We start from the raw sequence: 144,179 nt of genomic DNA on the forward strand, positions 1-144,179 counted from the left end.
GCAATTTTAGTTGACATGGATTGTTGTGGCCCATGGAGCTGGAAAGATGTATTCCGCAAAATGTGCATATACAGTTAATAGCAGGATACAGTTGGATTATAAAATGCCATTGCTGTTCATTATTAATAGAAGAAATAAAATAATAGCTTTATTTATTTGCAATATGTTTCTCCCACTTCTGTGCACAAAAAGAAAAGATGTCCAAAGTAGCCGCAATCATGAAAACAACTGTTCAAGAACAAACAGCTACAAAAATAATGTACAGCAGAGCAATAAAGAAATAACTCCACGCAGGGTAGCTGCTTGTATATCACCAAAAATAAAAAATAAAAAAAAATACATCAGCATAAAGGAGGACAAAAGAAAACATAGGTTTACATAAAATGTGCATATGGTAATTTCTATGTATAGATGCACATTTAAAAATGTTATCCCATTGTAGTGAAGATTGTCCTCAGATGGCCAGCATGCCTGCTACAGAGCGGGAAGAAATTCAGGTCTGCTTGCATTTAAAGACAAACCCACCTCATCTGCACCTTATTTAGTTCTTCGGCTAAATGATGTGTAGAAAAATGCATACCCTAGAATAAACTGTGCATAAAAAGGAATAAAAAGGTAAAGGACCCGTGACAGTTAAGTCCAGTTGCGAACGACTCTGGGGTTGCGGCGCTCATCTCGCTTTACTGGCTGAGGGAGCCGATGTTTGTCCACAGACAGTTTTTCCAGGTCATGTGGCCAGCATGACTAGGCCGCTTCTGGTGCAACGGAACACCGAAACCAGAGCAGCGCATGGAAATGCCGTTTACCTTCCCACTGGAGTGGTACCTGTTTATCTACTTGCACTTTGACATGCTTTCAAACCGCTAGGTTGGCGGGAGCTGGGACCGAGCAATGGGAGCTCACCCCAAAGCTCAGTGGTTTACATCACAGCATCACCCGCGTCCCTAAAAAGGCATATGTCAGTGAAAATTGTGCACAAGCATGTGTATATTATGAGAGACTTGCACTCAAATCCTGATTATTATTATTTTTAAAAAAGAATGCAAACTGATGTGGAAAAGTGGAGAATTAAAGACTGGAAAGATAAGAAACTGAAATGGATAGATTTGCACATCCCTCATGCCTACTCAGTCTGCTATTGATTGTTAGGCCACTTCAAGGTCCTACTCTCCCTTTTTAAGGCTCTTCATCTTTTAACCAGGATAGCCCATCAAATCAAAGATTGATTATCAAAGAGAACTGTCTTCTGTAAGGTAGGACACAATGCCACTCCAGCTCCATGTCAGATTGGCTATGGGGCAATTCTTGAAGCATCGGCTCTCCCTTATTTTTCAAACCGCAACTCATGCCTGCAGTTGAATTCTTTCATTGCCTTATCTTTGGGGGTGAGGCTTGAGGAATAAATACAGAATTGAGTTTTAAGAGGCTGAAAAACTTGCTCCTGGGAGGTGGGTTTCTGCTGTTACAACTTAGAAGCTGATCGGCACTGTGCACAGTCATCTTCAGCTGCAAACGTATCCAAGTAGTTTCCTTTGCCCTATCCAAGGAGAGAGGACTAGGTATGTTTGACAGCCACGGAGAGAGAATTGCCTGTGTGGGGATGCAGCTCCATCACTACGCTGACTCCTTTTTATGCCTGTCTCTCTACATATCCTTAAGCTTCAGAACTGGGATTACTTGGGACTGAACAAGTTGTGATCAGGTCTCCTGGGGAAGAAGGGAGATTGAATGATTGACAGTTGAATCGGCAGCACATTCTTTCCCCCATGTATTGCAAAGACAGGGCTGGCCAGCCTTGCTCTGCAGAAGGAGAAACCACTGTGACCCCCTGTTTTTGTAAAAAATATATAATATCTGTTATGCACTCTAAAAACGGCTCTCTTCTGTTGTGGCTTAGGCACTCTCCTGCAAACTGAGATGTATGATAACATTTTATAGCTAAGCTCCTTTAGGATAGAGCCTGTCACAACAGCAGCTCCTGAGTTAAGAGGATGCCTTAAAGGCACAGCTGCTGCCCGAGCCATGTCACCACTTATATACTCTTTGCCGTTGCAAGTATATGGATAGCTGGAACTTGGTACATGTTGCCCGCTGGGATATTTTTAGACGATTTTCATGCAAAAGTGGCAACGTGTTTCTACTTTGGAAGCCGAGCAATGCGCTGGGAGGAGAAAGAAAGCATGCTCAATTTACAAGCAAACTATGCTAATGCCTGCTTCGTGGAAAGGGAAAATACAGCAAAAAAAAAATGTATCCATTTTTAAAAATCTGTTCTGAATGGGAAGATCAGGAAGTCCTGAGGTGATCTGCTGAATAAATGCCAACCACATAGGTGAAAGCTGCCCAGTGGCCACTTTCAATTACGCTTTCACTTTCTGCATTCACAACGCGCAATTAAAGGATCCCACAACAATTCTTTGCACAAATCAATGCATCAACTCTCAACCCCCCCCCAAAATGACTATTCAGAGTTATGAACCCAAGTGTATATTGGGGAAAATATGCCTTGACAGAAGTGTTTTGTTTTGTTTTGTTTTTAAAATCTTTTTATTTTGTTACATATAACAATACAAATGTTTGTGAGATACAGAAGCAAACAATAGCTTGCCTGTTTGACATCATATGTTCAACAACTTAAGAAAAAAATGATGTAGAGTGGGGAAATGGTTATTGCAGAGAGATGAAAATAATGCTGCAGATAATAAGATCATGATTTCCTACAAGCACAATGAAGCAGTCAATAAGTCCTAGAATACCATCAAATCCAGAAAAAAAAATACTTTGCAGGAACTTGTCAGCCACAGGCTTGTCTTTTGACATAAGTCATGAGCAACTACCAGGTAGCTGCAAAGTCCATCGGTTTGGCTTTACCCCTGGAAACGTGTAAAGAATAAATGAGTTTTTTTTCAGATATTGAGATACAGTGGTACCTCGGGTTACGAACCGTCCTACTTACGAATGCTTCAGGTTACGAACTCCACAAACCCAGAAGTGCTCCAGGTTGCAAACTTTGCCCTGGGATATGAATGTAATCCATTTCTGGGGCCACGGGAGGCCTATGTAGGGAATGCGCACCTCTGGTTAAGAACGCTTCGGATTAAGAACGGACTTCCGGAATGAATTAAGTTCATAACCTGAGGTACCACTGTATATAAGACTTTCTTAAACCAAGTATCAAGGGGAAATGCCAAGGTAGCCATCCAGTTTGGGCAATGGTTAGTGGCAGGAACAGAATACATTTTTAAAAGAAGCCAGACTCAGCACTGGGAACTGTTTGTGATATAGATCAAAGAAATAAGATGAGGGTGGCCCTGCAAATCAGTGGCTCTTCATGAGCCCAGATGCCGTATTATTTTGTGTGCACAGTTCCTTTGAAGCATAAGGAGACAGGCAGTGGGAAAGATAACTTTAAACCTTGATGCATAGTAGTCTGTTTTATTATGATGTCTTCCGTCAATGCCTTAATGGCTATACTTTGCTATTTTTAAGTCAGGACTTGGCAGAAGAAGCTGCTCCTGCAGAGGCAGTTGATTTCCAGTTGAACATTATGGTGCACAGCTGATAGTTCAGTGAATGAACCTGGAGTGTGGGGGAAGTTATCATTCCCCTATTCCCTCAGGACACTCCCTATTGTGCCTTCAGACTACATAATGCATGCTACTCCCACATCAGGTTGGGTTAACGATGTGGATCAGCCAGGCCAAAAATATCCCAGGTGTCTGAGCTGTTGGTGACTGATGCATCCCTGCAAGGCATCTAGTTACTGACACCCCAGGGCCACTAGGAAAGTGCCTACTACTAGGATCTAACCAAATGTAAATTCAGTGATCTATACTCTATACAGTTTGACAGCAATGACTAGTGGGTAGAGTCAATACAGTCTCATCCTTTAAGCTGCTGCATCAGAAATACAGCTTTTCTGATAGCTTCAGAAACAGCTGAGAGTATTTGAAGAATATAAAGGAGGAGATAAATTCTTGGAGAATATGCCATTTATTAGCCATGACAGCTAAAAGGAACTTTTGTGCACAGAGGCAATAGATATCAAAAACAGCATGCGAAGGCTGCAGCTGAACCATAGGAAAGCAGACACTATTATGCATGGCTTCTGATCAGAGCATCTAGGCATCTGTCTGACTGGCTACAAGCATGACTGCTGGGCAGTGCTACATCTCTCTTAGATCACAATGTCGCTGCTCATTTCTACCAGGTGGAATCTGGTTTGAAATGATTTTAACTTTCCCCAAAGAACCTGGGGAGTGGTAGTTGATGAAGCTGTAGTATGCAAAGGAGTGCTAAATTCCCATTAGAGATCCCACAGGGCTAAATAAGAAGTTATGTTTACTGTGTGAATGCAAGTAAGGCACATAATTTTTAAATAGCAGCCGTAGAACAGCAAGAGATGGAGAGGCAGAATCTAGCCCTTTCTTTCACTGATTGGGTCCTGATAAAAATCCCACCACCAGCTCAATGAACAATTTCCCCCCAAACTGCTATTTACGTTGTAAAAAGCATGCATGTTTAATTGCAGTTATGCAATTAATCTCACATCTAATTTAAGCCATTTTAAAATTATAAATCCAGAGACTTCCTTGTTTGGGAACCATGGTCTAGATTACTGTTTATTGAGCAGTCATCGTGGCTGGCTTGAACAAAGCAGAGGTTATACAAGGCCTATTCCTTACTTATCATTCATTTTGATTTGTTTGAGGGGAAGTTATATGTCTTTCTGACAATCAATTGTTATCCCAGCCATTTTAGTGTAGTTCTCCATCACTTTCCTAACTACAGAAGTCCACTGTTTGGATAGAGAAAAAAAGGAATTTGTTGTAGCAAAGCCCTCTAATGCGCCTTAACTGCAGAAAGATAAATATCCATTATATGATTTGATCTCTCCTGTGAAATAGTGACAGTATGGAGGCAATCCATAACAATGAAACAAGTATGAAACTGGTTTAAATGTGTAGCATCAACATGCCCTTCCTTGTTTGTTCTTGCATTTCAGATACTAGAGCAGAAAACATTGCAAGAGCATAAGAAGTGTGTGCTGGGTCTTTCCCTAGATGAGACAAGGACCATCTAGTCTAGCATCCAGTTCTCACTTTTGGCCAACAAGACCCAGAAAGTGGGACCTGAATCCAAGAGCACTCTTCCTACCTATTGTTCCGAACAGCTGGTATTCAGAGACATACTGCTTCCAACTATTGAAGAAGAACATGACCTTTGGGGCTAATAGTAGCCTTTAACCTCACTGACTTAGTTTAATCCTCTTTTAAAGCTTGAGAGCCATCACTATGTCTTGGGGAATCAAATTCTATGATTTAACAGTGCACTGGGTGAAGTAGTACCGTACTTTCTTTGTCTGTCCTGAATCTTTCAACATTCAGTCCACAAGTTCTAGTACTATGAGAGGGGGTGGACTTTTCTCAAGCAACTTTATCACTTCACACACAGTTTTATTCATGACATTGTCTGCCCAGTTTCCTTTCTTTGAGTATCCCACATCCTTTCTTGCTTACTTAAGTTTCAATGCCTTTGTGCTGCACATCTGCCTGTGATGGATGCTACGGATGGTGACTTCTCTTCAGAGATATGTGGCAGTTCATGCTAGCTTTACAGTATTGTTCTCAGGAGCTCATATAGCACCACTTTCCTGGATGTTTGTTCTTTCTCTGTCTCTCTCTATCTTCACTTCTCAAAATATATCTGCATTGTCCTGCATTTTATCTGTGTCTGTTTTATTATTTGAATGCAAAACACCGAATAGTTTTGTCTTTTCTTGTTTGTTTTCAGTAAATGCTGAAATGTTGTGCACCAATAATTCTTTGAATTCCTTCTTTTAAACCTAGTGGACAATCATTGGAACACACTCAGAAAATAAATGGGACACCACTGACATACTTACAAAGTTTTGTTCCATAATGTCAGAGGTGGAGGACCTCTGGCCCAGTGGAAAAGGTGGACCTCCAAGCTTCTATATCTGGTCCTCAGAACTCTTCCTACATCATACCGCCTCCCCAGCCACACTGCCTCTCCCAAGACCACATCCCATTATTGGCCCAATAGCAACAGAAACTTTATTCGCCTCAGCCGATGGCCATAGTAACAAGAGAACATTACAATATACAAGGAAGTAAATGGAAATTAAATATAAAAATACAGTTTAGGGTCCTGAATCAACGGTCAGATAATGGAACTTATTCTGATTGGATTGGCCCAATTTTGCATCCGGCATGAGCGGTTTTGCCTGGCTGGAATGTGTCCTTGAATTCTGATAATGCCTCTTGCTTGCCTGGATGGAGGACAGGGAGAGGTGTGTGGGTCTATTCATATTAAATATAATTTTAACTATCAAATATAAACTTTCACCTGTGATGCAGGTTACAGAAGAGGGAGGCAGAAGTATGTCGTTTGGGTGGAATGTATGGGATGGAGCACACAAAGTCCTGAAGCTGCAAGGCAGAGTGAAGTGGCATGAAAAGGGCTTTGTAACAGCCTTGATTCTGAGTGCGGCAAAACAAAGAGCCTTTTAGGTGAAGAGTCTGTGTGCTCCACCCCTCATGCCCCCCCATGACACACTTCTGTACTCCCTTCGTGCTCTTCCTCCTCCTTCTGTGGAGGAGAAAGAGAGGGAAGCAGCCCCAGACTGGCGGCAGTGACCTTAGCATGGTGGGAGTCTTGCCCCAAGAAGAATATTATTTGGGGTGGCACAACAGGCCTGAGACCCCTACAGTTGGCGCCTATGAAATCTGCCCTTTTGTCCTCAACATTGCCCTCCCCCCCCCAAAAAAACCCCACATTTTATTGGACGGGAACGAAGGAACCTGGTTCCTTAGAATTGGCATCTATGAGCCAAAACGTGACAGATTCTTTATAGGTACCTAATACCCTTTAGGTGTAGTTTTGCTTAAACGCAAAACAAAACTTTTAAAAAGAGACTAAACAGCCTGATCTGAAATATTTTTATGCAGAAGTCCCAGTGTGTTTTCAGTAGATTTTACTTCCTAGTAAACAGCCCTAGGATTGCAGTGTTAAATGTGACTTCTAATAATATCTCCCATTCTCAAATGCCTTTGTTAGTTTCACTGCTCAGTGAGGTGGAAATATCCCTGCAGATGGTCTTTACAAAGAATGAAAGCACTGAAGCAGCTCTGAGGTGCTTGAGCTTCGTCAATTGCATATGTTGCCTGATTAGTGAGTGTATCTAGCAGATACATATTCAAATAGTGTCATTTATCCCTCCCAGAGAGCTGTGCACTGGATGACACCAATGGGTTCTCATGCCATCATTGCTTTAACTAAGCAGAAAGTTAGCCTCCACAGTGCACAAATCTTTCAGTAATTTCCTGTAATTCAGCCTGGTGGCACTGGCATTTGGGAGAAAACAGCTGAATAACGAGATGAGACACAATGGTATGGGTGAACTGTAATGTACTAACTGTTTACAAAAGAGCTGCAGCTGAAACAGGGATGGGTCGTCACTCTCATTATAATTGGTATTGAGTAAGGTGGCGCTGGGACTTGCCGATCAGAAGGTCAGCGGTTTGAATACCCACGCCGGGGTGAGCTCCCATTGCTCAGTCCCTGCTCCTGCCCACCTAGCAGTTCGAAAGCACGTAAAGTGCAAGTAGATAAATAGGTACTGCTCCAGCGGGAAGGTAAACGGTGTTTCCGTGCGCTGCTCTGGTTCACCAGTCATGCTGGCCACATGACCCAGAAGCTGTACGCCGGCTCTTTCGGCCAATAAAGCGAGATGAGCACCACAACCCCAGAGTTGGTCACGACTGGACCTAATGGTCAGGGGTCCCTTTATTTTTTTAAGGTAAACCAAGCTTGGTCTCTGAGTCTGGAGAAGTTATGACTACACTTTTCCCAGAAGCCACAACTTCTCAGGCAATGAAGGGGCCCTCCTGAGTCATCCTCTGTAGGCCCCACATCTCTAGCTTGGTGGCCATGATTGGCACCAAAGGGAACCCTTACTCTGCTCCCCCCACATCCCAAAGCCCTGAAGGGCAAGCCTCCTTAAAGGTGCCCCAGATTCTGTTTCTCCAAACGATGCCCAAATTGTCACCATATTAGCCTACAGCAGCTGCTCAGATCTGATTGCTATCAACAAATTAAAAAAAAAGATGAAAAATCCTGCATAGGCCAGTACTGCTCATGAACCAATTTTTTCTCCTCAGCACAGAGTGACCAGTGAGCCTATACTACTACCATGGGAGGTTCAGCAGACTCAGGAAAACTGGAGAGATGGGGCCATGGGGTGGCATAGAATCAGGGCCAGCCCACCCATGAGGCAAGGTGAGGTGATCACCTCAGGTGGCAGGATCCACAGGGGCAGCAGATCCAACCTCTAAGGAACACATCGCCTGCTGCTGCTGCTGCTGCTGCTGCTGCCACAGTCACTGCCACAATGGCAAGCAACAGATGCAGTGTGCTCCTTGAAGACTGGATCTGACACCTCCTTGGCATTCCCCAATGCTGCCTCTATAGCAGTGTCTTGATGAATTGGAGGTGCTGCTCATCTTCTCCCATCCTTGTTCCTATTTAGATCTTTAATCTCCATTCCACTTGTTCCTGATGTAGTTTTTCAATCACCCCTTCCCAGGTGGAGGGGATCATTTTTTGGTTTGCCTCAGGTGCCAAAAATGTCTTGTGTCAGCCCTGCATGGAATTACAACTTAGCCACACTTTTGCTTGACCTATATTTTGATTATTGCGTGAACCAATTAATTTCCCTGGGTCTGAGAGCTTTCCTTATCATTCCATGGTTGTGCCTTGTGAAAATCCAGTCTTATCTGCTGAATTGAAGGTCCATTAGGCAAAATCTCTCTTTGGATTTTCCACATATAAGTTCTGATTTAGCACGTAAGATTGGATTTTCACATTGAACAATGAGAAAACCTCTCTGATCCAAGAGAGATTTATAGAGAGACAATATGGTCAAAATATGGGTCAAGTGGAAGAGCCCCTCCTCAAGCCCCTTTCTTCACAGGTGCGTATTGGCATTACATACATCTGCATGTTTCCTCAACATGGCTTGTTCATGGGTACACAGACACACCCTGATACATGCAACTTAACCCCTGCCTTGCACTGTGGTTTGTGGATGGGAAAGAGGGTCGCCTGCATTCTTCTCGTGCTCTTTCTCTCATGCACACATTACTTTATAAACATTGAACTGTGAACCCAAGCTTAGTCAAAATTAGGCTGTGTGCATGACTTCCCCCAAAGAATCCTGGGAATTGTTGTTTGTTAAGGGTGCTTGAAATTGTAGTTCTGTGGAGAATAGACTATAGTTCCCAGGATTCTTTGGAGACGGCAGTGTGCTTACAATGCATTATGTGTACACAGCCACAGCATATGCCCATTCAAATTTATAGAACTTATGCTAGTTATTGCCTAATTTAGCCTCACTGTTTTCAATGGCATAGTTATAACCACTTTTGTTTTCAATATTTTAAACAATGAGTTTTTTCCTGATATTTTGTGCATGTAGATTCTCTTTAAAATAGGAACCGTGAGTTAGAATGTATTTGTTCTTTGTTATTCTTCTCCAGCCTCCCAAACTTACTAATGCATCTAAGTGGATACTTCCCCTGTGACCCATATACAACCACCATTTTCAAACATAACCATATAAAATGTTCACTGCAGAAGAAAGATGTATAAGTTTGTATAATGTTACTTAAGACTATACCTCCTACAAACAGCAAATGCATAGGTTAAGAGAATAGAGCGATTCAAATGGATTTCAAGAGCTCTCTGTGTCAACCGTCAATATAAATCCAAAAATGCTACTGTTGACAGTAATAGCAAGGTATTTTTTATAGAAATAATGCACCAGGGCTTTGGGCATGCCACTTTCAGCAAATATAACTATACATTCTTAAATAACTTCAAATTCACATTACTGTTTAGGATTGCCATGGGATACACGCACCAAATAAAAACATACTTTAAAGCATGTGAAGGATGAAGTTCGCATTTTATTCATAGCAAGCAGTCGGCTCCCATCATGAGATTTTGTTAAAAGCTTTGCCAAATCTGTATCGGGTTGTTTATTTGTAAGAGCCAGAACAAAGGATAAGAGAGAATATTTGATAAAGACTGAATGTCAACTACAAATGTTTCAGGAAAAGCTCCCGAGCCTACTAGAAAAGGAACATTTTGATGGCTGCCTAACTCACATATGATATGCCCTGAGACTTCCAGGTATAGGGTGCTATATAAATTCAATAAATAACAATAAAATAATTTATAAACAGCAGAGAGAGAAAGAGAAAGATCATGAGATCAGTTGGTGATAGTGGTTCTCTCTTTCCACCAAGGCTTTTCTGCTTCATTATGTGATGCCATTCCATCAAGCCTAAACCCCTGGATTAATTCCATCCCAGGACTTCTGTTACTCCGGAAAGACAAGAGCCATTCCATTGTTAATTGACATGCTAGCAGGAAAAAGGGACTTTTGAGACTTTTTATTCGTAGCCAGACATGCCAAGACTTCCACTTGACTTGGAACCCAGATTGTGCAGGGTTCTTGGTCATGAGGAAGTCTTCACAAGGACAGTTTCACATGCAAAGGCTCTGATGCTGCAGATGGTCATGATTTCCTTCTGAAGGCTAGACGTTAGGGCTACTTGGCACATCCCCAGTTCTGTGCTGAGTGTTAATGTGGACTTGAACTAAAAGAGATTCTAGAAAGAAGAATAAGAGACTGCTCATGGTTGTATGGAGGAAAGGAACCCAGGCATCAAACATTTACATCTGCATTCAGATTCTTTTTCCTAACGGTCCCAGGTCCTCTGACTACAGTACATTGTCTACTGCGTCATTTTCTGTGTGCAGAATTATTACACAAACACACACACACACATACGAAATTTTCCTATTAAAATTACATACTGAATACACTACAATTACTTGCACTGCAGGGCAGTAGAGAGAAGGAGAGATACATTTCCATAAGTGCTTTGGAAACAAAGAAAAGTGGCAATGCATTCTGAACTGGTATATAAATTTATTGGTTTTTAAGATACTATATATTAGGATACTTTTGAGAGCCTCTCCAACTCTTTTTCAAGCACCTGCCGTTTCAACATTTCAATATTTTCTTTGGAACTGATAATTAGCATGCCAGTGCATAGCAGCAGTGACAGGTAAAATTATCCTTTAAGAGCATTAAAATATTCTCTGGATAAACTATTATATTAAAATATGTCTGAGCAGTATTTTTTTTTCCTTCTGGGTCATAAAATTATTACTTTTAGCCAGCAAAAATTACTATGAATTAAGTCATCATTTATATTTTTTTATAATTTAGGTACAATATAGTCTTTGGGAAAGGAAAGTGCTTTAAAATAAAATCCCTTTGCCCTTTGAATGCCCTGCAAGCTTCAAAATATCGGCTGACAGACATCCAAATGGAGAAAAAGGATGTTTAGGTTTTTAAGGCATTGCAAAGCCAAGACATCTTCTTAGAATTATGTTTAAGCATGGCTTGGATTTAATAGCATGCATAAACAGGCTGCTTTCAGACAGTGACTCTGTTTGCCTCCCCCAATTTAGATTGTTATGTACTCAAAAGATATAGCACAGGAAAACTACTATCCATGAAGGTACTGTGACACATCATAAAGCATATTAGAGAGAAGGAAATTCTGAGGCCATGGTGAATTGAGTATTCTTATTCATGATGCTTGATTCTCACAGGACATATGGCACCTGTGCACAACCTCACTCACCTGTCGACATGATAGACAAGGGGATCATGGCAGGACTAAGACAACATAAGAATTATTGAACCGAATCTACATTGTACATTGCTTTCTTAGATGCTGCCTTCCACCCTTCCTGGCTCAAGTGGACATACAGGAAACAGGCATGTAGATAAAGTCCATTAACCCAGTCTGACAGCCACAATTGTCCTCTGAACCATTCTGGGCATATTTCTCAGAACCAAAAGCAGAACTAGATGAAAAGTTAGCAGACGATGCCAGATTTCATAGTTTCATGTTACTACTCACCACCACCACTGCGGGCATGCCTCCGCAGACATCTTTGCCTGCACTGCTTGGGAGAAGCCCCTCCCAGTGCATTCCTCATCTGGACACCCAGGAGACATACACATGTTCAGGGAGTCCGAGCCTGCATCCGAGTCCAGACTCCACTGCCCTCCTGTCAGCCCAGTGGACAATGCGATCCAGACATGCAGGGCAGATGGACCTAGGAATGAACAAAACAGTATTAATAACTGCACCTCAGTGCCGCTTCCGCACATAACCCCTGTATTCATCAGACTTCCAGCGGCCCAGATCCTTAATCCTGTCAATGGACAGGCCCAGTGCGCAGCAGTAGTGGCCACACCAATACGGAAGGAATGAGGTGCTTAATCACTGGCCAGCAGGCCACATGCTGCAAATGCCTTATGCATCACTGCAGCAAATTGATGCCTCTTTAACAAGGTCATGTCCTCATGAACCAGGAAGGGACCATCCCCAGGGGGGCGAAGTGACAATATCTCTTGGCATCTTTCACTTGACAAGGGAGGTCTTTGTCCAAAAAAAGATCTTAGGTAAGGAATGGTGGAACTCTGGCCCTGAACATATTGTTGACTACAATTCCCATCATCCTTAACAATTTTCTATGCTTACTGGCACTGATGTTGAAGTCCGGCAACACATGGAGGCACACAGGTTCTTTGGCAGATCTGAGATCTTATAAATGGACTTGTTGGAGATTCAGCCTAGGACTATTATACATGCTAAGAATATGAGCTCTTTCTGTATCTGTCTGTCGGCCTGACTCTCTCCCTCTCCCTTTCTGAACGATGATAAAGATAAGATTGTTTTTCATACAGGATTACATACATGCTCGCCAATGAAGCCTTTACCATTGAAGAACCACGCGGAATCCTTTCACACCTGGAATTATGGCAACATGCTCCTGCTCACAGAACATGACTTCCAAACAGGTTGACATCTTCGCCTCTCTCATTTTGCAAAATCAATTATTGTTTTGTGTGATTACTACTTGAAGCCACTCCAGCCATTCACTTCTTCTACATAGACAATATCCAACACTGACACATTTTTCAATTTCAGTTTGCAGCATTTCAAGGCATCCTGGTGATTTGAAAGACATAGCACAAGATTAGATTTTTGGCTGTAATATGCCTTTGCCTAGGTGTCAGGGTCACGAAATAGCATGATATGCCTTTCAGAAGCATTGCTATACATCACAAAATGCTGCTGACTTTTTTATGCTGGCTTGCAATACATACAGTTTTTGTTCTACGTAGCACTTTTATACCATAATATCCCTGAAAATGCTGCTAACATTTAATTAGGTAAGTAAATGATTACTATTGGAAATGGCAATGCAGATAGAGAACATCTGGGGCTTAGATGATTCAAATGTTTTTAAAGCAAACTTGTAACTCACACAGATTTCCTTTACTATATATATATATATATATATATATATATATATATATATATGAATTTATAGCAACCATTGCTTAATTTATACATAAAATATATAAACTGAACTGGTGAACAGCCTAGACTAATTAATTGGTTTTCTCATCATGAACTGCAAATTGAGAGCTTGGTTTCTTATGACAACCATATTTTTAATTCCAAACTTAAACAGAGGAACATTAAACAGAGGAAAGGGCAGAAGCAAATGAGATGGTACAGAATTAACAAAACTGCTAAAGGGGGTGCCAGTAATGGAACTGTTCATGTTTCAGCCTCATATACACACCTGAAGCTGCCTTAGAATGAAGGAGACCACTCTGAACTGAAGAGATTGACTTACGGGCCTTTCCTATAACCTCTCACCATACCAGTTAGCTGGAGATGGCCTCTGGACTTCCTGCACATGGAGCAGATGCTCTGCCACTGAGCTATGAACCTTTTCCCATCCTCTAAAGCTGCAGCCCCCATTCCAGACGTATGGCAACCCTAGGCACAGGTCTCCTGCAGTTGGTTGTGACCTTCCTTCACACACCGCACAGCCCACCTAGAGACCTGATTGCCACAAAGGCCATGTTCACACCATACATTGAAAGCACTATGATACCACTTTAAACACTTATGGCTTCCCCCAAAGAATTCTGGGAACTTTAACATGTTGCGAGTGCTGAGAGTTGTTAGTATACCGCGTTTGCCCTCCCAGAGCTACAATTCTCAGAGTTCTCAGTAAAGAAGGATTGACTGTTAAACCACATCTATGTAGCTTTCTAGTAAGGATTTCATTTTTTCAGATTTTCAGCTGATCATAGGCACCCTTAATAAACTGCAGCTCCCATAATTATTTGGGGGAACCCAAATAGGGTTGCAGATGGCGCTGTGGTCTAAACCACTGAGCCTCTTGGGCTTGCCGATCAGAAAGTCGGCAGTTCGAATCCCCATGACAGGGTGAGCTCCCGTTGCTCGATCCTAGCTTCTGCCAACCTAGCAGTTTGAAAGCAAGCCAGTGCAAGTAGATAAATAGGTACCGCTCTGGCGGGAAGGTAAACGGTGTTTTGGCTCGCTGTTCTGGTCTCGGTGTTCCGTTGTGCCAGAAGCGGCGTAGTCATGCTGACCACATAACCCAGAAAAACTGTCTGTGGACAAACGCCGGCTCCCTCGGCCAGTAAATCAAGATGAGTGCCACAACCCCAGAGTCGTCTGCAACTGGACTTAACTGTCAAGGGTCCTTACCTTTACCTTCTATGGTGCTTTAAGGTGGTAACATAGTGTTTTTAATGTAAGGGGTGAATGTGGCCAAAGTAAGAGAACAGAAGAACATATGAGAAAACTACAGAGGGAGAAACACAACAAGGCATGGCTGCCTTTTCTCCCCCTTTTGTGCAAGATGGGTAAATGCTAAATGTTGATTCAGGAAAGGCAGCTACATGGAGTGCAGGAAACTGACTCCTTTGTTATGTGCAGAACTCTCAATAGAGCTAGTCAATGTACATTCTATCTTTGATGTGTGATAATTTTCAAAGGAGAATTTGCATGGATTTATAGAGATAAGAAAATCAGAACTCTCCTCATTTAGTTTGCTACAAATCACATCAGCACCTACAGCTTTCTGTGATTATTTATCTGCAAGCGACAGCATGCATTGTTTATTACACAGCCTGCTCATGAGGTATATTGCATTTATGAATTATATCCCCAATTAACCAAAGCCATGGAAAGTGCATCAGTAACATATGCATGGTTAAAGCTTCTAATCTTCATCCACATGGCTGCACAGTATATTTCAGGTCATGCTGAAACCTTGAAAGTGCTGCAACTAAGGGATGCTCATTGAAATTGGCCAATTCGGAGCTTTGTAACGCACCCAACAATTGGGAACACGGTAACAACTTGTGATTCTTGTACCTGTGATTCCTCTACTTGTGATTCTTGTACCTGTTGTCTTTCAGCCTATGACCAGACAGCTGTTGTACATCTGCTTCTGAGCAGAAACTCTGAGTAGCGGAGGCAGAAGGAAATGGAGTGGCCTGATCAGTAATGGTATTCAACCTTTCTGTTGAATAGACAGTGTTTAGTTAATCAGCCTGGGTAAGATTTCCTTAGGCCAATCATAGACAGTGGCTTTGACAGCTTTCTGATTCAAGAAATCCACTACTTACAACATCCTTGATAGAAAGTCATCTAGACTCTGCTTAACAATATCTAATGAAAGGGAGACCACCCACTTCTGGGGCATTCTTCCTAATGCTTATTCAAAATCATATTTCTTGTAATTTGAACCCATTGTGTCAGGTTTTACCTTCCAGAGCAAGAGAAACCAAATTTGCTCATAATCTATGGGACATCCCTTTAATTTCCCCTCTTAATCACCTTAATCTTAATCACCTCTTTCCGAGGCTAAAAATACCCAGCTCCTTCAACCTTTTCTCACAGGATTTATCCATTTCCATCTTTATTACCCTCTTCTGGTCATGTTCATTGGTCCATATCCTTTTTAAAGTAATCCAACCAGGAAAGAAAGATGCCTGTATGCTGATTTCAGGGAACCATATGCAATACAGAGGAGGCTACATTCACAACGTAGGCTGAAAGCACAAATATGCTACTATTAATATGCCTGCTATGTGGTGTAGTGGTTAAGAGTGGTAGATTTGTAATCTGGGGAACCGGGTTCACGTCTCCGCTCCTCCACATGCAGCTGCTGGTTGACCTTGGGCTAGCCACACTTCTTTGAAGTCTCTCAGCCCCACTCTCCTCACAGAGTGTTTGTTGTGGGGGAGGAAGGGAAAAGAGAATGTTAGCCGCTTTGAGACTCCTTCGGGTAGTGATAAAGCGGGATATCAAATCCAAACTCTTCTTCTTCTATTATAAATATTGCCAAAATCTCAATGTATAGTACTGAATATTGTCCTTCTGCCAGCAGGTGAAGACTGTTTTTTATTCTGACAGATCTATGGGAACTGACTGGGGGTTTTTTTAAAAAAGAAATGAAAAAAGAAAATGGCTTTTAATAAAGTTGTTTTGTTGTTTTTCTTTTTATTATCTGTAATTTAATAGTTTCATTTTATGTTGTTTTAATTTTGTTACAGTTTAATGACTATCTGTTATATATTTTTAGCTTTTTGTACTTTAATCTCTCTGCTTTTAATTTGTGTAAACTACATTGAGTCCCAATCTAGGAGAATCACATTGAATAAAGAAGAATACCATTGGCCCCATTTCTGTTAGTCTTCCTATGGAAGTAAAATCCCACAGAAATTCTTTCAGATTACTAATTTAATATGCACAAGCACTAATTGGTTTGTATTCCAAGAGTGTGGTGAAAAGCTGCAGTCTTGTCCCCCCCCCTCCATTTTTTAAAATGTCAAACCTGAATCTTCAGTAGCATCCTTGCTATGTTAACACTTGGCAGAAATTCTGTAGTGTTCAAATAAGGTTTTAAGTCAAATATCTAGAAACAAATGAAAGCTAGAGTTGAGCAAACATCCTACTGTTTGCCTTGATAGTTCAGCCGCTTTCCCAATGATAAATGGTTATTCACAGACTAATGATAATTCTCTGAGCATGAGTTCCCAACTTTTCCGCAGCAGAGTGGAAATTATTTTCTATTAACTCTGAAACGGCATCTGTTTCTTTTACGTCAGTTGCAAAGATCTCTAGAGGAGTAGGTTCAATGTCCTGCTGAAAAGATACGGTTCTGTCTCCTGCAGGGCGGCCCTCTGTACAAGTTATTACTCTCCCTGAGCACTTTGGGAGTAGGGTGACTTAAAAGTCTAGGGAAATTTTTTGCAGAGAGTAGCACTTCTGATGCAGAACTGAGGAAGAACAAAGGGATACAGTGAATACTAGGTGACTCTCGGGGGAATCCAGCAGCAGTGAGTAAGCTTAAGTGTAGCTAGTGAAGTACAGATGAGTGAGAAGCAGCAGAAGTTGAGATCTAGCTTCTAGATGCCCTTTACCTGGATTGTGGAATGAGTTATTGACAGGGGAGCTATTCTTCCCCTCATTTTCTTAATGGCTCTAGATTTTTTGATGCAATGGAAACCATTTTAGAAGTTATCATTTTAGATTATTAAAAATCTTAGGCCCACCTTCATGTGCCCCTATTTACAAACATTAGGCAGGTGTGCACCTGAAGAGTCTTTTTGGAGGTAGTGTCCCAGCTTGGTGATGGCATCCAGAGCTCACTTTCATGTTTTCTTTTGAGGCAAAGCTAGACATGACACTAATTTTCCATTTGCAGTTGCACATGGTTGCTATAAATCCCAGGGGGGAAGCTCCCATTTACACCAGTGGGGACTTCCGTCCTAGAACTAGTTGGTATTTTGAAGAGAGGGATTTTTTATCAAGACACAGGTTACTGTCAGGGATTGGGCAGAGGAGGAAAGGTGGAGACCACCTCCCCATCCTGACCCTTCCAGGGAAGAGGAAGACATTACAGATTTACAACAGGGGTTTGAGGGAGGTCACAGCTCAGAGGCAGATGAGGGGGAAAGTTGGGAAATTGTGGGAAAGCCAGAGCAGCTAGCTGACACATCATTAGAAAGCATTCCAGACCCACCATCTCCCAGAACCCAGCAGGTTTTAAAAGTAGAAGAGCAAAGAGCTCAAAGACAGAGGGCACTTAGCAGCACCCGTGGAGGAGGTGATGATGATGGTGACGAATGAGGAAGTGGGAGAGACAGGGGTGGAGATTATCCAAGAGGCTGGGTTCTATAGCATCTCTCTGTAAAGATTGGAATAAAAAAAGATGGTAATAAACTTTTCCTTGTCTTTATACTTTCCTGGGCAACCAGGCGGGAGCCGCTGACAGCATCCTGACAGTTACCCTTCCTCAGCATATGCCTCAGTCCTTATGGAAACTGGCCCACACTTACTCAGCCAATAAAAGTCATCCAAGCAACTGATGTCATGGTACTTCACCTACAAACCTTCAAAGATTCTTAATCTGAGCAATACGATGCACAGGGGGATAGAACTAAGTAATGCTCTGTTACCTTCCATCTGTACTGTACCTGTCTTCCTCTTGTAGCTATTACCACCTTCCCTTGTTCCCTATATTTTGCTTAGCTCACTTGGACTCACTTCTTGCCTTCTTAATTTCACTTTGGACTATGCTGTTAGTCAAACCCTATGACGGCTGAACTTTCCATTTTGACAGCCCTGGGTCTGTTCCACTGGAGGAACCTGCCAGACCTGCCAGACCTTCCAAGGGGAGAAATGTAGCTAAATCATCTTCTAAATAGACCTTCAGGTCAATGTGACATTGAACTGGCTTGTGGACACATAAACATGCAGAGAAAGGATTGTCCAGACAAACATAACGTTATAAAAGGAGTAAGTTAAAATATGAAGGGAAAGTTGCCTTCTGACCTTTATCTTCATAAGTGATAACTTTCATATAATGACCCAAAGGTTAGCTGAACTGAAAAGGTCATCTGTCAGTTCTCACTATGAAGACCCCTTTTCTAGATGTTCGGCTCCTGTTCGTTCTAAACACCTTTTCACTGTACTGTGGTGTGTGTGTGTAGTTTATTCCAAAGTAAAATTTCCCATTCTGCTCTTTAAAAGAATATGGTTGAATGACACCCCAATCACTGAGTGAGGGAAGGACGTTTGCCTGCTCCTCTTCCAAACATGAAGGATCACTGACTTCAGATGGAGGACAGTACAAGAAATGATCAGAAAAAGGCTGCAGTGAAGTGGGTAAAAGAAAAGTAGGTGGCCTTCTGGCGATATGCTTTAAAGTGTTGAAAACTCCTTGGGGATAAGTCAGTGCTGTGTGTACAAAAATGACGTTCCAGAATTAGGCATTCAAAAAAAGAAGAAATAGCTGGTGCCTGGGTTAGGAACTGATAGATCACTACAGATGGTTTAGGTTGTTTGGTTTAATGGGCCGAATGTTGCCAGATGGCCAAAGAGGTCCATGAAGTGAGACAAATGTTAGTTGTTACAGGGGTGTTCCACTATTCTCTCAGTAGCAGTAGGTAATGGAGTGATATTGAACCTAGGAAGAGAAACCAACTGGTTCAATTAGTGTTGCATATAGGAAAGCAATAAAAGCAACATGGCAAGAAGACAAGGAGTAAAGAGGCCACATTTTGCACCAGATGGTTGGTTAGTGGCATATCTAACCTGAAGCCATGTTTCCACAATTTTTTTATATAAAAAACCCCTCTAATACATGTTATAACTAATGCAACGCTACAGACTGCATCAATTATTTTTCTCAATGGCCAAGGGTTATATTATATTAATATTAGTATTTCCACAGAAAACAGCTGTAGACTACTGAATTCCAAATTCATTGTACGTTGTCCAGGATGCGAAATAAATAGATAAATAAGAATAAAAATGAATTCATGACAATTGAGAGCACATCCTTCACTTTACATTGCTGAAAAAAATACTTTATTTTATATGTTACCTGAATTATTTATTCAGTTTCTAGACAACCCAAGTATGCAACAACACAACACAATATGTAAAGGCTGAAATTCAGATAGCTCCTAGATACTGTCCTGTTACAGTTAATTGCTGCTAATTTTTATAGTGTTCACATTCCCCCACAGCTGCCCCCATTCCCACTTTTTTAAAAACCGCTTTCTTAAATTCCTGCTCCTTCCGTGTGGAATTCCTGCTCCTCAGTAGGAATTGAGTAAAAAGATTCTGGAGTAAAAATGCCTGTGAGAACATAGCTACAAACAGATGGCTGTGCTGTTGCCATAACTGAAGGGGCTGACTACATATTACACACAAATGCATGTCTCAGACGTTAGAAGAAGAGAAATATCTTGGCGGAGATCAATTTGGAACCAAGGAGGAAAGGGATTACAAAGTCTTTCCCCAGTGACTATTTCCCTGTTCCTAGCTTCTAAGGCTGCTTTTCTTTCTTTAATTTATTCAAGTATTACATAGGTTTCTCTCACATAGGTATGTGTGTAATGTGCAGTAGCCATGAAACAGTGATGGGAAATGACATTTTGTTTCAAAATGACAATATAACTAACTTTGTTCTACACTATTAGTCATTGTTGCTAAATTGAGGCTTCATATTAAGAAGCAATATCAGTGGTGTGGCCAGAGCTTCAGCCTCAAGATTGAAGAACAGGACCCTGCAGACTAGGGTGCCTCCAAATGGCCTCAGAGAAGAGCAGGTGATGGGGGAAGTGGGAAACAGGCCTTCTCCTAACACTTCAGCTGATGCTTCTCACAACACCCTTTCTTCTTATTTATAAAAGCATGATATACCGTATTTTTTGCCCCATAGGACACACTTTTTCCCCTCCAAAAATGAAGGGGAAATGTGTGTGCGTCCTATGGGGTGAATGCAGGCTTTCACTGAAGCCTGGAGAGTGAGAGGGGTCGGGTTGCGGAGAGTTGCCTGTTCTGGGGGCTGGGGTCGGGGGAAGCTCAGGCTTCCCCCCGCCCCAGGCCCGCGCCTGGGGGGGAAATAATCCCCCCCCCTTTATTTCCCCCCCCAAAAAACTAGGTGCGCCTTATGGGACGGTGTGTCCTATAGGGCAAAAAATACGGTAGTTAGGAGTCAGCCAGTTGGGCTTTTACATGGTTACAGATGCTCATCTGTATTATTTTTCTTTACAAATATATGATCTGCAACAAAATGGTGCTTATTCCCAAGTAAGTGTGTTTAGTGTCAGGGTAGTAGAGATTAAAATGTGGAACTGTATGCATTCAGAGCATTTTTCAAAAAAGCAATACAAAAGGTTGGCAAACTGTTTACTTGCTTGTTTGTTTGATTTACTTATGCCAGATGTTGGGACAAGGGCTTTCACGTCCTCCTTAAAAGCTTCTGGAACCATCTGGCTGGACACTAATGGGGACAGAATGTTGGATAAGGTAGATCTATGGTCTCATCCAGGAGGGTTCTTCTTATATTCCTACACAAGGCCCCTCAGAATGAAAACCGGGACAAATTGATAAGACAATGTAACCAACTGATGTTGAAGAAGCTGCCATGTCTGCTATGTTGAAAAGGCTCAGAATGTGTTAGTGGTTCCCTGAAAATATTACCCAGCCAACACTAGAAAACACTTTTTTTCCCAGGAAAATATTCATCTGTCTGTCTTTGCAGCATGTAATGTAATTCTCCTTCAGTCTAGAATGTTGATAACACCTTAAATGTGAGGGAAACTGACAGTATGAAAAGCTCTTCTGATCTATGAAGCAGATTTAGTTTGTTGTGCCACATGAAAGGGCCAAGCCTTAGAAGCAAATGAATTCCTTTCAAAGTACCAGGCCATGTCTTGTTTTGTTTTCATACCCTTTTTAAAAAGATGCCCATGCTCCCATTCAGAAAACACTTCAAGGCATTTGCACTCTCTAGACAGAACAGATGGGTATTGATGGACATGTTTTTTCTAGTGAATGTGAGGACTGTGAAAGGTTCAGTTTCATGTTGAATAGAATTAAATCAATGGAAAGTGGCCCATTTGGTTGAAGGGCATTGGCAAAACAACTTCAGACTGTGCTAAGCCACCGCCACCCACCTTCTTACTTGCAAGTTGTCTGGGTGGTGGTGGCACTGCCTGTCAGGTTCCTCCTCTATGGTCTCAGCGTTGCCCTTGTAGAACTCAGCCATAAGGTATATAAAGGCAAAACTAGAATTTGTTGGCTCTGCCTGTCATTGGCTATGGCACCACCTACTGTTGATTTCCCTCCATTCTGTCCTACCAATCCCAATGAGCACCAGCTACCACTGAATACGCTTGGTGCTGTTCCAAAGCTTACACCAAAGCAAAGAAGGTTACACTTCTGAGGAACTCCCTATCCAGCCTGGCTCAAAAACTGAGAGTGAATTTATTGCCTAATGAACCAAAGGTTGATGCATAAGACCAATCTTAGCACACACACACACACTTCTGAGACTTTTTCCAGAACATCTGCCAGAGCACCAGAGTAATCAATGGACCTTCCTTGCCCTGAATGAATATGTATCTCTGCGAGATTTCTCTGATGTCTTCTCCCTTCCACCCCTTACACTTAGGGCTGAATCACTTCAGCATGCGATGAGACTTTGAATATCACTAAGTTCACTTTCTCACATCACTTGATGACTCACATATGATTGTTTCATCTTTCTCCACTGATAACCGTTGTGTTTGAACTAAGATGATGCAGCAGTAATACCCTATGGCAGTAAAAAGAACATTATTTGACCTCTAGAGATTAACATGCGTATGTGAGCCTGTCATCAATAGACCCATATTTCTCCCCTTCGCTCCAAACATCATGTGTTGTTATATTTTCTGCTTTTTCCTTTAACTCTCAGAAATAGGAGGTCCTTTGCTCAAGCTACAGTACAGGCCTGTACATTCTGTGGTCTTTCAAGCAAGGAAGCACCAGCTCAGCTGCCATGGCAACTGGGCAGCCATCTCCTTAAACTGGTGTACCTTTAAAAAAAGAAAAGTGTGACAAATCATCCATAGAGTACAAGAATGTTTCTGAAGCATCCCACCCAGCTTGGCTCAACATTACTATAAGTAGATAGCAAATGGTCTACAAAATTATGTTCTGAGAGCTCTGATTTTCATGGCACCCTATGTCGAAATCCTCTCACTTAATCTCTTTTCATTCCCACAACAGTCCACATATACAGGCTGTTTCAGCTTGCATTGTCCCCTGTCAGCCCATTTCAGAGGCCAGGACAACATGTGCAGCTACATAGCTGTTTTCAAGCTATCAAATTAATTTAGGGAGCCTTTCTCCACAGTGTTTCCCTGCAATCTTGCCTGTGTGGTACAGAAGAGAACCAAAGAAAGCATGTGGCAAGCTAGTATTCAGAGCAGGTGCCCAAGCTCCACTGTGGGGCATTCTGCACAATGACATATGTTTTCAGGAAGACTTCAATTTATAATGGTAGCAAATGGGTACACTAACAATACTTGCACAGGTCACCTAACTGAGGCAAAGCATAGATGTTAGAACCAGTCTTTAAATGGCATTTTACTGTTTCTCTTGCACTTCTAACCCTGCTTTCTAGAGAGAAGTCCTAACACAACTCATAAAAAAGATTCTCACACAGCTAGGGATCACAAATACAGTATAAACATAGAGTCATTCCTGACCTGTTATTTACCTGCCATTGTGTTTGTGTGGCTTTGGTTCTTGAACACTCCTGTTGGAAAGAAAACATACAATTCTCAAAAAAAGAAAGTACTGAAAGTGTGTGTGTGTGTGTGTGTGTGTGTGTGTGTGTGATTAAGGGACTTTTAGTCCCAATAGAAACCACTTTACAAGTAGCTGCATTATTGTGTGCAACAACATAACCATTTTCTGTAAAAATAGAAGCCTGCAGAGAAACCTCTTTAAACTTATTAAGTGAAGTTACTTTGATCAGACAATTTCAGAATGTTCTGCAAGACAGTTCAGCATGCGGGGAGTCCTGTTCCTTTCAAAAACTGATGTGTGCCTTCCTTTTTTCAAATGTGTTTGAGCATTCTGGAACTTTCTGTTCTCTCTCTCTCTCTCTCTCTCTCTCTCTCTCTCTCTGCATCCAAAGGAAGATGTCAATGATGAATTTGGGGAGCTAATCCAATGGGTAAAGTGTGTGTGTGTGTGTGTGTGTGTGTGTGTGTGTGTGTATCTTTACACACACAGGTCTAGCCAATGCCTGTTCCACCCTTCTGTGACACCAGAGCAGATAAGCCAATGACAGCCAGAGGACTTGTATGCTAGCCCCGCCTTTGCTTCAACAGACAAAAATGTTGTTGTTGTATACACAGGCTTTTGGACTATTAACTGATTTGTAACTGTGTTCAGTTGGCTAGATTACAGATGCAACTTTATACGTATTATTAATTGACATAACAAAGTTATATTAGAATACTCTTTGAGAAAAAATAGAAACGAACCATAATTACAATAAAACAGTAGTGTATAAAGACATTATTGTATTTAATGATATAAATTTCTGGTTTGGTTGTTGGGGTCCCACTTTCAGAGGCATTTGGCAAGTACATAACAAATACACAAGTAAATAATTTGCCGTAAGTTCTGATGAACCGATGTAGGAAGATTTCAAAGAAAATGCAGAATGATTTAGGAACTTCTTTAATTATACAGAAGAAAAGTAGATTAAATATTTTCTCGTATTAGACTTTCTCACATCCCATCTGCCTCTCTAGAACCAACGCGGCAATCATGCTTCATGCCAAAGTCTTAATGACTCAGTTACTTCCCTCTTTCATGCTATGAGTCATCACAGGACCAATTCAGTTTCAAGTATTATCAGTCACTAATTGGAGGGTTAGTCTTACAAATGAAATATAAAGCAACATCTTCAGCATGTGGGTCATGCAAGAAGCTGAACAGAAAGTGCCTTCAAGAAGAAGGACCAGTGCTGCGATATACACAAAGTCTCAGCATCTGTAACAATTAACATTATATAGTTCCTATGATGTAGTCTGCAGGCTTCTTTCATTCTATAACTTCAAAAAACCACAACATATATTGCTCGTTATTAGCTTTGAGCATAGTGTGACAACTTCTGAACTGCCACAATATAAATAGGTGGGAAATTATTTCAAGAGCCTGATCTATGCTCTGCAGTGCAGTATCAGCACTGATATTCAATTCAGCAATTGCCAAAGCAGTAGTGGTAAGGCTGTAAGTACTTCTTTTTTTGGCAAGACAGGGTTTTCACTGCACAAAGCAGATGAAATTTCAGAGAATTTGCAATGTGTATATTTTTTGTGTGTCCTAATATACATTTCTATAGACATTCACATATAGAGAAAGACTGGGAAAACTTGCCAATGCACTTCAAGTTTCAGATGCTGCAAGTATTAGCTATTGGTTATAGGCAAATACTTCTGAGAATAGCCACGGTGTATTAAATGCATTGTGAAATTAGTTTTCACTAGCCAGATACTTTCCTAGACACCTATCCTATCCCATCCCATCCCATCCTAGAAGCAGTGTTGTCCAATGCCCATTGGGAGTGGTAGGGTAGAAAGCATAGAAGCTAACAGCAGTTGCAGCCTTAACCAGTGATACACATCTAATTCTACCGTTGTACTCCATCCTCGCCCCATGCAGAATTCTATAAAGGTAGCTCTGAGATGAAGGAATCATCCAGTCATAGAATTGTATAGTTGGAAGGGGCCACAAGGTTCATCTAGTTCAGGAATCTTTTGCCCTGTGGGGGCCTCAACCCATGACCTTGAGATTAAAAGTCTCATGCTCTACGAACTAAACTACACCCTTGAGTAGTTTGGAAGCAGGCAAGTAGGGACTGGCTGATGGCAGACTGAAGTTAGTGGGGCATTGCCCTGTTCACCTTAATAGACCAGCCTCCACTCCCTAGAAGATGAACATACAATGTTTTTTTCCATCATTTGTGCATTGCTGTGCATCATCATCATCATCATCATCAAAATCATTTTCATTATTTTATGCAAACTTTAACAGTGCCAAAGTAAGTTGATATCAAATCCAAAAGTCATAATTATTACCCACACTAGCTTTTCTATTTAAAGTTAACTCCACTTTGAAATAATTAAATGTTTTGCTTTAGTGTTCTTAGTAAGTTCACACTGCTATATAGTTCTTTTTTCTTTTTGCTATTCTTGTTGCATGGATATTTGGATACTTGAGGATTTAATCTGGTCTGTATTTTGAAATGAACCGATCTGATCAACGCATACTGGATTAATGGGCGGATTGCACTGCAGTTGTCCTTTGGATATCACACACCACCTTTTTCAGTGTAGTTCTCACTTCAAAATATGTATTTTTAGATTGATAGATTTAGAAACGTCTGTTTTGAGAGAAAATGCATTTAGAAATCCGTATTTTGTGGGGAAATACATTGAAAATATGTATTTCAATAAAATGGATTTTTTTTATTTCACCTATCCCCCTTTGTTTCCCACCCCCTTTCATTGTTAAATTTGCTTTTTTAAAAAAATAAACATGAATTTTCATGTGGATTTAAAGCAGAATCAGTACTGTATAAACATGGACTCATGAAACCAACATAAACAGGAAATGGGTGGATTAATCCACTCTTAGTTTAAATATCAGCATACTGTACCCTCAAATCTCTTAATTAGGCTGGGGAATTGGTCTTGGGAATGCATTCAACCTACATACCAAATAAGCAATGAAATGTGCTGATTGAATATATGTGGGTACCAATTTATGTATGATTTGCCGAATCTTCACAACCTTTTCTTCCAACCCTTAACAAGCAGAAATGTGTTCTCTGTGATATCGTTTGCTTCCACCATTGCTCACAAGCCGGGAGGCACTTTTATCCACTTATTCACAAGCCAGGAGGGACTTAAGAACTACAGGATATCTTGGGAGGAAAGAAATAAGACTTCTCAAGTCTGCCAGCCCCTGTCACTTCTGAGGCTGTATACCAGGTAAGTCTATCACAGTCTTCCAATTCAAAATATGTACTTGAAAGTTTCAATATAAAACGAGTAGAGGAAATAGCTGTTACATTAAATACATCACTGACTTTTCTAGATAACACTGTTACAATCCTAAAATGCAGGTGTGGCTATAGGAGAGTAGCATTCAGGGAAGGAACAGTAGTGATTGCTGTGATAATTGTGCACAGTGACAAGCCTAGGAGAAGGAAGTGGGATAAGCCTAAGCAGAGAAAATAGGGGAAGCCCATAGGACAGGTTCCTGTGATGAAAAATGCAACCTATGCCAGCCATTTTTCTCTTGACAGGTTTGTGAGGGCCTTTTAAGTTGTGGTGCCTTGTATGTGGACTCCTCCCTCCGAGGTGGCTTGCTTTTCACCAAACCTTTTCTGTCACCAGGAAATGCCTTTTTAGTTGTCCAGGCCTTTCAGAACACACATGAAACGCTTTACAAAGGATGTTTTTTTCTGATCTTGCTTCTGTTGCCCTGTTGATTTTATTGTCTCTCATATTTTTAATGCCTTTTGCAAGCTGCCTTGTGAGTTTTATAAACTCATAAATTGTTTAAATAAATAAATGGTCAGGAGAGGCTTAATTTTTTCATGGCTTAATTTAGGATCTTTATAATTGTCATTTGCATTTTTAATGTATTCAGTTATGTGATAGATGCGTTAAAAGAGTAGAACACTGCCAAAATAGACAAGGGAAAGAAAATGGAATGGGCAGTCTGGGAAAATGAGAAAACAAAATATCAGCCAATTCCAAAATGTTTTTGATCAAGATTCCCTTGCTGAGTTTCATGTTATACTATACTTCAAAAATCTTCCAAAAATTTGATATTCTGGGTGACTTGAGTCCTGACTGTGACAACATTTTTAAGACCAATGCAAAACATATCAGTTGAGTCAATATTGCGTAGTGGATTGAGTGCTGGACTAGGAGTGAGGAGACCAAGGTTTATATCCCCACTCAGATATGAAGCTCACTGAGTGACCTTGGCTCAGTCACAAACTCTTAGTCTAACCTGTCTCACAGGTTGCTTTGAGGATATAATTGTGAGCACGGAGGCTTGTGTGCTACCTTTTGCTCCTTGGAGGAAGGATGAGGTATAAATGAAATGAATTAGTAGTAGTAGTAGTAGTAGTAGTAGTAGTACTATTTTGCCACCCATCTGACTGGGTTGACCCAGCCAATCTGGGCAGCTTCCAACAAAATATTAAAAACACAATAAAACATCAGTCATTCAAAGCTTCCCTGAACAGGGTTGCCTTTAGATAAATAACAACACCCCCCCCCCTTGGCAAAAGAACTAAAATAACTATTTCTGTTTTCTGCTCAAGACAAAAGATTGTGTTGCAACTCCTCTGAAATCCATGATGCCTGTTTTTGCCATTATAGGAGACAAACTCATATTTACGGACACGCAGATGTGACGGAAAACCATTTACAACACCTCAGGGGGCTTGTACATGCTTCAAAATATATGTTTTCCTCACCCGTGGCTAGTGGGCCCAAAATGGTGAGACTCAAGTTATGCAGGAAGCATCATAGCTCAGTGGTAGAGCATCTACTCTGTATTCAGAAGGTCTCAGGTTCCATCCCTGGCATCTCTCAATAGGGCTGGGGCAGAATCTCCCTGCTTGACATCCCAAAGAGCTACTGCAAGTCAATGAAGAGAATACTGAGCTTGATAGACAAATGGTTTGACTTGGCATAAAACAGCTTTCTATGTTCCTAATTTGTAGTGTTACAGATTTATACAGAGTGTGATGTTTTAATAATTTTGGTCAGTTATGTATGATTTCCATTTGCAGTACAAGTTGATACTATCCAAAAAGGTCTATATTATACATAGCCATTCTTCTTGTCATGCGTCTCTTAGCTTTCTTGTAAGGATTTCTTTCTTCAGATTATCATCTGATTTTTATTATTTTATAAGTCTTTCTTTCTTTCTTTCTTTCTTTCTTTCTTTCTTTCTTTCTTTTGAGTGGTGCTTTGTACTCATCACTCCCCTGCTCCCACAAAAGCGTTATCATTAAAAATAAGTAAATGTCAGCATTTTTTTCTGGTAACAGCATCCGTTAGAAAGAGGAAGAAAGGACAAAGTGTTGGTTAAAAAAGAAGTGTCCAATACATAAAAGGGATGAAGAATTTAAACAGATGGTATCATTGGACTATATATATATATGTAAATATATATTGAAACAGCCTCCAACTCGGATTGTGAATATGACTCTCAAAGCATAACTGCAGACAGTTATAAAAATAAAGTGACTGTGAAGAACAGTTGCTCGGTTTCGTTTTGTGATAATGTGCTGTGCTGGTCCTTTAAACCTACAATTGGAAGTGAGGAGAGAGCAGAGGAGTTTTTAAACAGGAACTTGGCCATAGCACAAAGAGCGATAGAAACTTTCATGCTCAGTTTGTCAGCTTGCCAGTCCTGCTAAACTGCAAATGCAGTACAATGCAGTACACCCACTCCAATGTAGTACATCTACAGCAATGTTGGATTTGGGCCATTAGTGTCATGGCAGCTATCCTTTGGAACTTTCTCCCTTTATATATCAGGCAGGCGCCTTCTCTAGTGTCCTTTTGGTGTCTATTCAACACATTCCTCCTTCTACAAGCCTTCTAAGTGGAGACTTTTAATTCCAGTGGGTATCTGTATTGGATTTGAATGTAGATATTTAATTGTTTATTGCAGGGATTGGGGACCTGTGGCACATCAGCCTTAGCCAGCATGTCCAATGATCAGGAAGGATGGGAGTTGTAGTCCAACAAATATCTGGAGGCCATCATGTTGGCTACCCAATTTAGAAGTACTTGTGCATGACCTCTTTGCATGCTTCTCAGCTTGTAAATGGGAGATGTACTCTAACAACTGAAGGGCCAAAGGTTCCCCATCCCTGGTTTTTTACTGTAGAATTAACCTGTGGCCAAAGTATAATGCTTCTTTCTTGTGTCTCTTTTTGCACGTTTTACATAGAGTCTACAAAAAAGAGAGGGTGGTTTCATGGAGAGAGGCAAAACAGATTTCAAAAGAAGGTGTGGGGGTTCAATCTCATAAAATGATTAAAGAACTGCCTTGTAAAGATCCCTTTGCTAATCATCGCTGGGAATAAACACTGCTCACTCTACTGTTTGGATTAAACTTAGCATGTACACAGGAGAAATATGGTACTATATCAGGCAGGTGTAGATGCTTGGTTGTACTTCTGCAGGGCCAACTCAATGCATTTTGGCACCTGAGGTGAACCATAAAATGATGTGTGTGTCCCACCCACCTGCCAAGGAAGAAGGGGTGAGCGAAGGTGTACATTGCAAACAAGAGCAGAGTGGAGATCTGCATTGGGAACAGGGGAGGGGCAATCACATTGACATTACCTGATGGTTGAAGTGGGAATCAAAGGCTGTCATGGGGTTGTGGGGAAGAAGCCAGCTGAATCATGCCAGGCATGTGCAGAGCCCAGGAGACACCAGAGGGCAGCCCCTGCCATTTCCTCCCTGGAGATGGGAGAAGACCAGCAGCGCCTCCTGTTCTCCTTGAGGTTGCTGTAGAGGTGGCATTCTGGGGGGTGCTGAGGAGGAGGCAGATCCAGTGTCCAAGGTGTGTGCCACAGCTGTCATTGATACAGGGACAGTGGCGGTGGCAGTGCATTCCTTGGCAGCTGGATTTGCTGCCCCTGTGGATCCTGCCACCTGAGGCAGTCACCTCACCTTGCCTCATGGGTGGGATGGTCCTGCACTTCTGAATGCAGCAGAAGCTGGAAAGGCAACCAGTGAGGTACAGTTGGCATTGCCAATGATATATACACAGTAAACACAAATGACTTACCTACAATTGAGAGTGAATCCACGGGGTAGATTACCATTGGGTCCACATTGGTGTTATGCTATGGATGCAAACTGCATTCTGCCCTATTCGCATCTGCAGTGTGGAGAGGTAAGACTGAAGTGTCAGCATGGTGTTTCTTTCTCCCTTTTTAAAGCCATTCAATTTAATTATTTGGTTGTTAACACCTAGAGAAAAATGCTGTTCAATAAAGTGCATATAAGTCTGATTTCTTCCCTGCTGACATAGTGATCCCTGAACACTTCATAGTATATTTATGCCTTCATTTCAGCAAGCCTGTATGGAAAAACACAGTATGACTCGACATGAGTGGCTACTTTTTAATTGGCATTTATTCAGCTTTCTCTCTTTTCACACCTCTGGTTTATAAGTCTGTGTTAATAATTTCATTCCTTGCATTCAAAACACTTGACTTTGCTCTCAAGCTAACACACCTTGAGTTAATCAGGTTGTTCTCAACACAGGAGGGACCTTCTGGTCTGGATATCACGGGGAATTGATAATAAGCAGCATAATGGTTTCATTCATTATCCAAATATAAAAAAAAATTCAACAGTGAAATGATCAGACTGTCCCCATTCCAGTTTCTATGACACCTGCCCAAATAATACACAGACTCCAGCAAAATATTTATTTATGACCTTGCTTATTTATTCAGGTCATGTCACTGAGTCCTACAATTGTTAAAACATTCCCTTCGAAAATGTGACACTGGTTCACTTCCCATCAAAATGCATGGGTCTCAGGCAGGCAAAGCATTTTGAAGATCATGACCAAAGCATTTTAAAAGAAAACTGAAGTTAATGTGGGTTATTCTTGGAAAACCAAGCCTGCATTCCTATGCACCCTTTCACTATGAACACAATGGAACTTACTCTTGAGTAGACATGCATAGGATTTCACTGTAAGCGACAGAGCTCTGGCTTTACACATGGTGGCGAGTGCAGCACGTTTCTGATGCGCCTAACCTCCTTCCATCACATGTGAACCAAAGCATCCAAATGCATGCAAAAGCATGTCCCACCTGTGCAATCCATCTGCCTGTTCTTGGTAGCCAGTGTTTAATGTTGCAGCCTAGAGCTTATGCATATACAGTGGTACCTCGGGTTACATACGCTTCAGGTTACATACGCTTCAGGTTACAGACTCTGCTAACCTAGAAATAGTGCTTCAGGTTAAGAACTTTGCTGCAGGATGAGAACAGAAATTGTGCTCCGGCGGCATGGCAGCAGCAGGAGACCCCATTAGCTAAAGTGGTGCTTCAGGTTAAGAACAGTTTCAGGTTAAGTACGGAACTCCGGAATGAATTAGGTACTTAACCCGAGGTACCACTGTATTATTTTTAATTTAATTTATTTCAAAACATCCTGTGCCGATAAGTGTCATTATATACTTTAGCTGCTAGGTGGCATTGGACACTGTTGTGTCAGGGTAGAGTCAACTAATCTCTGTCGTTTCACAGAATCATAGAACTGTAGCATTGGAAGGGACCCAAAAGCTCTTCTAGTCCATCATCCTGCAATGCAGGAATCTCAGCTAGTTCATACATGACAGGTGGCCATCAAACTTCCGCTTAAAAACCTCCAGTGAAGGAGAGTCCACCACCTTCCAAGGGAGTCTGTTCCACTGTCGAACAGCTCTTACCATCAGAAAGCTATTCCCCTCAACGTTTCTGTAAAAGAGGAATGCAACATTCGTCCCTCCTAACCTAAATAGCCAGAACTATTTACATTTTCAAGAGGCATAAATTGCCTTTGTTGTATTCTGTTCCCTTTTTTATGTTGTTGCAAGTCTGGATGCATTAAACAGATGCTTGATATATGTGACAGCAGAACAACTATCTCGCCCCTCTGAGCTGGGGAGCCAGATGTCTGTCATGTCGATCTCAATGGACATGAAGCCTTGGCTCTGGAGCTTCTCTCTCAGTCCCCAGATGGAGGCCCAAGTGGAGATGCCATTCCTTGCTTGACAGCTTAGCTAGATGATTCTATCACCAGACCACCAGGCCTGAATTCCCCCCTGGGGCCAGGTGCCATTCTTAAGGGAAGAAAGCTAAACATGTGGGAGAAGATCAAAGGGATTGGACATGGTTTATTATTCTTGTTTCACTAAACATCCATTCACCTTCTGGTATAAAAAAGACAAGATAAAAATTGGTAAGGCTATCCATAGGCAGAGGGGTGTTTTCTGTGTGCGAGTGTGTGCTACTCAAGACAACCTTTGTAATTGTATAGCTCCTTCAATAATCTGTCAAAAGCTGCCATCGCTGGGTAAAGAAGAGCTGTTCATTTCTGTATCTCATCTTGGATTGATGTATGTGCCACTTCCCTCCTCCCCCCCCCCCCATCCTTCAGCTCAGGATAACATTTGCCCTTTCATGTTCTCAGTTTAAGCCACTGGGAATTGAGAGAATTTCAAAGGATAATTATACCAATCTGCATATAAAAGGCTGGATGTCCTACAGAGGCTTCAGTTGAAAAGCAAACTCTTCCCAAAGATGAAAATGAGAAATGAGAAGTAAATCCCAAAACTAAAGATTCAATAAAGTTAATGCATTTTTCATCTGATGGGGTGAATGTGGGTTTGTAAAGTGACTGGGAGATTTGCTAAGCCACTGCCTTGAGTCAGTCTTCTGACATAAAAAGGGAGCTGTAATGGGCCCCCCAAACTCAATCTCTCCCTTGGTTTGCGCTAGTTTATTGACCTTCAGGGCATACTGCAAGGTATACTTGTTAGCATTAGATGAGAATGAGAATGGAGGGGTTCTGTTAGAGATCCTAAATGGGATACCCACCCCCACCCCATTGAGATATTGTTAGGTCTCCTGAAGGGAGGCTAAAGAGTAATGTGATCAAGCTTGAGTTATTTAAGAATTGCTAGTACACATCCATACTAAGGAGCGCACATTCTTGTGATTTGTCTTGTTGATAATTTTAATAAATAATACATTTTAAACTTGCCTTTACTATATATATGCTATCAGAAGTACAGGAACACCCCATATTTTATAGTAGCAGCTGCAAAATGGCATTCCAGCATATTGGATTAGGAGACAGGCAACCTATTGTATGACTTGAGAACCTCATTTTCACCTCTAGGTTTGATCTAGGGCCCCAACCTTGCTTTTGGCTTTATTTTTTTATTTATTTAAAAGCACTTAATATTTCAAAAACCCCTAAGTGTTTTTAGTCTGGTCAATATCATCTAGCATTAGCAAATATTTTCTTTCCATTTCATGTAAAATAAGCAGGCTTTGTTTAACATGAACTGAGCTGCTAGGCTATTACATTCCATGATTTAAGTCATAGGCTTGGACAGGCTTTGGGCTTGTGTGATCTGCTGTGTGTGTGTTTGCTACTAAAACCTCAAGATCCACCAATCAGAGCATGGTACAATAGAAGCAAGCTTACGATTAAAGAATTCTCCATCCATGAGTTTGCTACAAGTCCTAGTAGAACTAACCTGACCTCAACGTCCTTCTGTACAAAAATCTCCTCCTTGTTACCAGCAAGAATCCTTCATTTCAGCAGTATGATTTAGGGACAGTGGAAATCATTTCCCCCAAGTCAACTATTGTTAAACAATTAAGAATATGAAATCCTTGACAATCTACTACAAATCTACCAACTACCGTAATCCGATCTGCCTTCTGTTCTCACCTGCTTTCAGATCACCTGCTGAGATCCTCCTTTGTGTGCTGCTTCTTCCAGAAGTAGGGTGGATGCTAGTAAAGGGCCTTTTCAATTTTGGAATTTCCTCTCCAAAGAGACCTGCCTAGAACTAATATTGTTCTTTTCAGTACCGGGCAAAACCTGGTGACCTTACATTTATAATTCTAACATGTGGTATAGTCTTGCTTTTATTTTGCTGAGTACATTACACTATACTTTATTGTGTTTTAATTGTGGAATGCTCTAGAATGTAGATATAGGTACCTAAATGTTTTAAATATCTGCATCTGAGAGTCCTGCCCCATTATAATATATAAAGGGCTTCAATTTCTATGAGCAGAACAAAATATTAATATAGCAGAAAATAGTAAGTTCTCTTTCTCCTCTTTAATAAGAATATGGAAAAGATGTCGAAGCTAATTACACTGGCATTGTTTTCAGTGTGGTTGGAGACAAGAATAGGCAGATCTATAGATGTGAATTTTAGCTTTGCATAGTACGCTACACACCACCCATGCAAAAGTCAAATGTTTCTATAACCACCTACATCTTTCCATCCGGCATCCAAGCAACCAAGCAGCATTATCACACCTCAAAGACACATTGCCACAAAGCAAAAGCATTTAAGGAGGGTGCAGAGCAGGGTCAAGAAGGCGTGCAGCCTGGGGAGAATCATATGGGCTGAATAGAGGTCTGGCAGACCTGAAAGTCCCTACTCTTGCTAGAAAGCCTGGTCTGTGAATGCAACAGAATAAAGTGGGAATGAAGAGGTAGGATTTTGAGGTATCAGAATGACAGGTAGAACTTCAGATTGCAAGTACCCTAGTATAACATGAATTTCTTTCTTTTTGGAAAAAAAAACAATTTCCCCTTAGCAGTAGAAAACTAGTGCAGTAGGGGCTGGACCCGTCTAGAAGTTTCCCCACCTTGCAAATGTGCTAGTGTTTTAGTTTTACTCTCAGTGATCCCTCCCCCTTATTGGTAATGATCATTCAAAACAGCTATTTCACATTTTTATAGAATTTGAAAGTTTTGGAACCTCTGTTCTGAAATGCGCTGATGAGCTGTAATAGATGTTGACTGTCATTTCTGAGAGCTATTTTTTGCATTCTTTTTGGGAGGAGCCTCTGAGCCTGTTTTGCAGTTGGTTTAGGCCTTGTACAACCCCAGCAGAAGACATCTGTCCGTGATCATGCAAAGGAGAAAGGGCATTAACTCTGTCTCTTTTGATGTCTGTTGGTTCTGTCTAATTGTGGAGTGATTTTATTATGACCCGAGACCTGGGTCCCTTTCTGGCACTGAGCGGAATCTGGCACAGGGGGCATCCAATATTAATTAAGCCTTTGGGGTAGATTACCATCTGAAGCCATTAACCTTTAAACAAGCTTTAAAATGCAAAGTTGAGAAAAATCAAAACCAAGCAAAATAATCCAGTGCTCAGAAAATGTTTATGATGGTTCTATTCCTCATGGGAGGCACAGAATTGTTTAGTCTGACCATCAGAAAAGCAGGCTTTGCAAATGAAATATGTTTATATGTCGCAAACCTTGTATATTCCAGGAACTATATAACTGAAGGCTGTTAGCACAAACGTGATGCAGCACATGGTGATCCCAGTCTCCAACATGAAAATGTGCCTGCCTGTGCCAGCTCTTAATTACTAGCTCATTAACACTCAGGTGTCAATTGCTGGTGGCAAAGGCAATACCCAAATGGCATGGTTGCTGTCATGCACAATGTAATTAAATTGACCTCAGCGAAAGGAGCCCAGCAGTTCCCTGATACTATTTGGACACTGGTTTCAGGCACTATTCACAATAGTGTAATTTGGTGAATCACAAAGTGTAATGAGGGAATGACTCTGGAGAGCAGAAAATTGTACTTGCATATGTAATAATGACTTTAAGGACAATTGAAGGAATATAATCACTGCTGTGTTTTGTTCCAAGCTAGTAAGTGCAGTAACTAGTTGATTTTGCGTTGTTGATTTAAAGCTCTCGATGCTATTGGGGAGTGACTTTTTAAAGTCATTTTAAACCCTCAGGATTAACATTAAATGTTTTAACGCTAATTGAAAAAGTCTTTAGTAGTTCCACTATAGGCCCTGGCTTCTAGTGGGTTATCATGAAGCACTTTTATTTGCCCATCACCTCCTAATTGATAGTTGTGGTGTGTGTTTTTTCAGACTATGTGCACTGCACTTATTGAGGATGACTTTTTAAAATAAAAAATGCATTATTGCACACATGCACATCGCTGAGAAACATTTTCTGTTGAAACACAGTTTACATCAGTCTTCTTTGGCAGGCTGGAAACTCATTCCAGTTACATTCCAGCTAGATCTATGGAGAAGCTGCCTTGTGATTTGTGTCCTATAGAGCAGGCAATAACTGACCACCTGGATGAGCCTGATTTAATTCCCGAAAGCTTATGGGTGGGGCAAACCCAGGGGGAAACTGGAGTTAATTCCTGATTCCTTAATCAGGCTGGGCCTTGGCATTATATACAAAGGATGTAGAACTGGCCAAGAAGGAGAAGGATCTTTCACTGTAGCTGTAGCTCTGAGCAGGCAGGGGTGAAGCAAGCACACTATTCTGTCCAATGGCTCTGTTAGGGTTGGACAGAAGTCCAGGGCCCCGCAATGCAAGGGTGCCAAATGACTATCAGAGGAGGCAACAGCAGAAGGTCATAGGGCAAACAATGTGACATTGCCATCGGAATCAGAAAATGGTGCACCAGGGCTGATGTCAATGGCTGCTACATATCTTCCTTAAACATTTAGCCAGGTTTGTGCACTACATTTATTGTGCGGCTCTTCTGGCGGGGAAGAGGCAGAGGCTGGACATGGCACCTCCCGGCTCAGGTGGCCGTTTCGTGCCACGGTGGCCACAGCAGATGGAGGCTCCAGGCGCAGCACTGCTTTGGCACGGCATGGAGGAGGCGGGCAAGGTCGGCGAACTGATGCTGCATCCAGCCTCCACCTCTTCTCTGGTGCCCTCCAGAACTTGGCCCCCTGGCACCCTGTGCCACTAGCCTCTTATGGGTAAGACGCTCCTGACTACACAGCAAAATGCTGCCGCTGCATGCCAGAGGCACCACGGGTAAAGGAAGGTGATTGGCATGGCTGGATCCTCAACAGAGGGCTTTGCTGAGGAATGCAGCCTCCTAAATAGCTGTTTCTTGAAAAAAGGGACTATGGACAAAAAGAGTCTGATACTCATTTCACATCACTACCTGGGAAGCTGTGGGAGGGAAGCAACCAGGTGGCAGCAGCAGAGCAGCCAGGGTGGGACATGATGGGGCAGCAGAGGGTAGAGAGGATGCCCAAAGAGCACCTTGCCCACTTTCACCCCAAACCCAGACAGCTACTTACTCCCTGAGTTAATTTCCCTTTGACTTCATGTGGATGTTTGGGCAACAGGCCCCTCCTTGATCATGCCATGATAGCACTGCATTTACACTAGTGTTTATTACCAGGTTGATATTGCTACTAGTGTTGTGGTGATTGTTTGCTGACAAAATGAAAGGGGGGCAGTGAGTGGGGCATACAAATATACCTTGTTGTTGTTGTTTTTATGTGTTTACAGCTGGACTTGGTTACTTCTGTTTGTTGCCTTTTCAGGGTCACTTTTTCCCTTTCACCATGTGGCACTAACCCACTTAGGAAGATTCTAGTCCTTTCGAGATATTATTTAAATGTAGTCATGTGGTAAGTGCAGGGCAGGTATGCGGGTCTCCCCCCCCCCCCACTGCCCAGCTTTGAGCATGCTTACAAGCAGTGCTTTTTTTCTTTAAAAATGTTGAGGGGTACTCTCAATTTCCTACTCATATTGAAATATTGCCCCTCAATGAGGCCAAATTTAGATTCACAAAATGTTTAAGTGTATGCGTACCCCTGCGTCTTCCCAGAAAAAAGCACTGCTTGCAAGCCTCTCCCTGGGAACTTCCTCCTTCACTGATCTGAGTGGAAAATCCTGCTCCTACAGGAATTCTGTGTATGGTTTGAACCCCCAAAATAATCTGGTTTGGGAGCATGGACTATAAGAGATGCTTGGGTTTTTACACATTACATTCAACAGGTGTACAATCTGTGTACCTGTGTACACAAGTAGTTGAGCTGTACACTTATACATTTATTCACATGTACTTGGAAGCCCTAAAAGGCACTCCCAATCATGCTTTGACAGTGGAATGAAGCCTGCTGCACCAGCTGTTCAAGCAAGCTCCCAGGGGAAAAGCAGAAAACATCTTTCTACTCTACCAGCTATCAGCTCTGCCCACCTGTTAAATTTGGGGCACTGGATAAGGATCTGACCTACAGAGCCAAAAAGGTTTTCTTTCCCTGCCATACAATCATTTAAAATCTGGTTCTGCATGCTTCTATTTCTCTCACCTAAGAAAAGAATTCCTCTCTACCGGGTGCAGCATGGCTTGTAGTACCAGAGTGAATACAAGCAGAAAAAATTATTATCCTTGAAAAAAGTGCAACCCATCTCATAAAGTGTTTCTGAGCTGGAAAATAAATAAAAGAGCCTTTGTTTTCCTTGTGAATGATGTAAACAGATTTGCTGACAAGTTTATGCAAAGGGAGAAGTCATTTCCAGAGGCATTACAAAAATCTAATGAATAGATGAAAGCATTTTCTTGATTATGTATTTATTAAATATTGAGAAATCTGGGGGGAAATGATCTAAAAGAGGGAAGGCAGGGAACAAAAGGAGAGCACTCCCTTGAAGAGTGACAAGCAGTCACACAGAGATGGTTTCCACTGAAGTGCTAAAAGCTCCTGCAGGTGGGAATGAGCATGCTGAAAGGTACCCAGCCTAAAAACAGGAGGAAATCAACACCTTTTGGTTTTTCCCTGGAGAAAAACTGCTTAGGTTAGCTTCAATAAACAGTGCTAAGCGAGAGAAGCAGAGATGAGAAGAGAGGAGGGGTCAACACACACACACACACACACAAATCAAAGTTAGGCTATTATGAAGATGGGAATCTTGTGGGGATTTTTTTCCATTTCTACAAGAATATACAAATGAGCCCTTTCTCTACCCATCTCCAGGGCTGGCATAGTCCCCACCCCCACCCCTTATGGGAGCATTTGGATCCTATGTACTCACAGCAACTTCTGACATGCCTGCAAAACACCCACCTTTTTGCCCTCTCGAACATCAGAGCCTGACACAGCTTTACCGCTGAGGTCTGCTGATTTAGACCTCCCTAAGAACAGACCTCTTTCTACACCTTCAAAGAGGGAGATCTGAAGAATCTTGTGTCCCTGGGATGCCCTCCTGAAGACCACCAGCTTGCAGCCTAATGTATGTTTTTAACAGATGTATGTTGGGGGGAAAGGGACAAATTATATAGCAATTTTGCTGCCATCTTTTAAGGTATATTATTTGTTTGTTTGTTTACCTGCTTGTCTACTTACTTAGTTGCTTGGATGGTTATCGAAATCTGTATTGCTTCCTGGCCAGATTCCCTGAAGCAGCTTACAACAAGTCACAAAAGACAATCTCGTTGAAATGTTACAATTTGAAAACTGAAATGAAAGGCCTCATTTTGGAAAGATTCTTTTGCAGAAGGACGTGATAAAGTAAACCACTAAATGAGAGCTTCTCCCAAGATTGTGCTGGTTTTATTGGATGTATTTAAAATGATACAAGGACTGCAGAGAATGTGTGATTGGTTGATTCACTTATAATGACAAGGACTGAGAAAAAGGCAAGGACTAAATGGAAAAGGGAAGGAGCTCTCTATTGATGATTGGCTGAGGGTAATGTGGGGCCCGGGTGGCGCTGTGGTCTAAACCACTGAGCCTCTTGGGCTTGCTAATCAGAAGGTCAGCAGTTCGAATCCCCACAATGGAGTGAGCTCCTGTTGCTCTATCCCAGCTCCTGCCATCCTAGCAGTGCAAGTAAATAAATGGGTACCGCTGCGGCGGGAAGATAAATGGTGTTTCCGTGTATTCTGGTTTCTATCATGGTGTTCTGTTGCACCAGAAGCGGTTCTGTTGCACCATGACCCGGAAAGCCATCTGTGGACAAACCTCGGCCTGAAAGCTAGATGAGCACCGCAACCCCTTAGTTGCCTTTGACTGGACTTAACCGTCCAGGGGTCCTTTACCGTTACTTAACCTTTTATTGTGGTGCACCATGCATGAAGGCTAGAACTTGATTAACAAATAATGGAAATTTATTTCTAAAGTTTTGGAATAGGCAATTTAGTCAAAATAGATCATGTTATATGAAATTATATTGGCATTGCTTGGAGATATATTCTAATGAGAAATGTGAAAATAATATAATTATTTATTTATTTATTTATTTTAAAATGGTTTTTTTGGGGGGGAAATCACTCATAGATAGAAACTGGGGAGCAGAAAAAGAAAGAACAGGTAGAAAAATAAAAATTAAATGCTGAAACCCAACAGCTACAAAACAAAAGCAAACAAAATCTCATCTGCCTTTAATGTCCACACTTTCAAAACTGTATATAGCACTTTAAAGTTCTAAGAGGCCCTCTTTATGGTCATTGCTATTTTGTCCTCTAGTGGAATATTTTATTGCTTTGCTTTTACTGACTCAGTATCTGTCCATGCTGTTCTAAAAGGTGAAAGTAACTGGAGCTGCATCTGCAATATGGCCTGGAATTATTATTCTCCATGGAAGAGCAATTCCCAATAAGTGGGTCATAAAACAATAATGCTTAAGTATTTTAAAAGAAATATTTCTGTTCCCAAGATTGCATTAGAATTTTGGTCCATGCTACACTCCTCTATTCCAAGCCTCCCCTATCACCTCAAGGTTGCGATTTTATAAATGCTTACATGATGTGAGCTAATCCCACCAAACTCAATAGCATTTACTTTTGAGGAGACATGCATAGGCTTGCACTGTTACTACCATTTTCTAACTAATCTATTTGCAATTATCTTTTAGAATGTCTGGACAATTGTCTTTCAGAATAACCTATCAGGATGATAGTTGGGTATCTTCTCTTGTATTCTCAATTTTATGCAACTGTTTCAAACTCCACAGATTGTTTGGTAGGCTAACTTTTTTTTTTTTTTTTACAATGTTTTCATTGCTGATAAGCAAAAGCCTACACATGGCAGCTAATAGCACCTAGGGAATAAACAAAACCCGAACAAATGGTTAACTTCGCTTGTTACTATACAGTTTAGTGCTACATTTGTTTCCACACAGTGCCCTACTATATGGCACCATACAGTTCCTTGGCCAATTTATCACTATGCCTATATAATGCATGGATTTTAGATTGTCTTCTAATAAAGTTCAGGCACAAATAATGGAAACCATTAGAGCAGCTAGATCAGTGATGGTGAACTGGTAGCTTTCAATATGGTGCTGCACTGCAACTTCCATCATCGCTGAACACTGGGCTTGCTGGATGAGGCCAGTGGGGGTTGGAGTCTCAAGCCACATTCCCCATCCCTGAGCTAGGGTGGAAGAATACTGGTACTTTGCTTTCCTGATTTCACAAGCTTTAGTTAGCAGCAGCTGAGTGAAGGATGTATGGACATAATCAGAGGTAGGTATCTGTGAAACTGAAATCTTTTTGAATTCCTGGCCTAAGAAACTGATCATTGCACAACAAACATGGAGAAAGGTAGATTTGTCATAGTGCTATCTGGACTAGCTTTACTAGTCTGGTTGTCTAAACAATCATGCATCTCTGTGGCAAGGCAACTTTGTATAATTACCCAACTCAGTTGAATCTTCAGTTTCTAACCCATTGGTAGAAACCTTGGCCTCAGTCTCAAGCCTTGTCCAAAATGTATATTTCAAACTTGCAAATTGTGCTGTCTAGATTGGCTCTGGGCAGATGACTCTTGCTCAGAACTTCACTGAGGCAATCCAAATGCATTTCTTGTGCATATCATGACCCTGTTAACCTAATGGATTGATAACCTGGACTTAATCTGCAGTCTGAATCCATATTTTGTCTCAGCCTTCATGGCCGGAATCCTGACAGTACCATCATCATAATATCTCTTATCCACCAGCCATTAGCAGAACAAAACCAGCCACAAGGCTTTTCTCGAACTTGTTCTCGACTCTTACTGTTCCCAGGTGGAAAAGCATAGTTTAGCTTTGTCTAAGGAAAAAATGATCTTCAGTCACACACACACACACACACACACACACACACTGTTTTAATCATTTCAGGAAAGGTGAATGAATCTGAATAAAATATGATTGTGGGAATTGCACACTGAACTTGTGTGTTTTTGAGTTTACATATTTTAACAGCACACAGTGCACACGGTATGTTAAATATGTTCTAAGCTCTGAGAAGAATTAGTTAGCAAGTCCCTTTCACATAACTTAAACATTCCTGGGGAGAAGCTTGGGAGCTGCATAAGGTGAGCACCCGCAGAGAGACAGACACTCATTTCTTCTCCTCTGCACATCAACAGACACTTGCCCATTAACACTCACAGTGAGAACAATCCAATCTTAATAAAAAGTTAAAACTGTGCAATCAATCACACCAAGAAATAAAGCTAAAGGTGATGTGACCACAATACATTCAGCTCTATGCTAATTTAAAAGCCTGTGCTCTACTTTAGGCTGCAAGCCTATGCCATTTACCTTGGAGTAATTCCCTTGAAATTCAATAGGACTTCAGTTGGAGCAGACCTGGACTGGATTACGTTGTGAAGAAACCAACAAACAGTACTGTCAAGTCTCAAGAAGCTGTTCGAAGTGGATTAATGCTGGCATAATGAAGTGCTATCTTTATTCCTGGCAACAGCACTTCCACAATGACATGGAGATTTTTATTTAAAAATACTACTTTAGACAATCTGCAAACTCAGGCAGATGTGTTTCTATTGGCCCAAATTATTGAATTTTGAAAATAGTTCCTCTGACCCCGGATCCTAAAAAAATCCCCTGGTGCTTTCTCTCTGAAATATTGGTAACTCATCCCTGCAACGTCAACACATACATAAAACTGTGCAACTGTCTGTATACCACAGTTCAAACATTTTGTTCTTTCACTGCAAACCTTAGGGATGCTTCAAACCTAACAGATTTCCTGCACAGATGTTACTTATGTGTAATAAGAAAAATATGCATACATATGTCTTTTCTGATATACGTGATATATGCAGCCAAACAGAGAAATATACAAACATCACACATACTCTTTGCTAATACTCTAAACACTCAAAAGGAAGATCTGTGCAGGGAATAATCTGTTACTCATTATAATGCATAGCCGCCTCCATAGGCCTAACATGCTTCTTCCTACACAGATGTACTTTCCAGTTAGTAAATTGGTCATGTGTGAAGTAGCCCCTAGGGTCAGGACAGAGATTAATCTAGGGGAGGAAATATTAATATAGAACCAAATAAATGTAATATGGCTTCTACATGTGCATGTCCCACTACCCCTCAATTTCCCAGGTGCAGCTCCCTGTGGGTCCAGGGACCCCTCTAGAGCAGCTCTGGCATAGCATCAGGAGCTGAAGCCAGAAGCAAAAATAAGCAATGTATTGAGAGCACTCAGGAGAACAGGCATAGATAGATAGATAGTGTCTATGTGATGCAGGTGAACATTATAAGCAGCCTGAAATTCCTGTGGCCCATGGTTTTAATGTATCTTGAGACTGTTTCTACCTACATGCAGGAACATACAAAAACTTCTAATTTCTGGTAATAAAGAAAAACATAACAGAAACACCCATTATCTGCCCCCCACCCATATACATATACACCATGCACTCTGGTTATCTGTAGGAGCACAGTGAGCTTGCTGGGGGGAAATGATTGTGTGCACAGCCGTCATTGCTAGGCATTTGTTCACTGTGATTCAGAATGCTTAGGACAGAGATTAGGAACCTGGGTCCCTCCAGATGTTGAACTAGAGCTTCCATCATCCTTGACCATTAGCCATACTGGCTGTGGCTAATGGAAATTGGAGTCCTAAAACATCTGAACAGTCACAAGTTCCCCACCCCTGGTTTAGGATAAAACTCTGGCTAAATTGAAACAGTGGAACATGATTTCTTACAATTGATATTTTACAGAGACCTTGGTTCTATTTCATCTCAGTAACCTAGATCCTAAAAAAACAAACATCATCTAAATAGAGAATTCCATTGTTGACGAGATTACACTAGATTAACTGCTTGTTTTCAGTAGACCTTTGACCTAATAAGCCAGAAATGACAATATAATTATCCCATGGACAAATGCATTGTCCCTGCTCATACTTATTCTTAAAAGTATGTATCATTTCTACCTTTGAAGTCGTTGAAGAGAACTGTACACAGAGACCATTGATTTATATCCCCATAAGACAGTGATGGCCAAACTTGGCCCTCCAGCTGTTTTGGGACTTCAATTCCCACCATCCCTAGCTAACAGGACCAGTGGTCAGGGATGATGGGAATTGTAGTCCCAAAACAGCTGGAGGGCCAAGTTTGGCCATCACTGCCATAAGAGGAGACACAGTTTCATGGACTTTATTAACAAACTCAAATGCTAAAACAATTTCAGTTTGAGAAAGCTGTCAAAATATGCTCGTGCATGTGACACAGAAGAGTATCTACAAAGGCACAGATAATTAGGGCCAGCCTAATACATTTGGGCAGATGCTGTGAACAACAAAATGAAGCCAGCTTCTGCCAGGGAAGAAGGGGTGAGTGAAGATCTGCATCAGGAACATGGAGGTAATAAAGATCTGTGTTGGGAAAAAGGGTGGGAGGAGACCAGCAGTCTCTCCTATTCACCCAAAGGCTGCTGTACAACAGGGGCGTAGGAAGGGGGGTGCAGGAGGTGTGGGGGGTGCGGATCGCCCCGAGTGTCATCCCTGAGGGGGTGACAAAATGACACACCATGGGGGGGCATGTACCGCGGGGCCTGGCCTGCAGTGTGCCCGAGCCACGCATCTCTCCTGGGAGTGACGCGATGGCTCAGCCCCCATGCTGTTAGAAACGGCAGTGTGGGGCTTACGTACGGCAGGTAGACTCTGTGGGCAGCTCACCACAGTGCCCCCATGAGCGGCTTGCCCTGCCCCCGTGTCTAGATCACCTTGCCCCTGTGAGTGCCGGAGCAGCTAGCTATGTCCCTGCTGTACAGATGGCATTGCAGGAGAGAGCTGCTGAGGAAGTGGCAGATTTGGTACCTAAGGAGCATCCCACAGTTGTTGCTGCCACCATGGAACAGCATCCCTTGGAAACCGGATGTGCTGCCTCTGTGGATCCTGCCACCTGAGGTGGCTGCCTCACCTGCTGGTAATCAGCAATGGACTGTGTGCGAGAGGAAGACAGTATTTATGTGCACACTTCCATTTATACCACAGGCATATTAGCAGACATGTGGGGTGCAGGATAAGATGGGAGAGCTCTTGAAAAGATTTTCCATCCCTGGTTATATGAAGTCTTATTGGAATACTCAACAGATTACACCATTTTTATTCTCCATTTAATCCACATTTGGTCCACCCCTGAAGTTTATTATTAATTTCAGGATTGTGAACACAACCCATTAGAAACTGCTGTTGACCAAGGTACATCAAAATTAATGGGAATCACACATCTTGTTGGAATGTAACAGTATTTCATTTCACTGAGGCTCACATGTAAAGTCTACAACCAGGACTTCGCTGTGCCTTTCAAGAATGGTATCTATGTCTGCATGTTGCTTTCACAAGAGTCCTGCAGGTAGATGAATCTGTATGTGCAACAGGTCACTTGGATATGAACTGATGGACCAAGGCGCTTGGCCAGTAGTGACCTTCGGGAAACTTTGCAAATTTTCCATAGTGTGTTAGAAGACCACCTGCCACGATGGTGTTGCTTTACCTCCACAGCTGGGATGCAGTATGCCTATAAATAGCAAGGAACACATGTGGGGAGAGTTTCACTGCACTCAGGTCCCGATTGCAGGTTTTCTAAAACCATCTGGTTGGTCACTGTGAGAATAGTATGCTGGACAAATTGGTCTTTGACCTGATCCAACAGAGCCCTTATGTTCATGGAATAATGGCAAGGGCCAGTTAAATCAGATCATTGGTGCTTCCAGCCCGTTACTGTCCACACTGAATGGCAGCATTTTTATAGGGTTTCATACAGGCATATTTCCTGTTGCCAGGGTATGAACCTGGAAACTTCTGTATGCAAAGCCTGTGCTCTGCCACCAAGCTAAGCTCCTTCCCCAGATATGCTGCATGTGTGTGAGAACCATGAGTGAGGCAGTTCTAAATAAGAAAAAGAATGTGTAGATGGGCGATAACTAAAATAAATAAATAAAATAAAAGCTTGACTGTGCTTAGCAAGAAGTATATTGAAGTGTGTTCAATTGTATTTATGCTGCAATCCAAACTCTCTGCAACCCCTGACCTTGTGCGTTTTGGGAGAGATGGAGCCACAGCTGCTTCTGAAGTCTCATGGGTATGGTCAGAGCTTGCAGGGCAGCAGTTGAAGAAGGAGCAAAAAGGGTTTTCTTGTGTGTGTGTGTTTCTTTGTGGCTGATTAGCTGCTCTCCCTGTGCAAAGGTCAGAGGGGGCAGGGTTTCTGTTGAGGCAGGCGATTAGCTGTGGGAGGAGCTTATCAGAGCTTGCAGGGCAGCAGTTGAAGAAGGAGCAAAAAGGGTTTTCTTGTGTGTGTGTGTTTCTTTGTGGCTGATTAGCTGCTCTCCCTGTGCAAAGGTCAGAGGGGGCAGGGTTTCTGTTGAGGCAGGTGATTAGCTGTGGGAGGAGCTTATCAGAGCTTGCAGGGCAGCGGCGCCCGCAGTTTGATCCATCTTTTAGATTTAGGGGAGCTAGTCTCAAACGTTTGTTGGGGGAGACCTAGATTTTTTTGTGGGGGGGGGGAGTTATTTGTCCTGTCTTCACGCTTTTTATGATGGAGGACCGCTGTAGCCACCCCCAACGACACGTTCTCAAGATGGAGGGGGAGGGAACAGCTGCAGTCGCCTGCGGTTCCTGCGCAATGTTTGCCATCTTGCCAAAGGTTGCAGGCAGCTTTACCTGCAGCAATTGCATGTTGATTGCCCTCTTATAAGACAAAGTTCAGCAACTGGAGGAATGTGTAGCTACGCTCCAAAGAATTAGAGAGCTGGAGCTCTTCTTGGAAGCAACAGAGCACACCATCTCCACCAAGGAGGGGACAGGGGACTCCCCTGAGAAGGAGGCTAGTTCACCAACACAGGAGCCAGATATATGGAGAAACGTGACTCAAAGAAGTAGGAGGCCCAGGGTTCGCTCTGATTGTTTAGAAATACACAATCGCTTTGAGGTCCTCTCCCCTAGCATGGAAGACGAAGAGCAGACTCCATTTGAGGATCTCTCCCTCATTACAGTTGATCAGGTATATGAAGACGAGCAGCAAAGTCAGTCCTCAGGGAATGTGCAGGCGACCTTGGAACGGACAGCTCATGGAAGAACCCCGACCAAACCTAAGAGGAGGCGTGTAGTGGTGATAGGGGATTCCCTACTGAGGGGAACAGAAGCAGTGATCTGTGGGCCTGACAAGATCTCTCGGGAAGTGTGCTGTCTCCCTGGGGCTAAGATCCAAGATGTAACTGAACGACTGCAAGGAATCATAAAACCCACTGACAAATACCCCTTCCTCTTGGTTCATGTGGGAACCAATGACACTGCAAGCAATAGCCTCCAGAAGATCAAAAGAGACTACGAGGCTCTGGGCAGGAAATTGAAGCAATTAAATGCACAAATTGTCATCTCATCTGTCCTCCCAGTTGAACGACCTGGCCCAGGGAGAGAGGGAAAAATAGTGGAAGTGAACAGCTGGCTTCGCAAATGGTGTAAACAGGAATGGTTTGGATTCTTAGATCACGGACTGCAGTTTCTTGAAGATGGACTTCTGGCAAGCGATGGGCTGCACCTCACAACGGTTGGGAGAAATGTTTTTGCCAAAAATCTCAGAAACCTCATCAGGAGGGCTTTAAACTGACTAATGTGGGGGAGGGAGACAGTGCTCCTGAAGGTAGGAGTCTATCAATTGATGAAGATGGTCATCCAAATGTCATAGACCAAATGGAGCAAACAGCACGCAGACCTGGTGGTGGGAGGAAAAAATCCTTAAATAAGAGACACGGGGGAATGATTAATGGACTTCAATGTCTGTAAACTAATGCACAAAGCATGGGAAATAAACAAGATGAGCTTGAGCTCTTGGTACAGCAAACTAAATATGACATAATAGGCATCACTGAAACCTGGTGGGATAAGTCCCACGATTGGAATGTCATAATGGAGGGATACAATCTATTTCAGAGAAACAGACCAGACAAGAAAGGAGGAGGAGTGGCGTTATATGTCAGGGATGTGTATACCTGTGAAGAGATCCAAGATTTAGAACCTCAAAGCCAAAGTGAGAGCATTTGGGTCAAAATTAAGGGAGAGAAGAATAACAGTGACCTCATTGTGGGAGTTTACTATAGATCCCCAAGCCAAACGGAGGACATAGATGATGCCTTCCTGGAACAGATGGCCAAGCATGCAAAAGGAAGGGAGATAGTAGTAATGGGGGACTTCAATTACCCGGATATTTGTTGGATGTCAAACTCAGCCAAGAGCATAAGGTCAAACAGATTCCTCACTGGCCTTGCAGACAACTTCATTGTCCAGAAAGTGGGAGAAGCAACAAGAGGAACAGCCATTTTAGATCTGGTCCTAACCAATGTTGATGACCTGGTTAGTGGGGTAGAAGTGGAAGGTTCATTAGGCGCAAGTGATCATGCTCTTCTGAAGTTTACTATACAGCGGAAAGGAGCAGCCAATCATACTAGGACTCAATTTCTTGACTTTAAGAAAGCCGACTTCATAAAACTTAGGGAAGTGCTGGGTGAGATCCCATGGACAGTAATACTAAAAGGAAAGGGAGTTCATGATGGCTGGGAGTTTGTTAAGAGGGAGATAGTAAAAGCAGAACTTCAGTCAATACCAATGAGACGGAAACATGGAAGGTGCCTAAAGAAGCCAGGGTGGCTATCTAAAGAACTTTTAACTGAGTTAAGATTAAAAAAGGATGTGTACAAAAAATGGAAAAGGGGGGAACCACCAAAGAGGAATTCAAACAAATAGCCAGCACGTGTAGACACAAAGTCAGAAAAGCTAAAGCACAGAATGAACTCAGGCTTGCTAGAGAGGTTAAAAGCAACAAAAAAGGCTTTTATGGGTATGTTCGTAGCAAAAGGAAGAACAAAGAAACAGTGGGGTCACTCAGAGGAGAAGATGGTGAAATGCAAACAGGGGACACAGAAAGGGCTGAACTCCTCGATGCCTTCTTTGCCTCAGTCTTCTCCGATAAAGAAAACAATGCCCGACCTGAAGAATTTGGAGCAAATGATTCAGCAGAGGAAACACAGCCCAGAATAACTAAGGAGATAGTACAAAAATACTTGGCTGGCTTAGATGTATTCAAGTCTCCAGGGCCAGATGAACTGCATCCAAGAGTATTAAAAGAACTGGCAGATGTGATCTCAGAACCACTGGCAGTCATCTTTGAGAATTCCTGGAGAACAGGCGAAGTCCCGGCAGACTGGAGGAGGGCAAATGTTGTCCCTATTTTCAAAAAGGGGAAAAGAGAGGACCCAAATAATTACCGCCCAGTCAGTCTGACATCAATACCAGGGAAGATTCTGGAGCAGATCATTAAGCAAACAGTCTGTGAGCACCTAGGAAGGAATGCTGTGATCACCAATAGTCAGCATGGATTTCTGAAAAATAAGTCATGTCAGACTAACCTGATCTCGTTTTTTGACAGAATTACAAGCCTGGTAGATGAAGGGAACGCAGTGGATGTAGCCTACCTTGATTTCAGCAAGGCATTTGACAAGGTGCCCCATGATATTCTTGTAAAGAAGCTGGTAAAATGCGGTCTTGACTATGCTACCACTCAGTGGATTTGTAACTGGCTGACTGACCGAACCCAAAGGGTGCTCATCAATGGTTCCTCTTCATCCTGGAGAAGAGTGACTAGTGGGGTGCCACAGGGTTCTGTCTTGGGCCCGGTCTTATTCAACATCTTTATCAACGACTTGGATGATGGACTCAAGGGCATCCTGATCAAATTTGCAGATGACACCAAACTGGGAGGGGTGGCTAACACCCCAGCGGACAGGGTCACACTTCAAAACGACCTTGACAGATTAGAGAACTGGGCCAAAACAAACAAGATGAATTTTAACAGGGAGAAATGTAAAGTATTGCACTTGGGCAAAAAAAATGAGAGGCACAAATACAAGATGGGGGACACCTGGCTTGAGAGCAGTACATGTGAAAAGGATCTAGGAGTCTTGGTTGACCACAAACTTGACATGAGCCAACAGTGTGACGCGGCAGCTAAAAAAGCCAATGCAATTCTGGGCTGCATCAATAGGAGTATAGCATCTAGATCAAGGGAAGTAATAGTGCCACTGTATTCTGCTCTGGTCAGACCTCACCTGGAGTACTGTGTCCAGTTCTGGGCACCACAGTTCAAGAAGGACACTGACAAACTGGAACGTGTCCAGAGGAGGGCAACCAAAATGGTCAAAGGCCTGGAAACGATGTCTCATGAGGAACGGCTAAGGGAGCTGGGCATGTTTAGCCTGGAGAAGAGGAGGTTAAGGGGTGATATGATAGCCATGTTCAAATATATAAAAGCATGTCACATAGAGGAGGGAGAAAGGTTGTTTTCTGCTGCTCCAGAGAAGCGGACACGGAGCAATGGATCCAAACTACAAGAAAGAAGATTCCACCTAAACATTAGGAAGAACTTCCTGACAGTAAGATCTGTTCGACAGTGGAATTTGCTGCCAAGGAGTGTGGTGGAGTCTCCTTCTTTGGAGGTCTTTAAGCAGAGGCTTGACAACCATATGTCAGGAGTGCTCTGATGGTGTTTCCTGCTTGGCAGGGGGTTGGACTCGATGGCCCTTGTGGTCTCTTCCAACTCTATGATTCTATGATTCTATGATTCTATGATTCTATGATTCTATGGTTGCCATCTTTCTTCTGGCAAAATACAGGGCGGGACATCTTTTTTTCTTCTAGTGCAGAGGTGGCTTCAAAGCAATCCATTAAGATCTATTGCAGCCTAATAGGATGGCTCCTCTGGAATTTGTCACACACACATGCACACATGCTCACATAAACATGAATTTGTAAATCTGTCTGTGCTCGACTACCCAGAGCTTAAAGACATGACCTTTCACACACGTTTTCAAACACATACATTTGGAGAGGATCCTTAACTGGGCAGAGAAAGAGACTTGAAATACAGGACAAATCTGTATCAATACAGGACACAGCATTTTACATTGAAATATGGGACTACCCTGTATTATACAAGACATGTGGCAACTCTACTTATGGGAGCCGCAATGGAACGTGTGAGGCAGGACCATCGGGTCCAGACTGGGCCCAATGTCAGTTTGCAAAGCTGCAAGACCGGCTTGGGAGTCAGCAGGTCCTCAGCCAGCTCAGTCCCTTCCCTGCCCCAGAATGACCCATTTGGGGCCTCTTCACTGGTTTCCACTGGTAGGGGTGCTGCCTGCCCACAGATCTGGAAGCCAACTTGCCTCTACTCAACCCAATCCTGGCATAAGCGGTGGTGATGGTGGTTGAATTGTTCTCCATTAATTGAGGTTGCAGTTGCAGCTTAAGCTACGTAACATAAAAGGGCTAAATCTTGTTTTCCATCTATTTGTTGGACCTTTGAACTATTTGTTGGACATTAAAACCATGATATTAAACGAAGTTTTTAAAAAATGCAAAGAAAGTATAGTTTGGAAAATGTTGCAATGAGAACTCTTGCTACTGACTTAAAATTACGGTGAATGACCACAGCTCCGTGTTAACAGCAGAGGCTTTGAAAGCTAAAGGTCCAAGGGTCTTTACCTGGTATCTCAAGTAGGGCTTGGAAAGGATGAAAACCTGGAGAGCCACTGCAAGTCAGTGTACACAACATTGAGCTAGATGGACTAATGATCTGATTCATTATAAGGCAGCTTTCCAGGGTTCCTAACATGTCAGGCTGCATCTGTTTACAATCTCTGTGACATGACCAAGAGCAATTATAATTTAATTGTGTTGGCCAGGCTCAAGGCAACCTACTCAGGCTTTAAACCTGGACCTGCTCAATTTTTCACAGCTGAAATCTCCTCACATTGCACTGGAGGCTTCTGTGAAATTTCTGGCAAGGTGCAGGAGAATCTTGCTGGACAATGCAGATCAGATCAAATGCAGATCCTATCAGGGGCTTGCTGTTGAAAGGAGGAAGCTGAGGTTCTGTGCCATATGCAGCTCTGTGAATCTGGGGCTGAAATACTAAATGCCATTTTACATACTTCATCAATATTGGAAAACTTAAACATCGTTCAGAAATGCAAGGAATTGTTTAAATTGTTTATTTTTACTTTAGGGAAAGATCCTCAAAGTAAAAACAAGACAAAATAAAATATATTGGCTTTTAAAACCACCCTTCTGTTATGGGATTTGGGGCCCATTCATATAATTTTGATGAAAAATCCAAACCACACACACACACACACACACACACCTTGGTATGCTATCTAATAAGTGGATGCAAACTATTCTAAAAGTAGCTGCATGTTGTCATTTCCAATCCCGCCCCCCCAGGCTGCATTGCTACAAGTCTACCATGCCTGAGAAACTGATATCCAGTAGTTCCTTCAAAGAGTCCACAACATACTTTTCTCTTGTACTTGGGTGGTTTCCCATCAGGCAGCTTACAAGTCTTAAACCTGCTTAGCTTCAGCTGCAGAACTGCATTTGTACCACGTCAGATATTCTATACCTGTGCAGGCATTTGGCATGCAGAAAGCTAGAAGGATCCATTCTCTCTAAGCAGATTATGTTGGTTTTAGTTGTGTTGGATAAGTCCTTTAGGATCACACCTGAAACTTCTATATCTTTCACAGCAACTTCTCATACTGTATTGGAAGCTGCTGTGAATGTTTCCCCAAGAGTCTTGGGATGAGTAAAAGTGCAGAGAATTAGGAGTCTTGAAAGAAATTCAAATTCCACATTTGATGGTTCACAAGGAAATCAGGGGGGGAAAATCCAAATTGCCTTTATGCCCACAGCAAAAGTGCATCAAGTCAACAAACTAGTATTTAAGCTATTTGAATATTTTACACTCTTGTCTATGCAATAGCTACAGCAGAGGTGGCCAGCATGATGCTGTGCTGATGAAATTGGACTACGACTTCCTTCTAACCCAACCTGTGCAGCCAATGGTCAAGAATTATTAGAGCTGAAATCCCATAGATCTGGAAGTCACCTCATTGGCTGCTGCTGAGCAGGAGGAATATGCTTAATTTCTCCAGCAGGTCAAATTTCTCTAAAATTGTTTCTTCAAAATGAAGGGGTTTTCCCACATCAGTCCATGTGGTGAATTGTTTCACTTGCATAATGTGCTACTGGTTTTTAAAAACATAGGTTGGGTTTCCACCAGGCCACAAATACCAGAAAACGCTTTGCTAGGGACACATACCAGAAGACACCTTGTAGTAACAAAACGTAATCACTGACAGTAGTAGATCAGGCTACCCCACAACCAGATGCCATCCAGTCACTGTTGGACTACAAGACTTATCTTCCATGAATGACCATTGGTCATGCTGGCTTGAGCTGATGGGAGTCCTAGGCCAAAACATCTGTAGGCAACCAGGTTGGGGAAGGAAGTTGTCCTTGAACCATTCCCCTTTGTAGTAGTTAGCATCTTCTGTTTAGGCATCTAAAAGCCCAGCTTGATCATGTTTCCATGCACAAGTCTCCCACTGACCTCAGTTGCATTGAGCATATACAGAAACAGGAGGATAAGGAAAGGCGAAAGCATGAAATGAATTGATGCATGCCCATGTCTTCTACTCATAATCCATTATAGAGAGAGGTGGAATAAATGCACTAGAAAAGACAGATGAAATAACAGCATTATGAATACTTTCCCCAAAAAAGTTGCGGGCAAAATGTGAGGGAGATTTTCAGTAAATAAAAACACCTTTAATAGTCTATAAAAAAGAAAAAGAAAAAGTGATATTTTTTTCTCCACAGGACTAGAAACAACCCTAATTTACAGTATACACCTCTGTATAGAGAGGCTATAAAAATAAAGCAAAACCAGTTCCAGGAGGGGCATTCCATTTCTTGCCTTAAAACCACACTCAAGTTGACAGATTTCTTCAAATGAAATATTCTTCACACATTTCATTATTAATAGCCCATTCCCCCCTCCCCACCATAAAACTTAACAAGGCATATAGGTGACCAGAACTCCCATTACCTAAAGCTAAAGAAGAATTTACGGCTGTGTTTGCTCAAATTAATAGTTAATTTGTGTGCTTTCTTCTTCTTCTGTGATTCATATATAATACACATTGTTAAATGGATCCCAAGAAATCCCTGTCAATATATAAATAATTTAGAAATATGCACTAAAAGTATTTAGCAGGAATATTTTGTTTTGTTTCGTTACGAGTTTGGAAACTAACATTGCTTATAAGTCAACAACTTTTGTACACACAGTTCCCATTCACACAATGGGAATACGGCAGAAAATAATTGGCAGAATAAATTCTTGTAGCTGCTACTGGTGTCAGTCTGCTCTGCAACAATTTGCAGCTATTGGGACTCTGATGCACTTACACACCTGGAAGTACAAAGATATGCTTGCAAACAGTTACCCCCACCACAGAAGTGAATGAGGAAGTCTGCCTGCAGGGAAGCTTCATAAGCTTCATGTGTGCATTGCTGTATACACAGACTCAATAATAATAATAATAATAATAATAATAATAATAATAATAATAGTGTAATAGTATTTTCACTCCCCCCCCCCACCCTTACTTATACCGAGTCATATATACCCTGTGAACAGAATTCATTGTCAGCAAGGAAGCAATTTTATGGTCCTAGGGTATGAACCAAAAGCTTCCAAAATAAAAAGAGTGGATTCTTATCCTTCATTCAAAAGGGCACTGCATCCATTACCTCCAACTGAAACACAAGACATGCTTTTATGGTTGTTGTTTTCCTGAACATTTGACAGGTAGTCATCAGAGAGAAAGAAAAAGACAGTAGCATTACGACAGAAAGAACAAATGAAAAACCTCACTATATTTGACCTTTCTTTTTTCAATGGTACTTGTAATCAGAGGCCATGAAAGTAAAGGAAGCCTTTACTTTGCAGCATTTTGAATTTTTGACAATTTATTCTTTTTCTGATAAAAATATCCTTTCTGAGACGCTTCAAACCATCCAAACTACAAAATGTTAACACAGGCAGGACTAACCTGCTCACCACTGAAGCTGGTTCTGACTATTCCTAACTTCAAATCACTTTTATGTTAAAGAGAAATTAATCAAATTAATGGCTTGGCAACATGTATGACTTTGTGGTTGGTCTTTCTTTGAAAACCACTGCAAGTCAGCATGAAAAGATGTATTTGTGCAAAACAAGGTTAAACGATGATATATGTTGTCAGCTATGAGTCTAGTGGCGCATGTGTGTAGGGGGAGATTGCCTTAAAATAGTTATCTTCACTTAACATCATATCTTACATTGCAAAATGTACAGACACCCAGTGTACTCTTTAACAACATATACATGTGAGTTTATAGAGCCTTTATAAAAAGTTTTTTGATTCCAAATTAAAAACCATAGAAATAGAATCAAAATAATGGAGGTTGATATATATACTTCGATAGTACATAGTCAGTGCTCATTTTCATAATTATTGACAGCTGTATCTTTGGCATTGAAAATTCAGTACAACTTTCGGGGAAAAAATGTTGTTGCTTACAGCTTTTTTTTTTTTTTTAACAAGGACAAACAGGATTGACCAAAGTACAAAAATTTGGGAAGTATTATTAAAGATTTATTTTATTTTTAGGCAAGGATAATTTAAGGACCCTGAATTACCTTCTCGCTTTAGTGTATGGTGCGGATTGTATGAATTCATTTAAAAATCAACTAAATGGTACCACGTTTCCCGGAAAATTATATGTAATATAATATATATATTTTATATTTATTTAGAAGCTTTGAAATAGTACAGTAAACACTTTGCAACACGGTGTATAAACTACAGAATGTCTTTGATATTTTGTGGGTCTGCAGATTAACAACATTTCCATGACCCACAGGTGAAAAGAACATGATTCACAATTTCTTTTGTAAAGTTGGAATAGTCTGGGGGACACTTGATCACACAAAAATAATATAAAACAGTCAAGTTTAAAACAGTGATATTGCATTTATAATGCACGTTTCCTTTTTTAAAATCTGTACGATTGGCTTCTTGTGGCGAATATAAACATCTAAAGGGCTCAGTGACATTTTGGAGAGAGAAAGAGAAACAGAGAGCGATATAGTGCTGTAAACAGGCACACACTGATCAGGGAGGCAAAGTCAGTTGCCCCTTGAAGTTTCTACAGTTCCATACATTTCAACTCATTTCTCAGGCCTGCTGAGAGCAATTAGGTCCTATTATTGGCCAAGATGTCTCCAACAGCACAGTAAATCTTCAGTTTTACACAGAATCGGATGGCCAAGATAATGACGTTGAAAAGTTGATGCTTTTGTTGGTCGACTTTTGTGCAAATCATGCTGCTTCAGGTAAGTCCCGTAGAATTGACTAGCATATCCTTTTCCGTGCTGTGGGGGGAAAGAAAGAAACTTCTGAGAAAACAAAGAATAATTCTGTGGCATGTTAACACATAGCTGGTGCTCTATATTAAATAGAAGAAACAGCAGTGGGCAGAGCTCAGTACTCCATAGGTAGCAGTGATAACTGGGCTTTAATGTTCTCTTTCAGTAGTTTTCCATTTTGATAGGCAAATAGTAAAGTTGTTACAACAAAGTGGATGTGGTTTAGCAAAACTACAGTGTTTTAAAGTCCCATTTGTAAAACTGAAGATATTTGAGCATGTGCTTTCTTCCCCACTGAAATCAACAGGTCATGCAGCATAAATCTAGGTAAATTCTGTTCAATTTCCATGGGGGTTTGCTCCCAAGTATATTGAAGCATCACAAATTTCTTGATCTGTATCAGATCATGCTGAATTTTAGATTTAGGAGAGGAGAATTACTGTGATTTTACATTACTGAAACCCAACTGCTTGTTATGACTTCTCTGGTAGCCCTGGTTATAGCTACCTATGTAGAATTGTAACCTAGACTGAAGAACATGGACAATCTATACAATGTATTGTTCCAATCACAATCTATTTCTGCATGATAGTTCTACTATTTCTAGAGCAGCTTGCCTCATCAATCTATCATATTCATAGCTGGTAGTGCCAAAATTGCACACCAGACAGACAAAGGGAGAGTGGCCTGGTTCACATATAATGCTCTTGTTTATCCCAAGATTGCATTATTGTATTCCAGATCCTCTTGTTTCATGCCTTTATAGCTTGATTACATGTCTGGGATGGGGTGGTCTAGCATACTATGGTTAAGGATGTGTACTGGGTTTGCACAAAACACCAAGAAATAGTTAAAGCAAACTACGGTCTGTATGCCAGCAACAAACCATGGCTTCATACTGTGGTTTGTTCACAGTAAAGAAACCCTAGTTAAGTTGCTGGACAATCAAACAAACCATAGTTTAAAGAAACAAAGTTTAGCATTATGTGCAAACCAGGCTAGAGAAAGCTTTTACAGTGGTATCTCTGGTTCCGAACTTAATTCATTCCAGAGGTCTGTTCTTAAGCCGAAATTGCTCATAATATGAGGCACGCTTTCACTAATGGTGCTTCCCACTGCTGGCGCGCTGCTGGCGCATGACTTCCGCTCGCATCCTGGGGCAAAGTTTGCAACTGGGAGCATCTACTTCCAGGTTAGAGGAGCTCATAACCCGCAAGCGTTTGCAAGAAGGATGGTACGTAATACGAGGTTCCACTGTACATCAACCACATTCACCTTGAAGACACTAAAAAAAATTTCAATGAAAACACCAATTCAAGAGATATCAGGTATAGGATATCAGGTATAGGAACCTACACTGGACCCAGGACTGGCTGGCTAACCAATAGCAGTTCTCTAGATTTATGAGTCAAACTTTTCCAAGAACTGCTATCTCAGGTACTTGGAGTCAGTAATGCTTTTTGTACATTTTGGATGATGAAGAAGCACACTTTCACTTCAATATAGCATTATAAAAGTAGCACTTTGAAACCAATTTGCTTTCTCCTTTCTCCTATTTGCTAAAGCTAAAGATCCCACAACAATCTTAAACTGGTTTTTCCTTCCCTTTCTAACTGAACCATTATCGTAGTCACCAACAGATATATGTATTTTCTGGGACTGACAGAAAACGAAAATATGTTGCACTAATCCCACCATTCAAATCCAGGCATTTACTGTCATGCTGAAAATTGACCTTCTTTTTTGTAGGTGAAAAGGGCCAGCGCATTAGCAGACGGGTATCCAAATCTGCCAGCTATGCTGGCCGTGTATTGTTAGCACCAGACATCAGCTATTTTGACTGTAATTGGGAGCAAAGGTAACAAACAATTTGTAGCGGCATTCAGAAAAGACACCAAATCAAATTCTCATCTGAGTCGCATGCCTGCAGCTAAGATGAGAAAGAAACTTGCTCTCTTGAAGTGTTCTTTTTGAAAATATTACACTTGTGTCAATACACGGTTTGCCATCAAACTATCAAAGGCCACATGGAAGAATCATCATTAACATGTTTTATGGGGTGAAATTTAACCTCCAAGGTTTCAGTGTCTTCAGATTATAAGGTGTGGGTTAAAAAAAACCCAGCTTCATTATGAGGGAAGGAAATACAAAGAAATCCCTAAAACTGCTTTAATGAAACATTGCTACATGGCAATAAGTTATAACTTTTTTCAGAAATATTGTTGAACACTCTAGTTTGTTTTAAACCTAAATTGCTTTGAACCCTAACTTGTTTCAAACACATTTTGATATTGTGTTTTAATTGTTGTAACCCACCCTGGGACCTTGGGGTGAAAGGCAGGTAATAAATTGTAATAATAATAATAATAATAATAAAATATAATCCTATCAATAATTTTAAAAGAAACTATGGCAAAATTATACAAAACACACTAAAAGGTTGGAATAATATTTAGTCCAAAGAATATGCAGCTTTAGTATCTATTATGTTTATACTTGTTTATTTATTTTACCTATGTCTTTATTTGCATTTTACTTTTATGTAGCCTGTGATTATTTTTTACTGAAGGGCAGTATAAAAAAATTACATATATGCATTTATTTATTTTTACTGAAAGGCAGTATAAAAAATACATATATGCATATTTTTATTTATTAAAAATAAGCAACAAATTTACATACATCCTTTCCCCCAAAAGGCTTACAATATATTTTGATGTTATCCTATTGTAAACTAACAATAAATACAATCCAAATAAAAACTAAAATAAACAACGAAAAGCAGGAAACTCTTAAATTTATATAGGATGCTCTATCAAGGTTTATCACTTGATAAACTTGATACTTTATGGACTGCAGGTGAAAGAATGAAACTCTTCCACTGAAAAGCAATAGGATGAAGATTCCCTTCCTTCAACAGGAGCTTTCTGGCTATTTTGGAAGGCATGATTGGATGTAGTGGAGACACCATTAGGCTTTCAAAAAGGCATTGTTTAAACATTTTATATTGAATTTTAAATGAACAAAATACATGATGATACTAACTGCCTAGAATCCAATGAAATCAGTTCTATGAGGACAACCCTATTAGCAACAGTCCTCCATCCCATATGGTAGCAAGTTTTGAAAGTAAGGGGAGTTTTAAAAGGAGTTTGTGATATGGTGTGAGGATCAGTTGCTCAAACAAAGAGAAAAGACCCCACTGAACTTGCAGAACTGTAAACTGCAGTTTGGATTTCAGTACTATGTGGTAAGCTACTAGAATTGGAAAACTGAATGTAGACTCTGTTCATTATGTATTGGAATACAAAGTATGAAGCGAACTGAGATACTGTTTCCTCTTTAGTGTGGCTCTACTTTACATTTTAAAAAAGAAAGAGAATGCCTATTTTCTTGAAGTGTTACTTTTTGCAACATCCTACAGCTAGTGTTGACATCACAGTAGCCAAAGCCATATGGAGAATCTGTTGTTTAGGTGGTTTGTGAGATGGAGGTTTTGGGATCAAAGTAAAATGTGTTTTCATAACCCACAGCTGAATTAATACATGCAAATCATGTATTTGCAGAAGCAGAGACATCAATAAATCAAGTTGTCAGTGGATGTTATTGTTGTGTCCAGTTGTAGTCCCCCAACCCCTCACTCACACCTCATGGAAAGCACTTTGATCCTGGAAAGGCCAGATATAGAAAGTGATTTTTCCAATTTCCCTCTTCTCCATCCTACCTCACTGTGCCAGTTGGTCTCTGGTCTACAGTCTTTGTAGCAGGGTTTTGGGGGTATGAGTGCAGGGGCCTGAGAAGGGAAATTAGCAAAAAAAAAAAAATCCTTCCCCCTCCAGAAGAGGAGAGCCAGGGAAGGATGTAACCCATAATATCTGATCTGAGCAAAATAAAACAGGAGAAGATCCATGATCTCTATTTTTTTTTTAAAAAAAACTATTAAAAATACCAATGCAGGAGAAAAAGAATCAGGGCATTGGGAATTGGAGGTGCGAAACCATTCCTCCAGATGTTTGCTTAAAGGTAAATGTAAAGGTACCCCTGACCATTAGGTCCAGTTGCAGACGACTCTCGGGTTGCACGCTCATCTCTCTTGCTCTATAGGCCGAGGGAGCCGGCGTTTGTCCGCAAACAGCTTCCGGGTCATGTGGCCAGCATGACTAAGCCGCTTCTGGCGAACCAGAACAGTGCACAGAAACACTGTTTACCTTCCCGCTGCAATGATACCTATTTATCTACTTACACTTTGATGTGCTTTCGAACTGCTAGGTGGGCAGGAGCTGGGACCAAACAATGGGAGCTCACCCCGTCATGGGGATTCAAACTGCCAACCTTCTGATTGGCAAGCTCTAGGCTCTGTGGTTTAGACCACAGCGCCACCTGCGTCCCTCGATGTTTGCTTCCTAAAGCTCATATTGTGCCCCCTGGAATGACACGTAACAGGTTCCATGTCTTTTCCCCACTGGGGAAATTGGCAGCTTGTAGGGTGCATTATATTGGGAAAACAACACAAGTTCTAAAAGCTGATGTAGCCCTGAACAACGAAGTCTCTTCTGCCATGTCAAAGACTGATACTAATTATGGCATAAGCATTTAAGGATTACCATTCACCTTGTCTGATGAAGTGGACTCTACTTCATGAAAACTTGTGCTGTAATTAATTTGGCAGTTTTTAAAGTACCGCAAGACCCTGTTGTTTATGTTGCAACACATTAACAGCTATCTCGCTGGAAACTGCACCCCTGCACTGATTTACCACCCTGGCTGCTTTTAAGATTAAAAAAAACCAAACAAAACCAAGAGGCCCTCACAAATAAATAGCACAGAGGCTTTGATCCAGTCTCTGTACAACTTTCCTTGTGGCCACTTTTATCCTCATCTAGTTCAGCTGCTGCTGTAAAGCTAAGTCATTGTGAAGCCTCATTCCAAACAAACCACAAGCTGTAACCAAGGTTTGTTTTATGGCTTACCTCTCTTAATTTGTCTTGGGGAGACAAACCATGATCTTGGGTTTGGATGGGATGGTTTAGTTTATGGAAGCACAGTGGCAGCAGGACAAGAGGAAGAGCAACATGGTTTGATCTTCTTTCTGGAAGACTCACTTGTGCTAAGTTATGGTTTTGCTTAGTGTTATGTGCAAACTGGGCAACTATTTGCTGTTGGGGAAGCCACTTATAAAGCACTGACCAAATCAAGCTTTATCTCTATCTATCTATCTATCTCTATCTATCTATCTATCTATCTATCTCTCTATTCACACAATTTCATTACAGCAGCGTCATGACAATGCTGAATATCCCTTTCCAGGGGGCACTATCAATTAAAAACCAATTTAAACACTCATTAGAGTATGCAGTTATTAAACGAACAGACTATAGGCCTACTTGATCAGATCCTGGGACAACAATTCCTGAACTCACTTAATCCTCTGGAATTTAACAAAGTTAGCATGTAATCCAAGGGTGAAGACTGTGACTCTACAAATATTGCTGAAGTCACATCATCCCTGAGCACTGGGCATGCAGACTGGAGCTGATGGCAGCTATAGGTTCTCTATCCCTGTTATAAAACAATGCTTGCGTAGAGTTGGAAGACAGACAATAATCCCAACAAGAACACTCCCTTGACATCATGGGATGAAGATAATGTTAAAATGATCATGTGGACAAACAGCAGGGTCAGTATAACTTGAAGAGATGGGGGTAGAGTTCTGTATGGTTCAGAGAATGATTAAAAAGCTTCTGGAAACCAGCCTGACCATATGGATGGGGCCTGATTGTATGGGTCTTTCCAATGAAAATTGGTATTATGGAAGAAGAGACGGGCTGAAAGTCTCATGTAGTTGAACCCGGCCCACAAGGTTAGGGCATTTGAACATTCTGCCAGTCTTCAAGAGCTGCTTATAAATAAACAGCTCCCCCACAGCTGGGAGAATCTCTAAAGATTCAGAAACTCTATGAATCCTGACAGTGTGAAACAGTATCTGATTTATTATCAAAGAGAGAGAGAGAGAGAGACAAAAAAAATATTATTTAGTTAAAAAGCAGCATACTCTATTTAATACTACAAGTACCAATAGGGATAAAATAAAGTAAAACAAAAAGGTAAGTAAGTAAAACTGAAGGCTTAATAATTTAAAAGAGAGATAAGAAGTCTATATATATCCAGTAGGTAAAAGTGACTGATTTTATAGGCTGACGTGCAAAATTTTGTGACTAATATTGTAATCTCTGGTTTTCCATCTTCTAGAAGTAAACTAGACAATTCCAATTTAGAACTCCTGGACAGTCTTCTAAGCAATGTGGCAATAATCTTTCCACAAGCATCCTGGTAGTAGGGGCAGAGTAAAATGATATGGTCTTAATTACGTGAATGTTCTTAATTACTTATGTGGTCTTAATTAATTACGTGAATCACCAGTATCTGTATAAATCTGATTAAAGACAAGCACAAGCTACACATGTGTTTTCATCTTGCATGTTTTTGCTGTGAACCACCCTGAGATACTCAGATGAAGGGTGGTATACAAATTAAATAAATAAAACAAATAAAAGTAAATGTAAGATATGGGGGAAATGTTAGTTTCAATTAGTGATGCTGCCAAAAGGTCATAAATGGGGAAAGGGAGTTGGGAATCAGTTCTCCCAGTTTTGGACATCTAATGCCAATAACAAACCAAGGCAACACCGCACCACCACCTGAAGTTTGCACTTAGCTCATAATGGGCTTGGCTGTCATCTTTTAAGCCAATAACTGCTGCCCATTTCTTTCTCTAACCAAGCTTACCAAATAATGCAGGGAAGGAATTGCATCTGAGTCTCCATGTTGGCCTTAATGGCTAATGCACCTACAGCCACCAGGAAGCAAGGGAGATGTAATTGCCTCTGTATCTTTAGCAGAAGTGTAATGAATGCACCTGGCCATGTCTGCACACCCATCCTGCAATACTATGCAGGTTTGGTTTGGAAAGGGAAGAGACAAGAGCAAAGGCTGTCTGGGTAGGGGTTAGTGGCAGAGAACTTCCTGGGTCCTGATGGTAATGAAGTCCAAATTAAGGTGTTTTAGTGAAATCCAGATTGAACTAAGTCTGGGGAAGCTTGCACATTGCTAACTACAACCACATGAAATGTAATACTTAGTGTGTTCAATACATCACTTTGCTTTTCATCAGTTAATGAATGATTACCGTATAGATGTAAGCATCTGCACAAAAATCTTTGAAAAAGAAATATTATTACAAATAGTTTGAAAATGTCAAATCATAATAAAACAACCAACCAGTATTTCCTTACAATTGCAAGAAATAGATGTCAATGGCATGCATTTTGAATATTGTCACTATCTCAAAACCAACTGGGTTCCAGGAAACATGATGTTTACCATTCATTTAGTTGCTGCATGTATTCATAGGCAACAACTGCTAAATATTGTAGTGTTTTGGCAGTCGGAGCCATAAAAAGGTAAAGGTAAAGGGACCCCTGACAATTAGGTCCAGTCGTGACCGACTCTGGGGTTGCGGCACTCATCTCGCTTTATTGGCCGAGGGAGCCGGCATACAGCTTCCGGGTCATGTGGCCAGCATGACTAAGCCGCTTCTGGAGAATCAGAGCAGCGCACGGAAACACTGTTTACCTTCCCGCCGGAGCGGTACCTATTTATCTACTTGCACTTTGACGTGCTTTCGAACTGCTAGGTTGGCAGGAGCTGGGACCGAACAACGGGAGCTCGCCCCGTTGTGGGGATTCAAACCGCTGACCTTCTGTTTCTAGGCTCTGTGGTTTAACCCACAGCACCACCCGCGTCCTCATACACACACACAAAAAGCAATTTGGTTTTACTAAACCAATGAAGGATGCGTAGAGGGATTCACACAACAAATGGAGTTGAGGTATGCACATTTAAATCCATTTAGACCAATGGGAATAAACTGGCATTCATCTAAGGATTTTGATTTACCTTTATCATCATAACCATCATAACAAACACCACCACCCCTGCAGATCTTGGGGATTCATGGAGAAGAGATTCTTAGACATAAGCTGTTGTAAGAAAAGTCCCTTCTGAGTCTAATCAATATTGATTTTTTTCCTCGAGTAATAACACACTTCTGCTGGGATTTTATTTTCCTTTTTGCTTGGTCTCTGAGGATTCACTGTTTGCCTGTGGCTTCCATATAAGTAAAAATGCTCTTTGGAATCTTGATTAAACTGCCTAAATTTATCTATATAAAAATATGATGCATGTTCATCTGTTGTAAACTCCTTCACTGCTTCATTAGTTTGGCCATCAATGGGATGATACTGAACAGTTATTTATATTAAAAAAAACAAACAAACACCTGTATTTAAATTCTTCCAGTTTTGGAAATTCAGCAGTTCAGAGTACAACGATGCCTCTATCTGACCGTTTCTAAATCACCTCATAAAAAATAATTATGCCGTTTTTTAAACTCTTAATTCACCATACAACAAAAGTTAGCCAATATCCTGCTGAATTAATTCCTTTCCACAAAATTTAAGAGAGCTTTTTTTCCACTCCAAACTTCAAGTGGAAGAATATGACCAGCCTCAAAGGTGGGGTCAGACCTAAATGTCTCACTTTTCAGCAGGCAAAGAAATGTGCCTGCACGAATATCTGTCTGAACCTGTATTATTATCCTTACTTTACAGTTGGGGAAATAGAGTCAGAGAGGTTATGTGGAAAGAAGGATTGCCATGTGGTTAAAGCAGGAGATATGAAGACAATATATCTGAGCTATTTCTGGCTTTGTCTTGAGGTTGGGGGAGGAAATCATCACTAAACCTCTCTGTCCATGATTCCCCCATCTGTAAAATGAGAATAATAATGCTTACCTATCTCACAGAGGATCTGCTGGCCTTAAATCACTATTCTTTTATAATCCACTTTGAGATCCACAAATGGCAAGGCCTAGAGAGGCGGAAAGCATAACGGTTATTACAAGAGTTCACATCAAAAATAAAGAATTCTAGCTCACACTATATTGAAGCTTTTTACAGTATCCTCATTATGGTTCACCGAAAGAGAATCAAGAGGATAGCTTTCTGTTTATCCCTTGAGTCTGATGCCTTTTTTTGCTTCATTTCTTATTATTAAATCATTAGCAAAGTTAAATAAAATTGCTACCATATTTGCACAACAAACTAGGTCCTGTAATATGTGCCAAGGGGGACAAGGGATTAACAATCAGTTACACAGAAGAAGCAGGAGGAGAAAAGGCTTTGTAAATCTGTTCGGGGGTTTTCCACCTTAACACATTTATTCTGAGAAGAGTTCGGATATTTTAAAGGCACAAATCACAGTATGGTATATAAAGCAGTTTCTATCCCAAAAGGTGATGGATTTCAAGAGCTGCACAGAGAAGACAGGATGTAATATAATACAGCAACCACCAAAAAACATAGCAAATGTATTTATAACAATGTGTGCATTTATTTCTAGGCATGTGAGAGTCTGTAAAAAGGCAATGACAATATGGATAGGAGAAAACTAATGAATCCCATTATCAACAGGGAAATGGGGAACCCTACTTTTTATTTAAATGCTTGTATATAGTGATCTGCCAGATTAAAGCTCCATCCCTAGGTACTTACTGGATGTAAGCTTCATTGAACATAGTAGCTGTTCAGATGTTTGGCCATGGCTCCATAAACCACGGTTTATGATGCATGACCACATGCCAGAGCAGTATATTCCTCACTTTCTTTGATACAGAAATCCTGGCTTGCTTTGGACCAGAGTCACCCATTGCATCTGAATCAGGAAACTCTCATTTAATGTTGTTAAACAAATCAGAATAAGAAACCAAGATCTGATCTTCAGCAGATCCTGCATGCAGCTTGTTCACAACCTGTGGTCCAGAACTGTGATGCTTCACAAATAGACATTTAAATGTCTGGAAAAATAGCCATAGGGATTATTTGATGGAAATTGGCAAGAGAAAAATGCAGCCCTGCTTATGGTAAATGGCAGCTTGTGGCTGTCCTCATCTCAGTAAGTTAGATCAGGGAAAGGCAAAAGATTCTTCCTGCCTTTGTAGAGTTTTCATACAGCCCATGTTCTAAGCACAGCATGTACAAAAATCAGCTGCTGCAGCTCAAGGGAGTCTATGACTCACAATTAAGTATTTATTCCTGTTCAGATCTGACAGTGCAGTGATGGAGTATTTGGGTCATCCTTTGGGGGCTCCTGGCTGATACTAGCAGGAAAGAACATTGCAACCATCTCTTCCAAACACTGAAGCAGACAACTTGCTACTTGTGCGGAGCCAGCAGCCGACAAGCAGCAGAGAAAGGCTGCTTCAAACCATATTTAAGATCAAATAAAGAGCAGATTTCTTTTTTGAAAATGTTGAAAATGTACAATGGTAAAAGGAAAAGTTAAGCTCCTTTGTACATTCATGAGTCCCAGGGGACTTGTACCCAGGCTAGGGAGAAGCATATTCAATTGTGAATCCAGGGGAAGGACTTTTGAAGAAATCTCAGTGTATTGAAACCCCAAGGATTTTGCAACAAATGGCAAAAGCCCCGTATCCCATAGCCAATGTCCATTTAAAGTGGGCTCATAATGTCCTCTGAGAAGGCACATCTGCTGGTCACACAAGAAGCTCTCTCTTTCTGCTTTCCACACCCTGGCATTTTCCTTATATGGCAAACTTGGGGAGAAACGTTTCATTTTTGGCAGACACGCTGTCTGTAGTGTTGTGTGTTTTTTAACATCTGAGCTTTTAAAGCATCACACAGCATTATGGAGGCCCCCACTTCAGTTCATGGCACCTCGGAGAGATCTTGGTTCAGTTCAAATAAGTCCCAGAACTGTCTTAAATAGCCCACTTTGGTTCAGGATTTGTCACAATCCAATGCACTTCAGATCCCATCCCAAAACAGATCAGGGCAAAGATAGGGAGTGAGTGATGTAACTTGGAAGACGTAACCTCTACTTCACAAAACACTAGAAGCAGCAGCCATTCCACAAATTCACTCTTCATTTCTCTTCAAAAGCAGCACAAAGGAAAGCAGTCCAGCCATTTTTAAAGCATTCTGTAGCCAGACACAACAAGACAAGACAAGACCACCCTTTAAGAGAGCATGCAAAAATGTGGAAATGTTTATAACAATAGAGGAATTTTGTCAGCTAAAGGAGCACAGTTCCAAATGTTAAAAAAAAAAGACATTTTGCTATCATGTGTTAGGAACACCAGAAGCTGCCTTACAGCGAGGCAGATCATTGGTTCATTTAGTTCAATATTGTCTACACTGACCGGCAGTGACTCTAGGATTTCAAGCAAGAGTCACTCCCAGTTGTACCTGGAGACTGAACCTAGGAAGCATGTTCTATCACTGAGCTATTGACCTACATGATGCAAGCGGACAGCCAAATTTTCTTGAATGCCAGTGGTGGTCTCTATAGAATATATTTCTGGGACAACTGATTTCTATTTTTTAAAAAAAGATTCAGGAGCTGATGTCACAGTTATTTCAAAAAAGACATACAAAGGATCTCCTGAGATCTGCATATGGCAGGGATTGTTTTATAGAGACAAGAGAGTATTCTAAATTGTCTTGGATGCTTTAACGTACAAACAAACTGCATAGAAGAGCAGCTTGTGTATACTATGTAAGTGATATGAAGTCAAAACCTGGATAATCTCCTCAAATGTGGAGCAACGGCAGAATGGGACTGCGCAAAACAGTGGGATAAATTTAAGGAGGGTTTGGACACCCTGGTCTAATAAAAAGAAATCCTATGGACGTTTTAAGACCTGACACCAAACCATACAGCATGCAAACAGCCTGCAGAACACCCATTCCCTTACTCCACAAGGTGGAAATGGACCTGGAAAGGATGGAGGAACATGGCATAATTAAGGAAATCAAGCCTACCTTGTGGTGTGCACCAAAGTTCCTAGTCATCGGGGGAGAGGTGGAAAAAAGAAGAAGATCTGTATTGATCTTTAAAAGCTGAATGAAGACGCACTCTAATAAAAAAATATGTACTTCCAACACTAGTATCTTTCCCAAAAGTGACAGGAATAAAAATATTTGTCAATTTGGATACCTCAAGTGATTTCTGGCAAACCAGAGTGCTAAATTGATTACATTCATCACACTCCTTTTGAAGGCTTGCCATTTGGAACAACAAACGCTTCCAAAAATTTTCAAAGAAAGGTGGCAAAACTCCTTAAGAAATTTAAAAGGAGCAATTGTCCCATGGATGGGATCCTAATACATGGCACATCAATGGAAGACTATGACAAAATCCTGGCAATTGTTTAGAATTAGATGCATGAATCCTAGCTGGGAGAAACACGTTATTTTGCAAGGTGAAAGAAGAGTCTATACAGAAGCTGTGCTTACAGGTACCATATAGGGTAGGCTAGTTTTGAACATCTCTCCTCTTCTCTGCATAGATTCAGCAGACAGAACCCCTGGATGGTCAAAAGAGGTGAAAAGGAATAGGGAGATCATATTCCATCTTTGAGATGTTTAGCTTGAGTGACAAACAGGTGGGCTCAACCAATTAGATGAGCACCATGTGGCCAGAAAGGAACTCTTGGCACCTTGTGGGGAGCTAGCAAATGAGGTCAAAAAGGTGTTAATTAAAAGGAGATTGCTCAGGCTATTCTCTGGTACTCTGACATATCAAAGGAGCTCTCATATCAAAGGAGGTCATTTATTTGAAAGTGTCAAGAAATACATGCATCTACAACAGCACTGACTCATAAAACCTTTCTAGGAATGGAAAACTCATTAGGCCATTATTCGCAAGCCATCTCAACAGAGGACTAGCCACCAATCTATTACTGAAATGTATAGCATCCTAGTTTTTTAACCAGATCAGGAAATCTAAAAGAAACAACCTCCAAGTATTTTCCAGGATTTATTCAAGCAAATACTTTCAACACCATTTGGTGGGGAAGCAGGATGTACATTTAAGAAACAAATAAATAAAGTCATGAAGTCTCAAAAGTAGACACTTAAAAAGTAATTCTGTGCCAATCAAACACCAGTTCTTTTTTCCATCTAGCTGTTAACATTGCTACTCAGCAGTACGGCACTATGAAATCTACTACTAAATCTGTGTCTATTGCTTTCTTGCTGTTTAGTAAACAGTCTGTCCTAAACAGACTCACTTAGTTTGCTAGTACAATTTGGACAGGGAAATACCCAATGCCTAATTTTGGGACTACAGATGATCGCTCTTAGCTACAGCAATAAGGCCAGACTGTAAGCAAAACCTAACCTTACATTTCACTACCTGAGAACAGCAAAGTACCCAAGCCAGCTAAGTTAGTTTGGCAGTTGAGACAGCAAACACCATAAACTCCCAAGGCATGGTGCACCTTGCCTGAGGTTAACACCTTCCTGAAGCTAAGCAGGTCTGGGTCTGGTCAGTGCCTGCGTGGGTGACCTCCTGGGAGCAACATGTACACCACCTTGGGTTCTATGAAGAAAGGATCCATAAATGGAAAAATAAATATAAATGTATTAAAGTGAAATATTAAAATAATGAAACAATATAATAATCAATCAATAACAAATTTCTGTGTTTCATGTCACACGAAATCAACTGCCTGAGATAGTAGCCTCACTATGGTAACATTCATACCATCAGAAGCTCTCCATTATCTAACTAGAGTTCCCAGGGTTCCTTGGGGAAATCCGTAACTGTTAAAGTGGTACAAGAGTGATTTAAACGTATGGTGTGGATGTGACCTTTGCCTAAAGGTAGTGCTGCCTCTGTCTGTTGATACCATTTCCATCCAAATAGAAACCTCAGCATTAGTCATTATGTGCTTTACAACTAAAGCACCAAGCAATCAATGGCCCAGTACATTACTGTTTCCCAGCATGATGTCCTCTGCTATTGGGTACCTGCTTTCCAAATCAGATTCCCATTAGTGTTGTGACATGGGAATGGAAAATAAAATAATACTAGCTACTTATTTCTCTCAGGACAGTAAAGCACACCGTGACGAAGGGCGAGATACCTGTAAGAAGGTGATGCAGAGCCTCATTTGTCTCCAAAATAAAAAATGAATGGCCAGAATCCAAAGACCTGTCCAGGCTTTCACAGGCAGAGAAGCGGTTTCCCTTTTGAAAACCACTCGATGAAATGATGTGGCTCAAGGCGCATCTTCTGATTTTTTTGTAAATATACATTAGGTGTATTACTTTAGGGCATGCCAAGATGAACATTCAGAACTGCATGAGTGGCATCTACTCTTCAACTTGTTTGTGTACTGGAGTAACTTTCTCGATGGCCCAGAACCCCTACCCAGGGGGTGGGGGCCTGCAGTGGAGAATGAAAGGAAGTAGGATGCTATCAACATGGATGGTTGTAAAAGAGGGTTAGATAAATTCAAGGAGGACAAGGCTATCCATGGCTTCTAGTCATAATGGCTATGCTCTACCTCCACTGGTAGAGGCAGCATGCCTCTGAATATCAGCTGCTGGGAATTACAGGTGGGCAGAGAACCATTGTGTTCATGTCCAGCTTATAGGCTTCCCACAGACATTTAGAACAGGATGCTTGACGAGGTGGGCCACTGGCCTCATTCAGCAGATTTGTCTTAGGTTCTTGTGTTCTTGTCATTGCAGGCTATGGATGACTGCTGAGCACTTGAAAAATTATGTATTCTCTTTAAGACTACTTTACCAAAATAAAAACAGATATGCTGACAACTGGTGATGCTAGAATACATATACAATGTTGGTCCTTATAGCAACATTATCCAGTGTTTGAAAAGGAGCTAAATGTAGCAGTGAAGAGCCATTTGAAGCCTTTTCTTACCGTGACCCCTATGTGCACTGTCACAATGTTAGTTATTTAACAATACATTTCCTGCTACAGTTTAAATGAAGAGCAGGAAGGAATTTCCTCTTTTGGGCTCATGCTCTGAAGACAAGGGTGAAGTTAAAAATAGGCATGTTGCCACACTTTGCAGAATTGGTTTTATATGTTTTCTGGGGGGCCCTGAAACACACACAAGCACAAAGCAAATTAGCAGAAAAATGAAGCATGATGAGGAAAGGAACGAGAAAGGCATCAAGGATGGCTGCATGATGTCAAACACCACAAGATCAGAGCTGACTATATACATACATGCTAACCATGAGATCTGTTGTTGTGCAGCGGTTATAGTGTAAGACTTAAGACTGGAGAGACATAAGTTCAAATTCTTGGTTCACTGAGTTACTGGCAGCATAGAGAAATACTAGATAGAGAAGGCAAAGAAGAGCCTTTAGAAATATGCAACAGGAAAACCTGTCAGGCTGTGATCCTGGATGAACTGAAATATTAAATACCGAAGAAAATTCTTAGTTTTCATCTGGTAAGGCATGAATTGTATGCGTATTGAAGAAGAAGCTATGATACACTTCAGTTTAAATGTATTCATAAATGCTAATGCATACTGGAATGTGAACTCTCCTCCGCCTCTCCCCCCATCTACCCACAGATATTGAGGTGCACTGTAGATGTGGATAGATGTGCACTGTTTCATAAAATGTATTAATAAATCAATAATGCATGTGAGTTTTTAGGTAACTAGCCCTAGGAAGAATAAACACACACTTCATATACGGTTCTGTGGGTATGCTGGAATTAGTATATTAACAGTTTTCAGTGCCTTCCACATTTCGTTTCTTCTTCTTAAAATGGATGTGAAGTATAAGCTGTTAAGGTAAGGTGCCATGTCTTAAAATATACTCCAAATATGGCTTATGTTGCCTCAACATTCTAACAAAAAGTAATTTTGAGCAGTTCTGCAGCTCTGGATTTTAATATTAATTTGTTTTTTTAACTAGCTTCCAATCTGTTGTGTTTTTTTTAATCTGCTCGTACTTGATTGCTCTATTGTTTTCACTGTGGTTCTGACATTACATGGTATTTTACGTGCTGTCTTCTCATTATATCGATTAGTACCAGAGAAGGAATAGCCATTGGGAGGAGCACAGAGAGAAGAAGCAACATTTGCACTTTTAGTAGCAAACCTGGAAGCCTTCCTCTGCCCCACCTGTACTAAAACATGTCTCTCCCAATCAGTCTCTACAGCTACAGCAGGCACTGTAACTCCCCAATAGTTTGACTTTTTCATTGTCTCCTGTGAAAGATGGATGCCAACAACTGTGTACATTGTTATTAGCCGCTTTGGGAATTTTTAATGTCTCTGCATATAACATTTTGTAAGGTCATTTTAAATGTGCATTAGTGAGATTATTTCCTTCATCAAAAGCTCTGGTTTTGTTTGTTTTGAAAAAAACAACTTTGAGAATTAATATTCTGCAGTTCAGTGGTGAAACACATGCTTTTGTAAGCAAAAGGTAACAGATCTCCTGACATCTCTAGTAGAGCTGGAAAAGACTCCTGTTTGAGAGCCACTGTCAGTACTGAGATAGTTGGTCCAAGGTAGCATCCTATGTTCCTCTGAGCATGTGAGCTATCCATATAACCAATACTCCTTGCCATCACCTGTACTCAAGTTTTCTAGCATTCAAGGCACCTACATGACTCTGTCTGTTACACACCATTGGCATAGCATAGGGTTCAAACTAAGTATTTGATAAATGTACAGCATGCAGCTATTTTTTCTTATTTAGATATAGGTAGCGGGACGAGCAATGACAAACCTAGACAGCATCTTAAAAAGCAGAGACATCACCTTGCCGACAAAGGTCCGTATAGTTAAAGCTATGGTTTTCCCAGTAGTGATGTATGGAAGTGAGAGCTGGACCATAAAGAAGGCTGATCACCGAAGAACTGATGCTTTTGAATTATGGTGCTGGAGGAGACTCTTGAGAGTCCCATGGACTGCAAGAAGATCAAACCTATCCATTCTGAAGGAAATCAGCCCTGAGTGCTCACTGGAAGGACAGATCCTGAAGCTGAAGCTCCAATACCTCATGAGAAGAGAAGACTCCCTGGAAAAGACCCTGATGTTGGGAAAGATTGAGGGCACAAGGAGAAGGGGATGACAGAGGACGAGATGGTTGGAGAGTGTTCTTGAAGCTACCAACATGAGTTTGACCAAACTGCGGGAGGCAGTGGAAGACAGGAGTGCCTGGCATGCTCTGGTACATGGGGTCACAAAGAGTCGGACATGACTAAACGACTAAACAACAACAACAAAGTGGGGACTGAGATACTTACTGAAAAGGCTGCATATGGGAGGGGGGGGATATTGCATCCTTCCTCTGCGTTATTGGAGTTAAACTCTTTACCCACCTAAACAGTTAGGAGTCTTTAAAAAAAAAGGACCCCACTGACACAAAGGGGAGCATTATTCTTAAGGCTCCTAGCTACGTGTAGGGGGTGGAGGTTCACTCTAATCATGCTGAGGTGGTGAGATATAAGCCGTACCTCCCTAGGAGCTGCCTTCCCCATAAGGGTTGACCCACTGTGTCTGTAATTAAGAAAAAAAACTAGGTTCTTAGCAGCAGCATGCTACATGTCTAGCAAACATCTAGTTTGTCACGTGGCTTCCAAAGTAGCTGAGAATAAAGTCCAAGAGTCACATATGAAACTAAAGTAAGCTGGCAATGCTCACCCTGACATGTACAATTATTTATAAGCTGTGTAAAAAATCAAATGAGAGCTGTGAGCATCAGCTCTCTGGGTTGTGCAATAAAACAATGATTGCAGTAATTGCTGTTTTCTCCCCCTTTGCAACAAACATCCTTGCTTTCATCTATATAAATATATAAATACAACAGATCATTTCATCTCTATTCAGTGTACCAGTGGTTTTGTCCATACTCAAGAGGTCAAAAAATATGAAAAAAGCACACCCAAAAGCTATCTTGCCCGCAGCAGGAATAAAACCCTGTCCTTCATCTTGCTGCATGTAAGTGCATGTGTAATATTGCTGCCCAAATCAACTCAAATCCATTTTGGTGACACTGATACAAACATAAGCAGGGATGCAAAAGGCACTGATGGACATAGCACTAACCATTCAGAGCTTTTTATCCATCAAAATGACTTTGATGCTGATGCTGTTACCTCCACCATCAAAATGGGGCAGATGGCTCATCTAAATGCAAATAGGTCACTTTTTCTGTCAGAGCATATTTGTGGATACTGGACCAGCAATCAAGTGAATTTGCTAAAAAGGGTTATGAACCAAATTCTGCAGGCAGACAGACAGACTGTTTCGTCAATTCCAGAACAGAATACGTCCTAGCAGTCTAGATGAGTCTGGTAGTCTAGGTTATTCAGGCAATCTAGTAGAATTCTGATAACAGGACAAAAAGTCCTCTTTATGTTAGCCTTTTTGTAAGAACTACATTCTGGGGCTAAAATCTAATCTACACTTACCTGCAACTAAGCATCACCAAACTTGCTACTGAGTTAATATTCATTGGTCTATGCATTCATATGCATTCATTTCAAACACTTAATACCACTGATTTCCCTTAGGAGAGCTCTTGACAATTAAGCAAGCATTTAATGTTTAGAATATAATTGTGTGTGTGTGTGTGTGTGTGTGTGTGAATACACACACACACAGTCATACCTCTGGTTGCGTTCGCTTCATGTTGTGGCTTTTCGGGTTGCGAACGCAGCAAACCCGGAAGTGTATACTTCTGGGTTTCGCCCCGCGAGCACGCCAGAAGCAATCTGCGCACTTCGCACATGCACAGAAGTGCTCTATTGCGCTTTGCGCATGCACAGTAGTGACACTCTACTTATGGACTTTTTGGGGTGCGAATGGCACCCCAAAATGGGTCGCATTCGTAAGTAGAGGTACCACTGTATGTATGTGTGTGCATATATATATATATATATATATATATATATATATATATATAAATATGAATGAGACAAATCTGATCCTGATATTCCAGATGCAGCAGCATAAAATGTTAGGTTTTTTATGGTCAGTAGTGTGAAGTAATGTACTTCAACCTATTCCTAAATTTTCAACACCCAGGGGACGGAAAAAGTTGTGTAAAGAAATACATAAACAATTATCCTGACCATGCTACACATTCCATAAAGTACACCACAAACTCAACAGTATATCGCAAATAATTACTGCACACTGATATATTACTGTACATTTGTATTTGAAATGTAGCCTCCGATGTTGATTATCTTGCAACAGCTATCCCATGCTTTCAGAGGCTTTAACTGATTATTCAGTGCTTCTGTTGTGCTGACTTCTTTAAGTACATATTAGCACATATTCAAGATCTCTCTAACTAGCGGCAATGTTTAACTAATTGCCAAGCTTGCATATAACTGCTCAAAATACCTGCTAAAAGAAAAGCTTAAAGAAACTTTCTAGAAGTGAGATAAATGTGACTGCAATTAACTTGGAGTGCAATCTTATGAATATCTATTCAGACTTAAGTCCCACTAAGTTTGATGGGATTTACTCTCAGATAGGTGGGCATAGGATTTAAATAAAAATGTATTAGCATAGCTTTTCTACATCTTCATGTAGCATCATCCCTACCCTTTTCCTAAATGCAGATCTTCCACTCTATTCCCCCAATGTAAACAACACAGGTTATATGCAACCAACCTGCACAACCTTCACCACATCTTCCTCATGTTCCCAGATCCTACAATCCCATGTCCTACCATCTCAGCAGTCTGTCAAGCAGGGGTGATGCATCTCATTTTTCTGCCTGAGGTAAAACAAGAACGTGCTGCTGCACCACTTCTGCAGTCTCCCTTACCTGGATTGCAATGCCTGTGAAACAGTGATGATGATGACGTATTCTGACAAAATTTCGTGAGGCCTTGTGTGAGTTCTCATGAAATTTCTGCCACCCAAGGCAGCTGCTTCACATTGACTCATGGGCAGACCAGCCCTGCTGTCCAGATTTCAAGCCAACATGCCTGCATGACACTTTCCCTTCTGGGCCCTTGAGATTTTTCACTTCAGTCTACCTTCTCTCATTGAAGATGCCAAAGGACATACTACTACAGTTATGCCCCTTGGAATTATCAGTCCATCACATATTGGGGGCGGGAGGGGACACAAGCCCTCATTATTTATAAAGCTGTTGCTATTAATAATATTATTGACTTGGCTCAAAATTGACTCAAAGTGACTTACAACACAGTATGAACATGAAAACAAACAAATAAAAACTTTAAAAATTCATGCGTATAAATAAAAGACGGGTTTTACAGGACCTGCCCATTAAAAGAGGCCACAAATACTCAAAAACATGTACTAAATTGTGTTTGGAGTTCCTGCTTATGACCCATGACACACATTGCAGCTACTAAGAACCCTCTTCAACTTCTGCCAGTTATGAAGCCACCATCCTACCGTATTCTTCTTTATAAATCCTCCAATTGGGGCTATATGGTGACCGCCTTACATTTTTATGTATATAGGGATACACATATACAATATAAAATTCCAGTTTGTACAATAAACATGTCATCATCTCTGCTTTATTTCCTTTATACCATTTATTAAATATAGATTATTTCAGTCAAAACACACAAATATTTGCCACAAGGATGCAGAAGAATGTTGAGATACCAATGAAACCAGTATTTCTTTAGCCTCCATTGGCATGGGCAGCTGAAAAAAAGGCCCTCCAGCTATTCCATCTAGTCAATCTAAGGTGGTGATCCAGAAGGGTCCAACCAGGGCCAACAGTATGCTGATGAGGTTAACTAGCAGACTCAAAGGAGCTAATAGAGGAAAGAAGGCTTCCTTCAGAAAATGGAAGTCATGTCCAAATGAGAAAATGTATACAAATTTTAGCAAAAGAAATGTAAGCAGTCAATGAGGGAAAAGCAAGCAAGCAAGCAAGAAATCTAAATACATTAAAGCAGGAAATGGGCTAAGGATGTGGTTGGACCTTTGGATGACAAGGCAGTTGAAAGAGGAAAGGTTAACTCACATCCCTGGCCCGCCAACTGCTCCACTCTGTCACATAGGAGTAAGACCACCTACAGGCAATAACTCATGGAAAGTGTCCTTGCCCTTGTCACATCCAAAAGAAGCAACCCAAAGGTGTACCATTCCCTTCAGTGTTGATCCTCTGGACCTGGGTTGTCAGTGGGTATTCTCCAAACAGACTTGTATCCTGTAAATCATCTACAGCAATGGAAGTTCTTCCTCTTCATGTGTAGGGCTAGCTCGCCAAACCATCTGATTACTCCACCAAACTGTTCTCCAGATGCAGTAGAAAAGTTCTGGAAAAGCTAACATTCATAGCCATCTCCTGTCCAGCCATAGTCCTGCTACTGTTACCTATATTCTTAAAGTAAACCCCACTGCATTTTACAATGGAAATGTGACGTTTTCCTTGCAGCACTAAGTTTGCCGCTCAGTAACAGTGAAAATATATCCCAAAGGGTTAGCTGAATAATATATGCACATCAAAAGACGAGTCTCTCATTTTTTCTATATTTTGCTGGAAATTGGCATGGATCCAACATACCATTGCAGTCGTGCCAGAGAAGATCGAAACATACCCTCCAACATTTCTCTGATCTCTCCCCCTCCCCACAAGCACACACACATCTGGCCACATAAAAATCCTCCCCCAGGCAATCTGAAGCATCAATTCAGGTGCAGCTTTGCAGGGATACATGGACTACAGTGCTATAAAAGCCCAATTTCAAACGTAATGTGATAAAAGTCTTAACAAATCAATTCTTGCCCTATTCAATTATCAACTTAAAATACAATTTCTGAAATAAACACTAACACTTGGGGGGAATGAAATGAAAAAGCAAAGAGTAGATCTACATATTTGGGGAAAACATGTTGTGCACTCCTCCAAGAACAGTAACCAATTTAAAATGCAACCGGTACTGATGGTGTCAGTGATTTCAATGCATTTTAAAAATCCCTGCTTATGGAAAGTTAACATGGCAAGAAGAATGTTTTAGCAAATCCTTCTGTCTAGCACCCAAGTTTTATTCATGCTGCAAGTTCCTTTTTTCTTCTTTTAATCTGCAGGAAACATCAACCCTGTTCAGGCATGGTGCCTGAAGGACGTATGTGCCAGCCCTTCTTGCAATGCTCCTGCATGACCTTCCATACAGTGGTACGTCGGGTTACAGGCGCTTCAGGTTACAGACGCTTCAGGTTACAGACTCTGCTAACCCAGAAATAGTACCTTGGGTTAAGGACTTTGCTTCAGGATGAGAAGAGAAATGGCGCGGTTGCGGCACGGCAGCAGCGGGAGGCCCCATTAGCTAAAGTGGTACCTCAGGTTAAGAACAGTTTCAGGTTAAGAACGGACCTCCAGAACAAATTAAGTTCTTAACCAGAGGTACCACTGCACAATGAGGAAGTTTGAAGGCTCCCATACTCAACACGGGAAGGTCTCTGGCAGGGATGCTGCAGGTGGGACCTGCATGCACCCTTTTCTTAAAGGTACAAAATGAGTTCACATATCCACAATGATGCTTTCCATCCATGCTGGCTGTTATTTATTACAGCACAGATCTTCAGATAACTGCATTATCATAATCCAGCCAGTGTTTCCTTAGACTTCTGCACATTTGAGTTACACGTCCTTATTTTCTTCTTCTTTTTTTGTGTCACTTCTTTATCCGCTTTGGTCTTTGATTTTGTGTTCAAAAGCAAAGCAATTATATCGTGTTTTGAAGTGCTATCCTATCAAATTTCAGCCCGTCCTTCTAATTTATCAAGATTATAGAGTACTTAATTGCATTCCGCAAAAGATTTGCAATCCTTTCCAAGCTTGTATTGTTTAAATATGTGATTAGCATACTCTTCACTGCAATGTCTAAGTCACTGATGAGTCATATTATGCCTGAAATAGGCCACTTGTTATCCTCTTCATCGCTGACACTAGGCCATCATAACAACAATTAGTGTGCTTTGTTACCGCAAGCTATATTTCTGAGCTCTTGTTTTATTTAACTACAAAAAGGTACTGACACAATGACTTTGATTTGGAATTGGGAAAACTTAACGCTGTAGATTTCTGTGCCCCATACAGGTAGGCCTAACAAAATGTTTACTGCCTCCTGGGTTTAAGATGGCAAAAGGGGCCAGACAACTCTGAATCTTTGTTAAAGGACAGGCTCCTACAAATATAAACAACTCAATTCTTTTTATAATTTATTATTTAAAGGCAGTTTACATAAAAGAAATCAATTCATTTTGCTTCTTGTAAAATCACAAATGAGGAAAAGAGGGTACTGAGTACCAAGAAGGAAAGGAAAACATAGCCACCTGGCATATTTAAGCCATTTAATGTACATTCTGTCCAAGCTAAATTCTGCTAAATACATTAAATTCTGTACTAAATTAAGAAATGATGGGCCAAATATCTCTGCAGCACCTGCCATGTGCAGGTTGTAGCTAGCTAAGTCTCTGTGTTTGCTTGGGAGACTTGACAGGCTAAAACTGTGGTAAAATATTTATTAAATTTATATCCCACCCTTCCACTCAAAGGAATGCAGGAAGAGGCCCATCCCACCCTCCCTTTCCTGGTATTTGTTGGTTTAACAATAATGATGCAATTACTAATCACATAATTAATGCAACACAAGGTGCTTGGTATTTTAAAATTTTACCTGACGGCAACTTTCACCTTTGGCCAGCTTTGCATGGGTCACTTGCTAACTATGGGTTGGGGGACACACACAGAGAGGCATATAGCCTCTCCTCTCTTTTTCTGATCCATGCAGATAAACTGTAGATGGGACAACTGTCTCCACCCTGCTCATCATAAGGTCAATCTTATGACTGAGGAGGGGACAATTTGCATCTCCATTAGAATTCCCAAGTGCTTTGCCTACTTTGACTTTTTGTGCCAGTTTCTGCCCAAATTGGTATGTTCTGGGTGGGTGGGTGAAAAAAAGTGCTTGGAGTGCCAGATCAGAGCCAGGAAGTAACCACATCAAATGCAATGTATAGTATGCTATGTGAAGTTGTCAGTTGGTTCAGAACATGGCAGCTGGAGTGCTAACTCATTCAATGCTTGAGAGTCCCCTATTACAACAGCTGAATTGGCTTCTGGACCACTTCTGGGGACATGTTGAAGTGCTGAATAGTAGTAGTAATAGTAGTTATTAATTAAATTTGTATAATGCCATTCATCGAAAGATCCCCAGGGCGGTTCACAATAGAAAAACATAAAATGAGAATACAAAAATACACAATGCAACAAAAACAAACCAATAACCCCCCCTCCCAAAAACACATTCAAACAGTCCCTCCTGCCTTTTAATTAGATTCTGCTTTAGTTCCTAATATATTCCAGATAGATTGATTAAAAATGTTTTGCTGTAGAATCACAGAAATGGAGGGAATCCAGTAGCCCTTCTAGTCCATCTCATTGCAAGATGAAGGAAATCCAGAGCTAGAGAGCATTCCCAGCAAATGGCTGCACAGTCTCCATTTGAATTTTCCTTTCAAGAGAGCCCACCACTTCCCTCAGTAATCTGCTTCCATCATTGAACTTCTCTTACCATTTCTCCTAGTACTCTTCTGAAAACCATTCTCCTGTAAATTCAATCCACTGAATCTAGTCCTTTCCCCTGAGGCAGCAGCAAAAAACCCATTTGACTTCACCTAGGTATGACAGCCTTTCAGGTATTTGAAGGTTGCTATCTGTTGAAGCTGGATGGACAGATCCTGAAGCTGAGGCTCCAATACTTTGGCCACCTCGTGAGAAGAGAAGACTCCCTGGAAGAGACCCTGATGTTGGGAAAGATTGAGGGCACAAGGAGAAGGGGACGACAGAGGACGAGACGGTTGGACAGTGTTCTCAAAGCTACCAACATGAGTCTGACCAAACTGCGGGTGGCAGTGGAAGACAGGAGTGCCTGGTGTGCTCTGGTCCATGGGGTCACGAAGAGTCAGACATGACTAAACATGTCTGAGAAGACCAGCAGAGAGAGGCATGGCCATATACCTGACCTTCCCACAGCTGGGTCGCTACAGCTTAGCAGGAGGGAGAGTGAAATGGGTGCAGTGGTGGGTTTATTGAGAGTGCCGGATCGGCTTGGCTGATGCACCTACACAGTACAGACTTCTCCACCACCTCACTCCAGCAAGCTGCTGCTGCATAGTCAACTTTGCCTTTCTCTCTCCCCTCCCCTCCCCTCTCCTGGTCTTCTCTTCTTCGTGATAAACCTATGCAGTTCCTTCCATTTTCCCCTCACAGAAACAAAGTTGCTTTGAGAATTTTCTGCTTTAAAATAAATCAAAACGCCAGTTCAAGTATGCAAATTTGTTTGCCAAGAAACTGCAATGTGTGTGAATATTTAATTCCAATTATGGGAAGCAGTTGCTCATGATACAAGCCAGGTGGGTGGATAGGGCACAAAATGTATCTTTGGTTGTGACAATGTCCCTGAACGTACCCCAGATCTAAAATACATTTAACTCAGGCACAATCGCCTGCATAACATGCTCATCACAACAGCCCACATGTCAGTCATGAGAGTGAGGCTTTAATGTGGATCAGAAGCAAGCCACAGAGTAGAAAATGCATGGTAGATGAATGACAAATGTAATGCATGTTAAACCTAACAATTTTGTTATATTGAAGACTTTAGTCCTGACTTATTCATGTTCTTCATTATATAATGTAGCACTTAACTATTTTCGTTCTTACTAAAATAGCGTCGGCAGTCATTTAGATAGATAAGCTTCATTTTCTCCTTTTTAGTTTTGACACTACATACATCCTTTTCCATTTTTCTCTACGGGTACATAAATTAAATACACACTTATGGCAAAGTGAATGTTATTTTCATTTGTGCTTTTAACCCCACAGATATATGTTCTGCTTTACATTTCGAGAAGGCTGCTCTCAATCACTATGCCTCCAATATTATTGTGTGTTCCTCACCACTACCTTCCCGCAGATGAGCAGTAGCATAGCCCTATATGATTTACTGCAGAACATTATTAACCAAAACTAACACAAGTATTTTATATGGTTGATTACATAGGAAACTGAATTTTACATGGTTAGACTATTTGCCCATTTGGCTGAGCATTGGTTAATGCAGCCTTTGCCTAACTGGTGCCCTGCAGCAGTTTTTGTCTACAACTCCCATCAGCTCCAAGAAGCCCTACTGGCTGAGCTGAAGGAAGTTTTAGTCCAAACCATCTGTGGGCACCAGCGTGACAAAGCCTGGTTTAATTTGACTGGCAGCAGCTTTTCAGGTTCTTCCAGAGATCTTTCACATTTATTGCTGCCTGATCCTTAAAAACAAAAACAAAAGGAATGCCAGGAATTTAACCTATGCAAAGCACATGTTCTACCACTATGATAACATCCCTTGCTAATTAAGTTTGTGTAACTATTATCTTTGGTATAAAAATGAAATCTAGTTTTGAATAACAGAAACCAGGGGAAGAAGGTTTGGATTCAGATTTAGGACAACTAAATCTCTTTGATTACAAATCATAACCCATTCACAGTATTTTTTTCTCTCAACCGATTTGTCCAATGCAAGCTTGTATTCCTATGCATGCATAAACAGGGGCCTCTCCAAGAGCTAGTTTAATTCTCTGCTCTTCATACGGTTGCTTCTTCTGCAGATCGAAGGTAGTTGAAAGGAAGTCTTCTTAAATGAAGGTGGATGTTTTGGAACCAGGGACCTTAAGATATTAGTGGCAGAGTATTAGGAAAAACATAACAAATTAAACAAATTAAAAATATGATACCTAGAAAATATTGCTGAGAGATAAATTAACTACTAACAGCTGGGTTTCCTCCTTATCATACAGATCCAAAAACAAGAAAAACATTGCAACAGGAAGCTCTACTGTACACCTGCTTGAGATCAACGGATTTCATACTCCATGGAAGGTGTTCCAAGCAGAAAGGACAAATAAAGATGGTATTTATGGGGTTGGGGAATGCTCAGTAAGAATCAGTAATGCTAATGCTTAAAAATTTCTAGCTGTTCTACCCTGTTAACTCATGTTCTCCCAAATTAAGAGCAACTATTCCAAATCCTAGTTATGATCTCCACTGCATGAATTATAGTAAATGAAATCATTATGACAGCCTCATTTTAGTACTATCTCAAAACTGTGGTGCAGTGCCATTTTTCAGTAAGATATATACCTGAAATTCCGAAAAACAACCATAACAATCCATAATATGCTAAAATCATTCTTGCCAATTTACAGAGGTGATGGCAAGCTGTCAGACCACGAGTTATGGAGAATGTGGAAGCTGGCATGCTATTTTGTGATATTTCTGGTTTGCCTAATACAGTTGTTAATTTTCAGTTTCTTTGTACAACTAAATGGTTTCTTGAACTATTAGCGCATATATAATTTCTCCACCTTTTGGTGATGAACTAACATTATCTATTCTTGGTTTTGCAAAGAAGCTTATAGTCATTGTGGCTGAAAGTACTACGCAAATGGCACTGAATCATCTCTGTCCTTGCTGCATTTTATAGAGACATCATACTGCAAAGTTCTCTTCAGCATATTTACCACACAAAGCAGCTCCTGTAATAGCTGCATAAAATAGCTGCTTTGTCAATCATACATTTAAAACTAGAAAAGTGGATATATTCCCCTTCCTGTTTTTCTTGATTTTTCTTGTTCTTTTTGAGCGGAATTCAAAATATTCATGGAATAAATATTATTTATATGTAATTTTATTCCCAAAATGAAGTTAATTTTCAGGATATTTCAACATAACTATTTCCTCACTGCCCGTTATTCCAACCATCCCATGGCTATGACCTTCTGAGAGGGCAAGTAATTGCTTCCTTAAGATTACTAACAAGAGATAAAATATGAGATAGAAAATCTTTTCATACATTATAACAGTTTACTAAATGATTTTTACAAGATCACATTATTACAACCCATAAAAATGAACAACAACACCAGTTTGGTATGGGGAAATTTTTTTCAATTTGTTTGTTTGGTTTTTTGGAAAAAAGATTAGTTTATTTATTTAAAAGCAGTGATTTTTAGAACTGCAGGCAGTCCTATGCATGTTTATTGAGAAGAACATCTCCGCATGGTCAATGGGGCTTGCTTCTGCTACGTATGGTATGCATAGAATTATAGGTTTAATATCTCAAAATGCAGGTGGACTAAATGTGGGAAATTCTGCACATAGTATATTTGGCATAGTAAAAGGTCTCTTTTGCATCCTGATATGGTCCAGACACTTACATGAGTTGTTATTTTGAAAGCTTGTCTTCTCAAAAGTTTTTTCTGACCATGCCATTATCCATGGCCAAATTACAGGTGGTTATAACATCTGAAATATGTGGTTTTGTCTGAGTAGCATAATATTCCCACTGAAGTCAGCAAGGGTTTGGTTCAAATACAGAGGATCTTTAAATAAAAGCCCTGTGTGGATTCTGCTTGTTGCCATCACAAATTATAAAATACTTTCTTTATCCTCACTTTTAACTGCAGCCTCGTTAACTGCAGAGGGGCACTGACCTTCAGGAGTGGCTTTCAAAACATGTGGCGGCTGTGAGACGGGCGATCTGGAAAGACTCAGCCTATGCTTAAACTCAAAGTTTCCCAACCTGGTGCCCGCCACTATTTTGGACTGCAACTGAAATCACTCCTGACCAATGGCCATGCTAGCTAGAGCAGATTGGAGTTGTAGTTCAACAACACCTGGAGTGCAACCTTTCCTATCTCTTCAGCTGCAGAAGAAGAAGAAAGGCTTTTCAATATATGATTACATTCTACCTGACCTGAACAGACCAGGGCCAAGGCTGTATCAAATACTTAGCATCAGCTCCTCATCTCAAGTTTTATAGGCAGATGCCAACTTGAGTCTAATAAAGCACCCTTTGGTCACTTTTCCCAAAGGCTGGACAAGCAACCTGAAAACCTTTTTTAAGCCAGCTATTGATCAGCACATCTAGTCTCAAGTCTTTGCCATGATTAATTATCTCTTTTAGTGACTGTAGAGAGTCCCATTCAATAGGACTTGCCTCTGAGGTAAGTTCACAGAACTTCCATTTTGGTCTCAGTCCAATCTTAGAATCCCATTACTTGGTTTTTGACTCTTTAGTATCATTAAATAACTCCAAAAGAATAAATATCACATTTGCTCCAGACAGGAGAGTTTCATAACCCTAGCTGGAGATGTTGGAACTGATTGCACACCACTGAGCTACAGAGCTTCCACAACATACCGTTATTATCTAGATACTTGCAATCTAGGGTTAAAATTATATGTAACAGTCTCAAGATTCTTTCTGTCCATATGGGCGAAGGGGACAACTTCCCTGCCATTTATACACTCATTACTGTCCCCTTTCCCACTCTATTCCCATCTGGTTTTCCACTTCATGTCCTTTAACCCTTTCTGCTGTCTGTCCTCTCTGCTTCAACAGACTTTATCATTCCTATCATTGCAGGAATTGTGCTTTGCATCTGTATGACCCCAAACCCATTTGCCCACATTTTGTTTTTACAGATGTTGCCAGATAGGAAAAGGACTACTCTTCTCTTAGACATTTCACGTCTCTCAATCCTTATGACGTCTCCTGAATTTTTAGTAGTGCCATTCTTAATGGATGAGATTTGATAACCACAGCAATTATAAAGTATTGCAAACTGAAACATTTTCGAAGTTTAATTTATCTAGAACAAGGGACAGGACTATTTCTGTTGGAAATAAAGTCAACTTCCCCCCTGAAAATCATATGCAACGGTTGGATGAATACCATCTGGTATAAGCAACTTATTTTTATTTAACGTGTTAGTATGTTCCAGCACTTTGTCACTTGACTTCTTATTCTCAGATGCGGCCTCTTAATTACCTGACATGAACAGATAAAATGAATGCAACTGTCATAACAGCTACTTTGGAATCTGCTTAATCTTATGAGTTGATCTCTGCTAAACTAAATTATTTTTATGCTGTTCCAACTACCTTTTAAACACACAACTGCTGGGCTTGGGCATTTATTAGTTATGTGAAATATATGCTATATTTTATTGAGTTAGCTGTGATTTTCACTAACCCACTTCATATTCCTGTCTTACTCTGTAAAGCTTTATTTAGCATCTTGAAGTTTTGCGGTGCAGAATGTATATGCCGCTTTAACATTTCTGGTTACATATACATTCTTTGGCTATCACAGGAGTGGGGAAACCATGGGCCAAATGTGGTCTCTCAAATCTCTCTATATGGCCCTACAGCTCTCCTCATGCCACACAACCTCTTCAACAACAAACACTCTCTTCAGGCCATTCACCAGCTCTGCTTCACTATCCCTGAGCTTTCATGATGGGATTAAGTCTGCAGCTGCTGCCTATTGCACTGCCCCCCTCCCCACCCCGTTATCATTTCTCCAAATGTATGTTTCCCATGTCAAAGGCTGCTCAGGGAAACATTTTCAAGCACACCCAGGGGCTTCTGCACAGGCAGTGTGAGTTTGGGGGCAGCTCTCCCTCAATCCTAGGAACTGGCTTCTTGGGAAATTAATTGAGTCACAAGTCCCAGTGGAAATACAGACTGAAGTTCTAGACTTTATCCATTCTGTTTCTGGGATTGCTTTGTTCTTTATCCTTTGAATAATTAAACTTGTTTAATAATATGCAAATAATATATTTCTCTCCTCCCATCCTGAAGCTAAGAAATGACACAATTTAAACAATAGGCATTTTATTTGTAGGGTCAAGTATGACTGCCCTCCCCCCCCCCCAGCTGCAGGGTAGCATACCTTGCTCTGTTAAGAGTTTTCTAAATTAGCTTTTTTGTTTATTTGTTTTAAATCCCCTTTGTAGCTTTCAACAGCTCCTTGATACTTTTTTGGGGGCACAATTTGCCCCAAGAGAATGTTAAACTTAATTAGCCTGTGGTCACTATAGCTCGACTCTAGTTACCACTTGAATAAACTTGGTTGCTTCTCTTAGAGTTGCAACTGAGAATACGCTCTCTCTCTCGCTCTGTTGTGTTCAAAAAAGAAATTATTCATTGTAAAATATTTTCTCAACTCTATGAAACATCATGCTCTTCAGTAGCTGGTTTCTTCTCTTTCACCTACCTCTCTCTCTCTCTCTCTCTCTAAAATAGCTCTTGCTTGTTATGAAGTTCCAAACCTAACTTTATACAAAAGAAAACATTAATTGCAGGTAGGGGAAAACCTGTCTGATTTTAGATTTAATATAGCTTTAGCCTGAAGTCTAGATGCAAAAAAAAAAAACCCCAGCCCTGAATCCCTATTCCCCTTTAAATATCTTTCAGATACCACCAACACATTGCGCAGGCTTAAAAATCTTCAAATGTACATCACAACTTATGAGAAAATAAACAAACTAGAGGGGCAGCTATGCAGATTGGTCTATGATTTAAAAAGGCAGAAGCAACAGGAACAGGCTGAATTTGGATGATAAACATCTTATAGCTGTTTGGCACTGCAAAGTTGCTGTTCATTTTCAGCCATTAGAAGAAAAAAGATACACTACCTTAATTGAACAAGCTCAGGCATCACCTTAAAGAAATGTACAATGCTACAGGTCTGAAACATATGACCTAGAATCATGAAAAGGTTATTAGGAATGCATGGCTGAAGTAGTATCTCTAGAGTGAAGGGTGCACTTGGAATGGCTGATCTGCTGAACAGTGAAAAAAAGATCTGTCAATCCTCCTCTAGATCATTAAGTTCAAAGGTAACTCAGCAGGTACAAGAAGTACAACCAGATGGTGTTTCAGCTTTTTTCTTTTTTCTTTTTGGAACAAGTAATGTGCCTTAACATCAGCTGCTAGAAACTAAAATATACAAAGCTGGAATCAGAAGCTTCTGCTATGTCTGGCTTCTTAGTCTAAAAGCTAAAATAAAGCATAAATAAAGCATAAATTCCCGCTTTAAGATGGGATCCCTCTAGGACAGAACTGGGGAAGGGAGGGCAGAACTGAGAAAAGGAAGCACTGCTATATTGCATTTCAATGGTGACATTACCACTCTCATCAATTAGATTTGCTTTTCTTTCTTTCAGAAAGATCCCTGCAACCTTTGCAGCCGCTGCACTTCCTAAATGAAGGCACTGGTTTTCTTCATTTCCAGACACACAGACTCATCCTAAGCACTTATAATCAAGGGAAGACTTTACGATCTCCTAATAAAACATAATGGGCCGGTAAGCATCGCAATGTAGAATCTGGGGCCAAAGAGTGATTTCAAGGCACTCCACTTGGCACGGAAATGAATAAGGAATTCTCCTCTTTCACCTAACCCTATGCACCATCTTCTGTATCACACACAAGCACCATCATACTTACAATGGTCTCAAGAATTCAGAAAGCTCCAGAAAAGATTGTTAAAAGTTCATCCCATGAAGGATGGTCAAGAGAACAAAAGGCGATGGCAGCAGCAGCAGAGAAATATGAATCGGAGAATGAATGCCAAGCCTTGCTCAATGGGGAACAAAGCAGCTGTTGGGTACAAAACAAGTTTGGTACCACAAGTAGTCCCAATGAAGAAGCACCACAAACAGCTTACAAATGTGAGGAAATACTTGTCTTGCTAACCATTTACTTTAAAAAAATTCATTAGGGCAACAGTTCCAAAAACAGCATTTTAAAAAAACAAATCCATCTTCAACAAGGTCCTATAAGTTACAAACTTAAAATGCCATAGGCATTTTCTTTTAAAAAATAATAATAATATATCAACATTGTTCTCTTCAGTGGTTCTTAATCCAAAGGGATTCAGGGCTTCTTCCCCCCATTGCCTCTGGTATACTGTTCTATTCCTAGCAAGCACCCTGGGGAATGGAGTTTTATTCCCATCAAGGGAAAACTCTCTAGCAGCCTTTTGAACAGTACTTACTCAAATATGGTGGTTTGTAAGGCGCTCGTGTATTAGACAGCAGTCCATCCAGTTCCTTCCTCTCCAGAGTGCTGTGAAGGGCCTTCTCTTTGCCAAAGGTGGAGAAGGACCTCTCTGCCCCTGGCTGGGCTTCTGGTGTTTCAAACACTTCAGTGTCTGGAACAGAGTCCATACCGGGCACATGAAGATTGCTGCGGTAATCCGCAGCTTGGCGTCCATCAGAAGGGACAAAAGAGGGCATCCAGCACCGATCCGAGTGGCCCAAGGCTTTACATTCCTCCGTGCAATTAGAGAAGAGATCCATGCCTACAAGCAGGAAAGAGAGAAAAACTGTAGATATAATCTTCAGCATCATGACCAGCTGCTGATAGATGTATGGTGATCAAAAAGGAGTTGGGTGTTTTTTTTCATCACCTTCATTCTCCCAATAAAGAATCTGATCATTCAGTCTTCAAAAGACAGCACCTTCATTTAAAAAGAAAGGAAGTGCTAGAACGCTCCACAAATGGCAAAGCAAGCATAAGATGACAGGAAAGATTGTTATTATATATATAATAAAATCTTGCGAACTTCCTCCATCAAGCTATCTGGGAGCTGGTCCCACTGTGTTTGATGGTAATGGCAGCGGCTTGATCCCAACAATCGTCAACAAGGGATTAGTATGACACGAAAGGGGTGGCATAGTGGGGAGGAAAGATGAGAAAGGGATGTAACTAAGTGGAATGAAATTCCACTTGTTCGGCTAGTGGAAAATGTCAATATACAGATAGGCTAAAGATTAAGGACTTTATTTTGGAGGAAGGAACATGACCTAAAAGAGCCAGCCTTTGGCACCATTTCTTCCAAGTTATTTTTTCTGCTACCATCTCCTTTACAGTCCCTTAAGCCACATTAGTAGCTGTAAAAAAAAAGCCTATTGTGAAATTACTCTATTTAGTGGCACTAAGGGTAGCTGAAGCCTGATGCGACACAGATCCAGATACTATTGACAAATGTGTTAATGCTTACTCTATACCAGCAAACACTGGTCCCTGCCAACATGAAACTGTTTGCTTACAAATCCTTTAAAGCTATTAGAATTCTAAATGACAAGTGAGACTATCTTCCGATAGGCATTTCAATAGACTGATTCCTTTAAGGCACTAGGACAGGTTTCTCGAAGGAGCAGTGATAGCTGAAGTCGTTAAGAGTGGAATGGAATAACCAATGTTTGCTCAAGAGTGATATTACTGCATGCTTAAGAATTCAGTGGTCAAAAGTTGTTTTTCATGGCTTTGCTTGGAGAAAGAACTGAAAGGTTTTAGAGCTGAATTTGTACATGTAACAGTGGAAGAAAGCCTCGTGTTGACTTGGCTGGACAACAACAGCAATAAAATCACACACACACCCCTTCCCTAACACAAAGCTTACCGCTCCAACAAAACACCAAAACTCATTAACACTAAAGATACTGTTCAACACCAACAAAATGATTCACACAGCCTGGCCACCATCAGATGTTCATCACTGTAAGCCGTAGATCGTCATTTCCCAAACCTAGAGCCAAGACTCACTGGCATTGCATCATGGCAGCCTTGCAAGTCAGTTGGCAGGTTGCGGACTGCAGAGAAAGGAATAATCTGCCACAAGACCTTTAAAGTGTACAGCTCCTCTGTGTCAGGATTCGGGAATGGCAGCTGGTTCCTACAGATTACATTTTCCTGATGAGAAATGTCTACTATTTTTAATGCAATAGAAAAGACTATGTAGCCACTGTCCTAAGTCAGTATCAGCTATCCCCACCCACACTACCCTCCAAGCAAAGATTCATATTAAGAATTCTGCTGCAGCTTTTATAAGTAGAAGCAGTGTCTTAGCAAATTTTCTGCAAATAAGGTATCCCACCCAATTACCAACAAGTGCTTGATAACTAGAGAAACACAAGGGGATTTGTCTCAAGATTAATCTCACTTTATAATGACAGTTTTATTTTAAATTAAGCTTTGTACAATACAAAGTCTGGATTTGACTGTAACCTTCTACTGATAATTGCTATGCAGAAGTCTGGAAGTAAATTACTAATCGGTGAGCTGTTGAGGAATGCAAACGTGAACGGCAGCTGGGATTAAAGATTTAGGGGAGGAATAGCATCCGAGACATACAAATGGTTTGTTAAATAAATGGCTAACTTATTTCTTTGCTGACACAATGGTAAAGAAAAGGGGTGGACTGAAAAGGCATTCTGAGACATTTTCAACATTTCTCCAGCAATACTCCTCTCTTTATATAATAAATCCAACTAGTAACTTTCCAGCAGATATTGCAATTGCAAAGATGATTTTTAAAACATAGCTTAACATTTATATTTCATAAAAAATGAAGCAAATATAAAGAAATAAGTCATAATATTATCCAGAAGGATTTCAAGCTTCATTACAGTCACAATTTCTGTATTTGTTCAGAAAGGCTTCTGAAAATAAATTTCAGTTTTGGAAACTGACACAAAGACATGAGAAAACAAGTAAAACTATATTATATTCCTTGTCTAGGTCATTCCTCCCCCAATTCAAAACTACCTGTTTGCAGTTGTGAAACATCTATGAAATTGTAAACTCCTTTGATTTTTGCTGCTAAATGCAGTGAATTAAACATGTTGTACAATGCTGTGCAATAATATAGTATAATGCAAAATAGGAAACTATACAATAGCTACTATAAATAGGTATAATCAAACCCTAGTTAAGCACTTTAAGTTCCCATGTCATCAGGTAACTGATAATAACAGGTGCTATCCAACCGAGTGACATTCAGAATAGACCCATTGAAACAACGGACTGAAGTTACTTTCGTGCATTGATTTCAATGGGTCTGCCCAAAACATGACCAATGTTGGATATCAGCCACAGGAACTTTTAAAATGCTGTTCTGCTCAGAAAAACTACTATGATTTCAATGGGCCCTACTCCCAGGGGTATAATGTTTGTGATTCAGGTGCTAAACTTTGCCTCAGTCACATCCTAACACACACACACACACACACAATGTAAGTTAGGCAAGCATGGATTTAAGGGTTGTAGCCAATGGCAGGTTGCACAACCAAAAGTGTTTCTTCAAGACCCGGTTTCCACCAACTTCTACTGCCAAATCCAGTGGTGAAAATTGGGTGGCTCTCCTTGTGCTAGCAAATGTGTTTTTGCTAGCATAAAGCCAACAAAATCCCAATTGTTTAGCAATAGGAGAAACAAAATGTCTCTCCCACCCAAACCTTGAAGACTGAAATGATCAGACCATTACATCCTACAATACAATAAAGAGAAATGAAGATTCTGGTTTAGAAATTGCACTGGCAAAAATGCAGACTTTAATTCAAGTTGTGCATTCTCCCATTTTTAAACAGTCTATAACAGGGTGACATTTTACCAAATGGTTTCTAACAGGTGTTTCTTCATGGTGTCATAATGACCTAGAATTGGAGCAATAGAAGCACAGCTGGTGATGCATAGATTCAGTAAACAGAGAGATTGTGAATGGCTCAGTGTCTGGGAATTGAATTGGCTCTGGGGTGTTTTTTGTTTTTTTTCCAGATCAGATTGCAATGTAGTTTTATGGCAAGCTAGCAATCTTGTGCACGTTTACTCTGAAGCATGTCATACTGTATTCAATGAGACCTATACCCTAACTGGTGTGTTTAGGATTGCACATTCTGTCACTCTCATGTAATATTTAATAATGAAAACCTTTTAGAGGAAGAAACAAGATTTGGCTTTGTGCTCTACTTTACAGAAAGAGAGACCGTATCTACCACCAGGGAATGTCTGCTTCCACCTGCTATGCCCCATTCTCCTGCCTTAGGAGGCTTTATCAGAAGATGAAAGAAGGACAGAAGTTGGGGAAGGGGGTGGCTAGATACTAATCTCATTGCCTTAGGGTTATTTTCACAGTTTGTCATATGCCTCTTTGTAATTTATGCCAGGAATGTGGAATCTTCTTGCAACCCAAGGGCCACAATATCTCAAGGGTGACCTTCTGGGAGCCATGTACCAGTGGGGTGTATAGCAATACACGCCACACTCCACCATCCATCTAGGCAAGCAAGACGTATTGTCACAGGTAAAACCACAAGAGGAGGATGCAGAGAAGGTTCAGTGAGGGGTGGAGCCTGGGGAAGGGGTGTGGCCTGAATCCCAAGGACCACCTACAGAGGCCTGGTGGGCCACATTTGGTCCCCAGGCACCGGCTTTATATGCTGTCTTAATTTTCTTTGATATATTTTGAATGAATTGTTCCATTGTGTGGTAGGAATATTATAACTGTTGTTATGCACCGTGTCTATTGTACTATTGCATTGCAGTTTTGTTATCAGTTAACAGCTCTGAAGACAGATGTAGAAACAATCAGTCATAAAACTGACAGATTTTAAGCGCTGTGGCTTCAAATAAGTGATTTAAAACCACCAAGCACAAAACCAGTTTCTTTAAGTTTTATAATACCATTTTCCATTTATGCAATGTCACCAAAAGTCTTTTTATGGCCTGGAGTGTGTATTTAGGATAGAGGGCAACTGCTACAGTGTTAGGTTGGGTTTCATATACCATCTATTTCATTACATTTATAACCTGTACCACCCCAAAAGACTGAATGTGGGTAACTTCTCCTCTTGCAAACAAACAAAAACCCAGCAAAACCAAATAAACATGTTTGTGGCATATGATGTTCCAGAAATCATAGTAATTATACATTTCTTTAGACTTGGAGAGCTATTTTGCAAGAAATAAACAACTAGTCAATGAATGGCTGGTGTTATCACTAACACTTGTTGATTTACCACTAAAACACAGCTTGTTCACTATTTGGTAAACTTCAGTGCAAAAGAGCCCTGCCAAGGACTGAGGAAGTGGTTGCTTCCTCTGAACATCTGAATAAACCAAGAATCCTGCTATTGATTTATATATAAAGGAAATGTTCAGTCACTCAAACACTTCCATCTCAACTTTGTCATAAATCTAACATGATGTGCAGTCTCTCTCTGCTAACTTATCTATTATTACTGCCAAATCTACACTGGGGGAGATTGAATTAAAAATGGTAATTGAATTTGAAAAAAAGGAAAAATTTCCATTACACGTTAAACTGGGATTTTAAAAGTAAATGAGAGTTATGGATTTTCAATGACTGTGCCAAAAGGGTTCTTCTAACAACTAGTACAAGTTACTTGTCAATAATATCCCTCAGTATATCTCATTTGTTATAAACAAAAAACACAAGCAAACAATTTGTCCCTCACACTCTATCTATATTTCTGAACAATTTCCACTGCCACTAGCCATGTCATGGGGTATGGAAACCAAAAAGGCCATGATTATAAAGACTATGGTCAACAGTAGTATTGATTGAAGTAACAAAGGGGTATGCTTGAAACTCCTCCCGCAGTCAACACCTAGTTTGCAAGAGAAGTTAAACAGGGAAGTAGGTTTTAACTACGTGTGGAAGTGCAATCCCATTGAATTCAATGGGGCTAAAGCAGTCTAGCTATTCACAATAATGAAACCTTTATAAGGCATTCAAGTTTACATGAAATAACATGATTTGCTCTCAAACGTTAGGCATTTTTGAGATTTGTTCCTTCTTGATTAAATTAAATTAAGAGGAGAAAGAGAAAAGTATGCACAGAAAGCCTCTAGAGATTTTGAATAATCTTCAAAGTATCAGTCTCTAATTATCCAATTAAAAATTGCAACTGTAAGTAATAAGTATGCCAGACTTTCTTTCCTCCTCCCCTCCTCCCACCCGCCAACTGCACCTACTTTCTCCAAAACAGTTACATTTTTAAATAATAAAAGGCACTTCCCAGCTCTTTGGCAGCAAAAGTAGTTTTCAAAGTTTGCTTTCAACTACATGCATGTTTTTTCCATCTGTGCTCTATGTCACCGCAAGGTTTTCTAGATATTACAGTAACGTCATGACAGAATCTAGACCAGTGGATTGTGAACAATCTTAAGGGTAGCATCTACAGGAAAACAACTAAAAGATACAAAAGTCTTCCCAGAAAATAAAAGCACCAAAATGATATTCAAATCAAGGAACAACCTGGGATGAAAAATAAAAAATAACTATCTATGCTCCTTTGGAATTTTGGCATTTTCATTTCCCTTAAGATGCTCAGATGCAAGGAAAGATTTAAAAACAAAAACTAAACATAAATCCTTGCAGCACAGCCAGTCACACACTGGACAGTCACTCTATCCCTGTTTCATTCACATCTGTGCCCAAAAGCAAAGCCATAAATTTTGTCTACAATCCAAGTCCATTTTTTTAAAAAATTCTGTACTGTAGCTATGTTCAAGTTTGAGAAGATCCCTTGCCTTTTTCTTTCCCTATGAAAAATCTAGCCTTCTCAAGTCAGCGTACTCTTTGTATGTTTATTTCGTGAACATCTAGACGCAGTGAGGTGGTGGCTGAGGTCCAAGTCCTGGCAGACAGGTGCTCATATCACACAGCATAAATGCAAACAAACACAGAGAGTGGTACTTAGCACCTATGCTGGAAGTCTCAGAAGAGAAGCCAAGAACTTAATTACTCATGGATTAAAAAAAACACCACACACACACCAAGAGAGAGGCATACATACACCACTAGATGCACTCCTAAAAAGATTTACCTTCAGGAGATAATTCTACATGCAGAAAGTGTTTCTTTAATGGAGCACATCCTGCCAAAAGCTACCACAATTATGTCACCTGAAGTCACAATCTAGCACCCTTACTTTGTGTCAAATTTATTGTCTACACTAAAATTACGGCATGAGGATTCATTTGTTGACTTTGGGGTCTTTCCCCCCAACCCCCTCTCTCCTTTTGTTGTACTCTTCCTGTTGGATTCTTTTTTTTTTACTTTTTTTTTTAGACTCTTGAGATTCCTCCCTCCTCTAAAACCCCAATAAAAACATTTATGCGGGGAATATACTGAACAGTCCAATGATTTTCCTGAGCTGTAATTGATCTCAATCAAATAACTAGTCCACAATACTTCAGTGAGTTACAGCAGGGAATTGGACTCTTTTGTTTAGATCATATACCATTCCATCTTTCAGGAAACAAAATACCTATAATATTATGTTGTACTGGTATAAAGCCATCAGTGTCCATAATGCTTTACAGAGTACAAGAAGGCAAAGCCATGTCCAGTGAGTTTACAATCTGTAATTCAACACAGAGGGATGGAAATTCAGGCAGTATAAACAGAACGTAAGAAAATAAGAGAAGCCCTGCTGGATGACACACTCTGTTCTCATAGTGGTTCACCAGATGTCTATAGGAAGCCCATAAGCAGAACATAAACACACTGGGAAGATGCTAGTCCTACTCAACATAGACCCATTCAAGTTGATGGCTATAACTAAGTTAGACTCATTAATTTCACTGAGTCTACTTTGAGTAGGAATTACTTAAATACAACCAAGCAGCACTCTCCTACACATGATCCCTAGCAACTGGTGTTCAGTAGAACAAGTGGCAAGTAGTCACTGACAGTCTTATCTTCCTTGTTGTTGGCACCCTCCTTGAATATGACTAATAGCCTTATCCTCTGCAAATTCCTCCCTTTTCAAGCTGTCCAAAGCCAGATTGGTGGCCATCACTACATCTTGCAGTAGCACATGCCATCATTCCACTATGGGATGTGTGAAGAAGTGCTTCCTTTTGTCTTTCCCAAGTACTGTACTGTGGTACCTCGGGTTACATACGCTTCAGGTTACAGACTCCGCTAACCCAGAAATATTACCTCAGGTTAAGAACTTTGCTTCAGGATGAGAACAGAAATCGTGCTCCGGCGGCGCGACAGCAGCAGGAGGCCCCATTAGCTAAAGTGGTGCTTCAGGTTAATAACAGTTTCAGGTTAAGAACAGACTTCCAGAACGAATTAAGTTCTTAACCTGAGGTACCACTGTATTCCAAAATTCAGGTTTGTTGAAGGGTACTGGGTTCCAGCAGTATAAGAGAGTGAGAAAAACTTTTATCCACTTTCTTCCCACCAAAAATAATTTGATACCACGAAATCATGTCCCTTGCTGACTCCCCCCCCCCCCCCACTACATTTAAAAGCCCCAAACTTTGTAGCCTGGCTTCATAGGGAGGTTGTTCCAACCTGCTTTCCCTTTCTACATAGGGAAATAATATGGGATTCCTTCAATTACATGTACTAAGGAGGCAATCATAGACCCACTTATCTGGAAGCATTTAACTCAATGACTATACATCTATAGGACGGCACTGTTAAGCTTAGTTGCATTAGGTAATGGGTTGTTGTGCTGAAACACTTAATGAAAAAGGGGAAATCTGGGTATATTTAGTAGCTGTATATAGCACATTCTAAGGGTGGTATTCTAAGGATACCAATTGGTATCCATCAGCTAACAGAAGGCTTCTGTCAGTGGAATGGGGAAGGAGGTAATTTTTGGCCCCCATTTCTCTCCAAATCTTGCTTCAGGGTTTTGGTGGGCCCTATGTAGAAGACCTGGGGACACAGGGAGCTATAGCGGGAATCACCTCCCTCTCTGGTCTACTGCCTTCCATCAACTGCGGGACACCAACTGTATACAACCTTTAATATTTGTATGTTATTTTCCAATGTTTCCAGCACTTCACAAGGATCTTGCTGCAACACTTACAGCAATCCTATGGTGTACCTAAGTATACTGTGTGCTTATTTGAAGATGGGGAGTTAGATGCTGTGAATGGCTTGCCTAAGGCTACCTAGTGAAATCACAGTGCAAGAGATAGGATTCACACCAGGTCCACTGTTGCTATGCATCCCTGCTGGCATTACCCTAAGAACCATTTTCTCCAAGCTTGCCACAAACACCTGACATCTCTAAAGTGAACACTACAGCATTTTCTTCTACCTGATGCTAGACACAGGGCATAAATGAAAAGGGCTTGAGAGTTTATGTATTTTTTTATTATTAATTTCCAGGTGACTTCATTTATTAGCAGTTTTAGATCACTGATGCAGTGCTATTATGCAAGCACTTCTGGAATGAGATGAAACTAAACAGAATCAGTAAAACAAGCAAAATGTGAAGCGAGAGAGCAGCATTAGAAGACACGTAGTAACAATGTTAAGAGTGAAAATGAACTATTTTTAAAAGCAAAAGTGGAAGTGGGGATTAGAAAGACATTGTGGTCATTTGCTACGGATGGAACAACTTCTACATCCATAAATAAATAATGCAAGCACACACACCTGTATATGTAAATAAGTGGATAAGAAGACGGGGATAGTTAAGTATTCCAGCTTTAGCCTCTTATTTTTTATATTTAGAATACTGATGAAGTTGGAGCCTGAAACACTTAACTGAATTCATTTATTTACATATTACTATTTGGCTGCATCGTATATAGAGCCTTCTTCAATGCAGTTTAATTTTGTTGTTTTTCATTCATATCTATCTCTATCTATATATGAGAGAAAATATATAGTGCCCTTGAACACTCCTCTAGATCGTTGTTAGCTACTGAAGTTCAAAGAAAACTAGTTCCCTCTCTTTCACAGAATAAACGGGAAAATGGATGGGAGTGAGAGTGAAAGCAGGATCCACTTGTTAGAAAGGGTGCTAGGGAAAACGTGACCTATGTGAAGAAAATGAAAGTCTTGCATTTATCAAAGAGCTTAATATATGTATCCCAAAGTCACAGGAGTAAGGTGAGATATTCCAGGACACTCCATGAATACGGATTCACACAGTGTCAGTATACCGCAAAAATCCTTATGAAAAGTGATAGCCATAAATGCCTAGCAGTAATTTCTCAAAACTGGTTATTTCAATTATTAACTTAAGTCAAAGTTTCAATTCAAAATGTTAAAATTTAATTAGACTCAAAAGAAATTGTTCAATATAATTTATTCCTCTCCACTTTATTTGCGCAAGCCTGTAATTTAACAGGCAAGTCTACAAGTCAAGAATACCACAGACCATGTGGTTTTTTTAAGTAAATGGATCAGAATTGGTTTAAATTCAAACATTTTAGCTTGTTTGGTTTTGGTGTTGAAATCACAAATAACTAGATTAAAACAAAATGAAGCCTTTAAAGTTTGGACCCTATGTTGTGAAATAAATAGCATCAATGCATTAGGGCAATGCAAGAACAGATAAAAAGTCTCAGGTCATCATAAATACCCTAATTTCAGATAATCCATTAAAAACACACAGAGAACAGCAACAACAAAAAGCTAAGTGTAGTACACTGGTAGATGCTTCTCAACTAAAATGGCTTTTTGCTTGATGTGCATTACGATGATTATATTCCCGCATTCTGCCTCTCCATTCCAGGCCTTTGTACAGATGTTTATTCTTTTCTCTCCTATTTGGTTATTATGGTTCATTATGTTGAGAGAATAAACTGATTGAAATGTTCAGAGAGATGAGTACCGCAATAAAATGTGTGTTGGGAGGGGGTTGGAAGGAAACAGACAGGGAGATGAGGGCAAAGGGGGATTTTATCATGCTTGAGCACTGCTGCCTCTAAAATGATGCAAAGGAACTAGGGGTAGCTTGGAGGAGGAAGGAGCCTAAAATGCACATATCTGGAAGTCGGGGGTAGGGGGAACCTTATGCCAGATATAGAGAGAGAAAAGAGGGGCGGGGGGGAGAGAGCGGCTCTGTGTTCCGATGTAAACTTCTGGCAAGAGCTGGTTTGTTGTCAGGTTCCCAGACACAAAATAGATGCTCTGTTCACTAAGCATGAAGCCCTGCAAGGAGCAGGGAGCTCAGAGGCTCTTGGCTTTCCTCAAGTCTCATTAGGTCTGCATATTAATGACTTGCAGTAATATAAAGCAGCCCTTGAACAGGCTTTCCTCTCTCCCCCCACCCAACCCCATCTTACAGCGCGCCCAGGCTTCTCGTAGCAAAAGAAACAACACACTTGGAAGAGCAAAGGGCTGGAAAACCAACCAGCCAGCCTCCACTCAGTCTCTCAGTGCTTCTGAGGAAATTGAGTAGGGTGGGATTCACCTTCATGTCCTCTCTCCAGATGGTTTAGGCTACAGCTCCCATCAGCTCTAGCCAGCACTGGCTGGGGCTCATGGGAGATGTAGTCCAAAACATTTGGAAGGGACCCAGCTGAGGAAGGCTGTTCTAGCAAGAGAGGAAAGCAAGACATACACACTTCCTCAGAGGATCACCTTGAACGGTGTGGCTGTAACAACCAACAGGAGGCCCCTTGAACTTTTGTGACTTAACCATTATTAATGCAAAGATTGGATTCCAAGACCTCAGCTGATGACAATTCAGAAACAGCTGGCACTGAATACTGTAGGGTGTGCATAACAGCCACATAAATGCCAAAAGAATCTTTGCTCCTCTCAAACTGGTGGAAGCAGCTCCACCACAAGACTATGCTCTCTTTTCATCCAGAAGCCAGTGAAGATTAAATCACCATGTACCACACAATCATGAATCCAAATATCACAATTAGATGCAGCCCACTTATTGGCTTATAAAAGCCAGGTTAATAAGATAGAAAGTAGCATCCTGCAAGTGCAAGGCATCACATATTCAAGATACCCTGTGAGACGCTACTGATCACCACACACATGTACACACACAAACCTTCACCATCCAACTGCCATTCAATCATGACTCTTTTGCTGCCTCGCTCTTTCTCATTCAAACCCCTAGGGGCACACTCCTTGTGCATCACTCAACAAAGCCTGCTAGCCAGTTGATGCTGCAAACTGCTTTGAAATCTTCTCAACAGCTTTTCCGACGATCTTTTTCTGCCTGCTCCCAAATGTGTCAGTACCTTTGTACCTCTAATAGGCAAGGAAAGTCCACCACACAGATTAACATACCAAAACTCTGTAGCTCTCAAGAGCAAGCCAAGGTTGTGGTGTGTGTTTTTTTTTTAAATCACACACACATAAATATGTATTAAATGGAACACTCTTAAAACCCATCCATGCATCTGCAGAAAAAGACAACAAACACTTTGTATCCCATTACTTTCAGGCCTATTATTTATTTATCTATCTGTAATTGCCCTTGCTGCCTCGCTTATTAAAAGATCAAATATTTAGATTCCCCCTTATCAGACTTACCAGAGGATTGACCTCGATTAGTGGCGTCATGATCGCTGTCTCCTTGCTCACTGTCTCCATGACCACTGTCCTTAGAGCTTACTATGTCTGCTTCCTGGAATGCAGAACTAGAAACATAAAAAAGCGCTTAATATTTGAACACCCAGGAAAAAGGGAAAGTCATAAAACATTCTTCTGCCATCACATGGCCACATGTGGAGCTGCACTCAGCCAGACCTCCCACTCACAGCACTGATGTTGCTGTTGCTGATGTTGCTGTTGCTGAGAAGCTCTTTCCATCAGAAACAAAACTTGTACTTCCAGGTATTAATAATCCATCTGGACAGTCAGTAGCCATTATTACACTGCCTGTGCTACAGAGTTGTTATGAATAATTTGGCTGAATTTGCTTAAACTGGGAAGCTAATTTCTGCACAGAGAAGTCAATACTATATGCCAGTTCTTGAAGAGAGGCTCATAAGTATTTGAGGCACGTTTCAGACCAGCACAAAATGAGATTCCACTCTCTTTTCAGGTAATCTCTGCAAGACCCACCAAAAGCCATAATTCAAAGGTGTTCATTCAGGGCCGATTTATTTTGCTTAATGTTCCTGTCTGAACAAATTCATTTTTATATTCCCCAGCTATTATTCGACATCTGCAGTAAACACATTTCCACGTCCTCCTTCATACTTGCTGAAATACATCTCAGGTTGTGCAAAATTAGGGCCATAATTTAGGAAATCAGGAGGTCCTACCTGTTTACCCGCCGTGGTCTATCAACTAGATAACTGAGCTCTGCACGCTGGTGTTTAGTCTAGAAAAATAATTAGAAAAAATAATTGAACTCCCAGTGTGTTTTTTGCAGGCAAAACCAGTTTATGTATCTATAATTATTATAATGGATCTATAAGTGCATTATAGTTAAGCCATTGAATACCCAAGAAACAAGTATCACTAGTGTATATGAGTTCCTTACTTCCCTTACATTGGCAAGGAATGAAATATTAGCCCTAAGGCAAATAAACAAAGATTACTCTTGAATTCCATGCCTATATTGAATAGCAATGGGTGAAAAATGTCAAATGAGGTACTATTTATTCTGAATAATAAACCTACAATTTGAACACCACTGTGTATTTCATTGCAGCATATGGAAAGAACAAATACAAATTTATTTATTTATTTATTAAAAAAAAAAGATGAACAAGGAGAATATTTCTTCTTAAGTTCTAGAAGAACAATTTTTCAAATATTATCAAAAATTCTTCATTGGCTTCTCCAAGGTGCGAAACACTGTTTTCTCTCAGTAACAGACACAGAGAGTATACACTCAATTAAATACCCAGCAGACCACATTTTAATTGAAGAATGTTAAGTCCAGATTATGTGATCTGCAAAAATTCTTTACACACCAGGGTAACACAAAACATGCATAATGTGGCAGAATGTTAAGCTTTGATAGAAGCTTTCAGTTGCATTCTTTTGAGATGGCTCTTTTATAACAAAAAATGCTTCATATGGAACCACTCTGCTAGAGTCATGAAAAGCTAATTAATAAATCCTTAATTCTTGAATTAATTAAAACTGCTGCCTTGTAGTTAGATGTTCATAACCACAAGAAACCCCACCACTCCCCCCACAACCTTAATCATACAGGCAGGCACTTTGAGATATAAATGGCAGCTTTTTAATTAAAACACACACACACACACACAAAAAAACTTTACTGCATTGAATAGAAGCATCATTACAGAAACTATTTCAGATTTGCTGTTCCTGAAAGGAGCAATAAAATAACTCAAGGACCAAACGAACAGCAAAAAATTCCCTGACATGCATGGATTGGTCTGCACTGAGGGAAAATAAAAACTGGCAGCTGACCCAGGGCTGTTTTGCTTTGATACAGAAAAGGAAGAAGCTAGGCTAGCTTCATTCAAATGCACATAGTGTGGGCGCTTGGCTGCAACCATTTCTAAGATGCTCCCCAGTGCACAATTGCTTCTGCCTCTGAAAAGAAGCTACTTACTGGCTGAAACCAAAAGGTGCCTCAGAACACACAGAGCTGTCCAAGTAGCCTGCCCTGCATCAGGATGGAGCAAGATGGATATTTAGGAAGGGGTGTGTGTGTGTGTGTGTGTGAGAGAGAGAGAGAGAGAGAGAGAGAGAGAGAAGGTGGACAAGGCATGTCTACACAGAAGTAAGTCCCCTTATGTACAGTGGAGCTTTTCCCCAGGTAACTGCACATCATTACAGCCTAAATAACAGTGAAGGAATTAGAGATGGTGCAGATGAAGGAAAGCTGCACTGCAGTTTGATGGCAGTACAGTGGCTGGAAATGCATGTGTTGCTGGAGAGAGAGCATAAATCAGCTGACTACTCATCTGCTACTACTTGCCACAACTGTAGTAGTAATCTACAGCCCACTTAAGAGAACTGAACTGAGCAGCAGGTTGATAGTGCCAATTAATAAATGACAGTCTGGAGACCTGTAAGCATTTGAGCAGGGAGATTATAAGGCAAGTCAATGCTAGTAACACTTAATACCAGTAGTAATACCAGTAGTAACATTAATAATTAGAGAAAAATATGCAACCAGTTAAGTGAGAGTTCTATGTGCAGCTGCTCAGGAGTAAGCCCCCTAGAAGGCAATGGGACTTACTTATGAGTAAATATTTGTTTACTCTTCACTTGACCACCTTGGAACTTCCACCTGATTTAAGCGCATCAGGTTCCAACACTGATAGTTGGTAACTGTTACAGCTCAAGAGCCAGTAAGATATAATAGGGTGTCAGACTAGGAGCAGGTGAGACCTAGATTTAAAGCTCTTCTCACCCAAGAAGCTCATTTGATGACCATCATTCAGCCTGGTCTACCTCTAAAGGTTGTTGTGAGGGAAAATGGGTATGGAGAACAACATGTGCCCCCTGCAGTTCCAGGGAGGAAAGGCAGGCCTGTTGTAAGTCTAGCAAAAGATAGTGAGGGCTACAGCAAAGGGAGGGGGGGTAGTGCCCTGGTAGTAAGTGGCTCCTGAGGTTGTGAGAAGCCCGGAGGGCAGCCAGACGCCTTACCTCGCTGGACAATATACTGCCATTGGAGATGATGTCGGGCTGCTGGTCGGTGTATCCCGTGACGATGGCCCCGCAAGGGTTGTGCTCGGCGTCGGTGCTGCGGGAAGGGCTGCAGGGCTTGAGGAACATCAGGTCGGTCTTGGCCGACTCGGGGGTGAGGCAGACCTGGTAGCAGTAGTTCTGGTTGTGGTGGTGGGAGCCGAAGCTGGCTGACTCCTCGACGGGAACCTGGGCCGGGTTGCTGGGTACGTTGGAGCTCTGCACGAGCATGATGTCGGACTTGCTGAGCTTCTTCTTGCGCGCCCGCGCTTGGCGGCTGCAGCAGGGGCAGCAGCAGCAGCAGCTGAGGCAGCAGTCGCTGGCCAGGCACGTGTAGATGTTGAGCTTCTTCTCCTTCTGGCAGCGCACGGCCAGCACGATCATGGCCAGCAGGAAGATGAAGGAGACCGAGCCCAGCGCGATGATGAGGATCAGCGTCAGGTCCAGGGATGTCTCGCCGCCGGCGCCGCCCCCCGAGCGGCTGGGCCGGTGCTCTCCGCCGGGGCCCCCAGCGCCCCCGGGACCCAGCCCCCCGCCGGCCCCTGCGCCGCCTCCGCCGCCTCCCGCGCCCGCGCCCTGCCTCTCCACGGCGCTGTCCACCAAGACCACGTGCAGGGCGGCGGTGGAGGAGAGCGGCGGCTGCCCGTGGTCGCGAACCTCGATGACCAGCTCGTAGGGCCGCTGCGCGTCGCGCTTGGCGGGCACCTTGCGCGCGGTGCGCAGCTCGCCCGTGCGCCAGTCCATGCGGAACAGGCTGGCCTCGTTGCCGCGCGCGATGCTGTAGGTGAGACGCGCGTTCTCGCCATCGTCCGCGTCCACGGCCGCCACGCGGGTCACCAGGTAGCCCGGCTCGGCGCCGCGGGGAAGCACCTCCCGCGCCGGCGTGCCATTGCGCCCGGGCAGCGGGCTGACGATGGCGGGCGCGTTGTCATTCTGGTCCACCACTACGATGTTGACAGTCGCGTTGCCGGCCAGAGCTTGCTCGACGTCGGGGTCGTCGGGTCCTCCGCCTCCACCCGCCGCGTCGCGGGCTTCCACCTGGAAGCTGAATTCCTTGAGCTGCTCGTAGTCGAAGGAGCGCAAGGCGTACAGGAAGCCGTTCTCGGAGTTGATGGACACGTAGGTGAACACCGACATGCCCTGGATCTGGCTGTCAAGGATGGAGTAGGCCAGCTGCGCGTTGGCGCCCTGGTCGCGGTCGGTGGCACTCACGGCGTAGATGTACGCGCCAGGCACGTTGTTCTCGCTCACGTACACCTGGTAGACGGGCTGCGAGAAGCGCGGTGCGTTGTCGTTCACGTCGCTGATGCGCACCTGGATGGACTTGCTGGTGCTCAGCGCCGGCTCGCCCAGGTCCCGGGCTACCACCGTCAGCGTGTACGCGTCTCCGCCGGGCTGCTCGCGGTCCAGGGGCCCTTCGGTGACGATGGTGTAGTAGTTCTTGAAGGAGCTCTTCAGACGGAAAGGCGCGTCGCCCTGCAGCAACTCGCACTGCACTTGCCCGTTCTCCTCAGAGTCGCGATCGGACACGCTAAACAGAGCCACCACGGTGCCCGGCGCGGCAGCCTCGCTCACGGCCTCCTTGACGGTGGAGAAGCTGATCTCGGGCGCGTTGTCGTTGGCGTCGAGCACCCGCACCAGCACTTTGCAGTGGGCGGGCACGGCGTTGGGGCCCAGGTCCTTGGCTTGCACGTACACCTGGTACACGCTGCTCTCCTCGAAGTCCAGCTCGCCGTTCACCTCGAGGCGACCCGTGCGCGGCGAGATGCCGAAGAGCTCTCGCGCACGGGCCGAGATGTGGCTGCTGAAAGAGTAGATGATCTCGCCATTCTGGCCCTCGTCCGGGTCGCTGGCGTTGAGCTGCAGCACCAGCGTGCCCGGCGGCGAGTTCTCGGGCAGGGCGACCGTGTAGACGGGCTGCTCGAAGGCGGGCACGTTGTCGTTGGAGTCCAGCACGCGGATGGTGAGGAGGGCTGTGCCCGTGCGCTGCTGGGGCTGCCCGCCATCTACGGCTGTCAGCACGTAGCGGTGTACCGCCTGCTGCTCGCGGTCCAGCGGCTTGGAGAGCACCAGCTCAGCGAAGCGGTTGCCGTCGGGCTGCGTCTGCACGTCCAGCGAGAAGTAGCCATTGGGGGTGATCTCGTAGGTGCGCAGCGAGTTGGTGCCCACGTCCGGGTCGAAGGCGCTCTCCAAGGGGAAGCGGGTGCCTGGTGTGGCGCTCTCCGAGATCTCCACCGTCAGGTCGGGCTCCGGGAAGGCGGGCGGGTTGTCGTTGATGTCCAGCACTTCGATCTCGACGCGGAAGAGCTCCAGCGGGTTCTCCAGGAAGACCTCGAGATGCAGCTGGCACGAAGGGCTCTGCTTGCAGATCTGCTCGCGGTCGATCTTCTCGTTCACGTACAGCACCCCGGTCTCCAGGTTGAGGTCCAGGTAAGGGCTCCGCGAATTGGGCACCGTCTGGAAGCGGCGAGCGGAAAGTTTTGTAATGTCCAAGCCCAGATCTTCGGCGATATTCCCCACGAAAGTGCCATGCTCTTGCTCCTCCTGCACCGTGTAGTGAAGCTGCGAAAGGGCTCCCTCCACCATCCAGATTAAGGCAAAGACGAATAGCACGACCATCTCCAAAAGGGGAAAAGAGATTTCCCCCCCTCCCCGACGCTAACACTTCCCCCTTCTCCAGGAAAAGAAAAAAAAAACCCTCCTCCTTCGAGAAACACCGTGTCTGTGCGGGGAGGGAAGGAGGGAGGGGAGGGAGCGCCAGAGATTGATGGGAGCTTTAGAAAGGATTTATGATTCCTTTCCCTTCATGTTCTCTTTCCTCCCCCATCGCCTGCCTTTAAAATAAATTTAAAAATTGAGGTGGGGGTAGCTGGGGGAGGGAGAAATATCACCCAAGATGGGCACGGGAGGGAGCCAAGCCGAGCTCCCACCTCATCGGTGATCTTCGCAAGAAATGACCAACTGGAGGCAATAGGTAGGTGGCTATATAGACACAGGAGCCCGCTTTAATTTATTCCCAGAGTCCTGGCACTGCACCGCGGCAGCCGGAAAGGCGCTGGAGGCAGCGGTAGCCACGGAAAATCCCGAGGAACTGGTCGGTTTCAAGATTGTCCTCCGTTGGGCTTCCTGGTCGGAGCGGGAGCGCGGAAGGCTGCGGGAAGAAGCGATGGGCATGCCCCCTTCCGATGAAGAAAAAAGCATGAGAGACGGGGAAGGTCCTCTCTCTCTCAAAACATTTTTTTAAAGAGAGCTACAAAAATATGACAGCCAGCGGAAGGATGGGGAGAAAAGCGACAGACCCAAACTTTAAATTCCGTGAATTTCTCCGGGGCTTTGCTGAGATGCTCTTAAATCTCCAGCTCTTCTTCCTTGCATGCCTTTGCGCTCAGTTTCCTTCCGCCGTCTCCTCCTCGGCTGCTTTGCCTCTTTCTCGCTGGCTTGCAAGCACATTCAGTGCTGCTGCTGCTACTGCAGCTCCTAGCGCTAGCTCGCCCGCCCGCCTCCCGTCCCGAGCTCCAGCTCCCGCGATCTCGGCTGGCAGTTTCTGAGCTCGGAGCGCTCGGCTCTTCTGTTTTTGCGCAGCGACCTGCTCCTGCCAACCAATCGCCTCGCCGTCACAGCCCCAGGGCGGCAGCCCATTGGATGTGCCGCACGTCCAGCAGCTGTCGTCACGGAGCAAAGAGAGAGGAGGAGGAGGGAGGAGGGAGGAGGGAGGGAGCCCGGGAAGAACCCTGCGCTCCAGTCGACTCGGCGCGAGGGCGCGCGTGCGCGCCGGTCTCAGGCAGAGAGAAGAGCCCTGCCACTCCCGAGGCGCTTGCCGGGGAATCTCTGCCTCGGAAAGTTACTATTCCCCTGTCGCGGCTCCTGAGCAAGGAGATCACCTCTCGTCATCAATGCAAACCATGACGCTAATAAACAAGCTGCTCCGTGGAGATGGAATTTCCACCTGCTGCCGACTTTCCCTTTCGCCTTTGCCTATTTCGGTACCTTTCTGCTCTGGAAAGCATCGCCAACAAGGAAAACTTGACATACGTTTCCCTTACTTATTTTTCTTTTCCCCGCGGTTTGATTTTCCTTTGCCAGATCGTCTTTGATACGCAATGGAGAGCCACTTGGAGTTTCCACCAACTGCCTGCTGTGGCTTGGGGGGGGGGGGTCCTTAACAGCAAGCATTTATCTTCTAATCGATTTCACAAAACAAGCGCTCGCAGAGTGATGATGACACTGAATAACAATATATGGTGAACGAATTTATCCACGGGCCACCTATGCTACTATGAACAGCGTACCTGCTATGGCTCTGTGGCAGGGCAGAGCAGAAGGTCGCAGGTTCAATCCCCACCGCACCTAGGTCCGTCTGGGGAAGTTTCCTGTCTGAAATTCTGGAGAGGAGCTGTCAGTCAGTAGATATCATCCTAGACCAATAGTCTGACTCGGTTTCTATGTCTAGCCAAGAATCTGATAGGATGTGGTTTTGTTGTTGCTTTAAAAAACAATAATTGTGCATTAGAGAGCCCATCCGATGCAAGGCACTATTCAAACATATTACAAAATCATACTACAAGGGTAGCCAACATGGTGCCCTCCGGATGTTATGGACTCCAACTCCCATCAGCCTCAGCCAGCCTTGCCAGTGAGCAAGGCTGATGGAAACTGTAGTCCTTAACTCCTGGAGGGCACCACGTTGGCTATCCTGTGTTGCCGAGTTTAAATATGGGTGCTTAAATGGTTATAACCAGTGTCCCGTGCTAGAATTGTAGAAGTGGGGAGCAGGGGTGCCAACTTGAATAAAATATTGGGGGTCCCCCACGTAAGCCCCACCCTGCATAATCGATTACATGACCCAGTGCGCGCGCGCGCGCAACCCCCCCCCCATTTGAATGGCAATGCTCATCAACTTGAGGGGGCACCCTGAAATATTTTATGGGGGTGCAAAGACCCCTCGCCCCTTAGGAGTTGGCTCCTGTGGCTCATTACCTTGTTAACAGCCATCCTAGTTACTGATCAAAGAAGATTATGGGGCGACATGCTTTGGCTAAAACTTGGGGTGGGAGGAGTGAAACTTGTGAATGGACGGACTACCAAACTTTTTCTCCCACTGTCGACGACTCTAGCCTAAAACATGTATACTCAAAAGTTCTGCCGAGTTGAATGGAGCATCTTTCCGAGTTGGGATTTCTGTTTTGCTTTTTTAAAAGTGCTTTGAAGGCAGTGACGGTGGAAGAGATTACGATCAGCGAGGCTAAAAAAAGCGAACTGGTGAAATCCCCCGTTCGACGCCCCGCGGGACAGAGTCTGTTTACTACGATTGGCTCTCCTGCCTTCGCGCAATGACTAAAGGCTCCTTTACGCAGAGGAATTGCACTATAGCAACTGAACGTAGGTGCTCCCTTGGCTCAACGCTGCCTTGCTTTTGCGCCTTATTGTTGCACGTTAATATTTGAACTTCCCGGAGCCGCGAGAAGCTCCCACTCGCCTCCCTAAAAGCATCTTCGCGCTGGAAGGAAAGGACGTTCCCGGGTCGTTGTGTCTAACACCCCCCCCCCCGCCCACTCGCAGAGCGTCATAATTTATTACATTTGAGGAGCGGAATCAAAGAGAAGAGGGGCCAGCGGTAGGAAGTGGCCTGTCAAAGTGCAAAATGCAGCTCAGCAACTAAATGCTCTCACGTCATTTTTACAGTACTTCTATTACTCGGAAGTAAGCCGAGCCCTTGGGCTCATTCTCCGGAGAACATAGGCTTGAAATCCTACGCTTCCCTTTTATCTGGGAGGGAGCTCTATTGAACTCAACGCGCTTACTTGCGAGTAGGCGTGCATAGGCTTACACACTGGGTAGTGCTTCAGCGAAGCTCCTCGGTCTGAAGCAAGGGGTTTAGGATTGCAGGGGATGGTTTGACGTCACAGGATGGGAAATGTACCCACCAGTCATTCCTCCAAGTTGCCCTCACGTCTTCCTCTAAAATCAATGCAGAGTCAATCGGAAATGGCCACCGAAACTAGTGCTCTCGGGCTAAAAGTGAGTGACCGCTACCCTATTGCTCCGGAGTAAGTGGCTTGTAAACGGCAGCCTCCGTAGACCATTCCCACAGTGTTTCCAAGGGCTACCTTGCTTTCTAAATACACATGCGGGGGCGGGGGCAATGGATCCGTGTGTACACAGATTCTAACGTACGGCGTCTCTCTCGAAGTCGATTCGAATCGGCTTCTCGGTCTCCAGCCGCAGACGCGGAGCTGAGGCGGGCGCTTTTCTTTATGATGCATTATAATTTGGGGCTGGTTGCTTGAAAATGTACAAGCGAGCCCTTTGGCAAAGCATAGCGCACATTATCGGATACCTGGTGTCCTCTGGAGGAGGATAGCCTTTTGATCTGCAGCCGCTTTATGCCTTGGCTCTAAGCCCGCTCATTAATTCGGGCCGAGGGTCCATTTGCCCAAGATGGTGTAAAAGCGCAAGGAAGGATTCCGGAAAGGATATTTAAGGAGCAGTGGCAATATTGGACTGGGGACGGGGCTGTTGGTGAAAGAGGCATGACCCTAGATCTGTACAAGCATGACTTCCCCGTGTATAATAGTCCGTCTCCGACTGCAAATAGCCCCAGCCTCCTGGGGAATCTTTCTTTTCGCGAAGACGGCTGCCGCCGCCACGGCCGTCTCCCTCTCCTCCTTTCCCCGCCTCGTCTGCCTATCGCCGCCAGCCACCCATTTCTAAGCATCCTTCCCTGCCTAGCTGCGCGCATCCTTCTCTTCACTGCGGGCTGCTCTCCTCCTCCTCCGCTTCTTTTCACGTGAATGGGTCCTCCTGTCTCTGAGCAGTTAAAACCCTGGGTTGCCTCTCTGCCAGCAAAAGGGGGGTGGAGGGGAGCGACAGACAAAATGGCTAGTCCTTTCACAGCTGCAGTAAATTTACGGGCGGCCAGACAGAGCCAAAAGGAAAACCGCGGCAGCGTCACACGCTGGCAGCAGGGGAGGAGGGACCGGGGAGCCGGCTGAAAAGGGACCTGTGGCTTAGCCGGAGAGGCTGGTGGGGTGGGAAGGGAGCCTGCAGAGTGCCTATTTGAACCTCCCCACCGGATCAGAGACTCTGCTGGCACCCTCAGCCTCCGTTATGTACTTAACGGGAAAGAAATCGCCGTCGATTTCAACACCCTCTCTCCGGACTGGCAAGGGACGCGCGTGTGCGTTGAGTGGCGAATGCTTATCCGGTTTCCTCTGTCCTGGTTTTAAAACGCTGTCTTATTGTGGCACCTTGGTTGCCCCGAAGAGAACACCCGAGCCGCCCTTGCCTGTGTGTCAGTGTATACACGCGCGCGCGGGCACAAGCCTGCTCGAAAGCTCAGTGTCGTTGACTCCGACGCTTAAAAGGAGAGGAAAGCGGGATGCGCCGCCGAGAGATGGATTGGACGGGTCTGCTGGTAAATAATCCACGATATCTACCGCCACGACGTTTTAAGTTTCCTCCAGCTCCGCAGGGGAAGTGGCGCGCGCTTGGCAAATGTAAGCAGCAGGCTCCTCCTAGCGGCCAGAGCGAGCCACTGCTGCAGACGTGACGTTTCGTCGAAAGAGTTGTGAGTAGTAACAGCAGCAGTAGCAGTGTGGCTGCTCCGTCCGTTTGTGTGAGCAGCTCCCCTGCCTAGACCTCCGGCGCAAACAACCCTCCTCTCTTCGAAAGAGCCCATTTGTATTTGTAGCCTCGCCTGTTCAGCGGAGAAGCGAGCTCCTCCGCGGAGGAGGCAGCACTGTACGCGATTTAGTCCCCTTGGGCTATAAAAACCATCGCTTTGCCTTGGCTCTGTCTCCCTGTCTGAGCGTCTTCACCTTTCCCCGGCCCCCTCCCTCTTGCCTGGACGTGACTCTTCCCCCTGTCCCCTTTCTTCCTTTCGCGGGCAGCGCCAGCCGATTTACGACGAAAGGGGAGTTACATCAAACAGCTGCTCGGGTGGGATAACGACGGCTATAAAGCGTCGTGGTGTATATTATAAACAGCGCGGTGCCCCTCGAAGGCAGTTGTGGCCACAGCACAACTGTAAACCCCACGCCCCGGCGGCTCACCAGCATCGTCCTCGAGGGAGCACGACCCTCCAAAAACAGGGGCAGTCTACCGTCCCGATCACAGCTGAGGCTTGAGGTGCTGCTAAGCTTCACTCGCCTCCTTCAGACCAGGGTAACAGAGTTACTGCGTCACACATGTCCGGGTCACTTTTGGGTCTTAGGTGACTGATTTGAGTATTATTATTTTACCTTGATTGATCGTCTCCGTCTCTCTCTCTCTCTCTCTCTCTCTCTCTCTCTCTGTGTGTGTGTGTGTGTTTTAATACTGCCCCAAATGTTCCTTTTCAGAGTGAGGTGGACTGGAGAACGGACTTTCTGTCTTCTGCAGCCTTTGGGAGAAGGAGGGGGGCAGTTTGTTAACATCTGGATAAATGGCTGCTTGTGGTGATTTAACATGACTTGAAAGCAATCTGTTCCTAAATCCTCTTATTATTGTGGCATGGCTCGGGGCTTGGCGAGAGGCGTTTTTCCGAGCAATTGAGGAAAAATAGGAAATCCAGATGGGATAATAAAAACAGGCATTTTCCAAAGCAAGAAAAAAGAAGAAAGGGGCTGGGGGAGATAGTCCAAGTAGGATAATTAACCAATAAACAAGGGGCAAGGAAAACACACAAGCATCTCTTCGGGGAAATTCATGTGGGTGAAGAAAATAAGAAATGCTAGAGTAAAAGATAAGAAAAAGCCTGGAAAGCATACTGTCCATTGACCAGAATGGAGTACCGCACAACAGCATTGAGCTAGAGACTGCATCTCCCATCGCTCTAGACCCATGGTTCCCAATGTGGGGCACATGCCCCACAAGGGGACAATTTGATTTATAAGGGGAGCAATTTGAGAATGAGTTATTAACAGTCAATGGCCTTTTAGGCTTCCTCCACATGAATAGGAGTTCACTTTTTGAATAATAAGAATTATATGTCACGGGGGGAGGGGGCAGCGCATCAGGATTTTAGATGGAGCATGGCCAAAAGAAAAGGTTGGGAACCACTGCCCTAGACCCATTGGGCATGCTCATGGCTGGTGCTGATGGGAGCTGGGAGTCCAGCAACATCTGGAGGTTCCCCATCCCTGGCAAAAAGACTCCTGCAGACTTCTTCACTATAATTGCCTCTTCCCTGTTAGGCTGAGAGTGCACAGAGGCAATGTGCACAATCTCAGAGCTACAGCCCCTCCCCAAGGACAAAGGAACAGGCTTCCCAGCCAGTTAGTATTATTCATTCGTTCATTTTATTTGTATGCTGCTTTTCCACACACACACAGACACACACACACCACGTTCAAAGTGGCTTGCTACAATAAAGAAACAAGATATATTTTAAACAAACACTACAAAATAATTTCATAATAACAGAGCAAAACATAACAGTAGCGATTTCATAACATAGCAAAATAACAACTTCTTAAGAACATAGTAAAACAATGGCAAATATAATAACATACAAAGACATATTTCAGTACTATAAATATAACAAGATTACTTAAAGCACATGCAGCATGCAATAGCAAAAGTAACAAGGGAGCATCACAGTTTCACTTTAGTCCTAGAAACGTCCCTCCCATGATGTTGCTCACAATCCCTCTCTTTTGGCAGCTTCTTATAAAGCTTCCAACCTCTCCCATGAGTATAGATGTAGTGCAATTGGTTTTTTTATGTTTTGTAAGCAACTTAGAAGCCATCTGGGCACTAAGCGGTAGATAAATTAATTAGTATAGTAATCACAATCCCTTCACAGGTATGCTATAGATCAGGCATAGGCAAACTCGGCCCTCCAGAAGTTTTGGGACTACAACTCCCATCATCCCTAGCTAACAGGACCAGTGGTCAGGGATGATGGGAATTGTAGTCTCAAAACATCTGGAGGGCTGAGTTTGCCTATGCCTGCTATAGCTCTTGCAGTTGTTGGCATCTGTCTGTCATGGGAGACAATGGAAGTGTGTGCCTCAGGGATGAATTCAAACCACTGGAGAGTTACAGTGGCCGATATGGGAGAGGCATGTGGGCAGGAAGGACAAACCATATTAATGCAGGGGTGAGTAACCTCAGCCCCTGGCCTCAGCCTCTCTGTCTGGCTTAAAGGATACTCCCCACACCACATCCCCTACTCCAGGCATCGGCAAATGCCGCCCTCCAGATGTTTTGAGGCTACAATTCCCACCGTCCCTGACCAGTGGTCCTGTTAGCTAGGGATGATGGGAGTTGTAGTCCCAAGACATCTGAAGGGCCAAGTTTGCCTATGCCTGCCCTAATCAGCCACACTCACTTGCACCAGGCCCCTTACTAGCCCTGCTTCGCACACTCCCTCGCCTGGCTGAAAACTGCCCTTGAAATCTGAATGTGCTTTTGCTTGTTTCCTTGGATAGAGAGGTGTGTGTGTGTGTAGAAAGGTTAAAAAAAATACAGTTTTTTCCCCTCTCCATCTATTTTTGCCTCTCATGCCACCTACCACAGGCTCGTGGCTACCAGAAGGTTAGCCAGAAGATGACCTTCAGGTTGATAAAGGGTTCCTTAACCCTGTATGAAAGAATGCAGTGGCATTGTGTCCCCAGAGAGCATGTTTGTCCATTAGTACTTAGATGCCATCCTGAAGTGAATGGAGGGTAATTTGTGGGATGTAGGATTTTATTTTTATTTTATATATAAAAAAAGCTGGGTGTTGTAGGCAGAGAAAATTGAGTCACTTTATCTTTCACTGTACTTTTCTAGATGGTTATAGTGAATTATGTCCTTCAGATTGTTGTCACCGTATCTGCATCTTCGTCATGTGGTACCTCGGGTTATATACGCTTCAGGTTACATACGCTTCAGGTTACAGACTCCGCTAACCCAAAAATAGTACCTCGGGTTAAGAACTTTGCTTCAGGGTAAGAACAGAGATCGTGCTCCGGCGGTGCGGCAGCAGCAGGAGGCCCCATTAGCTAAAGTGGTGCTTCAGGTTAAGAACAGTTTCAGGTTAAGAACGGACCTCCGGAATGAATTAAGGACCTCTGGAACGAATTAAGTACTTAACCCGAGGTACCACTGTATTATTATTTTTCTAATTCTCTATAGGAAAGATCTGATTATACCTTAATTTGAATTTTATTTATGATGGAGATAGGTTGGAAAGCTTATAGGTTTTTAAACTCACACACAAAGTTCTCGTATATAAGCATTTCTTAGGAAGTCACACAATCTTGTGCACATTGCACCTAAACACCCAAACTATGGTCTTGTGCAATTCCCTGTCATTTCCATGTAGTTCCACAGGAGGGTAAGATCTCAGAAGATTATACCTAATATGCATAAACAAGGCTTCGGGGTCCACGAAGACTCTGGAACTGCAAAGGGCATTCTGCGCATCTCTTATCTTTATTTGTCCAAGCTCCATGGTTGGGCACTTCATTTTCATATAGTCTCAGTTGTCAGACAGGGCTGGGCAGCATTTTGTTAAGCTTTAAATAGTGAATTAGAAGCACTGATGATCTGAAGCAGCCCCCTAATGCAAAATGACAAATTGCACTTAGGCAATACATGAACAAGAAAATGATTTATGGATTTTCACGATGGTCTGAGCAAATGAAGGCAATATGAATTATACATCCTAATGCTCACTATATCATTTTCTAATAATACTGTTGCAGCTGCGAGGCTGTACATGGCTCTCTTCAATAGGGGCTATTGATTAATAAGAAGTCCAGGCCTAGTTTTACAGCACATATGCCTTCTGTTCTCTCTCTCTCTCTCTCTCTCTCTCTCTCTCAATGCCAGCACCAAATGAGGTTTTCTATTTTATTTTATTTATTTCTTCATTTCTGAGGCAAGTGACGAAAATCGACCCCACCGCCACAGTTCCTGTCAGCTCCTCCATATGTCATCATTTTAGGCAGCAATTACTTCAACAAATGAAGACTAATCTTTTGCAAAACCACATTTTGCTCCATGCTGCCACTTAGAAATGCAAATAAATGGTTCCAGGCTGGTAAATCCACCTTTCAGATTGAAATGGAAAATTAGCAACAGATTCCTCCCTCCCTTGTAAAGTGCCTTGGTCTTCTTGATCATCATTTATCTCCTTTGCCTCCAGAAAAATGTTTTCTTTGCAATTATCTAAGACTTTGGCATCACGAAAAGATGATTTCAGCACACGGTGTTATTCAACTACCCTTTGTTTTTGTAATGGAACATGTGTGCCAGCCAATAGAATTTCCTCTCCCCTTTATTTTCTGGGAATCATCAATGTCCACAAGACCTAAATATCTATCATTTTCCGATTATTATCAATGATCTGAAGAACAACAGGTGGAAAATGTCACAATCTCTCTTGACCTTGGACTTTACTTTCAGGGGTATTAAAAATGAAAGCAATTGATTGATATACCACTGCATTTTCCCACTTCAACAAATGGGTTAATCCATGGAAGAAAGCATTCTTGAGTAATTTATATATCACTGTATGAAAAAAGTCCTTTGAATACATGATGCTTAGAGAACTTTTTCATACCTTACCATTTTCCTTTTTCAGGAGTCAGCAGTTACTCTGCCTTTATGGTGCCTGGAATGGATGCATCAAACAGATTTAAGTGTGAACACAAAGTAATTCACACCACTATTTTCTAACTACAACATGACCCTTTGGCAATCTTATTCTGGAGGATATCCACATGGAACCCATTTTTGTGACTGAATCAAAATAAGCCCAGCAGCCTGTGCAAACGGGATGTCACACAAACTGGACAGAAATCACTTCATGGTGAGAAAGCAGTTGTAACTTGCTGAAGAATAGTGGCACTGTGGCAGCTAGAGAACAGTCTCTTAATCAACTTTTCACATGCCTTTCATGGGAAAATCTAATTTGTATTAAATCATTGATTCTGAGTCGAGACAAGACAATAGTAATTTGTAATTGTGACTAGTATTAGTGAAAGGATATAAACCTCAATGCCCTCGAGAGACGAAAAGATTTAAGCTTAACCCAAATATTTTGAAATAGATTTTGTTTAAATGGGATGGAAGACAGTATTTTACATCTGTGTATCTTTTGTTGTGAGATAGCTATTCCAATGAAGATCTTTTGTGTGGAGAAAAGGCAAGGGTCACAAGTAAATCGTACTCAAATGGTTTATTAGTTGCCTAGACATGTTTAATTTGTATTAATTTGTAGCTCTCCTTTCTTCTGGCAGGGCTTTGGAAGAAGCATAAATTCAAGCAGGTAATGGAGATGGTGTGATGGAGAACATTTCACATAAGGACAGAAGATTATATCTACTAGATCAGATTAAAAGCCTATTTAGTCCAGCATCCTGTTTTCTGCAGGGGCTAGCCACATGGCTGTGGGAAGCCAACAGACAAAGCCATCTCCTGTTCTTTCTCAGGAACTGGTACGCATGCCTCTAATATATAACTACCATGTCTAGAAACCATTTACCTGCTGTATTTATGTCTATCAGATAAAGGCAGGGACAATCTGACTTCACTCTTGCATAGATGATGATAATGATTTTACTAGAATCTCCAATGTGTTTCAAATACTGTTACCATGATGCTCTTGGTTAAGCATGACCAAGGAACTGCATTAGGGGCAACAGCCTGTCAGTGTCTTCTCTTTTTATGAACTTCGACTTTACTTGCAAAGCAGACATGACCGGAATCACTGTGAAAATTGGATTGCAAGAAATGATAATACTGAAACTATTTGGCTGTCAAAAGATCACTAAATGAAGACTTTCTCTGCTTGAAGGATCATAAGCAAGCTAATAAAGTTTGCACCAATCATCCTTGAATTTGGACTTTGAAAGCTCTGGCAAATACTTTTCCCCTAGTACCTTCTCTTTAGTTACACAATAATATTGACCAGAGGAGGAAATTACTTGAATTCCCCAAGTGACCATGATGCACAAAAACATGGCAATTCAATTTCAGACTCATGCAACAAATCAGGGGTTGTTTGTTTTCAGTCCTTACAATTTACAGAAATATTGCAGATTATTACTCCTTTAGGTTCAAGACAGGTTCTGATTCATTTGACTGAATAAGTAAATATTTCTTAGGTTTCTCTTTTTAGTCTGACCTGACAGTATAGCATGCTACATAAAGTAAGGATTTCAAACTACAATCTTACTGAATACTCTTTGAAGCATACATGCTCTCAGTTACAATGGGAAATTCTGCTCTTGCTGTAGTTTCTCCATTAACATTAGATGTGGTCTTCCTAGCAGTTCTAAGAGAAATCTCTAGGGTGTCATTACTCAGCTTAATTTTAATTATCTAGGCTTACAAAACAAACAAACAAACACCCTGGTCCTGTTTCAAGAGGATTAATAACTGCTCTTAGTGCAGGAAAGATTACCAAAATCAATGATGTGATTAGGATTGTAAATAAGAAGAACAAGCTGTTGCCATATTTTAAGAAGTTGCCTTCATGTCTAACAACTCAGTCTACATTTTGCTGATGGGGTAGGGTGATTGGGTGGGCTTAGGCAAACAAACAAACAAACAAACACACAAACACCTTGGTTCAAATCTTGTGGACTGACTGAACAGGAAATTACCTGGAAGGCCAAATTTAAGGTTAATTGTATGAGATGGAAAAGGTTAACTACACCTGTTACCACCTATTCTCCTAAAGTGTTCTTAATTGCCAGTGATGAGACAAAAAGAAAAAAAAATGGAAATCTACATTCCTCTGCAGTCTTCCAAGGAAGTAGGCCTCATTGACCTGTATGACTTCTGCATAAATAGGCTTATTCAGACTGCACAACTCAGTCCATTGTAAGGAACTCTATGGTATATAGCACAGGGTGGGTTGATGTCAAGCTTGTCTGTACTTGAGACTGGTCCATTAGGATGATTGAGGAAGTGCCCTATCAAACACATCTGCCCACTGCCTCCTGACATCAGGAGGCAACATGTAGGTCCAGATGGAAAAACTGTGCCACTGGCAGCCAGCCAGCCAGGGTAGGGGACTCCATTGCACTGCTCCTCTCCCCATCAGCCACCTGAGGCAAAAGTCTCACATTGGCTTTTGATAGATCTGGCCATAACCCATAGTCACATAATTTAATACTGGTCTTGGGTAAGTGTTTTAACTTACAAAAAATCCCCTTCCACCTCTGATTCCTTAATGTCTTGCCCTAAACCCTGTCACAATTGTAGGGAGTGGAATGATATAACACTTGTTTCATGAGTGGGATGTGTTCAAGAAGAGCAAATACATTTTCTTCTCTTGAACTTCTAATGAGTGCATGTGTTACTTTAAACCACATAAGGAGACGGTTTGTCTCGTAATCTAGCCAGCTCTTGCTTGTAGCCTCTTTGTCCAATTTAACTCCACCACTAAACCTGAGCAATTTTTTGGTTCTCTTTCCCAACATGTTGATACCAGATATCTGCCTTTTCTCTCTCTCTCCTCCACACAACCTGTAAATATTTCCTGTATGAATAATGCCCTTGTACTCCAGAAACTACGAGCAATTATTTCAATCTGATTTACCCAAGATGGTACATTTCTTGTCCTTACTATTGTGGCCTAGTCAGAAACACTGTTAGGTTCAAATTTTCGTAGCTTAGGTTCATCTATCTCCTGCTTTAGTGGCAAGGCAAGCCCTACCATTAGAAAGAGCAAGGTGGCTGTCTCAGCCAGCCAGAGCTGAGCACAGGGCAGTGGCAGTGAGGTGCTGAAAGACATACATGGCTTAAGCTAGCTTTCTTCCCCTGGGAATGATGGAGGACACTGCCCTGGCCTCAGCATTAAAGTAAGATTCAACAGCCAGCCCAGTTGGCTTCTGTATATCAACTGGGGGATGAGACACGCTCTCGTCCTTTATTTCAGGTAATAAAACACCTTGTCTGGTCCTGCTTGTGAACTCTGTATACACAGGGAGACTCTCAAAATAGGACTGGAGAAGAAACCTTAATTCCATGCTACAGCTTAAATGTTAGTTAAATGAAGTTAATGATGCTTATCTTTCTCCAAACAGGGGAGTGTGTGAGAGTGCACAATCGTGTGTGTGTGTGTGTGTGTGTGTGTGTGTGAAAGAGGATGTTCTGGGATGTGTGCATCAATATAAATAAGAGTGACAGAACTGGGTTATATCTTTAGTATTCCAAATGACATTTTGACGATGCCTGATGACAAGGTGACAAAGGTTTTCCAAAGTGACTAGTCATCTCAGGTTTTGCATTGTTTGAGTGCCTCAATTGAGTCCAGCTTGCCTAGAAATACCTCTTTTTTTCTTTTCTTTTCTTTTCTTTTCTTTTCTTTTCTTTTCATTTCATTTCATTTCTTTTTCCTTTCCTTTCCTTTTCTCTCTAGATGAGACCCTGAATGGTTAGTTATTATCAAAATAGCACTGTAAATAGAAAATAATGAGGCTGATGACATTCAGCCACCCGAGTTTTGTAGAAACCCAGCCAGTTGGGTGGGGTATAAATATTATTATTATTATTATTATTATTATTATTATTATTATTATTATGACTACACTGATCAAAACACAAAGGGATATATATATATATATATATATATATATATATATATATATATATATAACAGAGTTGGAAAGGATCACGAAGATCACCTAGTCCAAACCCCTGCAATGCAGGAATCTTTTGCCCTGCATGGGGCTCTACACAACTACTAAAGATGCAGATGGTCTGCTCCCTTTTGCATCTGACCACTCTAATCACATAACTGTAGTATCAAATCTTATGTATGTTGTCAAAACACTTCATTTCCCCCTATACTTCTGCTTTTCAATCTCTCTCTCTCTCTCTCTCTCTCTCTCTCTCTCTCTCTGGCATTGGTGAATTTATAAGGAGAGGAGAAATGAGAGCAATAGAAAAACAAGAATAGGATCGTTGCATTAATTTTGTTCTCTTGTATGAAAGTGTTCTCTAACAACAAAATGTTTCTTACATGCCTGTTTCATTAATGCAAATAAGAAATAAAGGAACCTGACTGAGCATGTATCACTGTTTGCCTAATGAACGAGTTTTCCCTTGTGAACCTTGTCTGCCCTGCAGCTAAGTGGCCTGACGTGGTGAATATAACTTTATCCTCGGCAATTAGAGTCCATTCTTTTATTTTCATTTTAATCTTTAGGGTTAATTCATTTTTAATCAGGAAATACTTAACTAAAACACAAAAGCATATTGTGCATGGACCTGCTCAAGCTTAGTACATGTCACAGCATGGCTTTTATAACCTAATTTAGTTTTGTAGATCCGAGGCAGTATCCTGGCAGCAAAGGGTGTGTCGAGGTCAAAGAGTCAGCAGACAGCAAGAACTGATATCTTTGTTGCTCAGATTGGTGAACTAACCTGACCTAGAAGATCTTACAAAGGTCAGGATGAAGCATTTGTCCTGTGGATTTCCTTGGCTGGTGATCTTTGTTGCCTGCAATTAGGGATGCTTGAGGAACTTTTGATCTTTGCAAATTACAAGACGAACGGATCTAATGTGCACCTCCCAGACTAATGTGCAGATAGCGACAAAGTTATCCATTGGATTTCTCATTTTTCTGAAGGTTGCCACACATGTTTTGGCTCAAAAACACACCAGATGTGCAGTTAATATGTGTATTTTGAGATAACAACATTTAAATACCCATGTAACTGTGAATTGTTGTGTGTTTAATGAAGAAACAAGATGGGATGCATGCACGGGTAAACATCCCTTTTATAATAAAGCAGCCTTTCTCAACCTTACTTCCCCAGATGTTGTTGGACTACAACTCCCATCATCCCTGACTGCTGGCCCTGCTAGGTAGGAATGATGGGCGTTGTGGTCCAACAATATTTGGAGACACAAGGTTGAGAAAGGCTCTTCTAGCCTGTGCTTCATTGGTTCATAGGGTGGGCTACAGTATAAAACATATGCAACAATTACACAAAGAGTCAAAGACAAGTATAAAAATATAAAGCCCTGGACAAAGACATGAAACAGTCAGTAATGGAAGAAGCTGCAAAGCCAGTTATTTAACAACCAGTCTTGCAAAAATGCATAGGTGAATGGTATGGCTTCAGTCAGTACAGAGAAGCAAATGGCATCAGTGCCAAATGCACTTCAGAGGGGAGAGCATTCCACAATCACAGTACCACCATAGAGGTGCCAGCACTGTATTGTGTCACAATATGCTTCACTCAGGGCCAGCCTGACCATAAGCCTTGCTGAGGCAGTCACCTAAGTGGCAGGCTCAGGAGAGCTGGCAGCCGTGACAGACCTGAAAAGGAAAGAGATAGGCATTCTCCTTTACCTTTTCCTTTTTTTTTTTTTTAAATGATATTTATTACTTTTTCAAAATTTCCAACACAGCACTACAAACACAGAGAAAAAGAAAAAAAAAGAAAAAACAATACAAAAACGCTACATGGACTAACAAATCAAGTAAAAACAAAACAAAAACAATTTAAAAACACTTCAAACATTTTCAATATCTTATATTTCATTCACTTATTTCCAGCGACTTCCTCACACCTCCCTTTTTGTATTCCACTTCTATTATTTGTTTCAGCAATTCCTTTCCATCTTACTCTGTTTTCTGTTCTATAATTATCTTAACACATTCTTGCCATACTTTTCCTTTAATTTTCTATTAATCTATTTATACTTAATTCCTTATGACATTTCTACTAAAGCCATGTAATTTCATTCCAACATTTTTCTAACATTCCTTAATTTTACAGTATTTCTATAAATGGTCTTTAAACTTTTTCCAATCTTCTTCCACCGACTCTTCACCCTGGTCTCGGATCTTGCCAGTCATTTCCGCTAATTCCCTATAGTCCATCAACTTCGTCTGCCATTGTCCAACACTTCAGTGTTTTCAAGAAGCAACCATTCTCTCAACCAGCAAAAGGCAGATGGTTCACAACGAAGTTTAAAGGTCTGGCAGGGCAGGTCCCCCTCCTTCTTTAGCATCCATCAATATCTTAAGCTTAACTCGAGGCTTCCTGCCCTGCCAAACAACTCTAGGAGCATCCCTCTGCCACCTCCTGAGACCCTCCATCCCATCCAGAGCTTGCAATGTTTGAAACAACAGCAACATCCCCAGCAACACAGCAGCCCCCATCCCCACCACAATGACTCGGCCCAACAGTAACAACTTCTGACTTGTCCATATTTCCAAATTCCCCTTCTCTTCAATTCAACATCCTTCACAGTTGTCCTTAAGCAGATTCACATTTCTGGCGGTCATACTAACCCCCAAATACCTCTCTTTCTCAACCAATGTTAGTCCTGTCACCTCCTGAAACTCTGTCAGGCTTTCCTTCTCCAACTCAAACAGGGCTCTGGTCCCCAAATTCATCCGCTCTTCTTTAAGTTCAATCATAATGAATGTCAGCTTATGTTCATCAAGTTGTCTTTGTATGGATGGGACTCTCCTCTCCAGTTGTACCACCTTAAGTTCAGCAGCAAGGGTTTTTTCCCTGACTTCATCTGCAGTTTGCCGTATCAGAGTAGATTCCTGTATCAGTTTCTGGGTGGTTTCTGAATTGGTATTCACTTTTTGTCCCAACTTATTTAAACTTTCTACAATTAAATCAGTCTCAATATTTGCAACATCTAATTTCACATTCCTCGCATCTGTTTTCTTATGGAGTTGTTCCAGTGAATCGTTTATTTTCAATAGTGCAGCCACTAAGGCCTCCTCTGTCGACATCCCGTCTGTTTTTTCCCTTCCGTTTGCCATAACACTTTAGCGATTCAAGGTCAATTCCAAAGTCTCACACTTTTCTTATCTTGCAGCTGGAAATTCCCCTAGCCCAGCTCCTATAAAGTAACCAATTTCAAAAGCTTCCACAAGGGGAAAACAGGTTGTATTTGTATCAGCCAATATGTCCTCTTTTAAACACAGTTTCAATAATCCGAAGTTAGTTTCAATTTTCAGTTACTTTCCTCCTTTTTTAAAAACAGCCGGAAACAGTAGAAACAATGTATTTCTCTTATTTAGCTAGCTGTCAATGAACGTTCTAAGCGCTGTCAATGAACATTCCCCCAAAAAACAAACAAAAAAACCCATCAGTCTTACTAGCAGCCCGTTTCCAGGGTCAGAGCGGCGGTGTTTTAAGCCTCTTCGCTCTCTCCCGCAGGCATACTCAATCCACAACTTCCCCCTCTCTTCTCCTGCCTCCAAGAGGGGGTTTAATGTTCTTTACCATTGGAAATTTGATCTTTTACAAAAGACCTTCCAGGACTCCAGCTTGCAACTTCGTTGCCTCAGTCTATTTACAAAAAGGGAAGGCGGACTTCCTGTTTTGAACCTCCCCGTTACGAGATACCAAATTAGAGAGATCTTTTAGAGATCCAATTCTTCTGTTTCAGCTCTACTCACGGGTAATTACTTTAAAGTCAAATTGTCTACAGGAAAAGGTCAGCGCTCTCCGGCAACAGCTATGCGGCTTCGCTCCGTGGAAGAAGCAGACGATTCGATGCACCGCGCCGCTCACCCCACGTCGCTCCGGACCCCCAAAAAACGGGGTTCCCCGCGAGTGGGGGAGGTGCAAAAGGCTTCTCCCGCCTGTGATTTTAATGGGTCTCTGCCTTCGCCGTGGCGGCCAGACCCAGATATCCACGGAGCAGATTCCTCCCGGTCAGAGGAATTCTGCCATTGCTGGAGGCGCCTCCCCCAGAAGTCCCTCTCCTTTACCTTTTCCAATCCTTCAGTTGCAGATGTAGTGCTGCAAGGATCTTGCCACTGCCCGCCTTGGAAGGGATCTGGGCCTGGTGGCTCCACAGGCTTTCTCCAGTTGTCTCAGGCTGTGGCTTCCTACAGGGGCCACCACAGGCCAGAGGAGGAGAAGACACACGAGGGCCCCAGATGCCACCATTCCTGTCACTGTCATCTGTGCTAGCCCCCAACACTGGCCCCAGCCAATGAGCGAGGGGCTTTCCTGCTGCTGAGTCACCTCAAGTGGCAAAATGTCTTGGAACTGGCCCTGGCTCCACCCAAAGGTGCATCAACAAGTAGGGTCTGGGCCAGATATGGAGTGATATTTGAATGTGGCATAGAGTGATATATGTATTGCTATAGTGGTTCACTCCAGGTAAGGGTATACAGGGTACGTTTCTCCTGTTTATAACTCAGGCAACCACTTTAGCGCCTGTACAGCCTAATACACATTTCTTTTCCTTTTCTTTTCCACCCACCACCCAATCATGGTTGAAATCTGAACAACATTCAGGTTACTTCATTGAACGTGGAAAGTGCAAATGAGCTCAAAGGCTCATAGAACATTTCAATTGCTTCCTTTTCTTTCAGGGTTCACATTACTCTGTCAAAGATAGCACAAATGAACTCTCATTATTTATCATTATGAAAATTGTACTCGTGGCTGCGACAGTGCAGGTAGCTCAGGTGCTGATGCAGATCCCTTATGTCAGAAAGAAGTACAGTGCTTGTTTAAGAACTGCTAAGGAGGGGGTGGATTATGGTATATTGTGGCCACAAGTCCCAAATCCACATCTTCCTATATCTGCTGCTCCCCAGATATCCATCTTCTCCAGGAGTGACCATCTATTCTAGGAGTTGGGAACTGGGAAACTCATGCCTGAGGGCTAAATGTGGCCTTCCATATCTATCATCTATCTATATCATCTATCTATCTGTCTGTCTGTCTATCTATCTATCTATCTATCTATCATCTATCATCTATCATCTATCATCTATCTATCATCTATCTATCTATCATCTATCATCTATCTATCTATCTATTTATATCTATCACCTATCTATCTATCTATCTATCTATCTATCTATCTATCTATATCTATATCTATCTATCTATCTATCATCTATCTATCTATCTATCTATCTATCTATCTATCATCTATCTATCTATCATCTATCTATCATCATCTCCATCTCCCTCTGAACTCTTCCTACCCCACTCCCATACCAGGACACACACACCCCTTTCACCATACCATACCCCCTTTGGTCCTGATTGACACTCTCTTCAAGGGTTCTTTCTTGGTCAAAATGTGTCCATCAACTGGATTAATGCCTCTGGCTTGGTTGGATGAAGAGAGGCATGTGTTGCATGTGGGTGTAAAAACCTCTGACTTCTGACTGACCGGAAGGTAGCCCATGCTAAAAAAGCTGGAGACACATTCATTACTTTGCCCACCTTTGCCCTCTGGCCCCACCACCATGTGGCCTCTGGCAGAGAATGTGGCCCTCTGGCTGCAAAAGGGGATATATTCAGTGGGCGCTTGTTGATGTCTATGAAGTTGTTTGGATTGAATTTCCTGAGAAAATTCCTGAGAACGGTTTGCATTGAGTGGGGCTTAAATGCAGGCTGATAGTTGCAACAAATTAAAAAAATGTTGGAAATGGTGGTGGTGATGGGAAAGGATGTTGATGTGTTAGTTTCTTAATTCCTACTGAGAAGAAGCTCCCCACTTCCATGCCACCTTTTTGTCATGTCATATTTTTTACCTCTTCACATATTACCACACAAGGCCTTGTTTGTTTCATTCCTAAGAGTATTGCCTGAAAGCCAAGTTACCAGCAGCAGTGAAATGGAAATCAATATGGTAAAGGTGTAAAACAGGGGAAATATGCCTGACAGCATCCTTCACAATGTAGAAACTGATCTGTAGAAAATGTAACTTGAAAAAAAGACATTGCACATACTTTTGCAAACCAAGAAATCTTTAATAAAAAATACAGTAAAAAAAAAATTAAAAAATGTTTTAACCACTTGGAAAAAAACTTCAAAATTTGAAGTTAATTTTGGTAATAGGCCCTTTCCCTGTTTTCTTGTACTGTATATTCGATGGCAGGCTTCCTCAGCCTCGGCCCTCCAGATGTTTTTGGTCTACAACTCCCATGATCCCTAGCTAGCACGACCAGTGGTCAGGGATGATGGGAATTGTAGTCCCAAAACATCTGGAGGGCCGAGGTTGAGGAAGCCTGTTCTATGGCTTGTATTTCTGCTAATACAGAAGTGTCCTTCATGTGCTATAAATGTCAAGGGGGCTCCAGGCGATTAAAAGGAAGTGGGGTGACATTGCTCCACTTGCCCTGAGCTCATGAGCTTCCTTGCCCCCAGACTTCTGTAAGTTGAGCACAGATGCCTAAAAAGAACTCTAGGGGCAAAAGCTTCCGTGTGATCTCTTCTCCTATTCAACTATCCACAGTCAATGTGCAGATGTTGGAGGGTAGGGGGCAAGGAGGCACATTCTGGGTTGGAGATGGCATACGCAGTTCCACTTCCCCTTAATTGTGTGGCATTCCCTGCATGAGTGCAATTGTGGCTAAGAAGCCACAGAATAAGCATGAGAGAAGCGAGGACCAGTTAGAGGTGGGCAGCTCAATAGAGTGCCTAGACGTTGCTGTGGTGTGTTGTCTGGGAGAAAAGAAAGCAGGGACTCTTTCCTGACCAGAGAGTGTTGCATGGCAGTACCAATGCTGCGGTGACACTTTGATGCTTTTCTGTTATTATTTCATCTAGCTGTTTTTGCACTGAGCCTCCTGACCAGTGACTCCAATGCAACAGCAGTTGTACAGCTTTGCCTTTCTGAAAGTGGTGGAGAAGGCTCATCAATTCCTATTTTGTATTTCTTCACAGTTCCTGGTACACAAATGTGCTTAAAGACTGCATTTCTTAAAACACACACACACACCACACACACGCACACTCTTGAACAGTTAACTAAAGAATAAGAAATATATAATATGTTAGTTCTACTCTTTCCCCTCTGGTACGCACCCAGAATTGTTTTCAAATAGTTCTAACAGAATTGCTTCTCTCCATTCACTGTCATTGGTGGCTGAGTTAATGGGACTGCTGAGGAGTAGACTCAAATCAATAGAAAACTCCCATTCACGCCAATGGGCTTTTGATCAGCCTCTCATTCTCCTCCAAACTGCTGACTGCAACTGTACCATGGTATGCCTGGTGCTGACTATGCAAGGTGTTTGTTCTTCTGCTTAAATGGGAAGAAGGTGGAGATTTACCAACAGATTGTTTCTTTGGAAATTTTGTTTTAGTCTCCTTGCAGCTGTTTATATAAAGAGGATATAAAAATAATCACACATATATTCCTTAAAAAATAAAATGGTGCTTTTGCATTAAGGCATCTCAAAGCTGAGGCTAGTGCAATTCTTGATGAAAGACGATCAGCTAGGGCTTATTCTGCAGTAAACATCCATTTATCTCCTGTGAATAGGGAGTTAGCATAAAGTGATCACAAGTTGGCAATAAACCAGGGCTTATCTTCTCTTTAACATACAGGTCATATGTTTAAAATGGAATTGGAATATTACCATCTTTCCTTAAATTGACAAATCACTCTCCTGTGTTAATCTTCCATATATTAAAAAGTTGTTTGGTTGATTATTTACCCACATAATTTAGCATACCCCCCTTCAGCTTAAATTGAGGATAGCATACAATTAAAGAGATAAAAGAGACTGAAACATCAATTAAAGCAAAAACTAAAGGATAAAAACAGAAGCAAACTAAAAAGGTAAGGCAACTGCAATTTCCAAGTAAAAGCAGTTGAGATATTTAAAAATCTGGGTAAGGAAAGATCTAGGTGAAGCTGGGTAAATTGAAAGGTCTTTGCCAGGTATCCAAAAGACTTGGCTCCAGGCCTTGATCTTGTGGGAAAGCGTTCCATACATTAGCTGCCACTACTGAAAAGGCCCTTTCCCTAATTGGCCCTTTCCCCACTATACCCAGAGAAGGGTCTCTGCACATAATATTAGTACACGGGCTGTTTGTGGGAGGTTAGGCAGACCTTTAGATGTTGGAGTTCCTAGATGCACAAGCTTCAAATGTTAAGACCAGTATTTTGAATTGTTCTGTGAAATGGACTGATAGCCGGTAAAACTATTTAAATACTGCAGTCATGTGTTCTGTCTTACTGTTGACTATCAATGAACTATCAGCAGTGTTCAGGACCAATTGAAATATCCAAGTAGTTCCGAAATGCAGCACCACACCTATAATGAATCTCAGTTGTCTAAACAGGATAATACAAGAGCACAAATAAGGTGGAGACAGCAACTGGCACAGCACCCACAGTGCCACAGATGCCAGTTGGGCATCCAAAAACAAAGCTGGATCTAACAATGGGACTCCCAAACCTGAAAATTCATCATTTAGGGATGTTTGTTGCCTTTGTCCATGGAGTTTTCTTGGCAGGGATACTGGAGTGGCTTGCCGGTTCCTGCTCCAGGTGGATCACGTTTGGTCAAAACTCTCCACTATGACCTGTCCATCTTGGGTGGCCCTGCACGGCATAGCTCATAGCTTCTCTGAGTTATTCAAGCCCTTTCGCCACGGCAAGGCAGTGATCCATGAAGGGGCAGACCTAACAGAAGCAGAAAACATCAAGAAGAGGTGGCAAGAATACACAGAGGAACTATACCAGGAAGAAATGGATGTCTCGTATACCCCAGGTAGTGTGGTTGCTGACCTTGAGCCAGACATCCTGGAGAGTGAAGTCAAATGGGCCTTAGAAAGCACTGCTAATAACAAGGCCAGTGGAAGTGATGATATTCCAGCTGAACTATTTAAAATTTTAAAAGATGATGCTGTTAAGGTGCTACACTCAATATGCCAGCAAATTTGGAAAACTCAGCAGTGGCCAGAGGATTGGAGAAGATCAGTCTACATCCCAATCCCAAAGAAGGGCAGTGCCAAAGAATGCTCCAACTATCGCACAATTGCACTCATTTCACACACTAGCAAGGTTATGCTTAAAATTCTACAAGGCAGGCTTAAGCAGTATGTGGACCGAGAACTCCCAGAAGTGCAAGCTGGATTTCGAAGGGGCAGAGGAACCAGAGACCAAATTGCAAACATGCGCTGGATTATGGAGAAAGCTAGAGAGTTCCAGAAAGACATCTACTTCTGCTTCATTGACTATGCAAAAGCCTTTGACTGTGTCGACCACAGCAAACTATGGCAAGTTCTTAAAGAAATGGGAGTCCCTGATCACCTCATCTGTCTCCTGAGAAATCTCTATGTGGGACAAGAAGCTACAGTTAGAACTGGATATGGAACAACTGATTGGTTCAAAATTGGGAAAGGAGTACGGCAAGGCTGTATATTGTCTCCCTGCTTATTTAACTTATATGCAGAATTCATCATGCGAAAGGCTGGGCTGGATGAATCCCAAGCCGGAATTAAGATCGCCGGAAGAAATATCAACAACCTCAGATATGCAGATGACACAACCTTGATGGCAGAAAGTGAGAAGGAATTAAAGAACCTTTTAATGAGGGTGAAAGAAGAGAGCGCAAAATATGGTCTGAAGCTCAACATCAAAAAAACTAAGATCATGGCCACTGGTCCCATCACCTCCTGGCAAATAGAAGGGGAAGAAATGGAGGCAGTGAGAGATTTTACTTTCTTGGGCTCCATGATCACTGCAGATGGTGACAGCAGCCACGAAATTAAAAGACGCCTGCTCCTTGGGAGAAAGGCAATGGCAAACCTAGACAACATCTTAAAAAGCAGAGACATCACCTTGCCAACAAAGGTTCGTATAGTAAAAGCTATGGTTTTCCCAGAAGTGATGTATGGAAGTGAGAGCTGGACCATAAAGAAGGCTGATCGCCGAAGAATTGATGCTTTTGAATTATGGTGCTGGAGGAGACTCTTGAGAGTCCCATGGACTGCAATAAGATCAAACGTATCCATTCTGAAGGAAATCAGCCCTGAGTGGTCACTGGAAGGACAGATCATGAAGCTGAGGCTCCAATACTTTGGCCACCTCATGAGAAGAGAAGACTCCCTGGAAAAGACCCTGATGTTGGGAAAGATGGAGGGCACAAGAAGAAGGGGACGACAGAGGATGAGAAGGTTAGACAGTGTTCTTGAAGCTACAAACATGAGTTTGACCAAACTGCGGGAGGCAGTGGAAGACAGGAGTGCCTGGCGTGCTCTGGTGCATGGGGTCATGAAGAGTCGGACATGACTAAACGACTAAACAACAACAACAACAACAAGGGAAGTTTACAACTCAATCCAGAATAATTCAATCCTTGGTTCACTACCAACCGTACCTCCATCCTGTCTGAAATGAGCTTCATTTTATTGCCCTTTATTGAAGCCATTATGCATATCAGATCTGATGTAATGTTTCAAGTGCATCACCTGAATCAGATAAAAAGAAACAGAGCTGGGTGTCATTAGCACATTGATGATACCTCACTCCGGATTCCTGGATGCTCTCACTCACTGGTTTCATGTAGATGCTAAACAGAATGAGATATGAAGTAGAACCCAGTGGAATTCAACAGCAGAAGTATCATGGGCAGATCAGTGAAATTCCAGAACCACTTCCTGGAACTGGCTGTCAGTGTGCAACCAATTGCCATCCAATACAACTTGCTCAGAACGGCGGGGGGCATGGCCAATAGTATCAAAAGCTGCCAAGAGGCCCAGGAGAATTTTCAGGGCTGCATGTTTCGGTTCTTCTGACCTAGGTTATCAGGATAACTAAGTATCAGTACCAAACCTGGGATCCATATAATCCAAGAATGTCTGAAGTTGGCAATTAAGGGTACATGCACTATTGATTAGGTGTTTTGGCATCAAACCGGAAGCTGGTGGAATGGATAGGAAGACTTCACTCATAAACAAAGTGACCTTTTCCCAGGAGGTTCTTTGCTTTGATATGGCAGGAAGTAGGTCATGCAGATTTCACAGTCATGTTGAGTTGTAAGTGGCTTTCAGTTAACATTTCAGAAAAAAGGACTAGTAAGCCCAATAAATAATAAAGTACCAATAATTAGACTCCCCTCCTTCAGTGGGTCACCAGCAACAGGCAGAAAACAAGCACAGTATTGACAGCTTGATGGGTGGTGTAGGTTCTGTATAACGGGGTACAAAATGTATCCAGGAAGTGCTTGCAATCCTTTCAAAAAGCAATCAATCTCAGAATGCAGAAGTAAGGACACCTACTATTTAGTACTACTAGTGAGGAAGCCACTTTGAATTCTAAGTCAACTGAAGTGCTAAGGCAACTCCTAGTAAGAATTGGACTAATGCATTGCGAAGGACCAAGGTTTGCTTTGCTAAAGAGGACCAAAAATGTTTTGCATAGAAACATGGAAATGGACTCCCTTCAGGTTCAAAGCATAACAGCTGGGAATGCAGATTACTAGCGACTGTGTGGAAAAGTTTAATTTGCACCTGTAAACTTATGAAAGCAGGTGAAATTTAACTTTGCTGTGAATATTTTTCCAGTTCCATAAAACACAGAGACACTCATCACCCACCCCCTCACTAACATTGGGCCAAGCGTTTAAGTGAGCAAACATAAGCACATCATCCTTAAAGCGTCCACCAACAAACCAAACATTGTGGTGATACACAATGTGATACACAGTTTACAGCTTTGTAATGGGAAGGGGGGAGAGAGAGAGTGCTGAGAAGATTTCCAAACTCTTTCCCATTTTTTCCACCCAATTTTTTTCCAATTTTTTACACTTGTGTGTAAAGTCAACTTTACACACAAAAGCACCATTGACAATTAATCTCACTCTTTTTCTCAGTGTCCTCACCACCCTAGAACTAAATAACATAGTAATGGATCTATTCAGTAAACATTTACTTAAACTAGACTTCCTGCATTTCCACAACATCAAGAAATATGTTTTTATGATTTTTCTTTTTGTTTGTTTTGCCATGGTACTGTCTTTGTTTGTTGTTGCTAACTGCCTTGGGCACTGTGTTCAGGAAGGGAGAAAACAAACAAACAATAATAACAAACTCCTCAAAATAATTTATGTAATAACCTTGAAATTTACTCCAAATGATCCCAGATATATTCACTGCACAGATAACATCTGTTTCCTGGCCCCAGTCTGGATTCAGACTTAGTCACGATTAGAGTGGGTCTACTCTAAAAGTGACTCAGGCTCCATCCTTAACCCCACCGACCTGGGATTAAGCCCCACTCATTTCAGTGCACTTGAGTATACATGGTTGGGATAGCAGTGTAAGTCTGGATCCAATTGATTGACTGTAGTATCAGCTGGGGATCCTATCCTGAGAATCATCATCATCATCATTAGTAGATTTTTACACCACCCTTCATAAAAAAGATCTCAGGATGGTTCACAAGATAAAAATCCAATATAAAAGCACAAACAAATAGTTAAAACTTTTCTCCACAAAGGAAACAAAAAATACAAAAAAGGAACAACTGTGTCCCTTTTGCGATAGAATTTTGTCCAGTATCTTCTAAACTAAACATTTGCAATTACAGAAAACTACCCCTTGGCAGCCAAAAAAGCTATAGGTATGCTTCCTTTCACTGCATTCTCCTTGTCTCCAGATCTATGCAAATGACTTGTTAGAGCTGAACCAAATCTGCCTATCATAAATTCTGAATGGCATCATTATAAATCCAATGGCCAAATTTATCTTAGGGGGAACTTATCTTAGGAAAACGGTCACCTTCAAAAGCAGAATGGCTGGCAAGACCTATTACATCACCTGCAAGCCCAGCATTGTAATATATGTTACAGAGTGCAAATGCCCTGGATGTCGCATGCAGTATGCTAGGAAAACATCTATGGACCTTTGCCCCATCCGGAAATCACAAGTCAGCAATCACAGCATAAATGCTTGAACAGCCTGTTGCAAGACGTTTTAATATAGGTGACCGTATCCTTTCAGATATAAAAAAAGCATTCCTAATTGAAAAGTCATCCAATCTTGGACTAGTGACAAATGCAGGGCAGGGGGCACATTTCTTAAACACCCAGTGTCCTAAGCTGGAGGATAATACTTCAACTTTCACTTTTTTTTTTAATTAAAAAAAAACACAACTGTATTGTGCATGCACGCACACACATTTTTCATCCAAGCCAGGTGGCTTACACATTACTCCCTCTCCATTTCACCCTCACAACAACTCTCTAGGGTAGATTAGGTGGAAAGGTCGTGACTGGCCCAAGTTTATGTCTGAGTGGGGATTTGAACTCCCAGTCTCCCAGGCCCTGGTCTGGCACTCTAGCCACTATATCACATATGGCAGATATCACTATCCTGTGTATTATCTCCAGGAGGATTCTTAGAAATATCGCCTTGGTTACCAGTGCTCAGTTTGAAATCCAATTCTAACCCTATTTACATATTATATGCATGTAGGGGTGGGACACCTATCTCAGGGGTCAAATGCAGTTTTTCAGGAAGACGTTTCTATTTGGCCTTAGAGACCCTGCTCACATGTCAGGAATCCAGTCCCCAGCTTGATAACACAGTGAAGATAATTCATTAAAAGGATGATTTATTGTCAAAACAGATAACTCCGGACAGCTCTAATACAGCCTCTGCCATCATCAGTCATGATGACCCTTCTAAGGAGTCTTCTTACACCAACATAAACAGAACCTATGATGCTTACATTTCTGATTCTGTTTCCTGTCATACACCCTCCCCCAGCGACAACTCTCAGGGCTCATTGGATCCCCTCCAACTTCTTCCTGAGAAGACAGACTATCAATCTTCTCTTCCGTGCCTTTTCCCTCCCCCTGAGAGACCTGGCTGAGATCTTGCTCACTCAAGATAGTTCCCTTGCCAACCTGCATTCCAAGGGACGGTGGAGTTACCCCTGTCTGATGTGAACTCTGCTCAGCCTGCATGTGATTTGACTCTCTCTGTTCTTCAGCAGGCTGCAACCTTTCACTTAGAGCTGTCTCAGTCCTGACACGATGCAATGCCCCTCCCCATGGGTCATGCCATCCTTGAGTACTTTTCCCGGCTGGAGTATGCTCTTGAACTCTTGCTTGCCTGAAAGGGGGATGGAGAGATGGGGAGCATGTGTGCAGAAGCCTCCAACCTGCTGTACAAAGCTAAGAGAGTCACATCCATTGGTCCTCCCACCTGCACCCAACCTTGGCCACCACTGATATGTTGCCTCCAGAAAAAGGTTCTCCATCTCTGATGCTAAGCTTCTGTGTCAATAATGAGAAGGTAGGTTGTGGTGCTGGTTCTGCTCCCAGTGCCACAAGCTTTGTTTTATCAGCCACTTATTTACATATACCAGTACATTTCAGAGTAGGTGTTAAATCCCACAAGGATATAAAATCTAGGTGGATGCAGCACTATTTCATTGTTTTTCACATCATGCATGCATCTATTAGCACATACACACTTTTCTATATTCTCCACTGCAGTTGTTATGCGATCATGAATAAGCAGAAAGCAGTCCCTGCAACTGGAATGGAGTCAGCCAGCTGCTAAGATGTGTGTTCGAGTTTTTATTAAAAAACCAGAGCACAGCCAGCAGCTGAATCCTAATTGTAGCAATTCACATTTATGGAGTTTAAAAACCTTTCTGGTTTTCTTCCGAACAGGTGGATTTTCCACTACTGAGGGAGACTGAGCAGAAATTAACTAGAGCTCAGAAACAGTTGCATTCTTTTAGCTAGATTGTATTTTCCTATTGTCTGCAGCGTTTTGATCCAGGAAAAAGCATTATGCTTATGAACTGGTGATGTGCAGTCTCTTCTCCTCGGCAAATATTGGAAAGAATAATTCTTTAAAGAAATACTTTTCCTTCTTATGTGAAACTCTCTCAAACATAGTCAGATCCTGAGCCAACCCTACATTAGGCAGAGTGAGGAGCACAACTCATGTGGCAAATGCAGAGCGGTTGTGAATTGTTAGAAGACAGAGCTCTGTGCACAACTGGTTCTGAGCCACCCAAGCTAGCCTGCTGTCATTGGGTGTGGTCCCATTGCCAGAGATGAAGCATGTTTCAACTACCAGTCTGGTCAGCTTTTGAACACAGAACAGGATATGTTCTACATTATCCTTAGCCCCAGGCAGCAAAATATCTTGGGCTAACCCTCGTGAGGGCCATCTAATCTAGCACTGTCTACTCCAAGATCTCAGATGGAAGACCTTGGTGAAAGGAAATGCTGAAGACTGAACCTAGGACCTTCCATATATAAATGTGTCCATGGTAGAAATCCTTTCTGAACCAGGGGTGAGAAGATGTCATGTTATGCTCTCCAAGGTTTTTATAAGCATTAAGAAAGGTTAAGAAAAGTGGAGAGAAGCAGCAGCTGCTCTTGTCCTACTAGATAGGAAAAACACCCCATATTCATTTTAAGTGTGTGTTGTCTTTAATATTAAGTTCCTGGTCTGATAGGACCCTTTACTCTATACATCTAATACTTCTATTTTCCTTCTAATATCCCTTGATTTGATGGTTGCTCTGAAGCAAGAATGGGAAATCTGTGGCCCTCCAGAAGGTGATGGATTACAACTTCCACCATCCCTGATCATTGACCATGCTAACTAGAGCTGATGGAAGCTGATGAAAATATCTGGAAGGCTGCAGATTCCCCATATCTGTTCTGTAGGAAATAGTTCTAAGTCAGATAAGTTGTGTCTATGAGAAAAGTCTTAAACAGCTTGCACACACACACACAAACACACACATTTTATATACATAGACATATACCCACTTGTTCTATCTAAACCATGTATAAATGCCTACTATTGTTTTACCAGTGTATTGGGCATGGCACCCATGGAACATAGATTTAACAATACTAACAGTATTAAGATCATAGTTAGATGTACAAACAGAAAGGAAGTGTGTGTACCTATCTGCCCATTTTATACACTTCTGCTAATTTGTACAATTAGGTTTGTACTCCTGACAATTGTATCATAATGATTCAAAATCTGAAATATGGAATTGATATGAGGGGGAAATGCAATTCCTTCCACTTTGGAAAATTCAAAGGGAGAATAACATTTTTGAGAGAGAAAAATTAAGTCAGGTCATGTCATTTTACAATGGTGGTATGGAACAAACAGAGCAAAAGAACAGCTGCCATTTTAGTTCAATAGACCTTGAACCCCCTTGTGATACTGTTTGGAGCCTGCAGCGTAGGAAGAGTTGAAAGGTCTATTGTAAACGACTCAAAATTCTATTTATTAATTAGACTAGTCAGAGGCTGCTTTGTATTTGAAACAATGACTAACCTTTATTCCTGGGGTGTAGCTAAGCCCTTAAGCTAATTTGATTTCCTGCTTTTGCTTATATTTAACAATACTTTACCTTTATTTAGTTATTGCTCTGGATTGAACTTTCAGTGTTTAGATTTCCCTTTTATGTTTCAGATTGCCTGCTCTTTGAAGAAAGGGGGGGGGACCCATCTCATTGTAATGGCATTAAGGGTTTGACCAGATGTTTCCAGCCAGGTACACTCCAGAGAGCTATCCAATAAACACATTTCTCTCCATGCCTGTGTTTATCTCAGGTCATTGAAACAGGAGAGGGGAAACAGTTGCATATCTAACTTACAGGCTGGAGAACAGTTTTGTTTTTTAAAGTCCTATCCCACCATTTATTCCCTCCTGCCAGCTTTTTCTTTCTTTCTGCATTTCTTCCAGCTGGATTGAAGAACAGAAATAAACCACCAGGAGGGAAAATTTTAGGGGTGAATTGTTGTTTGTGGTAGGGAAAGAGTTAAACACCCCTTATTACCTGTTGGTAATAAATGGCCTGTTGTATTACAATTTTCTAGCAAAGTTGTGGTGAAACATATGTCTACCAAGTTAATGGGATGTTCAGTACAAGTGTCAATATAGGGTGTTGTCAGGACATGCTGGGGTTCTCAGCATCCTTGGTTATTTCAGGGTTACCTGCTTCTTTAAAGTGGTTGCAGTCCACCTGGGATGCAGAAGAGCAAGAGGTGGTGTGAGGCTTTTTCTCACACTCTGCCGGTTGGACATGGACCAGCTGCAGCCATAAAGATCTAATAAAAAGGTTCCTGAAGTCAATGGGCTTACATTATCCTGTGAAAATAGTTGGGGGAGGAAAGAAATGAGTGTGAAGGTATAATGAGTCACAGGAGAGACTGATCCTAAATATCCATTTCAGGAGAGACAGATCCTACACATCAGACTCCTTTCTCCTCTCTCCTTGTCCCCACAAAAGCCCATAGCAAGAAGCTTTAAGAAAACCCACTGAGGACTTTGAAGCCAGAGGCAACACAGAGTTTGAAGCTATTGCTCCAGATCTTTCTCCAAAGACAATATTTAAGAAGACTGCACCTCTTGAGAGCAGGACTTGCATGGGGTGATGGATTTAAATTGTATTCAATGCAAATAGTGCACTCCTGAGAGTTCCTTAGCAGCAAAGCCAAATGTGAGCCCTGTTACTTTCAGCAGGGATCAGATCCACTCAGGTGGACACCTACTTCCACCTAGTTTGCAGCTCCCCTGACCTGCCACCCTCCATGTGTTTTGAAGTCCAATTCTCATCATCCCTGGCATGTCTCACTATAGTTGTAGTCCAAAATATCTGGAGGCATCAAGTTGGAGAAGGCTACTCTAGAGCTTGTTTGTACCATCTTGTCAATGCAGAGCAGATTGTCCGGGTAAGGTTGCCATGCTAATGTTGAAGAGGTAGAGAACATCCCAGAAATATTCACTTGGCTGACTTTTTCATTTGTTTATGCATACACAAGTTGGTGATTGTACTGTGCATTGTTTGCCTTTTCTATTCTATTCCGCAATTGCCTTTTTAATTATTGTTTGTTGTGCCAATGAGACCTCATTTCTGCCTTGAATGTGTTACCACAGAATACACACGCAAACCTCATACAGATAGAGCAAGCATGCATTTGCAATACCAGCAAGGAAGAATACAAAATGTTATAAAGCTAAAAAGCAATGTTAGAAATGTGTGCCGGGGGAGGTGGGATCCCACGAGGACATTGGAAGTAAGGAAAAAGGCTAAAGATACTGTTGGTCCCTTGACTGCTAGAAAAGGTTAGGGTTTTGTTTTTTATTAGTTCTGTGCTACAACCTGGCCTCCAATTTCCACAAAGTTTTCTTCATCTGTGGAAGAGGCTTCTGTTTTTCTGATGCAGTTCCAGGGTGTTTCTGAATTATTTTAGAATTCTAGTGGGTGTGGGGTTGAGCTTGCATTTTCATTGCAAGATGCCTAAGGCCACATTCACATCATACATCTAAAGTGCTATGATGCCACTTTAAACAATCATGGCTTTCCCTAAAGAATTCTATAGTTCATTAAGGTTGCTAGGAATTGTTAGGAGACCCCCATTTCTCTCACAGAACCAAAATTCTCAGAGTTCCTATGAAGAGGGGTTGGTTGTTAAGCCAGCCTGAGAAATGTAGCTCTGGAAGGGTATCTGGGATCTCCAAATGACTCTCAGTACCCTTATTAAAATACAGCTCCCATAATTCTTTGGCGGAAGCTATGACTGTCTGAATTGGTATCATTGCGCTTAAACACAGTGGTGTCCAAACTTTTTTCAAAGAAGGCCAGTTTTGATGAAGTGAAGGGCTGTGAAGCCAACCAAGAGTCAGCCAAAGTTGTTGACCTTTTTTAGGATTGAAGATGTTGAGCCACAGGGGCCTGATTAAACTGACCGGTGGGCCGGATTAGGCCCCCAGTAAAGAAGAGGCAAGACTCAAGTACCGTATGTGGGGTTAAACTAGGGTCATATTTTATTCAAATGTCACCGGAAGGTAAACCACGTGTGGGAGCAAGTCTAATTCCACAGAACTTGGGCAAGGCCATGACTTGATCATAGCCCATTGCACAAGGCCCAGCCTCAATAGGGAGACTTTCCAGCCCTAGCCCAGCAGCACATAACTCCTGGTAGGTGAGTCCAGGAAGCAGCACAAGTCACACAACCTGAAAGGGCCTGGTACGACCTTCATCTCCAAAGGTGCTCACCTGTTCATCTTACCATCCTCCCATCTCCACCTACCTGCCAAAATATGACCAATTTAGCCTGTTTAGCAACACTCACTTCTAACACACTTAACTCCATGATGTAAGCACAAAGGAAGCATAAATTTCCTTTCCACATGAGGCAAATTGCTGATAAACAAAGAATTCCTATTCAGCCTCAATTGCCATGGATGGTGGGCGTTGTACTCCAATAACATCTAGAAGATGCCTTGTTTGCTACTCCTAACTCAGCACAACAAATACTCTTGCCCCAGCCACGAGCACTTTCTCTCCTTTGTTATTTTTTAATGCAATCTCTTTTCTCATTTATTGATGGGATATGATGAAAAGCACAAAGAAGAAATCAGCAGATGTAGAAAAGACCCGGCTGCCCAGTAATTTGCTTGTTTTTTTTGTCAGAGGAAAAATAGTTGTATCAGATGATGAGCAGAATTGGTGTACATATTAAAGATGGGTCAAGAATCATGATAGGAAAAGTCTGTCACATAACATGTGGCTACCTTGCATGAGAAGTCATGATAAATCAATCCATCTTTCTAACTCCTGATATGCAATGCATCAACTGCCTTGGGGATATGTGTTCAAAAAGCAAAATATCAATCTAAAAATAAATAGCTACATCCCCACCTCCCTACCTAACCATCCTTGCATGCTGGTGGATGTAGAAATCCCAGAGCCACTAAGACAGCAAATTTAAGCAGATTGAGAGTTTGGCTCTCAGGGATACTAAAAATCATCAGCATAAATTAACCAAGTTATTCGTGAGAGATGAGTAAGATGAAGAGCTTTTAGTAAGTAAAGCATCACTTCAATTTGAGGGTTTAATTTTTTTTAAAAAAATGTGTTAGTAATGAAATGAGTGATGTAAGAGATACTTTTCATATGCTATGATTCTATGGAAACCCAAGGTGGGGCAGAAATGGGGAATTAATTTTTAAAATGGTGAAGCAGGGCTTGTGAATGGAAGACTGAATAGTGATTATTTGATATCTAATATTATTTCAGTGCTAATGTAAGCATTTATTTAAAAAAGGAATGCTAATGATCTTATAAAGATGGGGAGAAACAGATAGATATACTAGATGCAGCTACATTTCATATTAGCAGGGATGAGTGATTATGTCAACTTCTGCCTTTCTGTTTCTTCTTTCCCCCCGAATTTAAGTTCTGTTTTCATATTTTCACATCAGTTTGTGATTCTTTATTTTTAAGTTATCATAAAAATTCGCCAACATTTTAGTGTGAATTTCTCCTAAACTGCACATTTTGGTATGCAATTTTGCCTAACAGACATATCTTTGCAAAGCAATTTCTCTTAATGGAACACAGGTTTGCATGTTATTTTCACTGATTTATGTATTTCCATGCACATTTACCCTAATGTATGTGGGAAATCCAGCCTCATATAACCAGCATGCTTAGCTCTAGTTAATGCAAAAAGGGGTAAAGACCATAGAGTAAGCTGTTTTGCCATACTTGACTCGGTTGACTGTGCCACCTCTTGTAGGGTGAGGAAGGATCAGCTAGTTTAGAAACATTTTACCAAGTTCTGTAACTAAGGTTTTCTGCTTGAGATCTGTTGCATGGGAAAACACATTAAGCTGACCTTTGACAAGTTTGTAAGTAAATCATTTTGATAGCTTACCAAACTGTGTGGTCTTTTCTATGCCACAGAGGGAGAAAGGGGAAGCCTTGTAAGTGACTTAAAGAGGGGATCTTTTAAAGGTCTAACAGCCTACATTTTCATGCTTTGCTGCATGTTTTGTGCTTTTTAAATATCTGCTGGGGCTCTCTTACTAGAGAGTGCTTGCCCCATGTCTGGGGCAAATTCTTTTGTTAGCCAAAACCAACCATAACCGACAATATGCAGTATGTACTTTTGTACACATTACTTGGCTGGACAACTGCATTGCAAAATTCAGAACTTGTTGTTGTTTTTAAAAAATTGCATTTTGTTTTAGAAAGTGTGGATCAGGTAAATTCACCTTTACATGTGAAGTGGATCAAATCCCTCCCCAATCCCGGCATGTTAGCATATATAACCAATGGTCTGATACCTTACAAAGGCAAATATCATTTGGGGGATAGATTTGTATTAGTTGAGGTGCTTAACACTTTCACTATCCTGTTTATCACTTCAAATCTACCACAGTGGTTCCCCTGCATCTGGTTTGTAAGGACAAGTTCAGAGTTACTATAAGGTTCCTTATGGCCTTCACCAGTACAACATAAAGGCATCCATGTTCTTCCTAGTATATATTAATTGAACCAGCTACTCGGCAATATATGAATCGTATGGGAGACTATATAACACTGCACTCCTGTCTAGATTAATGGGCTACAGAAGATTAATTAATAGATAAGATATTTTTTTTGAGAAACAGGTTTGGGTTTTTTGCTGAGCTTGTAGTGTTGATCTCCTTTAATATTTTGCACAACAGCTTATTTCTTTCCTAACCACTCAGTAAGACTAAATGAAATCCCCCATCTGTATTTTATTTTTTTGTTCTCATGCAGATTGTCGAGAATCTAAGCTCATGTTCTCTTCTCAGTATTGCTGGATGTAAATCTGCTAATATTTCCAATTCCATGTCAGAAATCTTTAGGGGGTGTCCTGCCCATACCTTTTGTATTTCATCTTTTACTCTGTGACATATACAAGCCAGCCTTGTGTAATTTATTTGAAGTCTGATATATAAAAAAACAAAACATTAAACTTAAATTAACCCCCAAAATGCACCCCCATGTTTGGCACTATGTCGGTCTTTCAAGACTGATACACATAGGCTGCAGATGACTAGTTGTCCTTCTCACTTGGCAAGATGATACAAAAGGCTTACCAAGAAGCTACATGATCATCTTATTAACTTATTATTTAGCACTTGTTAAATAATTGTTCAGCCACCTATTGGAACATCTGAAGGATATTGGCATATCTGAACAATGTCATATTTGACCCAATTAACTATATTTGCAGAGATCACAAATGATAGTGGAACATCCATAGGATATGACCCCATATGCTACAGAAGAAGCCTCATTTGTGCATCATTAGAGAAATCTGAATATTGAATGGACTGTGCAGCCATGCTTATAAGACAAAACCATATTGACTTATGAGATGGATGTGGCTTCCTGGAAGATGTTTATCTGAAAACTTTTCTTGTTGCATTGACTCCGTTGATTCCTCTAAGGTGCGTACATGTCACTCTTCAGATAAAAAGTTCCAGGGCACCTCATACAGTCACATAAAAACAATAAAACAATAATAAATACAAAATAAAACCTAGTAATAAATGCCACAGAAATCAACAGAAGCACAGCTGAGGGATAAAACAGAACAGAACCAATAAAACTATAAATTTAAACCATCTATGGCAGGAGTATGGCAGGAACTATGTTCCCCAGCTCTTATTAGCCCCAGTCAGTGTGGCCCATGACCA

The 144,179-nt window shown here is 41.9% G+C and overlaps 1 protein-coding gene and 1 long non-coding RNA gene across 10 annotated transcripts; one reads left to right on the top strand and one right to left on the bottom strand.

The window, feature by feature from the left end:
* Nucleotides 1–54,381: 54,381 nt before the first annotated feature.
* On the bottom strand, nucleotides 54,382–108,526 carry PCDH10 (protocadherin 10). 9 transcript variants are annotated; one of them, XM_081021884.1, is made up of 7 exons: nucleotides 104,949–108,526; nucleotides 102,635–102,693; nucleotides 101,898–102,004; nucleotides 89,826–90,131; nucleotides 68,951–68,972; nucleotides 65,903–65,978; nucleotides 54,382–57,056 (listed from the first exon to the last, which is right to left on the bottom strand). In XM_081021884.1, the coding sequence occupies exons 1-6, from the start codon at nucleotides 107,604–107,606 to the stop codon at nucleotides 65,936–65,938; spliced, it is 3,195 nt and encodes a 1,064-aa protein (XP_080878010.1). In that variant the 5' UTR covers nucleotides 107,607–108,526; the 3' UTR covers nucleotides 54,382–57,056; nucleotides 65,903–65,935. The 9 variants fall into 9 exon arrangements, with proteins under 9 accessions (XP_080878010.1, XP_080878014.1, XP_080878012.1 ...); XM_081021888.1 differs by lacking the exon at nucleotides 89,826–90,131; XM_081021886.1 differs by lacking the exon at nucleotides 68,951–68,972.
* Nucleotides 108,527–112,966: 4,440 nt separating this feature from the next.
* On the top strand, nucleotides 112,967–120,481 carry LOC308485910. Its single transcript, XR_013990851.1, has 3 exons — nucleotides 112,967–113,199; nucleotides 117,541–117,768; nucleotides 118,199–120,481. It is a non-coding gene; the product is annotated as an uncharacterized lncRNA (long non-coding RNA).
* Nucleotides 120,482–144,179: the final 23,698 nt, after the last annotated feature.

This window comes from Podarcis pityusensis (genome assembly GCF_964106645.2).
Source record: "Podarcis pityusensis genome assembly, chromosome: 9".
In the NCBI taxonomy this organism is placed as follows: Eukaryota; Metazoa; Chordata; class Lepidosauria; order Squamata; family Lacertidae; genus Podarcis; species Podarcis pityusensis.

What these genes read in the sequence shown, in the direction of transcription:
- PCDH10 (XM_081021883.1), bottom strand. Translation starts at nt 107,606, where the DNA reads ATGGTCGTGCTATTCGTCTTTGCCTTAATCTGGATGGTGGAGGGAGCC. An exon ending in AGACCACGGCGGGTAAACAG is followed by an intron (nt 102,005 to 102,634) that starts GTAGGACCTCCT and finishes TTATGTTTCTAG; the next exon opens with TTCTGCATTCCAGGAAGCAG. An exon ending in TTACAAACCACCATATTTGA is followed by an intron (nt 83,647 to 89,825) that starts GTAAGTACTGTT and finishes TAATATCTTAAG; the next exon opens with GTCCCTGGTTCCAAAACATC.